Below are 141,054 nucleotides of genomic sequence, written 5' to 3'. Positions count from 1 at the left end.
ATTTAAATTTATTAATGTATTAGCATTATATTACTCTTCTCCTAAAAATAAAGTTAATTATCCTTCAAGTATCTCTAATGCACTTAAATTAAATACATCATGACACTCACTTCCTTCAAATCTGTATATACAATAGTACATGCTAAAGAATTATACTACAATATCTCCATCATCAAAATCAAAGTCATTGTAAGTCATTGTAGAATAAGTAGTTATTTTCAAAATGTAGATACCTAGTGTATAGTGTAAACAAGGATAGATAATTGCTGAAAAGGTGGTTCAGTAGGTAAAATGGATGAATAGTCAAGAAAAGTAGTTATCATCTGTAGAATAGGAGTTGGTATCTTGAGGTAGTATAAGGAGGATGGGAGAGGGGAAGAAAATGCCAGATTGTGAGAGTTGTGAGCTGGGGTAAGCTTGGTGCTACCTCTTTTCTTTTGTTTGTTATTTTTTTTGAATAAGAGGATTGAAAGTTTTTGAATATTGTGAAGTGAATTATAGAATGGAAATGTGATTGGTATTATTTGAGAAGAAGAAAGATTGAATGCTGAAATCTGATTGTAGTTCAGCAGAGAGAATGAGTCTGTGTTTGTGTGAAACACTGTAATGTGAATGGCAGTTCTATATGAAGAATTCTAGTGATTGGAATGAGAGTAATTGTGTGCTGAAAGCTATGAGGGCGCAGTATTACAATTGGAGATTATAAGGGTGAATATATTGGTGGAAATAATAGTTATTGGTATGACTGAATTGCTGTAAGGAAGAGACCGATAAGGTGAAGGAGGAGATTGTAGTTTCCTTGTGTATTCAGATATTGGAAATAGAGATGATACATTCAGGAGGTAATTGATTGTGTGATCCTAACGTGAATGCTTAAGCAACTAGTCATTCCTCGTGTTCGAATCCCCCTATACGGGTTTATGTTGGGAGGTTTCTTCCGGAATAAGTAAAACGAGCAATCACATTTTGGCGCCGCTGTCAGAGAGTGATAATAGCTTTGAGTGTTAGGAATTAATTACCAAACGTGTGAGAAATTTGGCAATAGAAGACAATTTAAGTAGTGTTTGAAGAAAGAGTATGGTTATTAAGAATGAGAATTTAACAGCAAAGAGAATAAAGTAATCAAAGGAAAAAAGAGAGAAATTGCAAGCAAGTAATTTGTTGCGTAATGAGCGAGATCACAAATTGAAAAAGAAGCATCAACAAAGTTGGATTAATCCGTGGTTGCATGCCTGTCGGCATATTTGATCGTACCCAGAAGACGATCGACCTCTAATATTTCAAAAGTACATACCATTAAAGAAATTACCAAGAGCACTCGTGGAGAGCACTGCTAATAGTCTAGCAAACCTCTCGAAGCCGTTAACGGAAAACGAGGAAGGCATAGAGGAATTAGGTACCCCACTAGGTATCTTCTCAATTAGAAATACGTCTGATCCTAACAAGACTGGTTCTAAAGATCGACAAAAATCACTTGCCAATAAAGACCAATTCAGAGTATATCAAAACTTATCGTTTTCACCTCATATTCAACCAGTAAAATTATTTGGAAATAATAATAGTCAATTGGGAAGGCCTAGAAGTCCAAAAAAGACTTTTGTGGAAGACAGTTTTTATTTTAATAAGAAATTGAGTGGAACACCAGCATCTTTAATGATGTCCAGAGGACCAACAGTTCCCATTGCAGTTCAAATGGGTGTAGTGGGTGATCGAACGACTAGCGTCATGCCATTACCTACTTTTTGAGGTTTGCCAGGTGTGGATCCAAATCAACATTTGTCTCAATTCTTAACGACGTGTGTAGCCAATAATGGAAGAACAGAAGACATTTGGCTGAGATGGCTGCTAGTGACATTGAAAGACACAGCATCTGAGTGGTATAACTACCAACCTGTGGGACAATTTATCAATTGGGAGGCATTGAAAAATACATTTTTAGTCCATTTTCGACCAATTGGTTTTGAAGAACGTCTTAGAGAAAAATTAATGAACAGCAAAATGGTACCAGGGGAAGCGGTACAGTCATATTATGGTCGTATAGCGGATATACTTTGAAAATGGCTAAATAACCAAATGCCAGAATCATTTGTATTATCCATATTGGTTAATGGACTACACCCACCAAAATTGAAAATGTTTGTAAAAGAGGCCCAATGAGCCACCATTGCATCATCTCTTGAGCGAGCAAAAGTATGGGAGGAATGTCACTATGACCAGAACTTAACAGTTGGAGCCACGATGATTCCATCTCAAGGAGGTTATCAAATGACAAATTGGAATGACGCATCGGGAAGTTATCTGAGAAGGAATGATTATGGTACAATTCCACAAGGAATAGTGGATGTCGTTCCATAGCAAGCTATACCACCATCATCATCACACCTGTATGCGTCTTATTCCGCGTATCAAAAATCAATAACTACAAAGAAATTACCAAATGCATTGGTATCAAGAGATCCCAATGAGTCATTGCTGTTAACATTGACGAAAAAAATAGATGAATTGGCTGTGAATCTGGCTAAGGATAAAGAAAAAAGGCATAAACCAACCAATATGCGTCCCAATGTCTGGTGCAGCAATTGTAAGGGACAAAGTCATTTAGTAACAGAATGTCCTTCACCACCCCAAATGACTATACAATGTACCTTTTGCGGGGGCAAGCATATTACCACCAACTGTTGGAATTTACGAAAGCAACAACAACTCAATAACCAGATAATGACTCAACCAACCCAGTGGGATGTCAATCAAGTACAAACGGAAAATAGGTTTGGCTAGAATGGAAATTGAGCAAATAAACAAAACAACAATTATTCTCATTTTCTAAACTCTAATTTTCACTAAGAAGGTGTATCCAATACTCACGGATTGGCGATGAACCAATCAAGATATCATCAATATCCACCCATGACAAAGCTAATACCAGACTCTACAGTAACAATGGATCAATTAGGATCCTTTACTCATCCGACATGGAACAGACCTAGCCGTTATATATCAATAGAGACATCCATTATCCCTGAAGGAGTTGGCAGAAGACTACTTCGTTGCTATCGTTGCAGACAAATTGGTCATTATGCCAATGAATGTCCTAATCCAAGGGCCAGTGATGACTATGCTCCAATATGTGGAAATTGTAAGCAGTCTGGTCACACTTATCAATAGTGCAATGCGCCCTTTAATTATAATAACCGGGACCAACAAATACAAACAAGCCAATCGGTGGAGGACAAAGGCCCTGTTCAACAAGATTCACCAGTACATCGTGTCGAGGTGGTGAACGCAGTGCTTACTAGAGGCCAACAAAAAGACAAGAATCCAATTCAGGACATGGATGAACCAATCACAAGAGAGCAAGTGGCGCCGTCCACAGGGCTAAACAAATCAATATCAGTATTGGGACATATCCCAATATTGAAACCTCAACAGACTAAGGAATCCAATTTGGTCCTACGTGCCAATTTATCGGGACCATCAAAATCGATCCCAACTGACCAAGTATCAATATATGTATAGTCCAATAAAAGATCTTACATATTAAAGGAACCTTTAGTGGTAGACAAGTTGGCGAAGTTACCAACAGCAATCCCAATTGCTAGGAAGGAATTGCTACCAAATGGAATAAAATCGAAACCAATGAAATGTAAAAGAGCATTAGAAATTACTCTCAATATGGAATCCTACGACATTCTGAGGGATTTGGATGTTATTCAGCCTTCAATTATAATGAAGCAACTTTTGGCTGTAGCACCAAAATGTCGATCTACATTGAATTCAGCGTTAATACAACAAAGATCCCACACTAAAGAAATTTATGAAGTTAGCTTAAACCCAGATCCGGGATCACCAACAATCGGTGTATCAATCGATGGCGTTTTAATTCCAGGGGTACAAATCGATGGTGGCTCCAGTGTAAATTTAATGAACGCGGATACAATGGAGGACTTGGATCTAAAGCAATTGCTACCTACGACATTGGTCCTACGAATGGCAGATCATAGTCGGATAAAGCTAATGGCAATCTTACGCAATATTACGACTGTAATCATGGGATTGACATATAAAATCGATTATATTATATTTTGATTATAGAGTTCTATGTTATCGTATCCCATTTTATTGGGCAGACCTTGGCTTTAACAAGCCAAAGCGATGAATGATTAGGGCCGAGACACATTGACAATTAGGAAAGGCTAGGACCAGATTGTTCTATAGATGTACCCGGTACAATATCATGGAGAGTCTCGATTGCCAGCATCTGAATTAATGTCGAACGATGAGCTTAGCTCTGATGATGATGCAGTAGCACCAATTACGGAGGCGCCCGTGGAGGCAGTACTATACCCTGGAGTGGTGTACCAATGTGGAGATCCGAGGGAGTACTTGATATACCCGACAGACTCGGAAAACTCGGATTATGTTAGTACTGATTGGATGACCAAGTATGATGTGCACCATGTTAGTGCCCTGGACACAAGATTCAGTACTTCGTACATGTCAAACTTACCGACTGACTTTAAACTAGCGCGGGAGTTGAAACAGAACATCGCCATTGCACCTTTATATCAAACTATCAACTTGGCGACCACAACAGAACCTCGAACAATTAAGGTCTAGGAAGGTATTAAGGAACAAGAGTTGACCTGCTCGACTGAATTTTTCTTGCATCATAAATCTGCTTTTGCTTGGACTTATGATGATTTAAAAGGTATTCCCGCTGAAGTCTGTGAGCATCATATCATTTTAGAAGAGAATGCTAAACCGGTACGACAGAGGCAACATCGCCTTAATCCTAAATATTTCCTCATGGTGAATGAAGAATTGGACAAGCTTCTTGCGGTTGGTTTTATTTACCTGGTACCAAATAGTGAGTGGGTTTCTCCAATCATGATGGTGTCGAAAAAGAATGGAAAAATCCGAATTTGTCAGGATTTCCGGAAACTTAATGCGGGCATCAAGAAAGATTACTTCCCATTGCCCTTCACGGATAGTATATTGCATGCTGTAGCAGGACATGAATGTTATTCATTCTTAGATGGATTTTTTGGGTATAATCAGGTTCAAATTGCAACGGAAGACCAGCTCAAGACGATCTTTACTATGGATTGGGACACATTCGCTTATCGCGTGATGCCTTTTGGGTTATGTAACGCCCTAGCCACGTTTCAGAGAGTGATAATTCAGGCCTTCTAAGACTATCTCTGGCTATTTATGGAGATCTTTTTAGATGACTTCTATATATTCAGTACAAAATAAGATCATCTTAATTGTCTCGGCAAATGCTTGGCTCAGTGCGCTAAGTTTGGGATATCGTTGATCTCGGATAAGTATCAATTCGGTATTCCGTCAAGAAAATTATTGGGACATATCATCTCTAGCCGTGGTATCGCTATGGATCCGAACAAAAGGACACATATAATGAACTTGCCCAGACCAAAGACGGTCTCCGGTGTTCGAGGATTCGTCAGCCATGTCAATTATTATCGACGATTTATTCAGTTGTTTGCAGTTATTTGTCAACCTTTAACGAACTTACTGAAGAAACCTCCTTTAGATGGGACTAGTCCCATCTGGACCATGGAGTGTACCGTGGCCTTTGAAGCATTGAAGTCAAAATTGGTCTCTACACCAATATTGGTGGCCCCTCGTTGGACCGAGCCCTTTCATGTATATGTTGATGCATCCAATGTGGCTATTGGATTGGTGCTAAGTCAAAAAGATGATCAGAGTCTGGATCATCCTATCTATTATGCTAGTCGGCAATTGGTGGCTGCTGAACGTAATTACACTACTACTGAACGAGAAGCGTTGGGTATGATATACTCGGTTTAGAAATTTTGGTACTATTTTCTTGAGTATCCTTTTGTCTTTTATGTGGATCATGATGCCCTCAAATACATGACTAATAAGCCTCAATTGAGTGGACGCATTGCTCGATGGGTGTTATTACTTCAAGAATTTAATTTTACTATTAATGTACAACTAAGAAAGAAACATGCCAATGCAGATCACTTATCCCATTTATCTAATATACTAGGTAATGAGCCGATAAACGATGCTCTTTCGGATGCACAACTATTCGTTGTGGATGTCATTACATCCGAATATGGTGAATTGATCCAATATCTAACGTTTCAGACTTTTTCCATTTCTTATAATGAAAAACTAAAGAAACGTCTGATTTTAAAAAGTGTGCCATATACCATGATTGGAGATGCCTTGTGCAAACAAGGGCGGAATGGAATTTTACGTCATTGCATCTTTCAAAGTGAAGTTCGTACAATTTTGGAAGGATGTCATTTGGATAGTTGTAGTGGACATTTTGCGGGAGACAGTACTGCTCGCAAGGCTTTAATGGCCGGATATTGGTGGCCCACAATGTTTTCTGATGCACACCAATTTGTTTGTCGTTGTGATCCCTGTCAACAAATTGGTCGACCCATGGGTACTTCAGCGATGCCATTAGTACCAATCTTGGCACAGGCACCATTTGAGAAATGAGGAATTGATTTTGTTGGATTCATTGCACCAGCATCAAGACATGGACAAAAGCGGTATATTTTAGTCGCCATGGACTATATAACCAAATGGGGGGAGGCTATTGCTACCCACAATGATAATGCCAGTACGGTGGCCACATTTCTATATGAGAATATTATTACTCGATTTGGATGTCCAAAGGAATTGGTTAGCGACCGTGGCACCCATTTTATAAATGCTACCATAGCAGCCTTGATAAACACATACAAAATCAAGCACAGGAAAACAACACCATATCATCCTCGGGCCAATGGGCAGACGAAAAAGATCAATGGTATTCTATGTAAGATTTTAAGCAAAACAATTTCGGGCGCGGGAACGGATTGGAATACTAAATTGTTTGCGGCATTGTGGGCGTATCATACTACATATAAAGTGACTACCAATTCCATACCATTTCAATTGGTGTATGGGCAAGAAGCAATATTACCCATTGAATTGGAAGTTCAGAGTTTGCACATTGCGTTGGATGAACGTCTTGGAGATAAGGAATCACTTCAATATCGGTTGGCAGAGTTGGATAAATTGGATGAAATACAGGCTACAGCTTTCTTCAACATGGAAGCAATTCAAAAACGGCGGAAGAGTTATTATGATAGTAAACTATGTCCGAAGAATTTTATGCCCAATGATTTGGTATTGTTGTTTGATAGCAGGTTTAATCATTTTTTAGGCAAATTTCAAGTTCGCTGGCATGGACCATATCATGTGATTGAAGGGTTTTTCAATGGGTCTATTCAATTGGAAGATTTCATGGATCAGTGATTCAATACCCGCATTAACGAGAACCGATTTCAGTTATATCATACGTAAAATCCGAGATGGGTTTTCAATTTCTAAAGGAGGTCACGTCGAATGTACTTAGGATAGACCTAATTAAGTACGTTAGGGTGTAGAGGCGGCTGAAAGGATAGTTAGTAATTACTAATGTGTCAGATGGGACGGAAGTGAGAAACGGACAGTAGGGGTAACATATTGTCGTTATCACTACTAGATAAAAGAATAGGAGTAGAGCACCCATTTATGGTCATTCTTAGTTGTCGCATTTTGTTATTGTTTCTTTTCGGTGTTACAATTTCGGATGTTTCGGAGTACTGGAGCGTAGTATTGACGGTTAGAGCTTGAAAGAGTGTGCATCATGGCGATGGAGAGTGTAAAGAGAGCTACGGATAGAGAGGAAAGTGGCCGAAATGTGAAAGCTAAACGTAATTTAGGACCACCATCCGTAGTAATCGTTACTAATATGGAGCCTATGAAGCTAGAGATTTGTTGGATGCCAAGGAAAATACGAGATTTTTGAAACGTACAAATGTTTCAGTTTTTACGAAGGTCAGATAGTTTGCCTTCAATTAATGTGGCATTAGTGGAAGAATACATCGCGAATTATGACCCACAAGATAGATCGAGCGTAGTACAAGGGTGCGTTATCAGTATTGATGAAAAGATCCTCAAAAAAGTACTGTTTCTTCCAGTTGGAGAGATTGCGGTGGGTGTTGAGGAGTCCAGTGACTTTTGACTGGGAAGTCATTTCAAAAGTCGCATGTCATCGTTTGAGAAGAACCAAGGTTGGCGGACAGCTCAGGCAATTACACCGGAGCTCATGGAATGGTTGCGCTTCGTGCTAAGGCGTCTAGGATTGTATTGACACAACACATATATGTCAAGACATTTAATGTTTGCAGCGGTTGGGATGTTTGAAGGGATGGTGTTCAATTGGGCAACTTATATAGCAACCCGTATTCATGCAAAAATGGGAGCCAAGCGCAAAATAGGAAAGTTTACAGCATTGTTATGTTTCAATTATGTGTATGTTGTGATCGCATACACATTGCGACAAACATCGCCAGTAGAGGGAAGTTCTGAATCAGTGCCAGTGCCTCCGCAGCGAGAACGGAATTCGTTGGCATAGAATGTCAATACAACGGAGGTAATACATGAAATTGGATAATCCAGTCGTCTAGTGGCACCGAAAATGGATCCGATTTATTCGGTGGTGGAAGATGAGAATGAAGTCCCGACGTTGTTAGATATCAATCAGTTAGTATTTCCACAGGGCCGATTGTCGGAAGGCGTACATCTTAAAAATTCTTTATTGAAGTACATTTCACAAATACATTATATGGTACGAGCATTGGATGTAGAGGGCAGTGGTAAATTGGAATTAGAGGCAAGCAAAAAGGTGATATCAAAGCAGACACAAAGAATTGAAGAGCAAGAACAGATCATCCAGGCGAATGCGGAATCCAAGCTACTATTGGAGCGAAAATTTGGAGAACAACAGGAAGCTTGGGACAAAGAAAGAGAACGCATGGTGAAGACCCACAGGCAAGAACTATTCCGGGCTCACAGTCATTCAATTTTGGAATTGGAAAAAGCGAAGGATCAGTTGGTAATGGAACGAGAAAAGACTGAATTATTGGCGCAAGAGAAATTGGTATTGAGTGACCAATACAGATGTGAAACGGAGTAGTTAAGGGCTGAAATTGAGGCCTTGAATGCCAAGGTGACAAGATTGGCAGAGGATTTAGTCAATATTGGTCAAGCACAAGTATCAACGTTGCCAGTTCTCAAAGTTCTAGAAGAGAGGAGTCACTTTGAGCACCAGTTGGAATTGAGAGATGCTCAGATCTTGAAATTGGAAGCTCAAGTCTGTGAACTGGGTGAGTACAATGAAGACCTTTCAGCTCAGTTGAAGGAGGAGCCGATAGAAGGATTGGAGGAGGATGAAGATTTGCAGTTGGAACCGAAATCGGTGGAACCAATAATAGATACTGTGGCAATTGATTAATTAGATAGGCCAGAGGGATCGTAATTTTTGTAGAGTTTTCTTAGATAATTTTTAGATAGGTATCAATTGAGTATTTGTGAGGACGCTATACAATTATGAGTGGGGCTATGTAGAATAAGTAGTTATTTTCAGAATGTAGATACCTAGTGTATAGTGTAAACAGGGATAGATAGCTGCTGAAAAGGTGGTTCAGTAGGTAGAATGGATGAATAGTCAAGAAAAGTAGTTATCATCTGTAGAATAGGAGTTGGTATCTTGAGGTAGTATAAGGAGGATGGGAGAGGGGAAGAAAATGCCAAACTATGAGAGTTGTGAGCCGGGGTAAGCTTGGTGCTACCTCTTTTCTTTTGTTTGTTATTTTTTTTGAATAAGAGGATTGAAAGTTTCTGAATATTGTGAAGTGAATTATGGAATGGAAATGTGATTGGTATTATTTGAGAAGAAGAAAGATTGAATGCTGAAATCTGATTGTAGTTCAGCAAAGAGAATGAGTCTGTGTTTGTGTGAAACACTGTAATGTGAATGGCAGTTCTGTATGAAGAATTCTAGTGATTGGAACGAGAGTAATTGTGTGCTGAAAGCTATGAGGGCGCAGTATTACAATTGGAGATTATAAGGGTGAATATATTGGTGGAAATAATAGTTATTGGTATGACTGAATTGCTGTAAGAAAGAGACCGATAAGGTGAAGGAAGAGATTGTAGTTTCTTTGTATATTCAAATATTAGAAATAGAGATGATACATTCAGGAGGTAATTGATTGTGTGATCCTAACGTGAATGCTTAAGCAACTAGTCATTCTCCGTGTTTGAATCCCCCTATACGGGTTTATGCTAGGAAGTTTCTTCTGAAATAAGTAAAATGAGCAATCACAATCATGTCAATTTTAAACCATTGATCAAAATATTGAGATTCAAAATCCTCTAAATCCTCTATATAATTTATCCCATCTTGCTATTTGAAGTCTTTAATTTTTTTTCTTATAATTTTAGTCTTTAATAATATTTCATCTAACTTTCAAAGAAAATAAGTTACATTATTATGTACTTTAAGTACCACATAGAACCAAAAATAATGTTGTAAAAATTCATGATGAATAGAATGTTGGTGCATCAAACTATTATTATAAATCAAAATCCAATTATCTTCTTTAAGTGGCTTAGGCCTCAATCAGTTAGTATTATCAAACCTCTCTTTATTGTTCAACCTTTTTGCCTTAAGCATCTTTATAGCAACTTAATGATTCTTAGATAATCTCTCAAATTTACAAATTCAAAGCTCTAACAATCTCTCCCTATTAATAATATTTTTTTAAAATATTAACAATCAAAAAAGAATATATTTTTTTGTAGGCATTAAGGGCTTTTGTTCCAACATCAATTCTATCAATATATAGCTAGTAATTATACTATGATTAGTGATATTTATTTATAAAGCAAATGACAAAAGACTAAGCCACAACTTTGATTGACTCCTATATGCCTTAACCAAAGCTTAAATGATTGGAAGGTACTCTTTTTTATTCTTACTATTAGCTTTGGAGTTATATGATGTGGTCAATTTTAATTGTACTCTATATCTTATGAAGATATTATATGCCTTTGTTGCATCAAGGTCACCTTGGTTTGCTCTCATTCTTCCAATGCTCTCATAGCAATGTATAATATCCTCTAAAATAAATCAATCCACCACCTTTATAGACTTTGACTTCAATTTTCTTTTTTCTACATAATTGGAGAGTTCATTTTTTGCCAAAACTAAATACTTCTTGCTCAAAAGCTCCACTAGTACAACAATCAAATCAATTATCTATTCAAAATGAATAGCAAGTAGATAGATAGGACATAAACCATCTCTATATTTTACCTTGGATTGCAATTGGTACTCTTTATAAGAGCTCACAAACTCGTCTACATCCTTATATAAGCCTTCTTATCAATAGTACTCTTTGATTTTAGTATAGGTAGTCCAAATTTCTCTATGCTCAACCATCAATGTATCATGAAACTCACCTAATACCTTGTATTTGGTCTCCAAATCATCCACGACTTTCAATGGCACACCATTTCTTTTTTTTAACTATTTCTACAAGAATCTATTACTTAAAAGATAGTTATAGGATTAATATCTAATATTCTTAAAGGTCTTATATAGCTAATTCTCTTACCTATTTATTGCACTCAAATACAAGCGAATGTCTTTCAACATCCTTTCATACAAATCAATTTTAAAGAATAGAACCTCATCATCTTGATCTTCTTTATTTATGGCAAATGCAAAGCCTTGGATCAAATCTCCATCTTCTTCTTTTACAAGTATTTTTTTCTCCCTTAAGCATGTAACTCTAAATAACATATCCACCATTGACTTCTTTTTTTCCATGACATACACCAAAATAGGATTTAGATACTTAATGAAAGCAATTCATCTATGCATAGCAATATCCGGTATATTATAATTAAAAATCATTCCAAACAAAGGCAAGAAATTGGTCTCTAACCTTACATGAATACCTATTAAGCAATTCATCTTATTCTTCAATACAATAAGTGCATCTTAAATCTCTCTTTTCACTTATGGATAAGTTTTTTGCCTCTTAGTGAGAATCCTTGTTCCAAATCTAATTACAAACCAATTATCTTCTTTATCATCTTGTCCAATAGTCTATCCAATGACTATAGGACTTGTATCAATTATCACTATTACTAATCTCCCTCAATTATAGTCTACTTATCTTCACATTAGTCATAATTTCAAAACCACCTTTAATCCATCTATAGCCAATCCTTGTTCATCATTCCATAAAAAAAAAATTTAATAATCAATTCAAAGGCCTTGTAATATGAGCATAATAAAAAAATATATATATATGATAAAATACACAAGCATCCAAAAATCTTCTTACCTTGATAGTATTCTTATATATCTTCATCTTTGCTATGGCATCTATCTTATCTGAATTTGGTTTTTTTTTATAGCTTTTACATAAATGCTCAACCATCATAATTTTTTTAAATCTAAATAAAAACTTTTTAATGAATAACATGAAATTTAACTCCTCAAGTTTCTTCAAAATACATTCTACATCTTTAATATGTTCTTTTACAAATATATAACACTCATTTTCTTCCAAAGTCAAATCCTTAGCTTCTTTCTTATAATCTTTGATTGGAACATCATTTAAAAATGCTATGGTCTTTTCTAGTACAAACACCTTCAAAATTTGGTTCATTGTATTTTACATATGAGCCACCAAATTAATTGCACCTTATAACAAAGTACACATGTGTATCAAATCCAAAAGAATCTTCGTAATAGTTAAGTCTTTAGTCTCTTTTGTTAATTAGGATTGATCATAATTCAAGTATAAATCTCCATTAGAATAAATAGTATATCCTACAAAAAAAATTGCTACTTCATCTACCACTGATCTAGACCACATATTCCTAATAGTCGACTTATTGACCAATTACATGTCTTGAATGAATCTAAGTGTCTTAGATTTCTTTGGCATAGTGAACCATTGATTGGAATAAAGTTCAATAGATGGTTCAAAGATACCCATCTTGATCTTTTCTTTTAATAAATCTAACAACTTGAGAAGCAAAGCCTTGGATATTAAAATAGCCTTTAAATTTCAAAAGACATATGGAATGGTAAAAATAACGATAGATACTACTATATTAAGATCCATAAAATTAATTTTTTTAGGTGCAAAGGCAAAAATCATATCATGTTTGGAGAGCATCTTTAGAAACTTCTCTCTTTTTACTTTAGTCAAAAAATCACCTCTTCTAATCTTCAACTTACTTAAAGGCTTTTTGATAAATTTATTATCAATCTTTCTTAATTCCTTCAATTTTGATTCTATGATAGCTTGTTTGATGTATTCTTTGGTGTCTTGAGGCAATTGAATTGTCATGGCCTACACCTTCTTAGCCACAATTTTACACTTATTATATACCATAGCTTCTTACAATATCACATGACTATCAATTATTCCAAATCTTCTTAAAACTCTAAAAATTCTTCATATGTTTGCCTTGTGTAAAGCTCTATAATAACATTAGCTCTACTTCTATCCATATATAAAACCAATTCTTCTAAAACCTTTTTATAATCATCTTTAAAACTTCTTCTTCAATAACATCTAAAATACACTCACCACTTAAAATCACATCCAATTTTTTTTTTTTAAAATCACATTTCTTCATCCAATCTTTATACATATGATCTAAATTTCTAATCTTTTGAAATCTTAAAACTCTCAAAGTTGTCAAATCCAAAAATCCACATGCAAAGTTATTTATATTGGAGAGTGTATGGATAAAAGACTCACTTACACCCTTGTACCTCCATATTATAAGAGTTTTCTTTAAAAATCCAAAAACTCCTTATTAGTCTTCAAAAGAGCTTTTCTCAATTGGTCTCTATTTTGTTCATGATCTGGTTTTATAATGAAGAATTGCATTGACATTTTTTTCATCATAGTTCCTAATCCTTGTATAATAAGAGCCATCATTGAAAACCTTAGTTTCTATCTTTGTAGTCGGGATTTAAAATCGCCCTAAAATCATTGAATAAGTAGTAAAGTTTTATACAAGGAAATTTTGTTCCACCTCCACATTCTCAATCCTTATTCTAACTCTTGAACATGCCGCATACAAATCACCTCATTTATTATTAATAGCCTTCAACATCCATCCATCCATGATTAACATCAATGGACCACTTACTCATTTCATAAATCCTCCTTGACATGATATTCATCTCTAATCTATGATCAATAAGTGCCAAGGTGTATTCTTTGAGGTCTCTCAACCTTATTTAAGCCTATGTGATAGTCTTAGCCTAAAAAGAATGTGTAAATTAAAGACTCATCTTTTCGTCCTTAAACCTTCCATGAAAAGTATAATTAGACATATTTACCTCACTTATGTCTTTTCCATGCTCCACCTCTTTGCTGCTTCTTATTCTTCCTTGATCTTTGCTCCTACCATAGCCTAGAATAGTTATCTCTTTTTTCTTTTTAAGTGGCATCTTTCCAAACTTAGATGCATAAAGTTAAGAAAAGACTTACTCTATCTCTTGGTTCTCTTTCTTGATGAAATAGGAATCTAATGCCTTCACTATAACTACATTTGCCATCATTTGTTTCTTCTTCTTGATAACACCAATAATAAACTCATGGAAGTTCTTCTTTGCAATATCAAGTGTCTCTTTTAAGGATAATTCAATTTTTGCATCAAGAATCCTCTCTTCCAAAATAATTTACATATAACTAGGTCTTTTAATATCCAATTGAAGCTTATAAGAAGGGCCTTTATTATTGGACTTATTTGAGCTTTCTTTCTCCTTGTCTTTTGTTTCACTCTCTTCAACTCCAACTTCACTTCTTCATTAAGATGAAGGCACCACTTGAGCTTATGGATAGGAAGGCCCTTCTCTTCTTTAAATAAATTCTTTAATTTTTGGTGGCCTTGTCTTGTTGGAAAGCTCCACTACATCTTCTTGAGAAAAGCTAGCGATTTTTTCTTGTACAATGGCATATTGGTCTTCAAAATATTTATTTTTATTTAAGAAGGTTTTGATACTAATAGCATCAATTATGTCATCTTAATCCATTCTCTTCCTAATGGCTTTTGCCCTTTTAATCATAGCTTCTTTTAATGGCCTTAAGATAGCTATTTTTTATCCGGTCTCTACCTCAATGAGATAAGACTTAGCTTCTATCACATGCAATCTATTTTTTTTCTTCCTACATAGTCTTCTACAAGCTTCTTCATACCTCTTCTTCTAAAATTGAACTTCAAAGGTTACCTCATAGTGGTTAGCCTTACTTTACTTTCTTTCGAGAAGATAACTCTTTTTTTAAGTCTCCATCATAATTAGAGTAATCTTTCCTTTCATGTTTAAAACTATCACAATACATGCACATCTTAATAAATTCCTTTGATTCCTTAGATGTATACAAAAAAATAGTTCTTTGGTACTTTTTCAATTCATTTGTCTCTATTTTTAATTCTCTCATGCCTTTAATCAATTCCTCAAGGATGTCTTTGGAAAAAAAATTACATGTATTTTTTATTGAAGTAGATATCACTGAACTTAATGGAATGATTGATATCATAAGTGATAGAGCTTCATACTTTTAAGTTCCTTTTCTTATCTTCATCCATTGTTGTTTGGTCACCAATAGCACTGCATCATCTACTCTCTTTCAATCATTAGTTAAATCTTCTTTAGTGGGCTTATCAACTAAGAATACAAAAAACATATCTTCTAGTGTTTCATCTATTGCTTATAAAAAGAGCTCGGTTTTTCTTATATTCAATAAAATTTTCTTTGAAAATAAAAATTGAGAGAATTTTCTCTCAAATTTCTTAAGCAACTTCTTAGAGACCATAGACCTCTCAAATTTTAATTCAACCTACTTAAAAAAATGACCTCTTGGTGACTCTATCAAAATCTTTATCATAAAATTCATCTCTAAATTTCCTTTTAAAGTTACTCCAAGCCTCTAAATCATCTCCATGTAAATCTCTCATCTTCTTTCTAATTTCAAAAATGCATGCCAATTCAAAACTAAGAATATAGCAAGACTCACGGACTTGATGTACATCCATTTCTCTTACATATGCTTAAAGAAACTTGATGATGTTCCTCCCATCAAACCTCCCATGGTTATTGATCATACCTTGCAATGCCTTGGTTACCCCCTTCTCAATTGCTTGTACATTTTATTGTTTCTTCATGAACATAAACAAAACCAAAAGAAAATCATTAGTACTTACTCCTCCAATGCTACTTCTATTAGCCCTTCCAAAATCACACATCATCTTTAAATATCAAAAATCTTTTACTTCTTCCTGTAAACTCTTAAATTCTTCATAATCCAAGCTTGCACCTTAGGTCCATAACTCCATTATACTCCACTTGTACTCCCAATTGCTACAAACATGCTTTCAATAGAAACACCAAATTTATATCAAAAAGGCAAGCCTCCTCAGGAGAACATAGGATCTTTGATTGCAAGTGGGTTATAAGAAGCACAATATTGTCCAAGTGAACTTAATTATAAAAAAAAGTAGTATAAAGGCTGAGTATAAATTTTAGATTAATTTCTTTCTTATGCAAAGATGAATCCAATTCTTAATTCTAATCTTAAATCTAAGCTTTTTTTTACTAAAGTATCTATAATTCACTTATTATTAACTCAATCTAGACAAAGTTTATCTTGTTGAAATTAATTAAAGTTATAAAATTTTAAATTATTAAAGTCAATAAATAAAATTTTAAAAAAATAAAAGTTAAACCAAGGAAAAAAAGTTGGCCACTTGTTGCAACTTCTGCCTTCAAAATCTCCATCCACAAATTAGCTTGGATCTCCCTTATCACAACTCTTATTCTTGCATGCTAAGGCTTCTTGGAAAGCTAAAAATAAGATCCAATTTTTTTCAAAATTTTATATCAAAAAGAAAAAAATGCAAGAAATGACACAAAAAATCCCAAATTACTCTTGAATCATGATGCTCCAAAAACTCGATCAACTCCCTTCTTACAAACTTGCATGGATCTCCTTTATCATAGATCTTCTTCTTGTGTCCTAAAGCTTATTGAAAAGCTAATAACAAGATCTAGCTTCTCTTTAAATTTTAATATAAAAAGATAAAAATTTAATAAGTAGCATTGAAAATCCCAAATCATTCTTTAAACTTGCCACCTCAAATTTCCAGTGACCCCTCTCCTACTTATTCCTATCTAAGCATAAATAGAAAAAATCTCCACTTGATGCCAAAATCCCTACTCTAATCTTCTCCCAATATACGCCTTGAACTACTATGGAGTCAGATATCTACTCTAAAAGATAATACCTTCAAAGCTTAAATAATCTATTTAAGCCAATAATCTCATATTCTAAATTCCATTCAAATTTGTAAATATATTAGCATTATATTCTTCTTTTCTTACAAGTAAAGTTAATTATCCTCCAAATATCTTTGATATACTTAAATTAAGTGCATCACAATAGCATCTTGATAATCCTCATACTAACATGGTACTTAACTACTTTCTACTATTAGAAACAAGAATGTCATAAATAACAAAAAATAATCTTTCATATATAACATGCATAAAAGTTCATACATTTGTAAATAAAAATATGATTGTACTATACATATAACTTTTTACATCATTAGAAAAAGTCTTGGTTATACTATGAGAAATAAATTGAATATATAAGAATTCTAATCTATCTAAGAAATATATTTTTTAATCACAATAAATCTAAAATGATTGAATCAAAAAGAGATTAAATAATATTAAATATTACTAAATTATAATAATTATTTATTATTATTTCTATGAAGATAATTTTATAATTAACACCTTAAAAAGACAAAAGACAACCATTTATAACTTCTACATGCATGAATTTTATTTTCTTTAATAAAAGAATATTATATATTTAAATAACAAGTTGAGATCCTTGAATATAGTAAGACAAAGGCTTTGTAATTTAAAGGTCCTAAACAAACATCTATTATAAAACAACGTGAGGATTTTAAGGAGAAAATAAGACCTTTATTATGTATTACACGAGATTCTAAGTACATGGTTTCTATTATACCTCGGCAAATTTTTTTTTCAACACATTGTCTTTATTATCCATCATGCTCCTCATTTTGTTATTGTGTCGCTTCTTTAGAAAATATTAAGTTGTATATTTAGGTTCTCCATAATATAGGGACAATCATTTTTGTCAACATTAAGTCTTTTCTTACTCCATGAGAAATTTAAAAGGTGTTGCATCACTTTTCATAGGTTTTGATGTTGATGAATAAATTTCTAAGAAGTTAGGAATGATTGTTATAACTTAGTATATCCAATTTTAATCATATCTTTGTTTTTAATATTATTCAAGAAATTAATTGTTGTATGTAGTGGCTTGAATTTAAAAAATAATAATAAAAAAATTTTTAACATTATTAATTATAAATCTTTGACTTTATCTTTCAAGCTATATTAAAATTGGCTGATAAGTACTTTATTTTTGTAATCCATGTTGCAAGAAAGGCTTTAGAATTAGGTAGGCTAGATGATAGCAGATTATAATTCTTATTGTAAAAATAAGAGTTTTATTTCTATTACTTTTTTAATTATTTTTTTTAAATAAGGCCCTAAATACTTCCAAGAATAAATTTAAATCATACAAGAATTGTGAATTCTTTTCTACCAAAGGTGCAAACCACAAAAGAATACTCCCAAATAGGAATGCACCTGTAAATCTAACTTGAGTAAGTCTATTGAGATATTGAGAAGGATATAATTTTAAATAGATCTTGATTTGTTATAGAAATCCTCAAATTTTTAATCTTCTTCTATCAAACATCTTTGAAATACTAATCTTTGTCTCTTTTATATTTATAGTGGCAAGACTTTTGGGATTTATTTATAGGGTTGATTTGTTTACTTTTCTCAATTGCATAGTTTATTCACATATACATTGGACCTCATTGTTAAATATAAAGGCATTAGAAATTCTTAAGCTAAGATAAGAATTCAAGAAAAGCATTGATAAGAATAAAAAATCACTTCATTTTTTCTTCTATATATATTATTTAAGTAAGGAGCTATGTGGCAATGTTCTATAAATTATCCAACATATGTCCAACTTGTGGAACATGTGTCTAATTTGCAAAGCAATTTTTCTACATGCGAACCACATAGCCAACTTGTACCACATGTTGCCAACTTATTAGCCAAGTTCTTAATCTATCAATCAATAGTATGATTTAGTCAAGATTTAATTAAAAATTAAAAATAATAATAATAATAATAATAATAATATGATGAAGAATAAATTTTGTTAAATTTTTAAGGATAAATCAAAAATATCAAGCAAATGCAATTAATTTCAAAAATAATTGTATTTATTTATAATATATAAGTTTATTTCTTTCAATTTATTCTTAATTTCTATCCAAGTATGATGAATGAAACTTTATTTATAAAAAGAGTGGTACAACGTTTTTGACGTAAAATCAATATCAAGACTTGCTTGTATATTAATTAGTGTCTTAAATCTTAAGCATTAAATTGTTTATTTTGATCCAAAACATCTCTAAATCACCAAAAGATGATAAGTTATATCCAAATAGACAAAATAAAATCAAAGAGGATGGCAATTCAATTTCTAGCTTTGAAAATCACAATCATGTGTGATGAGTCTTTGTAAAAGGGTTATTCTTGTTGCTATAAAAAAGAAAATAAAAAACTAACTTTATATACACAATCATATTTTGTTACTAATTGTAAACTTCAGTTGACAAAAAAATTAATTTTATCTAAGATTACCATTGAAATCAAATATTTAAAACAATTGTATAATAATGAAGCCAAAAAATGGTCGTATAATAGTTAATATTGCTAAAGTATTATACATTTATATAGATATATATATATATATATATATATATATACACACACATTTATATATTTCTTAATTTTACATGTGAATGTTAGTAATAATAATTACCAAAATTTAAGTTAACAAAATTCATCAATCCTTGAAGACAAATAATTTTCGAAAGTTATTCTACAATTTTTGTTTAAAATTAGATTACAGTCTTGATATGTAAGAAAAACATCAAATTAAGATAGACTGGTTTCATCACTAAGCTCAGATTTCGTTAACACAGAGCATTAATTGAACTTTCACAAGTAAAAATTCAAAATCAAATTATTTCAATATCCACAATATTATTGATATAGTGCCTTCATTTTTGCATCACCACGTGATTAGCTAATAATATTGACTGGAGTTATCAGACTTTGCACTCTAACAGATAGTATCACCAAACAAATGTATTTCCAACCCATAAAACTCAAAAGATGTTTTACTTCCTGAAAGCGTGTTTGAATATTGTTTTAGTCACATCTTGAAAACAAGACCTAAACTCAATGGTTAACGCTTGCTTCTATAATCAAATTCCAGTGAACATGATTCTCATGCTTTAAGTACTAAGCCAAATATATTTCGTGTACAGTTAAAAATCGATAATTGAAAACAGCTTGTTACACTCTAGATTACAAAATCACCTGTAAACCAAACCTCTTACTCATGCAACCGTCTAAATTGCACATAAATAACTTGTGTTGCAAAAATAACATGCCAAGCTGCCAAGTACTGAAATCGTATTAACTGTACTCAAATGAAGATTAAGGAAAAAATTAAGCTAGACAGCAGTGAACTCAATCCAAGCATGCCTCCAAACATTGAAGGAATCTTAAAATATCTTAAAATAACTCTCAACTTCAGCAAGCTCCTCCCACACTCCAAACAAACACTCCTGTATAACTACATTTCGCTTATGATCATGAAGGATCTCCAAAAAGAAGAAGCTCAGGGCTAACATCAACAGCAAAAAAGTTCATAACGAACAACCTATGCATGGGTGACCCTAATGGTTAAGGATCACAAAATACCAAAAATGATGTAGGTCAATTTGACACTTCTATTACTTTGACACTGCAGGGCCAGCAAACATTCATGTGGGTCCACTTCACACACACTTGACTTAACAAAAAAAGGTCTGGTCCAAAGAGCAGAAACATGGAGTAGTTGGCTAGCATTTCCAACACCAACAAACAAATTGACTACGATTGATCGAGACCATAACGTCCAGTCTCATCGCTGCTGCTTCGTAGAAGATCTGCACTCCAATTTCCAATACAATCCACATACGACTCTTTATCTGCTTACATATCTCTAGGAGCGTCAAAGGCCCGCCTTAGTAGGTTTTAGGTCTCATCCTAGAGTAACCTTCAAAATGTGAAACTCGCATACATATTAGGAACTTAGAATATGAGGATAATTAGGGAAACCTAAGAGCATAAAATTATATCGACTGCAGAACACACATCACTTTAAACAGAACAAATGTTTCATTCATAGAGAAACTTGGCGCGTTAACGATTCCACTAAGTTCGGTCGTTTCCAGATCGTCTAATCACCTCATTCACTAAACATTACATCATGAAAATGAAACCATGAATCACATGGAAAGAAAGTTCTTACAATGAAAAATGCGCAAAAACGTTCTAGGCAAGGAAGCAATTATATTGAAGAATTAAATAAAAGGTTGCAACAACTAGAACATCATAGCCGAAGATTTAACCCTCAACGATAGATAATTAAACAGGCCGGAAAAAGAAGATTCTCTGTACACTTTCATTTACAAGCCTATGAAGTTGAAACATAAATAGATGTGTCCAAAGAATCGACACAAAGTACCCCGATGAGGACCAGCACCAAAGGTCGAGCGAGAACGGGAGCAATACCAGCTAACCTACTATGCGTCTTAGAACAATTCACAATGAGGCTTACAGCGGCTAAGGGAACACGAGGAGACATTTCTGAACCCCAATCCGCAGCAGTATCGTAAGGAACCGGTGTGAAGGTAATACTCAGTACTACTGACAAGCACTGCCGGTTTCAGTGGTAACTGCCATCGCAATACAGGAATCTACAAGGAAAAATCTAAAACCTAACCCTCTCCTTCTACGAGAACATCAAGAATGAAAGAGAAGCCCGTGCATACTTACCCACTTCAACGAATCTGAACACAGTAATAGCAACCCTGGGTTCTGACTGGGAGGTTTAACTCAACGAGTTCAAACCAACAGTTGGTTTCTCTGTGGCCCAGAAAACTGAAGACAGAGTCAGGCCTGGTCAGCGAAGTTTTCTTTGGTTTGCAATACAAAATCCTGGAAAGAATGGCAATTCTGCTCTCCTCTATACAAACTGAATCTCGGAGGCCAGTGTTTGCATCTCCAGCAAACCTACTAACAATTCGACAATCGTGCAGATGCAGAGCTTATTCCATGTTGACCTCTGTAGATCAAGACCAAGACCTCCACCGCAACACCCCTGCATCCTTTTTTTCTGGCAGCCCCGATTGCGATCCGAATTCAATTCACATGTGGAAGTCGCCATGCCTACACTTTCAATAGGGCTGGGAAACATCCTCATACCGCGCCATTCCAATTTCCTACTTCTAAGAAAGCTCCGTGACACAGATCGAGTTCTTCAGCGATTCTCGCAACACATGACCTTACCATCAACTTTCATGGCAAACGCCTCTTCCGACTGAATCGAACATCCTGTGTGGAGTCTCTTCAGACAACTTGAATGTTACCTCCTTTCCTGCCTTGGTGTCACTAACACGAAATCAGGTCTGGGGAGATTACCCTAAGCCCAGCACAAATGTCTTTCAAACTATCATGACAGCGCAATTATAGATGAAGCCACTTGTGTTGGGGAGTTGGCCGACCAGGCGCCAGCCATCCGCATTTTGCATTTGCGCGGGAGGCCATGCATGAATCTGGTCGCAAAAAGTCCCGTTTCCCCTGTCACTGGACCCTCCAATTACAAAAATCTCGTCTCCCACGGCCTTGAACCCCATGCCCCATCCACTAGCATCAACACTACGATATGGAACAGGTCCTAGAGGTCTCCAGGTGTTTGTTCCTTTGTGGTAAGCATTAAGTTCCATGGTGCTGGCATCAGCAGCATAGAGTTGATCTTTTACGACAGCAACTAGAGGTGGTGCTGTTTGGCCTGGAGGCTGTGTCCTTGCAGCCGGCCACATGTTTTCAACTATAACCCATCTGTTTTCCGACTCATCGTAATACTCTCCTGACGTCAACGCTTGCTTTTCACTACCTTGCCCACCTATCACAAAGAACTTGTTATCCAAAATACATCCGGAGCACCATTTCCGACTCACATGGAGATCGGGAAGTGGCTCCCACTTTCTGGTCTGAGAGTTATACCGCTCTGCCGAGCTTATGACTGAACCTTCACATGATCCACCAGCGAAGTACGCATACTTTCCATGACTTGCAGATGCAAACAAGCATCGACTCTGCAGCATCTTGGCAGCTTTCCCCCATTCGTTGGTGTGCAGATCATATCTCCAGACCGTCGTACCAGTCGAACTGTGACCAGTTACCAAGAGATGAGTTCCTGCTACTGCAGACTCCTTGTCGCAGCTGTTAAACGTGTAATCACAAGGGCATTGTGGCAAACACCTCCACCTGTTGTACACCGGGTCAAAGGCCCGCCACTGCTGGCGCTGTTGTCTTGCACTGGCCAGCAAGAATACCCACGTCTCTTTCACACCTTGAAACTTTCGCATGTCCAGTACCTCGTTCGTAGACTCTACAGTTGTCAAACATCTTTGCCATTTCTTACACACTCTCTTCAGAGGTTGATGATAAGAAAGCGGTATAAGTGCTAGGATGACCAACGCCGTGTTATCCGACAGGCCAGGGATGATTGGGACGTCCTCTCTAGACGAAGCCGCCGCCACCACCATAGCCACTTCCGGCTCAGGTGCAGGGGAAGGGTCACTGACAGTGGAAGATTCGCTTGCATCCAAGGGGGATTGACTAGTAGACCGATTTGCCTCTTGAGACGGCGAGGCATCCACTACAGAGGAAGACTCAACACACTCGCCCTGAGTATTCCGCGACGCAGCATCCTTCTTAGCGCTTTTTTTATTTTTGTGATTACTCCTTTTCCTACCCGAAAACGATCTACACGGCTCCTTCGGGACCGACAAGGTCGCAGTAGCCATCTCCACGTCCGCGCTAGCGTTTCCGTTACTACTACTACTGCTGCTACGGCTGCTGCTGCTACTGCTCAGCCTCCTCTTCCCTGTAGCCTTCCTCTTCTGTTCCTGCACTTCAGACTGCCCTTCCATAAGACAGAGGGCAACCACGGCTCGTAGCCGCCTCTCTATAACTACCCCAGTCTACACGCCTCTCTCGGTGATCTCGCCCGACCTCTTCCACCCAACCCCCAAACCCTCAACCCCCCCCCCCCCCACACAACGCCAAAGGCAGAATCCAAACCCTAGCTACCACCAAAAATCCCCTCCCCACCCGCACAATCCACGATCACTCTCGCTACTGAACACCAGCTACCTCTCCACCACAAAGATACTTCTCCATCCGCTCCACTCACCCCTCGTCCCAAACCTCCCACCTTCCCAACGCATCCCTCCTTTCCCCCGTCTCACCCCTTCCTGTGCACACCCCCGCCACACAACCCACTCACATATCAACCTCCCCTCCTCCCCTTCTCCTCCTCGTCGTCGTCGTCGTCGTAGCCACTGCGGCCAGTCCTACAGCAAAACACAAGTCACACTCACACAGAAGCCCGCGAGAAATCGCATACCAGCCCGCCCTTGTGGAAGCAGACGTGAAGGTAATCCCGCACAGCACACGACGAAACGAGGAGAATGGCAAACAGCACAGAACGAGAGAACGAGAGCGAGAGAGAGAGCGAGACGGGCCCCTCCGTCCCTGGCAGGCGACTATTGGACACGCACATGCGACATCGACGCAGCAATTAGTCGGGGCAACCCCCCCTCCCCTTCCCCCTCCCCAGCCCCAGCCGCCTCTTGCCGCTTCATACCACCTCTCGTCTGCGGCCGCGGCTGCTGGCTACCGCCACAGGTGGGTGCCGTCTCCTTGCCCCGTTCCCCCCTGCTGCCCGCTGCCCCCATGCACATTCTGTTGGTGACCAAACCTCGGGGAGCTCTTTCTTGGCTCCTTCGTGACTTCTGCCTCTTTAGGTCTTTCTTTTGCACGCTTGTATTCAACTTTTGCCACTCCACCTTCAATTTATTATTATTTATTTATGTTATTTTAATATATTCTCTGCATGGGGGTTGCATGCTAATCTTGCCCTGTTCACATCCATGACTTTGTGTTTAGTATTGGGTTTGAAAACAAAATTGGGTCTTGTTCCTAGTTTAGCAGTTGTTTGGTCTTACATTGTAAAAAAGAATCTTCTTTGTTTTATTCGTGCGTGTTTGGGTTGCTTTCTTTTATGTTTGGTGGCTATTGAGTTGTGGTCAATGCTTGGACTTGTTTTGACAACACCAACTGTTTGACGACAATTGATGACATGAACATCCTACATGAATAATATATTTCTATATATCATGATGTAATGTTGAGGTTATATATACTCTAAAAGCAATTGTGTGTTTCAGATTTTATGGATTGAACATGTACTTAATTTATTTATATTTATACAATGTTAAATAGATCCAGGCTTTTACTAAATTGATCCACCTATCCTAACCATCATAAAAATAAAAATGACCTCCACATTCATTTTTCCACTACCCAATTCAAAGTCAATGAAAACCAACTACATTCATCATGATTATCATATGTTCACCATGGGTAGATCAATTTAGTACAAATTTGGGTCTATTTAACACACACACACACACACATATATATATATATATATATATATATTAAAACATATATCCTTATATTTTAAAGGGTATTGATGTTATCTCATTTATTTAAAGAAGGATGAAGGACAAATATGGGGTGTACTTAATTGTTGACATTTTCAGAGTTGAAATACAAAGAGTTTGGTCTACAGTTTTAGAGTTTTCTAACTTCAAAATAACTTTAAAGTTTGTATTTTAGTGTGCTATTAAATATGATACCCTAGCAGCAAAAAATGTGTGACATATTTTTTTAATCTATTCTGCATACTACATTTGAACCTATTTTTTCTTCCATGCAAACAATCTATTTGCATCAATACTTTGAACAAATAAATAACTATACAAAGTAACCAGGTCTTGCTCATTTTAACTCCACCTCTACAATGATACATCAATAACAATAAATAAAAGTTGAATCAAATCTTTAACTCAACATGGTCCAGTGATGAACAGTTCTTTAATTCTACAGACACACACATTTGTAATTAGTTATATTTGAACAGAACACCTTACAATGTACTTTATAAAGAAAAGCATTAATTACTAAGTTTACCCAAAGCAATCAAACTTCTTCTACAATCCAAAAAGGTGATCATCATGCATTCATTTACATCTCTTTTGTTGTAACAGAACTATTCAAAGACCAACCGACAAAATTTAAATTAAAGATGTGTGTAGCTGTAAAATTAATGTAACAAAAATGTTCTAAAATTTAATCAAAAAGCATGTATTTCAGTTTAAAAACAATAATATTATTTTTTACTTAATACTCATGATGTGGAGATATTCTATATGAGTATATACATCATTTATTAAACAGTCTTTATCTTATAATGAATTTTAATATTTAGAATGAATTTGATGTTTTCATAAAACTAATCATGTTTATTAATCGTTTTTTATATGATTATGAAAATAGAAATAATAATAAATTAAAAAATATATATTTATTGAATATATAATACAAAACGTTTTTGTGAAATGTTTGCTAAGGTATATCCACTTAATCAATTTTCAGCTCCTAGAATATAATTTTAGCACATTCTGTTTGTAATCCAAAAAATTATAAATTTTAATGTCTAAAACTGAAAATTAAAGTCCAGATACATATCAAAAAATTTAAATCATTTTGATTATGAAAAAAATGAACAAAATTAGTAACTTTAACACGTTGCAAACAAATATATTTATGTGAATTTAGATCCTTCTAAAATCTCTACATTGCTTACTACATTCTTCAAATACGCTAGTAACTTCTTGAAAGCTTTTGTCAGCAATTAGAAATCAAAGTTTGTAAGTAATTTTGTTAAAAATAACCAAATCAAATCAAACAATTAGCTCAGGTAAGAAGCTTTATTAGATTTATTTATTTATTTTATTTTATGTTTATTAAAATGATTCTTACAGTAGTTCTGGTGGTAGGATAGCAGGATCAGAGACTAAAATTAAGTTAATTTCCAATGGCCATGGAAGTGTTGTTATTTTAATTATTCCAAATTCTAAATCTTGTTCTCAGACCTTTGAATATAAAATTCACTCGGTATACTATCAAGCTCAATACTAAACCACCATTTTTTTATGAGGAGGAAGTTCATGATTTGAGATAGATTCTTTGTCACCCATACCCACTATGAACACTTATTATCGGAACAATTTTTATAATTATTTCTCTTTGATATTTTGATCAACATTATTTGGCCAAATCAACACTTTACCCATCAGTAACACACAAGCCGATCTCTTGGGCATCAAAATAAATAAATAAATAAATAAATAAATACATAAATAAATATCTTATAATCATGTCAATATCGTTTAATTTAAGCCCACTATTGTACGACATTAATTGCAGCACATTTGTCTGGAAGGGAGCAATTTCCAACTACTTCACCTTGGAAAAAACTACCAAATACTTAACTTTAGTTTCTAGTTTCTTAGTTTAGTTTAATTTAGTTATTTAGTTATTTAGTTATTTATTTATATATTTCTTTATATTGTTTCTTAAAATTTGGATTCTCAAATTTTCATTTTTTTTTTCATTTTTTTCTAGATTATTAGCAAAAGTACATAGAAAGAAGAAGAATTTGGGTTAGATCCACAACTATTGGATGAACATGAATTTATTCGCAAGGAACAAATTTATTCCCCTTTTGCAGTACAAATCATTCGGAAAGAATCCTTCAAAACAGCACACCACATGTCTCATCCAAATTTCTCATCCATCCAAATGGATGCATGTTGGAAATCTTTTGAAAGTCGCCTATAGGTGTACGAGATGGCCGTAGTCAACCCGTCAGAACAGGTTCTATGTACCAAACCGTAAAGCACCTATGACCGAGATCCCTTCTTATTCTCGACGTCTGCCACCGTGGCACGGTCACAGGTTCCACACGGTCACGAGCCCCGGTCCGGTCGCGGAAATGGGACCCCCACCCCGCTCGACCTTTCGGCACAGAGCTAGGGTTTAGCCATGCGTTATCGGGCTGGCTCCGAAATGGGCTCGAAATGGCTTGTCCCACGAGAGCCTCGGCGTTTGGATTTGGTCTTGGAGCGGCAATGTGTACTGCGCAGAAAAGGCCATTTTCATCTGATGATGCAAGAGAAGCCGCGGTAAATTAGGTTTTGAATTTATCTCGAGAGTTGGAAGGATTCGCCTTGCGTGGTTGGACTAGGGGTTAAGGATTTCTTGCTTCTCTTTTTAATCGTGTTTTTATTTATTTCTTTACTTCTTTCTTCCTAGATTTTCGTGGTGACGGAGTAGATTCTAGTCTCATTATCCTTCTTCCTCGTCTGCAGGCTCCTCTCGTGGTAAGAGCGTAGTGTCTAAATTAGTCAGTGATTTGAATTCTCAATTAGAGAATCAGAGGTCGAGTTTAATCGAAGGCGTGTTACCTTGTCCATTCTTTTTGGTTTCATGGTGGAAGGAGGTTACCGTTTGGTAGTGTAGGAATGTGGACAGAGAATGTCTTTGTTTTAGGTACTGAAGCAGACTGCAGACGCAGTTCTTGCAGGCAGGAGAGTAGTTTGTGTTGAATTCTAAAATTATTTGGCAGTAGTGTGCTTAGAATGGAATTTTATGTACCTGGTAATTTACGGTTTCGCTTACTAGTGGTGCACCTCCAGGCAACCTTCGATACATGTGTTAGATAGGTCAAACGATTAAATGATTTGACAGGTTGTTAAGCGGAGAATTGGCACGCTGGTGTTGAGTATCGTGGATAAACACGGTTTTTTCAATTTTCATCGTACAGAGAAAATTCCGAAAATACGTGTGAAACGACCTTAGCATGTTTTACAGATATGCATGTATGTCATGGTGAAATGGCTGAGATCATGGTTAGAGACGCCTGAATTATTTGCAGTTTCGTTTGCGTCTTGAAGTTTTAGAACCTGGGCGGAGGTTGAGGGTATTTGCAACTTCAGGAAGGGAACTTTCAAAAAAGAAGAAGAAACAGGGACTCTGCTGTATTATGCAAGTAAAGTGAACGTATCAATTTTGAAGCATATGCTTGATAATGGCACACCAGTGGATGCGGCAGATTACGATGGGCGAACTGCTCTTCACCTTGCTGCTAGTGAAGGTCATACTGCAGCTGTGAAGCTGTTACTGGAGTATGGCCCCAGTGTGAATCCTTGCGGTCGCTTTAATGAAACAGTGAGCTATTACTCCTCTCTGATGTTTGCTTTTGTTTACTTATTTTCTTTCTGTTTTATTTTGTTTTGGAAAAGTACAGCAGGTTAAACTACATCTCAAGTACAATTTGTGTTCAAGTACCTTTTTGACTCACCCCATCAACTGGCTTGATGTGTTCTAATCTTTCGATTGGTTTGTTTGGGCAACTCTGTACAGCCATTGGCAAATGCGCAAAGATATCGACACAAAGACATATGCGATTTGCTAGAAGTGAACGGCGGTTTTACAAAGGCACACAATCCTGTCACACTAGATTTGGGTTGGCATGAGTTTTTTCTAGTTTTCATTTGTCTGAGTAATCGGTTTTTATTAAGCCACGTAATTATATGTAATTATACGTAATTATATGTTCATGACAGGGAATACGAGCTAGATACAGGAATATGGATGTGATTTTAACGCCGTTATGTGTGACATTCGTGTTTGTATGTCCAGCCATAAAGTACACTTTCAACGTATGAAATTGATCCTGCGGAACTGTGCATGGAGAAAGGCCGATCTATTGGCAAGGTACAGGCACAGGCTGTAATATCCAGCAATATTGGAAAGCATTGCAGGCCTTGTAATTTGCAGGCTTGCAGTAGTGTGTGTACATCGAATCTGCAACTGCACGTTCTTTTCAGGTTCATCTTCTCTGAATTCCATAATAAAGAGTGAACTGCAAATTATGTCTCGTTACAGTAGTGAGGAATTTAGGACGGACCTACCTCGCTGTGGATATGAATATGCTAGGTTGTTAATTTTTGTTTTTGGTATCTTTCTTATAGGGTGCATTTGGGGAGATCAAAATTTTTAAATGGCGTGGAACTGCCGTGGCAGCAAAAAGCTTATTGAGTCATTTAACATCAGACCAAAAAATAGTGTGAGTTTGTTATCATCACTTTTGTGCGGTCATTGCCAATAAACTACGTACTTTTCATGAAATGCACCAGAACATGTTAGGTCATGTTAGTTGTTGCACCTTGGCAAGGACGCTTCTCCTGAGGAGTGGACATGCTCTCCATGTTAATCTAACGGATACGCGTCATCAAACAGGAAGGAATTTGTTGATGAGCTGGCTCTCCTTTCAAGGCTTCGTCATCCAAACGTCATGCAGTTCCTTGGTGCTGTATCTAAGAGTCAACCCTTTGTCATAGTAACTGAGTATCTTCCAAAGGTGGCTACATCACTCTCAATCGTGTGACATGATGTGTTTATCATCCTTATCAATTTCTATTCTATTCCCTGTACCAATTAAAGATTGGAAGCCGTTGTGTTCACCATGCAGTGTCTTTCTCTGGTTTCCTATCTTTGATCACTTTATTCCTTCCTAGGTACACGTTTCATAATTTGGCATCACATGGTCAGAATACACTCACTGTGTTACCATTGGTTTGGTATATCAGGGAGATTTACATGATTATCTTGACCGGAATGGAAAACTTGATGCTCTGACTGCTGTGAAGTTTGCCCTCGACATTGCCAAGTCTGTAACAGAATATTTATAGTTTTTCATCACTTCTTCTACTGTGCCTTACATGCACTTATAAGTGACTTCCTTGGTGTAAGTTCAGCTGCAAGTTTCAGCAATGTTACAAATTTCTTGTTGTCTGCAGGGGAATGAATTATCTTCACAAGCATAAACCCGATCCTATAGTGCATCGTGATTTGAAACCAAGGTGAGTACCTTGAATTCACATGCGTAACTAACTTTGACTTGAAAGAGTGAAAGTGGCGATAATGTGTATTTCGTAAAGAGAATTGCCTTTGTTCCTTTTTTGCTCTTTATTTCCTCGCAATTTCTTCTGTTGAAGAAAAAACATAAGGCAGGTTCGGATTACTGTTTGAGCAAGATTGTTCGGGCCCTCCCATTTTTGGGAGCATCTGTTTCCACCAGAAAAGAGCTATCAGCGTGTCGTTCATTAAGTAGTCCCAACCGGCCCTGCACTATATGAATGTTTTTACTTTAATGCAAGGAGCATAGTTATCTTGGAAGCCAATTCAGTTATGTCCCAGGGTTTTGATACGCTGAACAAATGCTTATATGAGTAAAGGTTTAATTTATAGAAGCATTTTAATTTCTTAGAGCTGAAGCAGCACTAACTGAGGAGTTTTTATGAGTGATGCAACTAATTTGTTTTGAATTTCCACGAAACCTCGTACTTTGCGTTTTTGGTATACATATTGTTGGACTTGCATGTAGTAATGCGAACCTCGTTTATGAAATATGCTTGAGCTTGTTGGATTTTAGGAATTTGTTGGTACATGAAGCAGGGTATCTGAAAGTGGCGGATTTTGGACTTGGCAAGCTTCTGGATGTCTCTGAGGCTACGCAGCAGTATTTGATGACGGGAGAGACTGGATCTTGTAAATTATTACTTTTGCTCTCATTTAGTGCGATATGGATGTGGCACCTACACTGGATTGCAAATGCGTATTTTATTTCTGATTACAGTCTACTTGTTATTTTTTGCTGTATGTAACACAGTAATCTCTTGCAGTTGATTATTGGATGCAAGTCGTTGGGCTTCTGTTCACAACGTTTTTCGTAATCTGTTGTACTTTGTGTCTATCGAAAGCATGAAGATTCTGACTGATTGCATCTTTGTGTATCTTAACCAGATCGGTACATGGCTCCAGAGGTGTTTCTGCACAAGGCTTATGACAAGAGTGTTGATGTATTCTCTTTTGCTGTCATTGTTCACGAGGTAAGTACAGTCCGAATTATCTTCTGAACCGATTCGAATCTTTATTTGTGATTTTCTAAGCTATATAAGCATCCGTTCGAAGGCCAGCATCTGCCTACTAGTGGGTTAAAGTGTGTTATTTGCCAGCACAACATAAGAATATTAGACATGGTGGAATCCTTCACAAAACTGGGGGAATTGTGTGTGCACCTCAAGTTTAAAGAACCGCGATGGTCAGAAGAATTGTACATGAGGAGGTCATTTGCCAATGACAGTTCTCAGTGGGTCTTAGGGTAGGGTGAATACTAAATATCCCAGGCGAAGTTGGTTTGTGAAGTTCATAACAGTACTACCGAACTAGGGTTTTGAAAGTGTCAATCTTCTACTGGTTGTTCGCATCTTCATCTCGCTTTCGCATCTCCTATTGTGTTTATGTATTGAGGGTCTGCATAAATCAATGAGCTAGTTATCACTTTTAATATTCCATGGCAATTTTTTGTATGAAAATCACCATTAGAGGTTTATAAATAGAACAGCACACAGTAAAGCTTCATCTAAGTTGATCGGTTTTCTGCAGTTGTTCGAAGTGGTCCATATTCGAAGTTTCAAGGGTCCAAGGACATTGCTCATTTCAGAGCTAAAGAAGGAAAGAGGCCAACTTTCTCTGCAAACACGTATCCTCCAAAGATGAAAGAGTAAGTCTTCTTGTAAATATCTGTATTATTCGATCTAGGATTCCCGCGTACAATTTAGTAGATTTCGGACCTACCTTTTTTCAAATTCAGCTATCAACGGGAAACAGAGTTGGTTGTTCACTTTGTTTTCCTATCCAGGCTCAACAGCGTAGTACATGTCGGTCTTGCTAACAATACGAGTGGATTGTCACAGTTTGCTGAATGAGTGTTGGCATCAGGACCCCACAAAGCGACCTAGCTTTTCAACCTTAATCGTGCATCTGGAGGATATCCTCCACCAAATTCAGCACAAGAAAGTGGATGGATCGTTTAGGCTGTTCACCTGCATAAGGCCTACCCCTTCGGATCCTAACAGCCCGGTTATTGCAATCCCTCGTTCAGAGAGTGGTGATGAGAAATCACTTTCTAGATAGGTAAATACCTCAGCATTCACGGCCTAACGGCTTTATTTTTATCACGAGATTAGTTTGTTTGCTTGAAAGGTTTTCAGATTGTGCAGAGGGATTTAGAGGAGATGACCTGAAACAGTGTTGATGTATTAGGTAACTTCCTCGGTCAGTGTTCTGTAAGACAATCTGTATGAAAGGATGACCGTACTTAAACTTTCTGGGAAATTGAAGTTGTTGGAGTGGCTTTTGCCTCAAAACATAAAATTGTGTGCGAAGGGTTTGCTGGGAGGGGAGGAGAAATGTCATTTTGATATCTTCAATTTTATGTGTTCAAATTTTATAGACCAACTTTATTTTGATCTCCTCAATTTTATTTATTTATTTTTATTCTCTCTCTCAATTTCATGAATAATACAATGAATATGAAAGTTGTAAATGTTTACCAAAATTATGCTACGTTTGCTATATGGATTTAACGTGCACTCAAGAAAGAGCATCTCCACAGCAACGTCTTTTTAGGTAGAATTGAGGTGGATTTTGTTGTATATCATCCATGTGGTGGTTTATGAGTGGTCCATTGATTTCACACCATGTGCAAAACGTGAAAATATTCATGAACGTAAAAAAAAAACGTTTTCTTAAATACAGTTGGGGAACGGTATGGTTCACGTGAACGAGGTATGGGAACGTATTGGAACATGGTTCATGAACCAATGGGAACGGGTGTTCGAAGTGAAGATAACCGCGAAAAGGATCCAATTTATGGACGAATGATGTATGACAAGGATGATATAATTTTCATTCGTTCAGATTAGTTCTAGGTTTGTTGCCATCGCAGTGAAGCCATTCTTCGCACTTTGCTTGTTTTGCTGCAATTGGTAGGGTTTCACCGCCTGTCTGAGCTCTAGAGGACTTTCGCCGTGGTCCATCGCATCGTTGCTACTCGCGTGTTGTCGTTGTGATTATTGGAAAGTGAAAGCCGGTGTCGATTGGATTGATTCGATAACTTCAGCGGGTGATTTGGAGGAGAAATGACGACAGCCGAGGTCGTGGACGCCGTAGACTTCGAGCCCGAGGAAGACGATCTTCTGGACGAAGATGTAGCGATGGAGGAGCTCGACGCGCCTCCCGCGCCTCCGCCGAAGTTGAAGTCCACTATTATCACGAGCGGGACAGGGGGCGGGAGTCGCATGGGTGGAGGTGCTGCAGCTGCCGCAGCAGCGGCTGGTCGTAAGACAAAGGGGCGAGGGTTTCGGGAAGAGGGCGATGCCGACCGCTCTCATCGGTACGCTGTGAAAGAATTCGAATCGCTCGATTCTGGTGGCGGACCAGGTCCTCAGCGTTGTATCCTCTTTTTGTTTTTTGTCCCTTTTGGCTGCGTAGCACTCTTCAGTTTTTCATTGTTCTCATCAGGTAATGGTGTCATTGGCCGCGCGTTGCTTCAGAAGTGTGCCTAAGCGCACAATGAAGACGCTCCACATTCTACAACACTGTAGGGGATATCATTTCGCAAGTCTGTTGTCAATTCCTGTTTCTGCGTTGTATGTGGTTTAAGCTTCGGACGCTGCTTGTTTTTTTATATATATATATTTTTCCGTGATAGTAAAGTTCGAGGTTTCGTTGAGTTTGCTGTTAGTTTTATTGACAGCCTTTTTAATTTCTGTGATGAATGATACTTTTGCCTCTGAATATGCCTTTCTCTTCATGAACTGTAGTCGACTTATCAGCTAATCGTTACAGTACTTACTTGCCGAGAGACGAATCTTGCATTAGAGTATGCTTTTTCAGCTGTAGAAATTGGGAAATGTTGGCTGTCAATTTTTTTGGGTTGACTCAGTCGTTGCGTCAAGACAGATGGCGAAATAAGCATCGCAGCATTATTCGTTTATCGTTTGTCACCAGGAATGCGGTCTATTATGGAGTAAACGAATACGCAATCTTGACCGTTAGTGATTTAAGATACTTGTTGTGTATAATTATGGTTGGATTCCCTTGACTGGTGTTCACTAGCTGTGGAGGGCTGGATCATTTTGGTCACTGGTGTCCATGAAGAGGCTCAAGAAGATGATTTACACGAGGCATTTTCCGAGTTCGGAGAGATTAAGAACTTGCATCTCAATCTTGACCGGCGAACTGGATTTGTGAAGGTTTGATTCGATGTTCATTTTCATTTATTGATGATCTGGGTTGTGTAAATATTCCACTTGTATTTATTTGATTCAATACAAGGCTAACTAGCGTCTGGGTGTACGTTTCTACGATTACATCTTTTTCCCGTATTCAGATAAAGCTTTTGTAGATGTGATGTTACTCCTGCATTCATAATGCACAGTTGTTCTTTTTCAGTCTATTCTATGTTTCTGGAATTTTTTTCTCAATGCTCCCATGCATGCAGGGTTATGCGCTAATTGAATATGAAACCAAAAAGGAAGCTCAGGCGGCAATTGATAATCAGAACGGAAAACAGTTATTAACTCAAACCATATCTGTAAACTGGGCTTTCAGTAGCGGTCCACTTCACCGTCGAAATGTTAGGAGAAGGTGAGTGCCTGTTGTTGTTCTTGTTCGGTGATTGCCATTCAATGACATAATATAGGTTTTGTCTAAATTGTTGATTTGTAGCATTGATCTCTTAAGACATGTTGAGCAGACTGAACGTATGTTACCATTATCGTCACTGTAATTGGGGAGGCAGTCGTTATTCTGAGCTCTTGTCTTTGATGGTACTGTAGGTCGCCTCGAGGTGGTCACAGGTCCCGCAGCCCTACGCGAAGACGTTTTTGAGTAGCAAGTGCATGTTGATATGTTTACGTGGAAGTTTTTGTGAGGGAAGGCAATTGTCACTTACTGTTCAAGTGCCACAGTAAGATGAGCACGATTACTCATTTCTAGGTGGACTCCTGTTTGTATACCGACTCCCAGTCTTCAACCCTTGATGAATACGTACTTTTATATTGTGAAAGACATTCGTGGTGTGTAATCTGTGTATTCTTGGTCTTGGTTCACTGCCACATGTATGTTCAGTAGATTGGTCGCCGGGCGACATCTACTTGACTCAATGGAATTATGTGCTAGTATTTTTTTGGGCATAAGTCAATATTGGATAATCCTTCATTTTTAATACTGATGTTTCAATGGCCCTTGAAAAAAGAGAGTAATCTACTTGTGAATGTTGATAATGAATCTAGCTGTTAGGGGTTGAGTTTCAATGACAAGAGCTCTACTTGCAATTTACAAGGTTATAAATAATAGAGACAATTATGTGATAGGATTTAAAATACTCACTTAGCTATGTTGGTTTTTTTTTTCATGTTAAGTTGCATGAGGTGGTTGAAAGAAAGTATTGAATAGAAACATAACTAGTGCTTGCTTTGTTATTAATAAACTAGCCTTGAAGACATTTGCATGACCAATTGGCATATTCCTTGTGTCCTTAATATCCATTTAATTGAGGCCAAAAATATTTATAAGTACAATGGATAATTTGATTGTAGTATTAATGTTTTATTCTAAGATATTCCAAGGTCTTTTGCATATTAGTAAAAATTTGATGTTAGATATGCTTAGGTAAAAATCATAAAACAAAAAAGTGCCTAATATTACTAAATTCTAAGTCAAAACTTAAGACTAATATGCAAAAGACCTTGGAATATCTTAGAATAAGATATTAATACTACAATCAAATTATCCATTGTACTTATAAATATTTTTGGCCTCAATTAAATGGATATAAAGGACACAAGGAATAACCTATAGATTTGGATGATTTCATGTTAATCAGAAATATAATAGAAACAATTAGAAGAGAATTACAAGAAAAAATTCTAATAACTTTAAAGACACAAATAACTTTTGTATTCTACATAGAAATAATTAGAACAATGTAAAAAATAATGGTCATCATTTGGTAGAGGTTATTTGAAGTGTGGCAAGAAAAAAATAGATCTTAAAATCAAACCACCTTGAATGATTCTTAGATTATAGTAATATAGACTACATTATTGTTTGGTGAGAATGTTTTTGACTTATTGTGTGGATCAAAAAGAAAAAAATTCTAATAACTCTATTATGATACATTGTGATTCTATGCTTACTTTAAACACAACCAATTCTATAATAAAAGCTATGATGGTATAAACAAGCTCTTTGGTGAAAAATGTATGTAATCAAGTTATTGCCTTTAATTATAAAGTAGATGAATCTTTATTGATTGCTACCATCCAATTTTTACTCAAATTAATGCATATAGTCTTTTCAATTTATGACACTACAATTAGATTCAATATCATTATTTCACAATTTGCACAACAAATGAATGTTTTTAAGATTCAAAAGATGATCTTTTCAACTACAATATACATTAGTGATTTTAGTGGTAAAGAAATAACATAACAACAATCTAATAGTTATATTTGGAAGGAATTTAAATAATTATTAGATTACAATATTCTTACAAATTTAAAGCCATTTTCATCAATTACAATTCATAAGACAATATTATTTCTTAAATTCTATACATTATATAAATGTACCACTTCAATAATAGATAAAATAAAATAATAGCATAGCATGGTTTTTAGAAGTAAACACAAAGAAACTTGGTTTAGCTAGAACCAAAATTTATAAAATATAACATCAATATAAAAACTCAACACATTCTTCTTGTTTGATTTAATGGAAAATTTTCAAATCTAAAAAGGCTATAACTTGTATCTTTTATTAAAGTCACAAAACACATTCCATCAAAACAAAAATTCTATAATTATCAAACTTAATATTACTTTAGTGTTATCTCTTTGATTAATAGAAAACAAATAATTTGTTTGCACCTTTGATAATAAATCCAATAGAAATAATACTTATATATAACAATTAGTAAAATAAATACTTATATTTGTAAGTAGATCTATTAGTATTTTTTTATATATATATAGCAACTAAATACATGTTCAATTTTTAATATTATGAATATATCTATCAATGCCTATGACTAATTCAAGTAATTATGGAAACATGTAGTTACTACAAACAAAATTTATTCTAATTGTGCCAACATCTATCTATAAATATTAATCTACAATGACTCTTAAGTATCTTTAGAATCTATATAAAATATTCATCTAAATCTAATTCATGTAATACTAGTATTAAAAATATAAATATATACAAAATTTTAAAAGACAATACTTTTTTGAATTATTGAAGAAGAAAGAAAGTAAAAAAAGAAGATACAGAAATAAGAAAGAAAGAAATTATAATGGGTATTGTCTAATAAAAGAAAACTAGAAAGTCTTAAATCAAAATTAGAATATCATAATAATATTGACAAGATTAAAGCTGGATCTACTCTTGCCTCTATATGCACTAGCTATTAAAAAGACCTTGTAAAAGCTTCCTATGAACTACAAGACTTATGGCCTAAAGATCAAATTGTAAGTTTCTTCTAATGGAAGTTTTTAAAAATTAGAAACTTGTGGAACAAGTTCGAATAATGATATGACATGTCTATATAAATCCAAGATCTAATTTGAATCTATGAAACTTCTATGAAGTTTGTTTATGAGAGATACTATCTACCTAATATGTTCTATATACTTCTACTTACTTCTATTTATTTAAGTAATGTAAGCATCCATTACAATTAGACAATATTGTTAATAACTCAAAATATCTTCATATTTTTTGAAACCAAGTCACTATTATATATATCACCTTTTACACACATGTTTATCTTTAATCTTTCTATTGATTTGAAAAAACATAGCTTATAAAAAAATATTTGATTATGAGATTGTTCAAAGTTTTAAGGAATTAATGCCATATATATATATATATATATATATATATGCTTAAAAAATTAATGGAGGAATTCTACTAGAATAAAAACACGAAAACTTTGCAAAGGACTTAGATTTTAAAGAAGTTAATTACTAAGTGACTTAAAGTACACACATAAAACTCCTTCAAACCATGTCAACAATCTAAATGACACAAGAGTAAGAAAGATTTGCATTTTAGTTTCTTCTTCTATAACACATCTACTAGTAAATAATACATCATTTATAAATAATAGAATACTATGGATTATTAAATAAATATTTGAATATAGTAATATTTTTATATTTAAAATATATTAAAAAATATTATAGCTCAATTTCATTAATTTTTTTTAGGAATGTATTTCTAATAATAAAAAGTAATTAAAATATTATTAAAAATAAAAATCATAAATCCAAATATTTTAGATAATTATTATTCTAAGATGAAGAAAATACTTATGACTCATTAAAATCTCAAATTTACTTAAAATTTTATTATTTTTAATTTAGAAGTAAACTGGACTTCTTTTTAAACCAAAAAAAAAATTACTAGTATGATTACTTAGAATGTATTTGAATGTAAAAACTTTAATTCATATTAATATTCTTTCATAGTAGATTATAAATACTCATTAAAGAATATAAATATCTTATAGTTGAATGAATATTCTTTCATAATAGATTACAAATATTCATAAAATCTTGGCTTGTTATTTTTTTTTATAAAGAATGTTTTTTTTCAAGGTCTAGAAATTATTTAAATACCCAAGGCATGGTAGGTGATTCATATCAAAAATTGCAAATTCATCTCCAAGATCTACAAACCCACCTCAAAGACCTACAAACTCAAGTAATTTTAAAAAGGGCTCAAGTTCAACTAATCTAATACAACAAATAAAAATAAGTGTTAATCTAAGATTATCATCTAAAAGTCTTAATTCTTAATTTTTAATTATTAATTCTAATTTCTATTAATTAATAATTCTTTAAAATAAAAAAATATTTAGTAGATTTTTTTAAAAAATAGAAAATATTTAATATATAAAGGTATTTAAATAAGAAGAAAAGACTTAAAAAATGAAAAAAAAAACTTTGATATTAAAAAAAATCAAAATATAAAGAGAGGACTTAATATGAAAAGAATTGAAAGGAAAGCTAGTGTAAATAGAATTAAGAAAAGAAAAGTTCGTGTGAAAAAGTAAAGTGGTTAGTTACCTATTTGATTAAAAGACAAGGTGGTTAAAACCATGTTAGGTAGTTAAGATAGTTAGAAATAGAATAGACTTACTAAATCTAAGTAGTAATAAAAGAATCTTATAATTTAAAATGATAAATAGCCTTAAACTTATATGAATAATATAATGATAAGAATCAAAATAAAAAGATTATATTTGATATTTTATTATTTTTTTTCTATCTAATTTTTTAATATATATATAAGTCTTAAGCTTTAAGTTAGAGAAGGATTCAAAGAAAGATTCATGAAAATTTTTAGGTTTACAATTCAAGATTGAAGAAACCTTAGGACTAAGTCTATGACATTAGAAATCAAGTGAATGATTACAAGACAAGGTTCATTAAGTATAAGCTAAAGTTCTACTTTAAAGCAATCAATATCATCGAATTACTTTAACTTTGACAAAGACTTATGTAACAACAATAAGATATTGTAAGACATATAAAGACATGAAGAAGAGATCAAAGAACAAAGATGACTAAGACAATTTCAATGACTAAAAGAAAGTAATTAATTTCAACAAAGTAATAAACTTCAATAAAAATGACCTTGATAGATTGATTAATCTTGACCTTGATATTAATTATAAAACTTGCATCTAAGCTACAACTATTGGAAGACAAGGAGTGATCTTTATTAAGAGATACTATAAGTATAGAGATAGCTCTTATGTGAAAGTAAAGAAAGAATATTCTAAAATTTTCAAGGTGTAAGAATCTAAGTATTCAATAAGGAAGACAAAGTATTTGAACAAGTATTTGAACAAGTATAAAACATATAGGAATAGCATTGCCAAAGAATTTTTAATGTAATTAAAATTAATAATCCCATATATCTTATTATAAAATTATAAAAATTAATAAGATATTTAAATAAAATATATTTTAAATTTAAATTTTTTATATTCTAACATATATAAAAAAATTACATAAAAGAGACTTAAAAAAATTTCTATCTATTTTTTAAATATATTTTTTAATAGTTGTAATAAATTTTTTATAATTTTTTTTTCAAGCTTTAGAAAAATCAAAATTTCATGCCTATTTCATATATTTATTAAAAAATATTTTTTTAGGTGAAAATAAAACAATTAGAATTAACGGATTTTATACAAAATTATTTCTAATTAAAAGGGGTGTTAGATAAAGATGCTTTTTAGTCCTATATTCATTTAATGTTGTAAAGAATATCTATATCTTGATAATATTATTTAAATAATATTTATTGGCATAATTATTTTTTATTTTTATTTTTATTTTATCATTGATAGAAACATATTTTATAACTTTTTAATGTTTTAAACTCATTTTTGAAATATTAACAACTAAATTTGTATGTAACTAGTTCTTTAAATATGCACATGCTGCTCTTTGAGATAATTTTTCAATTCCTTATTTGTTACTCATTGCAAATACTATTGCAACCTCTATTGTTATTCATTGTTGTACCACTTTATTTATTATTGCACTTTGTTTATTTTTTAAAGTTTGTAGGATATAACTACATCCTTTTATCTATACATGCATACATCTTTGTTGGTTTAAAAATTATGTTGTACTTATTTAGACTATCTCATCATTATCGTGCTAGTTGTTGCATAAGACAAAGAAAATGTAGCTTTACAATTATTATAGATGTAGATTTGTACTACAAGATTTTCAACAATGAGCTTATAGGAACCTTAGATTATTACAACTTGGGTGTCAATGATGTGATTTTTTAGCAAGACAATGATTTAAAGCATACTTCTTAAAAGATAAAAGAGTACTTTGAAGAACTTGGCTTACAAGTGATACAATAGATTGCATAATTTCTAAAATTCACACTAATAAAATACTTTTAGAGCATTTTAAACATTGTTTGAATACTTGATCAACACAGCCATCTTAAATAATGGAATTTTTAGAAAAGATAGAAGTGGATTAGAAAGAAATTGGTTAAAAGGTCATTTTTAATCATATATTAATATCATTAAATAGAAGTGATTTTAATGGCAAAAAGAGAGCCAACAAAGTATTGACTTACTAATCAAAAAATTGTCTCAATATCTTCTAAGTCCATATTATCTTATTATTCTTTGGTGACACAATTAATTGCTATGATTTTTGCATTAGATATAAAACTAATAGTATTTAATTCATTGCTTAAGCAGTATTTTATATAAAATTATAGAAAGATTGAAATAAGATAAGATATGGACTAAATACAAACATTGAAGTAATTTTTTGAATCATTGTACTCTTTACTAAATAGTTTTTAGGTACTCTTAAGAGACATTTATCCAAAAATTTCTAAATATTAATTGATGAATGCTAATCCAATTGCAATTAGTAAGTGCTATTAAATTATATATAGATTTTGATTTTTATATGTAAGTAGATTATTAGACTAATAAATCAAAATAAAATTGATAAATTATGATTATTAATTATTTTATTTATAAATATTGATTCCTCTAAATTCTTCTATGATACTTTTAAAACATTATTTTGATAGAATCAAGATTTATTGTTTATTGATAGATACATATACAAGTGGCTATATTTTATTTATATAGACTCCAAAGTATAAAAGATCTATTCTATGATTCTTTCTATTCAATCTTCTTGGGTGAAGTAAGGTAAAAATATAAATTCAATATGGACCAAATAGATTCTATAATGTATTTTATTATTACTTTTTATTATAATGGCATTCTATATTTTATATAAGTAAAAATCTTTTTAGATTTAAACACTATTTAAACCTATATGCTCAAAGAAATGATTGTGTATCTAACATAGTCTTTTAAATATTTACCAACATTTATACATTGAAAAAAAAAATACTTAATTTTGTTGCTTCAAATTAAAAATAATTAAACTATTTTAATTTTGCTTCTAATCAAGAATGTCACATTATGAAAAAATTTATCTCTTTAGATAGAAAAATTTTATTTTAATTATCTTAAAAATCATATTGAAAGAATCTTAAAAGTAGCTCGAATCAAATATATATATATATATATATATATATATTAAATTGGCAAGACATTTGATTCAAGCCTTGTATTTGTAAAGAAACTTTGCTCATTTGGCTTATATAGCAATGAATGCTTAGCAAAATTAAGTTTTTCTATCATTGATACTTAATATTGGTTATGCAATATTATATTTAAATTTAAATTCAACTATCTTTGTGTCATAAAATATAATTCATATTTTACATTATTTTATATTTTTATTGATAGTTTTTTCTATTTTTTTTTAAAAACTAAATTGCTTAGAAAGTACTAATTCTATATTAAGCAATATAAAAATACATTAACTAGTACAAAATATATTGCATTGTAAACATTAATAACAGATGCTTTGGATATCCTGCAATACAAACAATATGTACATGTCAAATATCCATTGTAATCAGTGTATTTACTTTTTTCAGATTATCTAGAAAAAAAATTAACTATATGAACTTAAATTTGAAATATAGTATGTTAAAAGCCAGCTCAAATTGATTGAGAAAACTGTATTAATTTCAACCACTTAACATATGCCATTGTACAATACTAAATCTGATTAACCAAAATTTATTTTGTATACTATTTTTTTCCAAATTTTAATAATACTATGTTTCACACACAAACACACTTTTTTTTTAATATATATATATATATATATATATTGTTTTGGGTGCAAAAAATGCGATTTTTGTTAATTTCATTCATTTTTATAATTTTTTGATGATTATGAATGTACCTATATGAACAAACATGTGATTTATCCTATGGATTATGGAAAAGTTGTAGAATTTGATGTGATACTTAAGATAATTCCGAGAGTGTAGGTCCCTAGAGCTACGTATTCATTTAAAACGTACACACAAGTAATCAAATAAACAAATAAAAATGAAGACATGAGAACCAAGGAGTAAATAGGTTTCACGACTTCAAAAAGCAGCATGCGTGGAGCTGAAGCATCCTTTATGATGAAGGTTGAATACTATCTAAATCAATTCAAAGCAATGGCAATGAGGAAAACAGGGAGAGGATGATATGATAGGGCAGAAGCTTACTGAGCTTTTTGCTTATAAGAAAGCCACCCACAGTGTAAGGCGTTGTCTGGAATGGGAGTCTCCGAGTAGGGGCTGTGCATAGGCAACACTTCGGGGTTCACTACGCGCAAATACAGCTCTTGACCTAAGTACTGACGTTGCAAATTCTCAGATCGCAAGTTCCAGACTCCCACATTATCGAGCATCACCATGACTGCTGTCCATGACTGTGGAAAGACCTGCAAATTCATAAACAAAATCCAAAGTACGTGTGTTATTATGGTCAAAATTAGGGATGTGCATCTCTCATTCCGTCTCTACATGTTCAACCACAATAGCAGCTAAATATAAGCTAATTCATCATCCTAAGATTTGGCAGAGTTTTATGAGTCCCTACTCAGAATTCTTCGAAACAGTCCTTTTGTACCATTTCAGCTCCTCACTCCTTCATGCTTGCATGACGATAGAACCATAAGACTGAGTATGTGTGAGGAGTTTAGAAACCTGTGTTGTGCAACGAGCAACTGCATCCACATTGTTGTACTGGCTCCGGCTTGTCGGACTCCATCGACCGTGATCCATGCTGCCATTTCAATGTTCCCCTGGTTAGAATCAAAAGTAATCAAATTAATTTGACATATACAGAGATGGGACATCTTTTTACACACCCCTTTCAAGTTCAATGAAAAGTTATACGTCCCCTAACATAAAATATGAATTAGGAGATGTGGGGAACCGGCCTGTGACATTCACTTAGTTTTAACAAAAATGTATAGACTTACCCAACTACCCAGAAAGCATATCCATCCAGATGCCAGCTCTGCAACGTTGCCTCATTATTTTCAAACACCATCTCCACGAATGCCTTGTACTGACCACTCACAACTGCAGTTGCCAATGTGGGCTCAAATATAGGCATTATCTCTTGTTGAGAGTAGATTGACGGCCAAGCATCTAAAGTGTATACACCCGAGCTAATGTTGTAGAAATCAGCCAGTTTCAAGGGTGTGGTGGTTGGAACAAAAGAAATATTATTTATTGCAAATCTGTGATGCCCATCAATGGCTGGACCAGAGTTTTTGAAGATAAAAGTTTGAGAGGGGTCGATGCTTCCATAATGGAATGACCCCTGCGGATTAGGTCGGGCTGCTCCAGCAGTCAAATTCCATCTGCCAACACAGACAAGTCTAGGCGTTACAAATTCGTTGGTGTTCAAGAGACAGAGTGAATCAGCCTTCTTGAACTTGATATTCTCAGTTGCAATTCTGTGATATCGTAATATTTTTCAACCACGAAAGAAATTAGAAATCGAAAAACATATTATAGGTCCTTACAAATACAGCGCATATTCCGTGACGAAGTGGAATTATGTTTATCGGGGGGTAGACATGACATATCAACGCTGTGTGCAGAGCATGCAAAATGATCGGCAGTGACCACGAAACCAAAACTCATGATCCTGTTTCAAAATATCGGACCTCTCACTGTTGATGTACTTACGTGATGGATCGTGCTTGTTCGAGTGAGAACGATATATCATCAGGATCAGGTCCAAGAGGATGTGGACCAGACGCAATCACATTGGAATCGCTGTAATGCATCAGAGCCACTCCAGCAGCATCATAAAAGGTTGTTGCATTTTCGAACCGAGGACTTGCCATAATGTAATAGTCTCTGCTCGCTTGATCTGCTGTTACAATGACGGAGTAGGACTGACCAACATGCACATCCAGATTGTTGAGCGACTTCTGTTGTGTGTAGGAACCCTCCGTCTCAACTAATGTCATTTCATGACCCTGTATCCGAAAGTTTAGAGTCGTTTTTACTCCCACATTTGAGATGCGGAGACGGTAGGTTTGCCCTGCGTGTCACAGCATCCTACAAAGCTAAGCTGCAACAGAATCATTCGTTCCTAAAACTATCTGTCACCACTTGGATCATCTGTCCCTCACTGTATTTTACCAAATCAGTTTTTTAGATTGGGACGAGCGAAGTTCGGATACAAAACGTCGGATTAAGTGTAAGAGATGGTTTAAATACGAATTAAGTGAACGTACCACGTTCTACAGGCAGAACCCAGCATCTAGTTGAGTCTACCCTACTGTAAGGTCCAAAGCCATTAATTAGAACTCCATCGGGCCGGCCTATCAGGTCTCCATCCTCCAATGTTTGTCGTAAGTCCTGTCGATCGTTAAACAAGCGAACTTCAACGGTGGCCAGGTCTGTGAGGGTTATACATGAGCATAACATCTGTGTCTAGTCTGAAGACTTGCATGTGAAACGTTTAGAGCACTATTCTTCTGATCTGTTAAGTATACAAATTAAGCGCTACAAGAAAGTGAACAGATTGTGTTTTGAAGCTGAAACCTTGTGGCTACGGGTGTACCAATCACCAATAAGCACGAAGACGTCCACTAGGGGTTCGACAAACGGTGAAGGCACTCTGGGGGAATCTATGCGGATTCCACCATAGCCACCAGCAGCTCGCTGGAATCGAGTGCTTGGGAAGTAGAAGAAACTGCCAATTTGATCCTTCACCTGAAACTTGTAGGTCCAGTTCCAATGTGAAGGAATCTCACAATTTGTTCCCGACACCCCGTCTTGCCATGAATTGTGTCGATGTTGTATGCCGTCCCTTCAAATTCCAATAATGTGTGCATTTTCCTTTAATGTACATACTTTAATATCATCTTTTCTACGCATTCTGTTATTGGATCTGCATCAGGTTCAGACTTCAAAATTTCAGATTTTCATTTTATTTTATTTTTTCTGTGAAGGCAAGCGACCATGTTGGGCTAGGCGCAAACCAGGTGAACAATATAGGCTCATCCAATCGGTTGAACACGTTCACCTCCACCACGTCGTTGGTCTTAGCAACTATGGTTGGCCCGGGCAGTTCCCCGTTGATTACTATCACCTGCATCCAAAATTCATGGTAACATTCATTGAGTGCAGCCTAAGTTTTTGGTCAGTACGTTTTCTAATTCTTTTCATTTCGCCTCAGTACTCATCCCTTATTAAAGGCTTGAGATGCATTTGCTGCTTGTCACCACATATTAAGAGCATCAATGGAGAGGCTGGTTCATTTGTAACGGAACAGCAGTACTGCTTAATAAAATTCTGATTAAACTGAAAACGGCTGCCTACATGTTGTCATTCTAAAAATTATTCAATCGTTGTCATGTAGCGTATGCTGTAAGGATGATCTGTTTACAAATTAGCTAGTTTCAATTTTCTGACCACCAAAGTTGGAAATCACAGCTGATGCGTGGACGAAAACCAACCTGTTGAGGTTTTCCCAAGGGTGATTTAGTGATGTACGAGACGTTCCACACCAACACAATGTCAGGATCACCTGGTGAAATTAATTCTGGCAAGGCACACACGACACTCGTAGCCATCATAGTCGCTATCCAAAGAACAATTGGCCATGATGCCAGAAATTCTGATTTCGTAAGGCTTTTACGACGCTCGCAGTTTACATGATTATGAAGAGAAGCCATCCCCACATTCATCACCTTCTCTCCTCCTCAGTTTTCTCTCGACACTCACCGCTGCTCAACTACTGTAGTGTTAGTGGAGACTGAAATGTGTGTTTGTTGGTAACGTCTGAGTTGATCCCGCTTTCAACTAGCGGTTTATGGCTGACGTCTTGGTATGCATCATGTTCTGAAATGCTGAGAATTGGATCCACTGTCCGTATCAATATCCGTAGTCACATGATATTCTACATTGGTATCATGGAAAAACAGTCTGGATTTGTATCCATCAAGGGTGACGCTCAGCTGGACTCCGTTTACCGCTGCATCAGCTCAAATTTTCCGTGGGTGACACTCATAGAACGTCGCATAGTGATATTTCCGACAATTTATCACACTGATGGTTCACAATTCCTCGCAATTCGAACTGAGAAACATCCTGCCTCCGCCTTAGTAAATCTTCAAGTCAAACACTTCAGGATTTCTATCTGGATCAACCTCGCAGCCACTCATTGTCTGTTACCTTTTATTCCACAAAAAGAATAAATAAATAAATAAATAAATAACAATTATACAATCGACGTTCTCTTCGCTTTACAAAAATGAAGACAAAAAAAACAACTCGCAGTAAATCTCAGCACACACTACCCCGGTGAACTAAACTGAACTTGCAGATCACGATATCACCCAGGCCTTTTACTTCCAAAAACCCCGTGCACAGAAAGATTCTCCTAATGCAAGAACAACCACAACAAACAAAAACGTCCAACGAATCCTGCAGCTGGAAATGGATCTCAAGTGCATTGAAAACATGAACACATAGCTAGGACCTTCACCACGCTCACACTCCAACGGAGGTATACTACAAGCGCATCAACAAAGCTTCCACAACGCAAAATCGCCAAAAGAAAAAAGAACGACTCCTCTCTCCAACAACTTTAAAAAAAAGGAAGACGACTCGCCTTCTTCCTCCACAGTGATTTTCTCCGCGGGGCCTACTCCGGCAACGCCATTCACAAGCCTACAACACGGCACGGAACCCGATCCTTCGAAAAGAACAAACTGGCGAGCTCTAAGGCGCAGAGCAAGTGGTAGAGTGTAGAAGTGAATGAAGCGAAGACGTCTTGAGGTGGAGCTGGAACCAGTGGTGTGCAATCCTCGGTGGGATCATAACTGCTCCGGCAATCACAATGGCGCAGGACGAGCGCATCCAGGCCACAGGCCATGGCCCTCTGACGACGCCATAGCCAATGGTTCTCCTCCTCCTCTGCAGAAGTTAGTTACCACGACCACCGCTACGTTGGAGCCTCCCCCCCCCCCCCCCCCGCCGGCCATGTGTGCTGGTACTCACCCTTGGCGCCCAACAGACGAACGTTCTTCATTCATCCACGTCTTCTCATCCTTTTCTTGTGCTTCTCTTCATTCATCCATTTCTGTCGCCATTATACATCGCGGGCTCCAGTCACCGGGATACCTCTGTGGCCCTGATCCCACGGTGTCTTCAATTTTTGTCTCTTGCCAAGAAAATGATTTCGCGATTTAGATAGTTGCTTTTTTACAAGTTGTGGGTGTTTTTTAATATTCAGTTATTATTTTAATTTTAAAAAATATTATATTTTTTTAGAAAAAAATTGATATGAGTTTTTTAAACAAATAAAATAGTTTTGGAAATTTCTTATTTCTAATTCAATGTTTTTAAAAGGAAATAGTCTTTAGAATTCAAGGGTTGGAGGATAAGAAGTCATAATAAAGGAAAAAAAAATATTAATTTTTACAATGGCACAAAAGCATAATGATTAAAGTTGAGATCTTAAAGATAAATATACCTATATTTTAGTTTTTTGAAACCAAATTTATTTTAAAATCCATTCATTTTGTGATACATCTGTTTAATATCATAATCTTAGTTGATTCGGATAATATTTTATTAAAAAAAATTATATTTAAGAAATATAAGTTGTTTATTTTGAAATATATGAAATATTTTAAATATATTCTTTTTTTTAGTTTTTAAATTTCCAAAAAATACACTCAAATATGAGGTTTCCAAGATTTGCCTTTTGTTTTTTTAAATGAGCTTGCTTAACATATTTTGGAGAATAAACGTGTAAAATAAAACTAGATATGAAATAATTAAAAACACATCTATTTTTAGATTGAATATAATACTGAAATTTACAATAAAACATGAAAATGTTATCAATAAATATATATATATATATATATATATATATATTATTGTTATATTAACAATTTTCAAAAATACTTTTGAATTCAAAAATAATGTCTCTCAAAAAGTACCATATAGCTAAAAAATTACGTCAACAAAAATGTATATTAGAACAACAAAAGAAAAATCAAACGTCAAAATATGGAGTAGTGACTACTTTCTTAAATAATCTGCAAATCAATTTAATGAATAAATAAATAAATAAATAAATATTTATTAATGATTTTATACAATATTCTTAATATCTCATTATAGAATAGTTTTAACATGAAATCACATCTTTAATAAAATAACAACTGAAGATTTTATTTCAATTTTTTTAAACTATCCTATATGTATAGTTATATAAATAATACAAATAAAATTTGAACTTAGAATGGAAGCTGAGAATTAAAAGAATTATTAAATATAATAAACAGTACAACTATTAGTACTATATTAACAATATTAAACAATACAACTTCTTGTAGTCAATTTAGATTCTTCTACATTCTAGCTAATTAGGTGTTAAATCAATATTATTAAAATGTGAAACTTTAATACTTAAAAAAAAATTATATATAGAAAAAGAGAGCTTTGCTAACCCCACGATAGTTATTACTATTTTTTTTTAGTTGTGTTATTTAGTTTTAATCCTAATTTTTTATAATCTTCTAAATTATAAAATTATATTGATTTTTTAAAAATAGAATAAAATTTGAAAATTTAAAAATTATAGATTACTATACTATAATAAATAAAGGTATATATATATATAATATATTATTATTACTATTATTTATTTTTAGTAAATATTTTTGATAATATTTGATAATATTAAAATAGAAATAATACTCTTCAAATATGATAAAATCATCTATATAAAGATGATCAAACATAATGTACTTAGTAATAAAACTTTAAAATAAAGACTTAATATTTAGTGATAGTATAGGATATATATATATATATATATATATATATTTATATTGCTTTTGAAAATTAAAAAAAATACTTAAAGATAATTATAAAGCTTATAAAATAATTAAATAAGTAGATAATTTATAAATAAAATTATTATTAATTTATTAAAAAAATATCAACACAACAAAAGCAACTTAACATGTATTGTATGGATGTTTTGTTACATTCTAGCTTATGAGTAATAAGAAGAAGCCTTCCAAAATTGAACTATCAAACTATATAGGCAATATATTATTTTTTACTAAATTAGAAATTTCTTTCTTGTTAAAATTATAGATTCTAAGATATATATATATATATATATATATATATATATATATATAAATCTAATAAAAATTCATAATTTTATCTCAAGTTTAAGTCAAAATAACAAATCATGGTTACAAAGTCAATTTTAATGTTGATACATGTCTTATGAAATGAGACAATACAACCATCAAAGGTGTTAGACATGGTAGCTTGTACAAGCTATTGGAACCTTTAGATGAAGGAAAAAAGACATCTCTTATTATTGAGACAAAACAAACTTTGAACAAGGTTGATCTTTGGCATCAATGATATAGATATTTTGGCATTTTGAGCTTGAAAAAACTACAAATAGGTGATATGGTCATTCTTCTAAACATAGGTAAGAACACAAAATTAGAGTTTTGTGAGAGATGTATTTATGGAAGACAACATTGTGATGTTGTTCCAACAAAAGGTGGTACTTGTGTAGCTAAATTCTTAAAATTAATACATTCCGATGTAAATAGTCTTATGAAGAGAACATCACATAGAGAAAGAAAATAATTTGTTATTTTTATCGATCATTTTTCAAGAATTTTTTTTGTTTCATGAAACAAAAGTCTGAAGTCTTGGATAACTTTAGAATTTTTAAGGCTTTAGTTGAGAAACAAACGGGCTTGGAGATTCAAAAATTGCATAGTGATAATGGTAGAGAGTATACATCTAAGGCCTTCAAATAGTTTTGTGATCAACATGGTATTAAAAGATAATTTTTAATGCCTTATATGCCTCAACAAAATGGAATTGTAGAACATAAGAATTGGACATTATTTGAGAATGTAAGGTGCATGTTATAGCATAAATAAATTTTGAATGCATGGTAGGCAAAAGCCATTCATACTACAACATACATTATTAATCGATCTTTTACTATAGTTGTCAAAGGAAAAACATTGAAAGAAGTTTGATCAGGTATAAAACCTTCAATATAACATCTTTGTAGCTTTAGATGTAATTCCTATGTGCATGTTTTAGATGAAAAATATACAAAACTTGATCCCAAAAGTACGAAATGTATATTTCTTGGCTATTTTGAGGGTACTAAGTACTATCATTTGTATGATATTTAAAATGGCTCCATAATTAACAGTCATAATATTAAGTTTGTTAAGTATGAAGACTCTAAGCAAAAAAAATCAACTTTGGAGGTTTCTATTAATAAATTTCAAGAAACAAGGATTAAAATTGAGCCTATGGAATCTTCATCAGATTTAGAAAGTGACACTAAGGATACAATGGGAGATTTGGACACTGATAAAGATTACTAACAACCAACTATTAAATCTTCATCTTTTATTTGAGATATTTGAACACAAGCTTGAGCACTTAGATAACAATGTGTAGCTTTAAATCCACCTTCAATCTCACCTCTACCTCCACCTTCACTTGACTTTTGGCACAACAACAAATAATTGATGAATCAACATTGGCTTAGATTCCTTCCAAGTCATTCATATCTTTAGTGTGTATGGCATATGCTTTTCACACAAGCACATAAGAACTAATTAATATCAGTAAAGCTATAAAAAAGGATGAAACTTGGAAGTAGAAAGAAGCAATGGATTTAGAGTACTAAAGTCTCATTGACAACAAGATTTGGACTTTAACACCATTACCAGCAAATTGAAAATCAATGGGTTGCAAATGGATTTTTAAGATCAAATGTAATACAAATGATTCAATGGAGCGCTACAAGACAAGAATCATTACAAAGGATTATATACAAAAAGAAGGTATTGATTACAATGAGACTTTTACTCCAATAGCAAAAATGATCTCAATTTGTATACTTTTTGCACTAACTGCAATTGAAGATTTGAAAGTCCATCAAATGAATGTCAGGACAACATTCTTGAATGGAGATCTTAAAGGGGAGATATATATGGACCAACTAGAAAGCTATATATTTAAAGATGAAGAACAATTGATGTGTAAACTCTCTAAAACTTTCTATGGGCTCAAAGAATCTCTTAGGGCATGGTATACAAAGATAGATGATTATTTTGCATCAAAAAGTTTGAAAAGAAGCCATATTGATCCTAACATTTATATTTTTTAAACAAGTAATGGATTTTTTTATCACCATTGTACTTTATGTAGATGACTTAATGCTTGTGTCCAATAACAAGGAAATTTTTTTAGAAATAAAGAGAAACTTAGCTGAGAGGTTTGAGATGAAGGATTTATAAGAAATCTACTATATTTTAGATGTATAGATGAAGAAGAACTGAAAGATTTGTAAAATCTACCTCACTCAGTAAAAATATGTAGAAAATTTCCTTAAAAGATTTGACATGAGAGATTATAAACCTTTAGGTATACCTTTAGAATTTAATAGTAAATTATTAAGAAACATGAGACCACAAATTCCTAAAGAGGTTGAAGCAATGAAGAAGATTTCATACTAAAATATAGCGGACAATTTAGTCTATGCAATGATAGGTGCTCTGGTCAATATTTCATATCTAGTGGAAGTTGTTAGTCAATATGTGGCAAATCCTGGTCCACAACATTAGATAGTCATGAAACACATTTTATAATATCTTTAAGGTACATCAAATTATGTGCTACAATATAGTAGAAGATCTTTAAGTTTGCAAGTGATTAATTATTGTAATGCATACCATGCAGGAAATATTGATACATGACATTCAACCACTATTTATACACTCTTGTTGGTTGATAGTGCAATTAGTTGGAATAGCAAGAATCAACCAACAATAGCATTATCAACCACCAAAGCAGGGTATATGGCAGCTACTCATGCTACAAAGGAGGTAATTTGGCTTCAAAGGTTTTTTAAAGATATTGGATTTTCACAAGACAATTTTTTGACTATTTTGAGTGATAATCAAAATTACATTTTTCTTTCAAGAAATCCTACATTCCATGCTTGTATTAAGCATGTTGAAATTCAACATCACTTTATTTGTGAGAAGATTGAAAGTAGTGACATCAACTTAGTTTTTTGCGAGATTGAAGACATGGTTGCGGATGTTTTGAACAAAAGTCTAACTAGTGAGAAATATTGTAAATTCAAGAAGATGATGGATACCATCAAACTAAGTTAGTCTAATATGTTATTAAGTGGGAGTATTAAAAAAATGTATGATTCTTATTAAACATAAAGTAAAATGGGCAGTTGACACTACTTTACCGGTTAATAAGTTGTAGCCGCCATTTGTTGGTGGTAATACCATTTAGCCGCCTTAGCCTTTCAAGCTATCATACAGCCTAATAAGACAAGTGTCCACATGTTAATTGGACATTATTGACTAAGCTAGTTGTTTGTGTATTCATACTAAAAAGTCCATGTGATAATAGCATTGACTTGCACTATAAAAAGAGTAGAATTAGAGGTTTATTTTAAGTATTTGTTCTCTTGAATCCTTGATAGTAAGGTAGAGAATTCTTTTGTATTTTCTTCATAAAACTTCTATCTTAGCAATACACATCTTCTTTATTTTTTTACAATTTCAACCAACCTTAATTTCATAAATTTTACATTTTCTCACATTTTCTTCAAAACACCTTAAAATTGATTAGTACTATATAACTACATAATTTTCTTCTTAAAATGTTAATCCTATATGAAGGTCCATACAAACAACTCACTATTCTAGTACCTCAATATAGTATTCAATCTTGCTTTCTTAACAATATAGAACTCCAACTTGTAAATATAAATATTTTTTATTACATGCTAATAAATGTCTTTCTATTCAATATATCTTGTATTCAAAATATTTAAGAATAAATTGAACTTTACAATTATTGCAAGTTTTGTTAATATACCCTTTTAGAATATACCTTACAACCAATAATAAAAACTTAAAGTTAGTAGTATTTAATATCTATATATTGTATAATATAATGATACACATGATTTTTTGCTAAAATCAATGTAATAAAATAATTTTATAATTACAATGTAATAAAATGTCATCAAGCACAAAATCAAAGTTACTACCGATTCATCCCAACCATGTGGCTTCCTTTGTTGCTTCTATAATAACTATATATTTAAATATTGTGGTTTAAAGTATTGTCATAGATTTTGAAGTAGGCTTCTAACTAAGAGGTGTTACAATTTTTGTAAAGACATAACTAACAATAATTTTTTTTGATCAAGTCTCTTGTGAAATCAATATCAACAAATCATACAATATTTCTTCATTTCTTATGTTTTTTATTTTAAAAAATATAAATATTCGTATCATATTTTAGATAATATAATTTCACCTAAGAAATTTTAATGTTTTTTCTTACAATAATTTAAAAAGGATTCTATTTTAATTTGTATGATGAATATTATAACCTTCATCTGAGTTTTTTTTCTCTAAGTCCTGCAATGCATATTTTGAAATGTAAGTAAGTTCCTTTGCATGATTTTATTTTTTTCAAAACATACAAACATACTTATTTAAAATTATATCCATTCTATGACTTCATTAATATTTATCTCACACAACTTCTTGAGATGTAGAAGGATTATGTATATTTTTACAATAGAAAAAAAGTGGTATTCTATGTAGACAGCCAAACATACATGGAGGATAAATAAGAAAAGAAAAGAGAAAATCTTTCTTTGTAGTTTTTCAGTTCTAAATTTGATATATCTTCAACATGAATCATATAAAATGGGTTAAAATCAAAGATCTTGTCATAACTCTAAGTATATTTTTAACTAATAAAATATTCAAATTGTAGTAATTTTTATATTTAAAGCATCAAACACATAGTAATTGAGAAGAGTATTGTTTTTACACTATGTAATAAAAAAAAATTATATATATCATATACACACATAATTTCTTAATTTAAATTTCTCACAGTAATGCTCTTCTAAATGCCTGAAATTTTGATTATAAATTGTATAAAAATAATTACTATTAATAAAAATTCATAATTAAAATAACTATATATAGTTATATATGCAAAAAAAAATATAATTTTATTCATGTCAAAATATATGTCTTTTTAAAAGTGACTATTATCATTAATGTTATGCAACATAGTTTTGATAACTTAAAAACAGACTAAAAAATAAACATTTGATATTAAATCTATTTAATATATTTTATAAATTCTTAGATTTTTGATTTTTTACAAATATATTCGTATATGCACAAATTATCTAAAATAAATAAAGTTTTTGTAAAAAGTTTAATTTTAAAAAATAGAAGTGTAATATCTAAAATAAATTTAATTTTTAGATTTAACATATAAGTTTTTGAAAATACATATGATCAATTAGAAGAAATATATGAAAATAATGAAAATAATAATAATAATAATAATAATAAAAAATCGTATTGAAATAAAATAAGAATATTTTTTGAATTGGCTTTTAACTAAAGTACTCTTTTACTTTGGTATTTGCATCAATTTAAATTCAATATTTATATTTTAATTTTTATACTATATAAATTTAAGTATGAATGAAGTGAAGTATATAAAACTATGTAAAATAATGAAATATATGTAAATATGAAAATTTACCTAATTGACTCTTTTAAACATGTATATAATAGATTGTCTTTTAAATTTTTTATTAAATTTATATATAAATTTAGTATAGATAAATAAATATATATTTATATTATTTTATTTTATTTTTTAAAAAAATAGATATTTTTGATGTTATATATTTAATTAAAATCTATTCAATATATTTTTTAATTAAAATTATAGATACTTTTTATGGTGTCTTTATAATTTTATAAATGATTGCATGTTTTTGAAATTAATATCAATATTATTATTTTCTAACTTTTATTTAAGTATAATCCCATTTAATGGTATCCAATAAATAATATTTTTTATTATTCTATACTAATATTTTGTCAATAAAAAATTACACAAAGAATTTCAAATATAATAGTACTATTCAAAGAAAGTTATGTTTTTGATGTCCTATTATCACATACAAATGTTATTTATTAATAGAAATTTTATAACTAAATTTTTTAGATTTTATGTATTTGAATACACATAAGACTAAAATTTATAAAGATAGGATGAGAAAAATAGGATATAAGAATAATTAAAATATTATTTAGAATGGTTCTATACAAAAATAAAAATAATACTTATAAATAAAAATGGGCGCTAATTAGTAGAGTAATATATCCTAGTTGATTAAGCAAAAAGAGCTATCAAAAATATTTTCACCGAGCTACATAAACTTCTTAGACGGCATTGCACACAAAACAATTAATGTATTCAATACTATTGCATGTCTTAAAATTAATTTCTTTTTCAACACATTGTATATTTAATTTTTTTAGAATATTTTTATTACAAATAAATTTAAATAATTATTTAGAGATTTTAAAAAATCAATAAGAGATATTATTACACTTAATATATATATATATATATATATATATATATATATACACACACACTTTTCTATCTATGCAAAGACCATCTTAATTTTTTCAAAAATTACATATCTTGCTTTCTAAAATAACAATGCATTTGTACAATTATTGTTGTATGTTCAATGTATCCGTTTCTTATTTATATGCATGGATTCAATGAATGGTTCTTGAATTATATATTTTTCAAATGGTAGTTTATGAATAGTTTTGTAGAATAGTATTGCATAGTTTTATATCACAAACTTCATTACTTTTATCAATATTGGATGCTTAATAATATGGTCTATAACTTTCATTTTATTTAGTTAGCTAACTTTATATTCTACTCTTATAATTATCAATGCCTAGGTTTTTATTGATTTGTTGGTTCTTTCAATTTTAATGTCAATTTTCATATTTATTGCCATTGATTTGTATCTATATGTATCATTAAGTAAAATTGAGGATTTAGTTCTATATTATTGTTTGTCTTCCTCAAGGTTTCTCTATCTTATCTTTGTGTTCTACTATTGATTGTTTTCATTCTCTTATTGTAGTTGGCCACTACTTTTTATATATTGTAGTTGGCTACTACCATGTATTTTTTGTACTAATTGTGCTTCCTAAGTATTGTTGTAGAGTATACCTAATAATTTCTTTTACTCTTGATAGTTACTTATTATTTGTGCTCTTCCATTTGTTTGCCTAACTTTCATGTCTTTTTATTGCTTATTCTAATTATTATACATTCTAATTATTCTAATTATTCTTCATATATATTGCACTTGTATCAAATTATGTATCATTTTTATTTATTTTTTTAATTTTAAATCTTCCATATTTCTCATATTTTATACTTCATTTCTACAACCAATTTTTTGGATGTGTGTCATTAACAATCATTGCCACTTCTTTAGTTTACTTTCATTTATTTTTAATTAATTTATAACAGAACTTAAGAATCTTAAGAATCTCTTAAATGGCCATATCTTTGCTAAAATAGCATCTAATTGATAAATTACTATATTCTACATAAATTTTTTTTTCTAGGTCATTAGATTAATTATTTAAAATTTTAGAACTACCTTATATTTAGATTAAGCATGGTTTTGAAATATTTTAGAAAAGTAAAAAAACCAATCTAGCCACACTAATAACAAATCGATTTAAAGAAGCATAGGCTATTGATTAAGTTTATAATAATACAAATTTCTCTTAATTATTATTGTTATGAGAAATAAGATTTCAAATCTGTTCTACTTCTATTTGTTGAAGTAGAATATTGATTCATATAATATTAAATAATAAAATGATCGATCAATATTTAATTACTTACATAATTATATCCAAATAATTTAATTTTAATTTGATATATTATTGTTATAAGAATACAAGCTCTATAATAATAGTATTCAAAAATTTTAAAATTAATTATAGTAAGGAATTTGTTTTCATATTCTTTACACAATCTTTAGATATGTAAAAGATCCAACTAGAGCTAAAATTGATGGTGTTTATATTCTATTCATACCATCTACAAAACATTTAGCAAATAATATTGACTTACTTATGCATAATAAGATTACAAAGATCATGTTAAAGAATGTTTCAAGCAGCTATATGGATATTACAAACATATATGCTTCCAACAAGTAACATAATAGAAGAAAATTATAATAAAAAAATGGTAAAATTAAATTCAAATGGCATCCCATTAAGTGCAAAAGATAATTGGAATATAGTAAAAAATATCAAAGAGACGAATCCTCTATTTGTAAAAAAGTATTGGCAACAGATTGTGGTACCACATGACATTTGTTAAGGACTATAATTCATCTAAAAAACTTATTTACAAATAAAAAATAACTTAAATTCTTATAGAATAAAAAAATAGAATATAAATATTTTAAAAAATTAGTTAAATTTTACTTAGAAAAATATTTGTTTCAAAATAAAATATTATTTTATAGAATTAAAAGAAATACACCTTATGTAACCATCTTATCGTAGAATTCTCTATACAACTTAAGCAAGCATCTAAAACAAATTCACATTATATGATGAATGTATTTCATTTAAAGATCAAAGAATAATAGAATAATAGAATATATATATATATATATATATATATATATTGTAAAACATGATAAGATGGTTTCTTTTAAAGTAGACTTAGATAACTTAGTAGATTCTATAAATACTTTTGTATAGATTAAGTCCATCAAATAAAAAGAATAAATAAAGAAAATTGATATATGCACACTCTAATCTTGAACAAATTTATAGAACTCGAATGCCTTAAAAAATATTAAACTACACAAAGGAATATAGAAAGGTTTGTTGAAGGAAAAAAAAAAAAAAAAAAAAAAAAAAAAAAAAAAAAGACTTCAGAATAAGATTGCATACTAAATTTCTGGCTCATAAAGATTCATGCAAAAACAAATTTATTGCAGCAATTAAAAGACAAAATTTAAGACCAAAGACATAAACATAGGAGTGAAGAATTTTAGATATTAAGTAAATTTTTATTCTAAGCCATTATTTTCAGCCGTAAGAGATAAAGTATTAGTTACTTTAATGGCTTAAAAAATAATATATATCAAATGAATGTTAGTCTTTTATAACTAATGTCAAGAAGAAACTAAATTTGACACTTAATGATATATTAAAATATAAGTTATTAAGCCTAAATAAAGTGAGAGTGGACTTCTTTAAAATATTTTAGAATATCAAAAAAAAAAAGACTATATAAAAATGGTTTAAAAAATTCTAATATAAGAAAAATTATTAAAATGATTTAAAGAAAAACAACATTATCATTGCAAAAAAATTGAGACCAAAAATCTTTAAATAAGCAAAGAGCCATCACATTCTTTAATACTTCTTACAACATGTATGCAAAGGTCTTCCAAAAAGAATTACAATATGTACTTATAGAAATAATTTATTTGAATTAAAAGGCCTTATTTATATATATATATATATATATATATATGTACCTATTAGAAAATATATTAGTTACTTGAAAAATTATTTAATGGACAAAGACATCTAAGAAACGACTACTCCTACTAAAGATGTACTTTAGAAAATCTTATGACATTGTATCTTATAACTTCTTATTTTAAACAATAAAAAGGTTATGGTTTCACAACAAATTCATAGATATCATTAAAGTGCTCTTTGTCAATGCTAAAGTTGCAATATGTACAAATGTCAGTCTTATTTAACTATGTGGATTAGAAAAAAGAGTTAGACAACTTTGTCTAATAGTTTTATATTTATTTCTCCTAGTTAGAGATGTCTTAAATATTAGAATATAAAAAGCACTTCAAAATGGTGGCATTTCTAATGTATAACTATCATGAGGTGATAACCATCAACTTATTAGATAGTATACAAACAATTCTGTACTAACTATATTAGAAAGAAGAATTCATTATCAAAAAACTAAATAAAAATCCTTAGTCTTTTTAATATTGCACGAGGATTAATTTTTAATTAAAATAAAATTTGGACTTATTGGTAATATAAAAATATATTAAATTAAATTAAATATTAAATTATAAGTAGTCATGGGCACAAAAAACGAAGTCGCAAAATTATTTGAAAGACATTTTGGTTTCTTATTAGAAACTCAAAGTATTAATATGGTGGTTGGATTGTAAATAAGCAATGCTATCAAAACAACAATAAAACTTTGGATCCAAAAATTGGCAATAAATAAAATGAGCCTGGAAAAAATTGACACCACATTTAATATAAGTATCACCAAATTCCTTTTATATAATTAAGAATATATTTATGCAAATGAACATCCATTTTATGATTCTTTTAGACTACATACAATTCAAAAGATTGGCAAAGCTCCATTAAGAGGGTATGCAAAGGATTGGAATTGATTTCAATATTAAAAAAAAGAAAGATACACATCAACCATGTATGAAATAGAAAGGAACTTTAATTTCTTACGAAGTGACCATCCTTTTTGGTTCAATTACTTTCCATGAATTCTTTTGTATTAGATGGACTTATTAAAAAGCGTTCCACCAAAAAATCCAAAAATTCATAAAGATGTGACTTACTTATGCCCTACTATATTTTTATATACATTTTTTGTAATTTTAGATATTTTTTATATTTTTTGATTGTAAGTCAATTAGAAAAGAGAAGGATTTTCATAAAGGCTTAATATTTTAAACATGGTTTATATGTATATATCTTGTCACTAGTTGGGTGGTCTATTGGCTTACAAGTCTAATGAATTGTTATGGTCTTACTACATTCTTATTATGAGCTAATTAATAGTTGATGCATTAGTATCAAAAGGTATTATTCATGTGTAGAAATTGGTCAAGAAAAATAGGCAGAGATTGCAATTATAATATTATAAATAAACCAATAATTAATTGTACAAAATATAAAAGTAGGATGAGGTCACAATTCAAATGAATATGTAATAAAAATAAATTTAATAGTATGTATGCATGCATATATACATACAAAAAGAGAAGAAACAAAGTAGATACACAAAAAAATAAAATAGAATGATTGTAGTCTTTTATAAATTTAAATATAAATGATTGAGATTAGATTGAGATCACAAAGGCATCAATGATCATATACCATAAATCTTATTTTAAATAAAAAAATAGCTTTATATTTAAAAAGCTACTTAGATAAGGTTATCAAGGTTGTTCAAAATCAAAGTACACAAAGTAGATAAAACTTTATCAATTATGTAAGCTTACTTTAGAATTAACATATTTGTGTGACATGCATTTTCTTCTGATTCAAAACCTTTAAAGTAAAGATTTATTTTAGAAACATGCATAATTATACATTTGAAATTTATGCATTTAGAAATTCTTTTAATATTTATGATTAAACTTACATTGAATTTTAGTTGATAATCATATGTTAAAATTTTAAAAGTATACTTCTAAAATTTAATAACAAATTTATAATATTGCTAATGCTACTACAATTTTGGCTATGCTACTGCAACCCACTACCCATTTGACATATTTTTTAGATTTTTTATTCCAATAAAAAAACTATTAATATTTCTAATACCTTTCTTTTTAATTTCTTAAAGAGTAAATTTTATATTAATAAAAAACAACAAAATTTTATCAAAAATATATTTTTTAATACTTTAAAAATTATTAATATATATATATATATATAATTGATTAAATAATACTATAAACATATAAATATAAATATAATATTTTTACAAAAAATAATTTTCAATTTAGAATTGACAAAGGGTGTAACTAGCATGTGGTGGATTGTGGTGACATTAGAAATATCCTAAATATATCAATTTTATAATAAATAAAAACATCTAAAAAATATATCAAAAACTCAATAATTAAAAGTTGTATTAATATTAAATTTAAATGAACTATTATTATTATTATTATTTGATTGTCTCATGTTTATGAGGAAAAAACTAATATTATCTTGTAATTAAAAAGCATGTCCAGTAGATAGCTTCAAACCCCAGGATGTTGAAGTGAACTTTTATATTTTTCAGATTAAAAGATGTTAATATTTGTATCTAAATTCAGAGTAGGCGCCATGACGATGATTTATTTGTCAAAGTATTCAAAATCAAATAGTTAACCATCTTTTCATCTGAAAAATGGTGTAAAGTGCATTTTTAATATAAAGTGCATTTTTAATATAAAGTGCATTTTTAATTATTTTTCAAAATATTTTTCTAGGAGAAGAAATTAATGTGCTATCACAAATTTTAAAGCATGCATATGAAGAATCATCTACATTACTGGTTCTAAAACAAGATGCCAAAGTCATTTCACCATCCTTAATGCGTTCAAATAAAAACATTTTCTTTTTTACTTTTTTCTTTTCTTAATTTTAATCTCTTGTTTGTAATTCTTAATAAAGAGCTATTGACAACAATACGACCTACTTTTTTACTTTACCCAATGCATTTGTTATACACATATTTAAATTATTTCTATTACCTATACAATACATAAATAAGGAGGAGGATGATGTAAATAAATTCCAATGCAATGATCAAATGCTTTGAAGATATTTTAATACACCAAAACAAGGTCATTACCATACTGGTATTTTTCAGAATATTATATGAATATGCTAATTAGTATGGTAGTAATTTCAACTTGTTGAGGTACTCCAACTTAAATCAAATTTATTGCAATTTGCACATAAAAATTTGACCTTCTTGATTAGAATTTTAGATTGGGTCTTTGCTTCTTAAATGCAAAATATTTGTTTTGATTCCCCTTCTATCTCTTTCATAAGATGTAATGTATGCATATTGTTAGTATTTTAAATTTATTCTAATTACAAATATAGTTTTTTGTATGATTCCTTTTTTATGTTCTTTCACTCTAGGATTTGCAGCATTGTAATTTGTACTCAATCTTGCCTTTTTTTTCTTTTTTTCTTTCATCAAACTACAAACATTAAATTCAATTCAAATTTTGATTCCTGCAGATCTTGATATTGACTTCGAGAGTTTTTTTCTTCTCTAGAGGCCATTTTCTTAGCAACCCTTTATTTCGTATTTAATTTAATTTTTTAATAGTTCACTTAAAAAAGAATCAAGAATAAAAATAAAAGTTTAAAATGGAAAAGCAAACGAAAAGTAGAAAGATTATAAAGTGCGAGAAATCCATAAAGGCAACACTTGGAGCAAGGGAGAAAAGGGCGCTCCACAATCACTCGAGGAATAGACTCCGTTCACACTGCAACCCACCATCTCACCCACCCACCACCACCACCAGCACTGCAATGATCCTCATGTGAGTGGCCGTCCTTTCTTTCAGGACCCATCACCGATCAACCAATGGGAGCTCGCGGGGCGTGCAGACCCCGAGAGCCAGTGTGAAACCAGCGCCACAAACTTAAAGCCTTGGTCACCAAAGCCCGGGAACTCGTGGACCCAAAACCACGCCACGTCACGGATAAAAATACTATATATGGATGAACGTAGCTAGGGGTAGGAAGCGGCAGTCTTATCCCCAGAGACCGTCACCATGGCCGCAAGGAGCCGCAATGTGACGCGATGTGACGCGCCGTAACGTGCCGAAGTGGGCGGTGGACATGGTGATCCTGGCTATGGCGATGGCGGGGTCCGGCAGGAGCGAGCGAGGAGGGGCCATCCATCATCGGCAGAGCGGACGTCAGGGCCCCGTCTCCACCTCTCGATTGCATCATTCATCGCAATGCTGCTGATGTGCTGCAGATGCTTAGTTGGGTTGTAGCCTCCCTTCTACTCCTCCTCCTCGCCCACAATATCGCCACTAATCTCCCAGAGCCACAACTGCAATCTTCCACTCAATCCTTCCGTCGATTGCGTCTTCGGATTCGGGCCCCATCTCTTCTTCCCAGCATCGCCGTCGTCATCTCTTCTCATCCACGCGTCCTCTCGTGCCACTATTGCTGCTGCTGCTGCTGCTGCTTATTATTCTGCTTCTTCTCTTGTGTTTTCTTCTGTTAGTGCGTCTACTTCTTATTACTCTCGGTTTTCTCGTCCGTTTGGACGTTTTGTTGGGTTTATTGGAATGGGACAGGGGTGCAAGGGGTGGGCCAGGAGGTGGGCTGTTGAGAGAGGGTGCTGGTGCTTTACGCTGGTGTAGCGTAATTTGGGTGTGTGTGGTGTCTATTTATGTGGGTTGGTGCGGGCAGGATTATTTAGGGGATTTTTGGATTTTGATATCTTGCGGTGGGTGGGAGTTGGGGAGGACGCTGCTGAAAGTGGTGGAGTTGGACGAGCGGAGTGGAGAGCTATGGCGGCAGCAGCTGGTTCCGCTGGCGTGGTATGTTGGTCTAGGGCAGAGAAGCAGCATGCCCCGGTCAGGGGGGGTGGAACTAGTGTTACCAGTAGTACCAGTGGCAGCGGCCATGCGTCGTTGAAAGGGAGCTTCGATCGGCTCCAAGGTAACCGCCTTCTGCCGCAAGCCTTGACTATGCCGTCGCTGTTTCGGGCGAAACGCAATGGCAGAAGGACGCCGGGGAATGCCGTGACCAATTTCGGGAAATCTGAATTCCATCGTGAAATTAGTGGGAGTACGCGGGCGACCACGCAGGTGGCTGAAGCCACCACAGCTGGTCTTAGGGAGACCATTGAGGACCGCGCTATTATCGACGGTCATTCTCACAGTTTTGAAGGAATTCAATCGGAAGAAGGTGCTTTCCCTGCTGGCTGAGATCAAAATCGTTGTCATGGCAGCTGTTTTACGCAGAGATTTGTTTTACTTTCAGTCTTTTGCTTTCGTAAAAGCCAACATTATCCTCTCTTATCCCAGCTGTTTAGGTACTATTCCAAGTCATGGATAGGAAAACATAATACTCGCCTGTTCCAACTTCAACAATTGGGGTTGTGGGGACCCACAACGAATCATGAGTCTGTTGCGCCATGTATAGTCTGGGAATTTTTATTCCGTAGTGTACCTGACCTATTTCTTTTGATGACGGAATTGAGCTTGAATGCTCTCTGAATGTTTGAAAGATGCTTTCAGGAAGGGTTATGTCAGTGGTGAGGTTTACTTGAACCAAATTCCCATAGTTTCAACCTTGTTTTCATGAGCATTGTGTCTGGAGAAATGCACATGGATTGCGGGTCAAGTTTGAATTTTTGAGCGGTTGCCCGTCTTATGGGATTCTCAATGGGCAGTTTTCTGGAGTTCAATAGGTTTGAGTCTGATAAATAATTTACTTGGGATGCAGAGTTGATGCAGGTAATTGAAAAGGAGGTGGAATCCGGTCGGCTGCCGAAGCGTGCTGGCGCGGGAATGGTAGAGTTGTATCGCAATTATCGAGATGCTGTAGGTCTTCGTCTTTTATTTTCTACATAGGTGTAAAGTTCGCAAAATTAACCAATCATCAGCAATGTAGTTCTCAATTGTCAGCGTTTAGTATTGTTGCCATTTGGCTGTGTATAAGTGAGGCCTTTCTACAGTACAACAGAGGTTTCAACGAGGTTACTGAAGTCGCAGCCATCTCCTGAATTCTGACAGACCATAAACCTGGCAATGATGAGTTTGTGTGGGTTGAAGTAAAGGGGATTATCGAATACATCTGACTTTGGCAATTGATGAGCAGGTAGTGAGCAGTGGCGTAGAAAATGCGATGGATATTGTTGTGAAAGTCATGTCAACTGTGTTGGACCGGATTCTTCTGCAGTTCGAGGTGCGTCCTTCTAAAGCTTCGTTGTACACTCACTCGGCTCCTGAATGGGAACTGTACTATATTATGATATTCAGTGTCTGGAATCCTAACTGTTACAGTGGTGGATGACTTTGTGTTTAGGAGCCATTCACATTTGGATCGCACCACAAGAGAATGGTGGAGCCGTATGATTACTACACATTTGGTCAGAACTATGTGCGTCCTCTCCTAGATTTCAGGTAGGCATCAATTCACGGGTTTGGATGACGGTTTGTTTTGCTTGTTTCTGCTTCACTTTGCTCACTAGTTTGTTCTATTTTTCTGGATGATACAGGAACTCTTACCTTGGGAACTTAAAGATCTTTGACCAGATAGAGAAGAACCTGAAAGAGGTGGGGATCTTGTTGGTCGATGTGAATTGTGGAATTATGGTGCCTGTTTCGAGGAGCAACTTAGTTTCTCAACGGATTTGTTGACAGAGTGCTACTTCGTGTCAGGAGCGGACCATTTGAAATTACTGACTGTGACCGTATTACTATGACAGGGGCACAACGTCATTTTTCTATCCAATCACCAGACTGAGGCAGATCCTGCTGTTATGGCGCTGTTGCTTGAGCACTCTCACCCCTATTTGGCAGAGAACTTGGTAAGCCTTCAAGAATTTGGTGATCATGCCCGTATTCAAACACATGCATCTCTACTGTGATTTCAGTGTTAAGTCTGACGTCATATACCTGTCAGACCTATGTGGCTGGAGACAGGGTTGTGCTGGATCCATTCTGCAAACCTTTTAGTATGGGCAGGCAAGTCTCTATCTCTACCAAATTATGATTATCCTTATGTCGTTGTGTTAAAGGTAGGGTCAAACTTCACAAGTCCTCTGTTTCATCATCGCCAACGTGTACATGTGTGATGTTGTACCTTCTTGCGCGCCTGAACTTCTCTGTGATTATTTATGTAGCTGATAGGACATGTTCGTTGATCAGGAATCTCTTGTGCGTGTATTCAAAAAAGCACATTCACGATGTACCGGACCTTGCTGAAATGAAAATCAAAGCTAATGCGAAGACTTTGAGACAGATGACGATCCTGCTGAGGTACGAATGCGTAGGTCCTCTTTTTTTTTTTTTTTTTTTTTTTTTTTTTTTTTTTTTTTTCCCTCTCTCTCTCTCTCTCTCTCTCTCTCTCTCTCTCTCTCTCTCTCTCCTAGAATTGTTCTGCAGTTGGTGTACTATTTGATATTGATATTGGATTGGGATTTGGGGATGAGTTTTCAGGCAGGGAGGTCAATTATTATGGGTAGCACCCAGTGGTGGACGCGATCGCCCTGATCCTGAGACCAACGAATGGGTTCCTGTAAGTTCACTTTTAAATAAGAAAAGAAAGAAAAAATCCAATTATTGAAAATTATAGGGTCCACTATCAGGTCTGCTCTTCGTGAGCATTGCTGGGTAATATAGTATACGAATTTAGATTTCTTTTCTAACATGGTGGTCATCTTTGCAGGCACATTTTGACTCGTCTGCTGTGGAGAATATGAAGCGACTATCTGACATTGTCCGAGTACCTGCTCATTTACATGCCCTATCATTACTATGTTTTGAGATTATGCCACCTCCTGTCCAGGTTAGTTCATTTAATCTCCTTTTAAAGGCTGTTTCATCTAAACCAGCGTATTAATTGTGATAAGCTGTAACACAAGGACTTTGTATGATGGCTTTGTCTTATCACTAATTTCATATTCATGGTTGCTGGTTATGGCAGGTACAAAAGGAGCTAGGAGAGCGAAGAGCAGTAGGATTTAGCGGAGTTGGTCTAGCCGTTTCCGAGCAACTAGATTATGATTCCATTGCGAAGTTAGTCGACGATTCCAAAAATGTAAGATGTGTCTATCACTGCTTGTCTATGAGGATGTAAACAGGCGAGTTCATTGGCATGAATACTTACAGTGCGAACTGTTGGGTACAGGCGAAGGATGCCTTTTCGGATGCGGCATGGAGCGAAGTCAATGATATGTATAACGTGTTAAAAGAAGCAATTTATGGTGACCAAGGTTGTGCTGTTAGCACAGATTCCTTGAGACTGGAACAGCCCTGGTTTGATGGAAGCAGGCGAACTGATTGAAAATAGGTCATTTGAAGTTTTATGTAAAAGTATGAAGCATCCTTATTGCTTTTTACGCTGTCTAAGCTCCAAGGATGTAAGAATTCAGCAGCGTGTATAATGGCTACATTGTCATGTGATATTCTTTCTGATTCGTGCGACACGATGGCCATGCCTGCTCAATCCTTGTCACCAGGCGTCTCAGTAGGAAACGGTGGTACTGATTGCTGTCTGTCCGACTTGATTTAGTAGCTCGGATTCTGCGTACTGGATAACTTGGTCTGGTAATAGGGACCGATCCTATCGGTGAGGAGTTTGTGATATAGATCAATACTGCACTTTGTTACAATCGGAATAGATGCATTCATTATTCATCCAAGCCAACACATCCTGAGTTGGAGCATAAGTTGAAGCACTCCTCAACTTCATTGAAAGGAGATTTCTCACTACGAAATGATGCGTATGTTGTGTGGACATGTGGATTTATGTTCCCGAAGCATTTTAAACTGTATGGAATATCCCCCAATTCTCAGCTTTCCAGACAAGTCTCCTTCTCCTACGTGTAGCAAAAATCCTCATAATCAACATTCTGTAACGCCCAGCTTTCGTGTGAGTGAGAAAGCGGCCTCTAAAACTGATTGTATCCATATTCACTCTTGGCTTTGCAATTTCTTATCGATGCTCTTCAATTATACAAATACCCACGACACAGAGCCGTCCTTGAAATCAAATGTAGTATTTCACCTTGTTGCAGTGTTTTTCAGATCTTCACCTGATGCTTCCTTCACACAATTATAATACTATTTTAATGAAGTCACAATTCCATAGTGCAATGTGCTTCTAGGTGATTTACTTGGACCACGCACAATAATTTCCACGTTACTATAACAACACACATGGGAGTAGTTTTTGTGTGTTCTTCCATGTGTTTGCGCCAAATACTATTATTCACCATTATTGTAGTTATCGTAAATCATATATTTTACGTTGATGTGAGAGTGTATTAAACATAGAAATAAAACTTTGCATTCAACAATTCGTGGATAGACTAGTTGATTACTTATAGTTTGATTATTATAGTGTTTAATAACTGCAGTGTATTAATACAGTGTGTTTTGTTTTGTTTTGTTTTTGGTTTTTGGTTTAATCAATGCATGTATTCACCTCATTGATTAATTTCGATTGCATTCTTACAATATATATTAAAGTCAGTTTAATAAACTACAATTATTGTATTATTTGATATAATAACTATGACTAAAAGAGCAATCAAAAATGAGATCATAATATATATATATATATATATATATATATGAACTAGTTCTCTTTTTATGTTGTGTGTTCGGTAAATAATAATGCTTTTATTAAATTATTCCCATAGGCTATGTATTTATTGCTCCCTCTATTTATCCGAAGCCTATGTGAGAATAGTAAATAGTTGCATTACATACCAATGTTGTTTCTTTTATTTTTACATTCTTAACCCAAAATTTCACGCATTGTATTTTCTCAGGCTAATTCAATCTGCAATCTAATTAAGATTTCAAGCATAAAACTCCCCCAAACTGACACGCAGATATGGACACGATTTCAAGAACAGAGAAAGACAAAAATCCGCCTCGGAAAGGGGGAAAAGAGGTTGAATGGATGAATGTGTGGATGGGTAGACGGATGAAAACGAATCCTGGAGCCAAGAAGGGGGGATGGATGGAAAGGACAGGGCATGATTCGACGAATGAAAAACGGATGAACACACGATTCAATCCAACGAATTAACATATGATGAACGCAGATGAAAGAAAGGATGGACGAAAGAGGGGACATGAATGGATGTGAAGGAACATTCGTCGAGAGAGGCTGGTGGTGACGGCGGCGTCGTCGTCGTCGTCGTGTGCGCTGGCTATGGCTGCCTCGCGGGGGGAGAGAGAAGCGGCGAAGGGGAGTTGGTTGCGAGGGTGGACGAACGAACGAAAGGGGAAGAAGCAGCAGAAGGAAGGGGACGAGGTGAAGCAGATCCCACGACGAGAGCAGAGCGAGAATCTGCTTCCCACGCCGACCCTCAGCCGACGAAGAGACGGAGACAGCGAAGCCACAGCTCTCCCTTTCTCCCCCCCCCCCCCCCCCCCCCTCCCCGCGTCGTTGGCGATGGAGGAGGACGACCAACAAAGCACTGGTGCCGTGGTTTCTCATCGACAGCAGCAGCAGCAGCAGCAGCAACAACAGCAGGCTCGTCGCAGCAACAGCGCTAATACTATTAGTAATCACCCACTTGCAATCGGTAACGCTCCTGCTGCTGCCGCGACGGAGGCGTGCATTGCGCCGGGGCATGATGGGAGCGACGAGCTGCATCATCACCAGGTGGTTCAGGTGGTGGTGAATGACAACCCCCAAGATCATGACCACGAGCACGAGCATCACCACTTGCACCACCAGCACCACCAGCACCACCACCACGGGCACCACCCGCACCACCACCATCACCAGGAGGATCACCACCTCTCGTCGCCCGGGTTGCCGCCCCCGCTGGAACTGCGTGACTCCGACCCCGATCTTGACGACGTGGAGGGTATTGTGGGGGGTGGGGATAATAATACGGACAGCCCTTTGCTGAAGTCCAACGCCGGGCGGGAGCCTGCCACTGAGTGGAGCGAGGCCGCAACCGCTGTGCTAATTTCCGCTTTCAGGTTTTCCTCGAACTGTCTGTTTCGAAACGATTTTCTTTGAGGGTTGGGGGTGGAGTTCGTGGGTTCGAGGAGGGGGTAATTTGTTTAAACTTTTTTTGGTCTGGAATTGCTTCGTGGCATCGTACCATTGTGGTTTAGGAAAAACCTAAGCGTCGTGCGAGTGTTGATAGTGCGATGGCGAGCGCGCCTTGTCGCACAATTAAAGGTACGGTTAATGGGTCTGTTCACTATTTGTAAAGGAACATGTCGTATTGCATTGCCTGGTGCCGCGGATTGACTATCGGCAAGTTCTAATATTCGATTCTTTGTAACCCTGGCATCTTGAAGGGAGAAATTCCATGCCTTGGATCGCAACAACTTTCGCAGCAAAGATTGGGGTGAGGTTGCGAAACAAGTGAACACCCATTGTGCAAATGAAAAGGCGCCTAAGACACAGGAGCAATGCCGTATGAAGGTCGACAGTTTAAAGAAACGATACCGTCAGGTATAATTATTATTGTTCATGTTCAGGTCAGTCACAGTAATCTAAATCGAAAGTTTCCTTAAGCACCGAAAGGAGAGTAGTAAATGCTGCCATAGATGACTTGCCCTATCAACATCTTGAGTTTCAAGCTTAACGCAGCAGTGAAGGTATTAGGTGTAATGAAAGTTTTCGAGGGCAAGAGACAATGCTTTTTGGCTTCTCAGTTGTATCAACCAAGTGTTGGGGTCGTCCGTGGATCGACTTTTGACTTGATACGGACTCTGATGAGTGGAATCAAGCGGAACTTATCGGATATTTTAATTTACTGCAGGAGAAAGACAAATTGGCTGGTAATGTTCCTTGCAAATGGCCATGGTTTGAGGCCTTGGATGAGCTAATAGGATGCAGTCCTAAACAGTCACGCATAGGATCTGCTCGGAAGCAGGCACGCTTTGCTTCTTCTCCTTCTCCCCGGACACCAGGTGGTATGCCCGGTGGCTATTTTGGAGGTGAAACTCTGGCTGACCATCGTTTCTCTAGGCAATAGCTGCCTCGTTTCTTGTGGGTGGATTTTTTGGTGTGGTTGTTTTCATTGATTGAATGCAGCTTAACGAAATATTTTTTTCCTGTTAATTGATTTACTATATATATATATATATATATTTTTCATTTTATTGATTAGGATATTTACAATGTAGTTCTTTATGTTCGCTTTCTGTCCAGGTGTTTCTCCTAGCGTCTACCTGAAGAAAAAACTAGCAAGGGTGGTTAGTCTGCAAGACTCTATCGGACAATTGCAAATGGCGGGCACTTTGGAAGACAACATTGAGGCATTGCTCCAGAATTTCTTGGAAGAGGAGACTGTTCGAGATTTTGCGAAGAAATTAGCTTCCAGCAAGTATACCGTAGCTACATTGCTGGAGATGTCAGAGAGGGAGCTTGATGAGATCATGTCTGAAGAGTTTCCAGAGGCTGCAAGGGGGGAGAGGAGAGGATTCAAGGCGGCTATCTGGTCCAGAAAGCGTAAGCTTACCCAAGGTATTTTCAGCTGAATAGGACCTCTAATGCTTGTTTTCTTATTGACGTTCAGCATTGTTGAGAAAAAGAATTATTTCTTAACGTCAATCGTGGGGATGATGTCTACTGTGGCAGACTGTGGCGACGATCTCGACATGGTTAATGCTAGTGGGTCGATTATGGAGACTTCGGACAATTTTGCGAAAAAGGAGAAGAAGTCTGGCTCATTTGTCCGGTGATATAACTCCTGACAGTTCATTCTTCTGTTCATTATCCTGGAAGTGCCTGGCCGTTGGACCTTTTTTGTAAGGCTTCTGGCATTTCATTGTTGTATGTATCATGGCTGCTGTATGTTAAACGATGTAGCATAAGGTTTCTTACTTAAAACAAACTTTTTTTGTGACCTTCTCACTTCTTTTTGTCGATTCGTAATGGAAAGTTTGCCACTTGCAAATTTCTCGCTACATTTTCTCATATCCTGGTTCTTGTAGCTTATCCTAGAATGACATTCATTTTTTTTGTACCCACTTCTGCTTTCTTGGCTTTCTTCACTGTGATGTTGGTTTAGTATGAAAATTGCACTTACAGTCTTCACAAACTTTTCTGTGAATTTTCAAAATGGGACGCTTAGCAACTGTCCAACCACATATTCATGATCATTCATTATGCACACACACATATATATATATATATACACACACACAGGTATATTCACAGGAACTTTCCGAAGATAACAGACTTGTTTCCCGCTGCGGGTGATGAAGTTGGCTCTACTGTTTCATGAAACGTTAATCTGCACATGAAATGATTGACGGAATTGTGGACTTATTCTCCTAGAGCTTTATCAACTTTTCCGTTGATGAATGGTGAACAAATGTACGTTTTGCCATCATTCATTCATTCATGTTGTTATGAGCTTATGAAGAAGGAGAACAATGTATCTAGAGAGAAAATGTGACTAATTGCAGTTCCATAATTTATTGAGCTCTTGGACAATAAAAGTAAAGAGTATGTAAAGAAAAGCAATTCATTGATAATTAATAAAAGAATTTGGACAATAATGTGTCAATATGCAATCATTGTGCAATTAAACAATAAAGACAAAGAATATGTAAACAAGCCAATCAACATAGACAACGGAATGAATGAGAGACAAAAGGACATAATATTGCCAATATAAATGATTGTATTTTAGAAGACATTTATTAGCTTATGGATTGCTATGAAATTAAACAACATACATAAGTATATAGAAAGAAGCAATATAACGTGCACAATAGGAAGAAGAAGCAAGAGCATTACTAGAATGAAAGATATTAGTAAACAAATGGAACAAATTAATTTCAAAGATAATGAAAAAAGAAAAATCTTAGAAAGTTGTTACAATATTGGAAATACACATATTCAATGCCTATACTATAAGGCTCTCTATTGGATAGTAAAATGAATTATTTCATTTTTAAGACTAAATATAGGAATTTTTATATGTTGTCATTATAGAATAGTTGGATTTTTTAATTTGATTTTTGATTTGATTTTTGATTATAATTGATTAAATAATTTCCTAATAGATAAGATGAAATTGACAAGTTTTAAAAGAATATTTAGAAATACAATGCTTTTAATGAATTTTCATCCTTTAATATAAAAATTGACTATGCTCTTTTTTAAGATCATAGTGCAAATAATTTAGGATAAAGAGGTTTGGCATCAAATAGATATGTTATTTTGTTTTAGCAAGAGAAACATTGAAAGTTAAGTATTTACAATTATATATCTATATATCTATGTATATTTATGTATATATATATATATATATATATATATATATACTCCTAATTTTGCACATGAAGCAACAATATATTGTAATGCAAATGTTTTAGTTCAGACTATTTAGAAGCTTTAGAAATGTCCATGAGAACATCATGTTTTTTTATATTCTTTTTCTATTTTATTATAATTTTTTTTAAAAAAAGATATATAAATATATTAATATGATTAGATTTTATATAAATTATGGTTTGTGTAGACTTCAAAACATGTAAGTTTTATGTGTGGTGGATAAAAAATATTAAAATATATGTATATATATATATATATATATATTAAGATGTGGTGTCAAGAAATAGTAATAATCAAGCCGTGTTATATACAAGAACGATGAAAGGATTTTTAATGTTAGTAATAAGGTTGTAGATAATTAAGTTTTTATGTATAATCCTATTGTCAACAAAACATATAATTGTTATGTCAATATTGATGTCTATTGTTTAAATTCAGCTACTTAATATATTTATAAGTATAATTTCAAAAGATATGATTGTGCACTGATGCAAATAAAAAATAATAAGGATGAAATCAAGTAATATATTAAAAATCTAAAGACATTATAGAATTTTTTTTGAAATAATAATACAAGAAAAAAATTCATATATCTAAAAAGATGTTGCTTATTATTTGTACTTGAGGTACCAATGCATCATCAATATTATATTAAATGAGTTCATAGAATCGTATAAGACATATATAACTCAATAAGGATATTTCATAAAATTTCTTTAGTATTTTAAAAAATTTCTTAATTGATTCTTATTGTTCTTTTAAAAGAATTAAGAAAAATATTTTTAAAGTTTCATTATAATAACTAAAGTTTTAGATTCATGTCAAAATATAGAAATTCACAAATTTACAAAAAATTGTAATTAAAAAGTGGATTAGAAAAATTAGTTATTTTTATAGAATACTTGAAGGTGTAGATTGAATATTATTATTACTTTTGATTATATTTTTATCATAAAATAAAAAACATGATAAATCTAAATATCTTTCTATTTGAAATTAGAAATGAGCTAATAATGGTTAATCTATTAAAGAATATTTTAGTTATTGTAAAAGATATGAAAAATATTTGCCATTGGAGGATTTGATTTATTTATTTATTTATTTATTTTATTTTTGGATGAAGATAAGATACATGGAGATGAATATTTAACAAGTTAATTTTATTTATATAAAATAAAAATATTTTTAATATTAGTACAAATATAGAACTAATAGAATATATTAATAATACTAGAAATTTTTATTCAACCAAATAATTAAATATTTTAATTCTACATGGTTTGCCACTATTGAAATTGAAGTTGGAAATTAGATTTCTCATTATGCAATTACAAAACATTGTTTTATGCTAATGATTTTTTATTGAATTATTTTTAATCATTGAATAGTTAACATAATATTATGGAAATATATAACAAAACAACCATAGAATAAAGATATTTTTGTATTTTTTTTTTAAATAAAAATTATTTAAAATAAATTATAATATTAAAAATAAAATAGCTATTGTCAAATATAAAGAAACTAAAAATTCTTAAAAAATGCTAAAAACAAGAAAAATATAGACAAGACTAAAGAAGACCTCATTCTTGCATCTATATATATATATATATATATATATAATCTAATTAAGAAACTACATGGTAATATTTTATAGGTCATTTGATACATATCTAATTTGCAAGACAAGTTTTCAATATGTATGCCACATGGCAAACATGTGCAACATGTGGCCAATTTTTGGCCAATTTTTCAACTACTCTATTATCTACAAACACTTGTAAAGTCAAATCTACATCTATGAAGCTCCTCGGATCTTGTTGTCTTTAAAAGTAGTTAATAGATTCTCTCAACTATCAATATTATTCCATACTAAGGCAAAGGACCATCCTATTATTAGATTATTATTAAAGATTTTATAATTTTTTAAAAATAAAATGTTTGAAACATTGTTAGTAGTGGTTTCTTCTTCTAATAATATTACTAATCATTGAAAGCCTCTTCTAAGGTTATTATATCAAATATATTACAACTCATCAACCATTTAATGAAAAACATGTTATTTTTAAAGGTCTTTATTTTTATTATGTTGTCTTGAAAGTTGTGACAATTTCAATAGCTTGTTTAATAACTTACCAAACAATAGTTTTTAAGTTGAATATGCTAGTTATTAATTATCTATTTTTTTTACACTACAAATACAAAGAAACATCAAAAAAAGATAGAAGATAAAATTAAATCTTCAATAAACATGCTTCATATTATAGCAAAAAATTTATTAATTCTTTATTTTGATTTCAATAGATGTTATTAATGCAAAGCATTAACCTTTTTCAATACATTTGCAAGATTCTTAGATAGCTCCTATATGCATTCATGAATATTGTATCCGCATCAATATATAAGATATTTTAACCTATTTTGGCAGTGCCTTGAGTCTACATCTCTTTTACATCAAATTCTTTATTACTGTCTAATTCTATAAGAAAAGATGGCATTTGTCTTTTTCTTGGTATATCTATTATCATGTATGATTCAAAAAGTAGCATATGGAATATAAGATAGATCTTCTTAGACTTTGGTAGGGATAATTAATATGTAATTGAATTAGTTTATTCATAAATAGAAATAATCTAAATTAAAGATAATCTGACTTGTCACAAAAATAAATAGTCTTAATATTATGATGAAGAAATCATACTTTAATGCCAACATAGTATTAAGGTTCTTCCTCATTGTAAAAATTTGTATTGGTATTTTATTGCTCTTAAACTTTAGTTTATTGTGCCTTCATTATTGTATATTATTTTAATAAATAATTTTTTATGTCTTCTATCATAGGATTATTAGCTTTTAGTAAGATAAAATTATCAAATTATAGATGACAAGCATAATTAGTATTAAAAGATAATTCTTGAATAGTAGAATATATTATATTATTAAAAATAAATGTTTTCAATGATAAATGAGATTTTTAATCATCTTGATGGTAATTGATGGTACATGTCAAATACTAATCAAATACTTGATTCATTTTTTTTTTGTTTATCAATTTGAGATTATATAGCCTAAGATAGTTTTAAGTCTACTTTTACCATCTTAATAAGAATTCTTCAAAATCTCAATAAAAATTGAATCTCTTGATTTGATATAATATTTCTTAGCAAGCTTTGTAAATATTATCAAGAAAGAATTTAGCTATTTTTTTACATGTGATAGTTTTTGTACAAAATATAAAATATGCCATCTTAATGAAACCATCTACTTTTACAGATATAAACTCATAAAAACTTGAGATTAGAAGATTTGTAATAAAATCCATAGAAATTTTTAATCATAGTTATTTTAGTTTAGATAGTGGTTAAAAAAGTCTATTAGGTCAATGACAAGGAGTTTTTAATCTTCAACAAAAATCACTTAATTTTACAATATTTTTAATTACTTTCTACTTAAGTGGCCATTAAAAATCTTTTGAGATTAATTCAAAGGTTTTTATTTTTTATTTTTTATTTAAAACATTCTATAACTAAAAAATTATAAAAGCCTGAAAAATATGTAATTATGCTTTATATTTTTTAACAAATAAGCATCTTTTAAAATGGAAAAGTTTTTTTTTTAATTCAAATTTAGAAGGATCCTAAGATTTAAAATAATTATTCTCAATATTATCCACAAAAAGATTTTAAGGCACACTTATTTGAACTTGATTAAATAAAAATTGACTTTATTATTTAAAGATGAAGTTTCTTTGACTTCAAAAAAATGTTTGTTTTTGATTAAAAGTTGTATCTTTTTATTTTGGTATAATATAAAAACATTTGGAAAGGGCATCTAAGAAACCTTATTATTTTTCTTTTATCAACAAGTGATATTAAATATAAATCTTGACAAAGACATGTGCCAACAAGTTTGAAAACCATTCAAAACTTATATTGATTTAAAATACTTTAGGTGCTTATGAACCATAAAAATAGTTGTTAAATTAGAAGTGCCTTCTAAATGATAGAAATTTTCTTTAAATTAATCTAGAATTACAACAAATTTTTCCTATTAATCTTATAATTTATCTCGACTACTATTTTTTTTTGAATAAAAAACTACAAGATAAATTTTTTCATTTTTATTTATTTGTAATAATACTAAATTCAAATAAAATTTGATGCATATATTTTTATAAAATATTTTTAAAAAATTTCAATTCAATATAAGATTAATATTGCAATAAAAATCATCTTTAAAGCTTCATATGATGCTTCAACTTCTATATTCCACTTAAATTTGTCTTCATAAGTTAAATGTGTAATTAGAGCTATGCTTTGAGAAAACAATTTGATAAAAATTTGATATTAATCAATAAATTTCAAAAAATTATTGAACATCTCTTATTATTTTTATAGAATCTTCTAATCTATGATAGTATAAAATTTCTAAAAATCCATCACAAGGCCATTATTTAAAATTATATATTCTAAGAAAGTACCTTAAATTATGTAAAATACACACTTTTCCAACTTAGTATATAATCATGTATCTTTAAGTTTTTTTTAACACACAAAAAACATAAAGTTCATATTTTTATATATTTTTAGAAAATATTAAAATATTTTCTAACTAATAAATAATAAAACCAACTAAAAATTCTTAAAAAACATCATGTATTAGATATTAAAGAAAGATTGGCTTATTTATATATCTAAAAGGCATCAAATTATATTCAAAATATCCATATTTAGTTTAAAATACAATCTTCAATTCATCTCTTTTTTAATATATACCTTATTGTATGTTATTAATTTTTTTATTTTTATATAAATAATTATTTAATTTAATTGATCAAAAAGTCCTTATATAAAAGATAGATAATACATATTTTTTATGATAAACTTGTTGAATTGTTGATAATCTTTACACATCCAAAGTAATTCATCTTTTTTTTCACAAACAACATATAAATTCTTGCTAGAACTTTTGAATAGCATATAAAGTTCTTGGTCAAGTTCTTATTAATATATTCCTTAATTGTGATAAGTTGTAGATTGATCTAAATGGCAGTTAAGCTCATTCTTGTAAATCAATCAAATAATAATAAAAACAATATTCTAGAATAATATCTATATTTTTTTCATCAAAAAGATCTTAATAATTTTCATAGTGACTTAGTATGTTATTTGGATTCTTTGCACCACTAGAAATAAGTTTGGCATAAATAACAAAAGATGATCCATTATTTGTAGCATATATAAAAACTTTGCTTCTATAAATATGAATTTGGTTGTATTAGAGTTATGACTTTTTATTTGATTAGCAAAAGTCTTAGTTATATTATAAAAAAATTGAAATTATGAAAAATCTAATCTATTCAAAGATTCTATTCTTTTTACTATAATATGCTATTATAGCAGTACAATTCAAAGATTCAACTATAATGGGAATTGTGCTGCTATAAAAATTCAAAGATTATATTCTTTCAGCTATAATATGCTTAAAATGATTAGATTAAAAGAAGATACAATAATATTAAATATGATTAAGTTCTTATAATCATTTGTGGCTATATTTAAAAGAATAATTTTATAAATAACATCTCTAGAAGATAATCATTTATGACTTCTATATGCATAAGCTTAGTTTTATTAAAGCTTATTATTTATTAAAAGTATTTTATATCTTTTAATAAATTTTTTATTTAAAAAATAAATTGTACCTCTTAAATCTAATAAGATAGAGACTTTGTAATTTTTAGGTTCTAAAAAAATATCAATTGTTAATGAAGGTGAAGATTTTAAGGAGAAAAAAAGACCTTTACTAGATGTTGTTGAAGATTATAGTAGCACAATTCCTATTATAGTTGGACAAACTCATTTCTTTGACATATTAATTTTTTTTAAAATCACGTTCATTATTTTGTCGTTGAATTGCTTCTTTAGACAATATTGAAAAATATATTTAAGTTTTCTACAATGTAATTATAGTCATTCTTGACAACATTGAGTCTTTTCTTGCTCAAGAAGAAAGTTAAAACAAATTGCATTAATTTAAATATCTACCACTTTAAAAAATATGTGCTAAAAAGGCATTATTATTTATATCGAATTGTAAAGACATTGAGGAACATTTGTATAATTTTAAGATCAAAATTCAAAAAATTAATTGTCATATTTTATAATAAAATCAATTGCTTGGCTCAATATTTAAAGTTTAAGTATTTTATATATGGATTTTAATTTTATCAAAAAACCTCCAAGCTATTGATCATGTCATTTAATAGCTTGGATCATATCATTCTAAAAAAGATGAAAACTATGGTAAAGTTGAACTTTAAAGCAATGTTCTAATAAATATAACTTATGATTTGGAAGTTGGATAGTTTTGAAGTTAAAGCTCAATGACAAGTTGTACTTAATTCATAAATTTTTGAAATTTTAATCTTGTACCATCAAACTTCTCAAATAAAGAAACTCTTGGTTTTCTAATACTTGTGGTGACACTTAAAAAATGTTCTACTAAAGGAGAAATAATATAATTTTTTGTAGATATTGAAGAAACTCCAATCATTTCTATATCTTCAATTTAAACTAATCTTGTTGTTTGTTGTGGTGGTGAATTGAATTAATGCATTGCAAGTATTAACTCCCTTATTTGTTCCAACATTTGTGCTATTGTACACTTCATTTCAACAAGCTCTCCTATAATAATATAAAAATGAATAAATAAAATATCTAATACTACTAAGGACAAGTAGAAGAGAGGACTTAAAAAAAAAAGAAAATTCTAAAAAAAAGATTAGTTTAAAAGTGGATAATTGTAATTTTTAATATGATTATGTATTATAAAAGAAAAGAATTAATCTAATTTTAATTAAGAAAAGACAAAGTTATAATATTGTAAGTATATTCTTGTTAATTTATCGAAGAGATGAATTACAAAAGAACCAAAGAATGAACATACTTTTATATCACTAGGAAAGAATAAACATCTATTGAAAGATAATTATAATATTAAAATTAGAGTGACTATTACCAAATATAAGAAAATTAGAGACTCTTGAAACAAGGCTAAGGATAAGAAAGGCATTGACGAGAGTGAAAAAGGCCTCACTCTTACCTTTGTATATATTATCAAACTAAAGAACTATGTGACAACGTTCTATAGGTTATTTAATATGTATCCATCTTGTAAGACATGTATCTAATTTGTAAGATAAGTTTTGAACATGTACACTACATGGCCAATTCATGCCACAAGTGACCAACATGTACCATATGTAGCTAATTTGTAAAATAAGTGGTCAACATATGCAACATATGGCCAACTTGTTGGCATAATTTTTAACCTATCAATTACCTACAAACTCTTCTAAAGTCAAATCTATGTCTATAAAGCTTTTAAGAAGCTTCTTCACAAGATATTATCAAATGTATCTATTATTACTTACTTCTATCTAGTTTTTTTTATCTTAATAATTACTAGTGTCAATATGTCTATCTGTGAAATATAATAGGTTGTAGAAGTAAGACTTTTACAAAGATACTATGTAAAATATTTGATTTTTTCTTTTTACAGATTACACTATATTCATTATCAACAAAGATTTAGTTTAAGTTCTTACAAAATTATTTCTTATAAATATGACATTTACAATAACAATCAATAAATCCTAAAAACAACTATTGAAGAATGTAATAAAAAATTTCAAAACCCTTGTATTTGCACATGGACACTTATATGTTGTCCTTCACAATGCACTTTTTCAAATACATTCATGTTTTTTTCCTACAAACAACAAAGCTAAAAAAGTATAGAAAAAGAAAAAGAAAAAATCCTAAATTTCTCTAAAGTAATTAGATTTATTTTTGTTATGAAATAAAATGAAAAAAAACAAACAGAAAAAAAACTAATAGCAACAAAACTACAAAAGCATATAATAGATACATGTATGTTTTGCCTTTTTTTTCCTTTCTTTAAGTAGATAAAGCAAGTGTTGTTGTTGTTGTTGTTGTTGTTTTTTGTTTTATTTTTTTTTTAAATTTAAGTTTTTTGACTAAGCAAGCAAAATTTTACGTGCTCAACGACACGGACTACCACAATTTCATGGATAGACACACACTTATACACACACGAAGCAAAGGAGGAATGCCTACGTGGCAGCACCGGGTCGCATCCAGCTTAACAGACGTGGCATCCATGGCAACGATGGTGCTATGGCGCCACTCCCCAGACTCTGACTCTCACTCCCTCCCACTCTCTCTCTGTCTCACTTGTATTATTATGCGAGCGTTATGTGGAGCCATGCCCTTGCCCTCTCCGAATTGCAGGAGAAGGAAGGAAGGAAGAGGAGAGGAGAGGAGACGGAGGGAGTGAGGAGACGGAGAGGAAATGGCAACGCACTCGCAGCCGGGATGCTTCTCCATGGTGCCCATCTCCGTCTCCTCTCGCTTCTCTCGTAAGTCTAGCCACCGAGGCGACGTTGAGGAGGCCGCAGAGGGCGAAACGAAACTCAGCTCGGTCTTGCGTGGAGGGAGAAGCGGTGTTAAGCCTGTGCATCTGGTTATTCTCGTGAATGGAATCGCTGGAAGGTAGATGATGATGATGACGATGATGGCACAATACATTTAGTCCCGGAGAAGCGTGGTTTCCATGTTTGATTGAGGGTTCTCCCTGTTGACTCTTGTGGTATTGGACAATACCTAGCTACTGCCGTGTTCATCTTCGCTACCCTCCTTTCGCAGTCTGTTGATTTCTGAGCTTGCAAATTGTGGGTGCAACTCTCGGTCGTTTTTCGTAGTCGCCAAGTGAGCTTGTGGGTTGCTGGAATTCATGGGTTAGGTTGAGCCTTGAGGTTTTTTAAAAAAATTTCTTACTTCTTTATAAATTCTTTTTTCTCTCCTGTAAATTCTTGTTCAAACTTACATGTATTCTAATGGGCGAATATTATAAATGGTGCGTTAGAAAATGCCTTCCAACGGTCCGTCTCCTCTCCTCATGTAAATTACTGCCCTAAACTGCACCCCGCGTTGTGAGCCTTCCGGCTACGGATTGGAATTTAGTTTGGGATGAGCACTCATTGCTCGTGATCTCCAAGAGTCCGCTGATCGATCAATGGGTTCGTTTGGGTTGATCGATGCAGTGCAGACAATTGGAAGTTCGCTGCGGAGCAGTTCAATAAGAAGCTTACGGACGAAGTAGTTGTTCACTGTTCGTATCTTTACCCGGTTCTACTTTCTTCAAGTTTTTTTTTTTTTTTTTTTTTTTTTTTTTTCTGGACATTCCTCTGCAAAATGAAGTGCCCTTAATCAGGTCCAATCTTTGTCTCGTTTTTTAAAATATTGGGAAATAACCACAGGCAGTTCGTCCAATTCCGCCTTTAAAACCTTCAATGGCGTTGATGTCATGGGGGAACGTTTGGCAGACGAGGTAGGATACCTGCACTCCATGCCTACTTTCTCGTGTAAGCTCTATCTTAAGAAGATTTAGGATACCAGGTTTTGGCAATAGGTTGCAGAGTCTATGAACTGGACTGTTGCTTATATTTGAAGATTTTGAAAGAGCTGCTGAGTCGTCCCATTGATTCATTGCACCTTAAATTGCAGGTCAGTGAAGTAGTTAAAAATAATCCTGGTGTATCTAAGGTGTCGTTTGTGGGCCACTCGCTCGGAGGCTTGACTTTACGATATGCCATTGGCAAATTGTATGATCCTCCAGGTGAGAAAGCTTTTGAATATCTCCGTTTCATTTGCTAATTCTACTCTTGCTAATCAGGATGATAGACTTAGTATTTCTTAGACACAACTGGTTACTAGAGGTTTTGTTGATGATAAAAGATGCAGAGTATGATTCAGAGAAAAGTAGTATTCGTGTGGCGCTCCTGCAGGTGGTCGTAGCGTTCGGCAAGAGAAATCAGAAAGCTCTACCACCAACAGTGAAAAAGGAAGGATCAAGGGTATCACTCAATCGCATGCTACCATTGCAGGGCTAGAACCAATTAACTTTATCACACTGGCAACGCCTCATTTGGGGTGTAGAGGAAACCAATATGTAAGCCTTTTTCTCTTCTTCTTCTTTTTCTTCTTCTCTCTCTTTCTTTCTCTCTTGCCTTTCTTCTTTCTTAACTTTTGCTTCTATTGACATACTTTTGGCTTGTAAATCAATGAGATGTAATCCTGGCGGCCATTATACAACTATTTTGAAGATAGAGAATTTGATCGACCTGCTGTGTTGCTGAGCAGTTGCCTTTTCTGTTTGGATTTGCTGCGCTTGAGACCATAGCTCCCCTTGTTTCACATTGGTTCATAGGAAATACTGGGAAGCACTTATTTCTGTCTGACGGCGACAAAGATAAGAAGCCTCTTCTGCAGCGTATGGTTACAGATTGTGATGAGGGGAAGTTTCTGTGAGTACATCTTAATTTGAACGCTTTATTTCTCAACTCTGTTTTTTTGAAATTTTGAAATATACTCGAAAATGCTGATTTTAGGATTCGTGAATTGAAGTCTAGTTTCGATCTATACTTCTACAGATCAGCATTGAAATCTTTTAAGAAAAGGTCAGCGTATGCAAACGTCTGCGGAGATCGTATCCATTTTAAAGATATTACTCAAAGAACTGAGTAATTCTTCCAAAGAATTATATTTTGAGCGAGTGTCTCGGAGTGAGTTCGTTCTATTCAATGGTAAGGTCCATTATTGAGTATCTTCTATATCAAGCTTTGACCAATAAAAACTAGTTAGGACCAACAATGTTTTAGTATTTGCAATTATGTGTTGCAAACTTCGTTTTTTTTCTTTTTTGGTCAGAAATTACTCTTTTGAAATGAATTATGCCTTAACTATCTCAAAGGTATGGTCGGTTGGCGCACAGCATCAATTCGCAAAGCAGCAGAAATGCCGGATGTACGTCACAATCGTTTAAAAGCCTCACTTAATTTTAGCGGAAACATTTATTTATTTGTTTGTTTTTGCTGTTTTCTGCTGCTTTCTTTTTCACTTTCCCGGTCCAGTTGCATGACATCTGATGTGAATCTTAGATGGTGGTGTTTACTATAGGAGGGATGAACTACTTCTCCACTGCCTCGTGAAGGTGTTCGTTCCAATCACGCCTTGCTGCTCCTATTCGCCTTTTCTTTGAAACCCTCCTCCCTCTTTTCTTTTCATATTGATGTGATTAATGTCTTGACAGCCTTTACACGAGGGGCTTGATTCGAAATACTCACATGTTGTTCGGGAGGAAGATGTGCCGGTTGTAGCGAAGGGCTCTTCTGAAAACCAGAACAGCAAACCCGAAGAAATATCTGCTTGTGACGCTGCCGAAGGTGAGCTCTTTGAAACGTAGAGGCTACTCGTGCTAGGATTCTCAAAGCTCGTCACTGTTATATCCGACCACTCAATTAGCAGATTTTGCAAAGCACGAAGCTCACCTATTGATGTGTCCTACTGAAGCCCGTGATGACGTTTTAAGCCTTTGGGGGAAACTTAAGCCGAGAAATTTCCCATGATCGGAGAAGAGGGGATCATTTTGCTGTTTGTTGGTGCAGAGGAAATGGTAGCTGGCCTTCAACAAGTCCCATGGTGGAGAGTTGATGTCAGTTTCTCGAAAGCTAAGGCTACTTATCAGGCTCACAACCTAATCCAGGTATTGATCTCACTCCATATTTCTGATGAAAGACCTGAAAGCCTCCCCATAATTCCTAACTTCATAAAGCATCTTTTCGAATCCAAAATGAATCACTTGGACAAAGGAAAAAGGTTCTGTGGTAGTCTCTCTGGCTTCCATCTTGGAGTCACCCACTATACACTATCCAGCCGTCAAAGCAAGCCCTCCTCAATTGCCTCACTCTCCTCCGCAACTTAATATGAGCAAAGTAATATAACTTCGGAATCATGTACCTTCTCTAAGGATAAACAGTGAGTCCCTCGTCTATTGATCCAGGTCGGTCTACAATCTTATTTCACATCCCAACATCGGTACTCTTGTTGAATTTTTGTTTCTCCTCTCTTTCTGCAGGTGAAAACTGCTTCAGCACATGGCGAAGGAGCAGATGTCATTGAACATATCATCGACAAACATTTCTCCGAGTATCTAGTCAGAGACACTTGATACCTAAAAATCAATCCACCAGTTTTAGGGTAACTATCACCCTAAAACATCTGGGGAACATCAAAAGATAGTCCCTGCAGGCAAATTCAACTCCCAACTTGGACTCTTGACTGGTTACATTCTGTTTTTCCTTCAGTTCTTCTTCTTCGTTATTTTTTATTGCTACTATTATTACTATTATTTTTCTTCTACTACTGTAGCTGGTCTACTCTCTGGCTAGAGTTTTGAATGCGAATAGCTCCGAAGGGGCTTCTATGACAATGAAATTTAGATATCAAATGTCTCTGACAGTTCCGAGGGCTACCTTTGCTGCTAGAGTTTTGGTTCTTGTTCTGTACTGAAATACACTCTCTAAAGAAGTAATATGATCATATAATTTAAACCTGACATACATGAACATGAAGATTTGGCAATGTCATGTGGGGGCATTGGGTGTTGGAAAGAACAGTTGCTTTCATGACTATTTTATCTTAATACAATTTTTTCAATTTTATAATAATTATTAATGTTGTATGCGCATTTGTGTTTTTTAGAGTATATCGTTAATAGTGATTTCCTCTAAATGATTTCAGAATGTCATTTGCTACTCTTTTTACGTAACAAAATAGAACATTAAAACACATTAATTTTTGATAAAAAATTGTGTTCATTGTTTAAGTTGACATCAAACTTTATGATTGGTTAGTGTAGAAATGAAGATAAAGAAATAGTGAAAACGTAGGATTCTTTACATAAAGTCTATTGTCATAAGAATTGGCTCATGTGACAATTGTTGAATTTATAAGAATCAAAATATAATAAACTAATTTATAGTAGTTATTTATTCGAGAAAGAAAAAATTGCAATTATTAGTATAAGTATAGGATTCATTTGATTTGAAACATGCACGTGTACTGATTCAAGATTTCATCTTTATTCCTTTTAATAAAAAAAGGAATTGAGTTGACAGTAAAAATAACTATGTGAAATCCATAATTAAAAGTAATAACATGACTTAGCTTATTTAGCTTTAAGGCTATTTATCATGCCCACTTGTAAAGAATCCTAAGTTTTTATTACTTATTTATTTTCATTTCTAAAACTAGCCAATCATTAAGTCTATTGTCAAAGGATATAAAAAGCGCTAAGGTTGTTGCTTCATCAACACAAAGGGAGGACTTAAACAATTAAGGTTAGCAATCTATTCTAAGCCAAAACTAAGAAAACCTTACAGTCAACAACAATTGATTTCAAATTGATACTTTGTAGACTTTGCTAGCTTAACAAATTAGTACTTTATGAAAATTAAATGAATCAATAAAATTATCATTGAAAATTAAGAATAAATATATTTCTTAATAAATTTTATCTTCATTCTCCTATTTTTTTAATACTAAAAAAACAAATTGTTACGAAAATTTTAATATGTATACATAAATATATATATATATATATATATATATATATTTATTATTTTGCTTATATATAATGAATATATAAATCGCTATGTATTAAATAATGCTCTACTTCTACCACTAATTATTATGTTACTATTGAAATAAACCAAGGGTTGTCAAAGTAAATTAAAGTATCATCTTAATAATAGTAAGAGATATTTGCAAGTGTTCATCAATCTGAATGTCCATACATCCATCTGTATGTTCATCTAGATTATATGGCTTTTAATTAAAACTCTATATACAACTATAATATGTTACTTTCTAAGTAAATCAAACGGTCCCAATGCTAGTGTATATATTATTATAGTTTTATGATCTGCAACAAGTGATTACATCAACACAATTCAACAAAATGACAGAATTTTAATAATACTTTTTTATTAGAAGTTTCAAAATTTTAAACCTCCAAATATTTTTTCATAGTTGAGATTTTTATTATGACATAATAAGTTAAAGATAAATTATTATTTTTATTATTATTTTCTTATTTTTAAATTTTTTTGATAAAATTTTAGTTTTTAAACATAGTGATTTTAAATAAGGTATTGATTTCAATTTTTTGTATATGTACATAAATAGAAAATATTGTATTATTCTAATTTAAAACTAAAATATTGTACCATTATAACACTTTATAATAAATAATTATGTGTCATAAAATAGATTGTACAAAAAGTAATGAAACAATGTAGCCAAAAAAGTAAGTGCATGTATTAGTTCGGAATATTTAAATACATTTTATGATATGTTCGCTTTATATATTATTAAATTATCCTATCATGACTATAAAAATGACCACAATTTTATTGTGTATATATGTACACATGTTTACATACATAGTAGAATTTAAAATGGTGATACAATAATCAAATCAAAACAACAACAACAATAACAACAAAAGCAACAACACATATGAGCATGGATTTATACATAATATAGCCAAATGAGATCTTCACATAATTTTTATCTTACAAAAGTGCTCAAAATGCAAACTATGTCTCAAAGAAAGGACATAAATCATATATATATATATATATATATATACATATATATGAATATATACATATCTAATTTTGAACATAAGAATGAGATAACAAAAGGTATATATATATATATATATATATATATATATCAATATTATAAAAAAATCAAATAAAAGTATCCTCGGTTTGATTCTGAGTTTTCATTTTTGTGATTATTCAATAACAATTCACAAAAATTGGACAAAAAATTAGGTTGTATAGAAATCTCATGTTGTTTTGTTGGTGATTAAATCGCACTAATCATAATTATATTTTTCAATTGTAAGTTTTTCATTACGGCCAACCCAATTGTCGAATCCGATGCCTCTACGGCTATGCCTTCTATAGTTGTAGATGATGCTAAAACCTCCACTCCACTCACTGAATCATCAACATCAGTTGCACTAGTTGATGGTAAGAAAAATATTAAAATAACAAAGGATCTTAAATTTTTATTTTTAATTATAACAACCAATACTCAAATTTAAGTATGTTAAGTAAAATTCGAAATTCTTGTGTATTAAATGTATTTGAAAGTTCCAAAAAAAAACTTTGCTGGGTTAAAGATGGTAAATGTGTTAGGAAAAATATAGGAATTAATAGATATCATAATAAACCAATGATATTAAAAAATATACTCTTGAAAATATAAATTTAGTTGGGTAAGTTGAAAACCAATAAAATGTCATTTGTATAATTTATCCTCCAAGTCTTGGTATGAAATTCTTGAATTGAAATCTATGACTAATTTGAGTTGATGAAAGTTATTCTATGATAAATTTGCATTATTGAAGTAATTTACTCATAAAATTGTGTTATTTGAAACATACTTATAATCAATAATAGAAGAACGATTCTTGAAATTGAACAAGCATATGGGTTAATTTACAGAATTTATGGAGGAAAGAAATATGAGTTTAGATTACTTTGGTTTTTATTTTTAATTTACTGAAAGAAATTCATTTCTAAATCATAGTATTGGTTCAGTGTAAGTTGCAACCATTACAGGGTCTTAAAACGTGGTAGAATACATTGAGAGTGATAATGTTGCAAGACTTTTCCACATGGTTTCTGAATAATATTAAAGGTTTGATATTATAGATTATTTATGTCATTTTGATGAACTCGTTTAACCTTTTTTTTTCTTTTTTTTCTTTTTTTTTTACAAGAATATTTTATTTGAAATAAATTTTCTTAAAAACATGTTATTAAAATCTAGACCTTAGACATGTTATTAAAAAGTTTACATCAAGGAAAAATTCGGAAGTTGAAGTTATTTTCTGAATCACTTTGTAATTGGTTTGATATTTAAAAAATTATTTTCACGTTTAAAAAAGTGAATAAAATAACATAAAATAACATTGACAACTTAAGTGTACATTGGCATTTTTACATTGAAACTATACATTGTGTAGATCCTAAAATGGCTGAGGACCACGGAAGTTGTACAATAATAACAAATAAGAGCCATTGGCAAGCAAAACTTGATGATGCACAAAGTCGTCAAAAAATTGTAAATAACAAAAAGGAAACAAAACATGATCTTAAATATATATATATATATATATATATATATATCTATACTAAAAAATAAATATGTTACTTATAATATCATGTCTATCAATAAATTTTATGTTTTATTATTATTGAAAATTATAGGTAGTTGTTGATTTCAACGCAAGTTGGTGTGGACCATGCCGTCTCATGGGTCCAATTTTTGTAGAGCTCAGCAAAAAGTATGAAAACAATTTCATCTTTCTCAAAGTTGACGTTGATGAAGTATTGGTATATATTCAACCATAATGAAATTTATTCTGTTTTTTGTATACTATAAATATAGGTCTAAAATTTTCATTCATCATGTAAAAATATCACGAACATGATTTTAAAGTCAATAAAAGTATACATAGGCTAAATTAGTGTAAATGCTTCTCAATGTGATATTTATTTAATTTTGAGATATTTCAAAAATTAAAATAAGTCACATATATATATATATATATATATATATATATGTTTTTTTTCTGAAGCCAATATTTTAAGTTTTTAAACCCATTCAAACAACAATGAATTTTGTCTTTCTGTAAAGGAAGTAACAAATGATTGGGAGATTCGTGCAATGCCAACATTTTTATTTATCAAAGACGGTAAAGAAATAGACAAAATTGTTGGAGCAAATAAAGATGAATTGCAGAAAAAAGCTCAATTCTATGCCAGTAATCAATCGTAAGTTTTGAATTTCTTCATTCACAATACTCCTCTTTACTGTGCTATTCATCAGATTTTGAGTAAAATGGTTTTGTTTCTAGAATGATATAAGAGCAGGATTAAATGAATTTATTACAGTTACTACAAAACATAGTTATATGTTTGAATGGATTTGATTATGGCTTTTGGGTATCACTTTACAAAAAAACTAATATTGTAGCAAATTTGTGTGATAAATCTTAAGAGTATTAGAATGTAAAATATTCAAGAATTTAAGTGGTTGTGGAAGTATGATTTTTTTTCTGGAAAGCTATATGTTGTTGTGTAGGAAGTGGGAGGATTAAATTACTGATCAACTAATATTTTAAAGACCTAATTCATAAGCATTGTGCCATGAAAACGAATAATAATACAATGATAAAATGATATCATAAACTTAATAATAAAATTCATACAAATAACATATATTTGAATCAACAAAAGGATTAACTTTAAAAATATAAACCTTGAATTTATTCAAAATGTTAAATCAGCAATTTTATAAAAGCTCAGAAGAGTTTTATATATAAAATCAATGGCTAAAATTTCAGTAAATTAAATTGTTAAATTTCAATGTAAAATTTAAATTAATAAAAAGTAAATAGGTTGGTAATATTATATGTGTTTGATTATGTTGTAACATTTATTTTGATTGTTTGTGTAGTGGGTTACCTCAATCCTAAGGCTTCAATCAATAAATTGTCTTGGAGTTGTATTTCAAGCATAATATTTGAGAATACAAATATATTAAATGGTATTGAAGTGAAAAAAATCAAGATTTCATAAAAAGAAAAAATAACAAACAAACAAACAAACAAACAAATAAATAAACAAACAGAGAAAATACGAATTTTTTTTCTTATTATTTTAATTCTCAAATTTTCAAATTTTCTTTGTAAAATCATACTTAAAATGTGAAATTTCCTTGATTGTAAATATTTTATTTATTTCATTACATAATTCATTTTGAAATCAAATTGTCAGAAACAGAAACATTTAGCAAAAAATACTTGAATATTATATTTTAAGTGTTTTAAATTTACAAAAAAAAAAAAAAAAAAAAAAAAAAACTGTTAAAGATCATCAGATGGCAGTAGGATTTTTAAAATTTAAAAAGACTTTCATATTATTTATCTAGAAAATTTTAATATTCACATGAAAAAATTCATTGTAAGAATATAATAATTTTCCTACCTAAAGATAAAGTAACAATATATATTTTTTTCTTTTCTTTTTAATTATTTGTATGTATCACTTATATTGACACAATCTTGCTCTAATTGGATTATTACATAATATATATATATATATATATATATATAGAATAATTTTATATAGTTTTTTTGACACTTAAAAACATAATATTTACCACAATTTATATATATATATTTTTTAGTATTAAATTCACCATACTACATTTAAATTAATGTATAATCACAATTGTAAACATCCATGTTTTTGCTAAATCATACTAATTAGTAAAAAAAATAGAAAATTGTTAATGTTACATCCCTAATTGGTATCACTACACCCCACATGACTTCTATACAATTTCATCTATCAGAGTAGGCGAGATTTACTTACTCTGATATCACATGTAACGGTACCTCGCTGTAGGGCACCTTCACTCATCTAAAAACCCCACCAAGGCAACGTTAGACTCCTTACATGAACAACATTGCAAAAACGACTAACTCTCTTCACGCAATCCATTGGGTCCATCTGATTCCAAGCTCAGAAGAATGAGCTATGGCCCCAAAGCACAAAACTCCCTTGGGGGTGCACGACACCAATCCCCATTGGGTCACCATCCAAGGCCGCCACAATGCTCTTTGCATCGAGTTGCCCTTACTAGATGTCACGACTTTCGTCGCCTTGTGTTGTGCCTTTCCTTGAAGAGACATGCTGCCACCCTTGGGCTGTCTCTTCTTAGGGCAAGGTCATCATCTAATGCTACTTGCTAGGGTGTGCTGAGGAGATTCACTCTTCGCTTCAATCACTTCCTATGCTTAGCTAGTCACTCTTTACTAGAGTGGTCTAGAGACGGGTCTTGGTTGCCTCTTTGGCACCCAAAACCTAAGAGTATTTAATGGATCCCTTGACTACCTTCATACCTCCACGTGAAGGTTACCTCGAGTCGAGGAAGATGGCCCTCCCATCCTCTCTTTTTGCCACCACGCCTTAAGTGTCCCCTTGGGCATTGAGAAGCTCTTATCTCATAGACGACTTTTGCCAATGTAAGGGTCTGACTCTTGAGACCCTTACATCCTCCCCTATTTCGAGGAGGTGAAAGTCTTCATTGACATTGTGGTTTTTTTTTAAGGCATCATCATACTATGAGGAGTGGAACTAATTCATTTTTTTCCTCAGGTGCCTTAGCACAATCTGCACCCTTAATCCCAGGCAATGTGAGGACTCTCTTCTCTGCCCGGTCTTTCTTTTATCCTTGAAATTTTAGGATTTTCATAATAATATTGATAATGAGATGGGATGCTACCCCCTTCTTACGTTCTTGTGCCTTTTGCCCTCAACTTTTCCACCAGTTTCCTTCAACAAATAGTTCTGAAAGCCCACCTCTCCAGTTGTAGGTCATAGGAGCTTGCACTCTTGCAAGACTTACCTCAACCGTTGAATATACAAAAAATGCACTTCTACTCTTAAGGCACTTTTGGCAATCCAATATTCAATTCCAATATTGATCCAAAATAAGAATAAATTATATATATATATATATAGATTGTGATTTTGGCAGCCAGCTAAAATTTTAAAACGAAACAAAACAAAAACATGCAACAATAACAAAACTTTAAACTAAATGAACATTTTGTTTTTTAAAAAAACAACTCACAATTTGTTTTTTCATGAAATATTCATTCACACTCAACCACCACCCTTTCTTATAACAAAGAATGAAAAAAATATACGAAAAAAAAACATATTATTAACTAAATGTCTACAAGCAAGTCAAAATAATGTAATGTGTAGCTCTGACAATATGTTGTGAGAATTGAAGCAATAATGATGGAGGATATTCTCAAGACCTCTTGAATGTCTTCATGTAAGAAAGTAAGAAATGTAAGTAAAGCCCCATAGATCACAATCACTGAGGTAGTAAGAATGGGCGTGGAGCCCATTCGTAGGTGTCCGAAGTGGAGTATTCACCACAGAAGTGGTCATCAAAACAGGTGATTAGAACGGGCATGCGGGCATAAGGTTGCAAGGAGAAATTGAGATTGCGAGGACGCAGGATAACAAACCAAAAATTGTCAGATGGTGACCATACTCTTTCACAGATACACAAACCATGACTGGATATCATCAAAGCATGACTATCAGGAGAATGCAACCATGATAATATGGTCCTGGACTTAGGATACTACACATACTTAGGAAACTAGTGATACTCTAGGACCAGATCTAGGCAACTACAGATACAGATAATAAAAAAAACTGCCCTGGGGGCTCTAACCGACGGATATTAACAAATTGTTCTGTCAGAGCAGAAGGGCCACACAACGTCCCCGAGAGTGAAGAGCGACGAAGACGCCATCCCCAAGACATGCTTGGTTAATAAAGGCCATGTGCTCACGTCTCTTTCTGACCCAATTTTTATGTCCTAAAATCAAGAACTGTCAGTTCTCATGCCAAATGTCATCAAACTGTCGATTTGATCGAAGTCCAAGCTCGTACTTAATTCGCCCAATAGCTTGCCATCTTGCCAGGTTGAAAAGAACTAGAAAGAGGTGTCCTTCGGTGAAAGAGAAGGTCACGAACTGCTCACCATTAGGCTAAGTTGGAGTCGTTCACAAAAAAAATTGCCTGGCGGACTCCACTGGGTGTCAGAGCTGTCCCAGGTTGACTGTACACAAATAACAAATACTCATGTATATATAACAATCACCGCCACGTTGATTGCTTATATATTCCTACCCCTGAGTGGAGGTTCCATCCCCCCTCCGGTTCCTTCCGCTTCACAGCTGGAGGGAGCCCGGGGTTGTTTGCTACTTGAGCAAGAGTGGCGCTCAAATCTGTGAACGCTGGCGCCCCTGGATGCAGCGGCGGCAATCTTCCGTGCATGCCTTCCTCTCTTGTGCTCTCACTCTCACCAGCCTCTGGACCTGAGTTCAAGTCCAAGCTTAGTCTGCTCCAACCATGATCCGTCCCCACGTTTGTCATGGGACCCATCTCTGCCATGCCCATCAGATACGACGAGGTCATTGTCCCAGGATTGACCAAGGGCTGTGAACCCATCGATGGAATAGGAAGCAAATTAGGCATTTCACCAAATGGCATGGACGTCGCTGGAAAAGCAGTCGACGATGGATGAAAACTTGGAGAGTTTCCGAACATTGAATAGGGCCCATAAGACACTCCAAAAGGCATCCGCTCCGATCCAGGGTACACCACGGCAGGGGTTGCAGACCCTAAACCACCAGCCCCGAACATTTCCCCACTGGCACCACCTCCTCCAGGAGCTGGGGCTGACGGAGGGCCAGCGCCAGTGTTGGTATTCAAAAATGGATGGGGGACAACCGCATTAGCAACTGAATACCCCGAGTCCAAAGGCCTGCTAGAAAGAAAAGGGGGAAGAGCACCCCCAGGATTACCGTTGCCAGGGCCCGCTGAGAACGTCCATGGTGATAGGCTCATTGTGTCCCCACCCATCCTCAGACCCGTTAGTGTCATTGCCGAGGGCCCTACGTTACCAGCTGGAGGTTTTCTCGACATAAAAGGGTGCACAGCAGTCTCCTCACCCCCACTCTCCTCCAAGGATGGCCCGTCATTTAGATCGAAATCCATAGGCCTTCTCGCAGGTTGCGGTGGAGGTTGGGATTGCGGTTGCGTTGTGCTATTGTTGCTGCGCGCTGATGATCCTAGTCCTTCCATAGTTCCTCGCGGGTCCACAAACAAAGGCACGCAATTTTCTTCGCTGTCATCCATCCGATTCAAATCCAAGTCCAAGGTAGGACGCATGCTCCCTTGCCCATTCGCTGGAGGGGCTTGCCCTTGGCTGCTTCGTAAAGGTCCACTACCACCATTGGAAAGAGGGTACGCTGAACTAGAACTCTCTGGTTTCAGAGATGCCACACGTGAACTCTCTGGCTTTACACAAGTCAAACCAGACACCAAGCTTGATGGTACAGAATTGCTATGCAAAGACATACCCAACACTGAACCCTGAGAGGACAAAGTGGTGGCAGAAATCCCTGCCTCGTGTGTCACCCTTTCGTCCGCCACATTCAAATCAAATTCTAAAAGAGGTCTGGCCCGTTTTTGCATAATAGTCGTCATGGCGAGATTCGCATCCGAGGCTATGCTTTCTCCGTTGGAATTAAGCCTCTCTGGTGTACGACGAGGCTCTGCTGGACGGAATGCACTGGTAGCAGCTGAACCTTTCCAGCAATGGTCCCCTTTATTCCTCAAAGGGCTCGCTGGAGGAATAAATGCTCCTTTGGTGGCAGCAAGAACAGCAATAGGTGCAGCAACTCCACTTGCTGAGGCTCCAGAAGCTATGGGATGAACCAAAATAGGAGGCATTGAAACGGTCAAGGTGGTAGCATCGTTTTGAGGACTGTCTTCTCCCGTAAAACCCTCGTTCAAATCAAAAACCGGGCGTTCGGCCACCTCACTCCCTCCCACGCCAGTTTCGCTGGGACCACAGCTTTCTCCGGCTTGCTGCGGTGTATTTGGGTTAACTCCCCTTGAGTCTTGTTGGCTGTTTTCCAGCGCCATGTGTGATTCTTGTGCTTTCGGTGAAGAGCTGGGAGCAGTAACACTCCTCTGCCCAGCGTTTGGTGCATCCAGCTCGTGACCCTCAACTAAACCAGATCCTACAGCAGCCTCCGCAACCTCACCCTTTCTCTGCTCCGTATCTTCTCTAGTATCATCGAAATGCATTCGCACGTTTCTGTCTGAATAACGCTGATCCTGAGGAATAGTTTTAGTATTTTTCACATTGTCAAGCACCACAGAGGATATCCTATCCCTACCAGGCGCATCCCCAACACTCGACTCTCTAGTCTCAGTACCAGGAGAAATCCCCACTGGCCTAGTTTCATGCGCATCTCTGTCCAACAGTGAGCTAGATACGGGTTTTCCATACTTTTCCATCTGCTCTACCTCATCTGCAGCCTGTCTAGCGACTTCGAGGACATCCTCCTCCGGGAACCCAAGGTCCGCTATTCGATGCACATCAGAGTCGCCTCTCCTTCCAAATAACTGGCCTACTTCTTGTCCTCTCTTTCTCCCCGGCCTCTCATCCATCAGATGCTCTACAGAAGGAACTCCAAAGGAAGACCTGTAATCTCCCAATCCAATACCATTGCAGAGTTCAATAGCTGACTTGGCCACTTTCGAGTGAGTACGTGACAACCCCCTTTCACCAGTTCGTGTTCCAAATTTAATACTAAGTTGTCCATCAAAACCAATAGGCTTACTCTCCAAGTCATTTATATCTTTCACTTTATGCTCTTTCAAATAAGGATGTTCCACCGTCAACTTGGCATTGACGTTGTCCATTCGTAGTCCTTCTCCATTGGCAGAATCTCTACGCAGATTATGCCTTTCCGCACTCTTTTCAGTTCCAGCAGACTGCTCAAGTGTATGACTGGTAACCTGCTGCTCCTTTCGATCACTTTTTCCATCTCCATGACCAACACTTGGAGAAGGCTCGTGCTCTGCGAAGCTTTGCAATACCCCAGTCTCTTCATGCTTCGTCCTCTGGGCAGTGGGGTCAACCCGCATGTCTGCCTGACCTGTACTATCAACAGTGTGAAAAAATTCTCCCCCAGACTCCTCGGCAGCTGCTGCAACGGTAGCTAGCAAGCCCATGGCCCCTTCAGTAGTATCCATAGGAGTGGATCTTGACGGCCTTGCTGAGGAATTTGGATTCTCTGCGGCTTCAACTTGTTGCGACTTATCAAAATTAGCGGGTGTTTGACGTTCCGACGCACTCGGAGACGAGCTTCTGCTAACATGCCCTTCACCTGCTCCTCCGCTCGACGGTGCGGGACTACGCGCTGAATTTGGTATTCTCACAATAAGGCGCTGCTGAGACCCTCCAGATTCCACATCCTTTTCTGCACCTCCAACTGGACTGCCTACCTTCTCAGTAGCCGAGTTCTTATTCCAGACAGCAGCTTTATCAGAACTAGTCTCCTTGTAACCGCCTGGGGGATTTGCCCCAGGTTGTCCCAAGCTCGGCAGCCCTGTACCACCACTACCACCTTTTCCAGGGATCACAACTCCATTCTTAGCTTCGTCTTTCCATACTGTGGCAGCACCCTTTTCGACCCCACTAGCCAAAGAATGTCCATTACTAAGAGAATGACTCGAGCAGCTGCTTTTCTCCTCCTTTGCCATATCTGCATGCACATCAGAACCGTAATTCCCTGCAGGAAGTTTGGCGCTAGTATCTTTAACAGCAGGTAAAAGAGGAGAACCAGCTTTCCCTGACCCTTCTGTGGTTTTTGCAGAACTGTCGCCGTTGACTGGCCCATTCTGTACGGGTTTCGTATTACCTGAGGTGGCCGCAGCATTTTTCACGGTTCCCTCGAGAGGAACCCCCGAATCCTTACCTGACGAAGTGTGGACCGGCTCAGATTGTGACAGCTTGTATGACCAAATTCCGTTCCCTCCGCCCGGTTTTGATTCCCCTGACAGCTTCATTTCTGTATCCACACGCTTCTTCCAAACATCTACCAGTTTTCTAGCTTTTTTCTGGATTTCCAGATTTTTATGACCTCGTAAGTGGTTCACTGATTTACCGACGACACATGTTTTCAACGCTTTTAGATCTACAGGGAGCTTGTCCAGGGCTCGAAGAAGGCCTAGCAGCAACTCCTCAACACCCTTGTCACCTTCCCTCGGACTACCGGCATCTCCTGCTTTGCCTTTGTGAGCTTCCTGTAGCCATTCGTCAAGTAACCGTAATCCTCCTAAATGTAAGAACAGGCTGAGGCACTCGTCTTTCTCTGTGGCAGCAATTATATTTGCTAGCTTGGTACGACGACCACTGATATCTGCGACTTTCTTGTTGCCATCATTTTGATCTTGTTGCATAAGCTGGACTAAACATTCCACACCAGTTAAATCTGCCAGACCCCCATCCTTGTCCAGGTTGCTTATAATCTCTTCCGGCTTCATGCTGCGCTCACGCTTCAAGGGACTGCCCTCTGCATCCTCCAGCTTCACATTCCGTTCCCGTTTAGTGAGGTCCACGTTTTGATCAGATCGTTCCCGCTTCTTGCATTTTCCGGCTGCGGAGTAAGAACCATTTTGCGCAGATTCGCTTACCCCTTTCAAGAGCTGGACTGTTGTCGATCCTGACAGATTTCTTGGTGAAGGACCCCCTGCCTGTGTAGCTGCCTGCATCTCCAGCTTTGTCCTATCCAAGAGTTCATCTACCTCCTCCTGATGTTCCTGAGGGTAACATAAAGTATCTGGGTGTATGAGATAAACGTTGGAACTGCCAGGGTGTAGATAATTAGAAGAATCCAGGAGAAAGACAATTTCCAGATACGTCGGGAAAACAACGTTTAACAGGTGGCCTCTGATAGCTGATATGGCCATTACATATTCGGTCACATATCTAACCAACGAGGTGAGACAGACAATCAGGAAATCTGGGACACATAGCAGAAAACCTAAGGAGCAGACTCGCCAATTAAATAAATAAATAAATAAATAATAATAATAATAAAACACACACACACACACACACATCGAGACACATATAGACAGGTCGACAAGCACCTGTATCAATGGGTGGTCAATCAAACAAAATAAGCCCCAGGTCAAGCCATCGACACATGAATTCTCCTGAAGGTACTATAACGTGCTCAATGTGCGACTTTACATTTTTTTTTCTTATTCTTTTATGTAAATGTAGGTATAGGTGCGCCTGCCAAGAAGCAGGCACCTCTTGGGAAGACATAGAGATAGGCAATCCTACTTTAAACACCTGTCCTTTACAACATTGATCATCTTGCGAAGTCAAACATAGAACTCACATTGGTATAATCTTGATCCGAGAGCCAATATAAACGCCTGTTTGTAGTATCGTAGACTCTTCGGCAGATGAATCCAAAAGAAACTCCGGCGGGTAATTCAATTCCTTCTCGTAAAAATGCGACTTTACAGGGATGAAGCAGCGTCGTTTCTGGAATAACATCCCTATGAAAAGAGTAGAATATTTCGTTTGGCTCTGCCTCCAGCACCGATCCTTTCGCCAACTTCAAGTCCTTCTCTCGATACAACCAATTAACAGTCAATTTTACTTGGTCAACTGCCTCTGAAGTCACCTTACGTAAAATCCCAATAAACGGCTGATCACTCCCTGCCTGGAAGAGTGCGCAATCTCCAACGTTGAGAGCTCTTCCGTCCTGCAATATCACTATACTATGTCATGGGTATACTTTAACTTGACCAGTGGGACCCCAACTTGCGTAAATACTGCAAAATCAGGGCATGTGGCAAACCAATGTCTAGGTAGATAGATTTTCACAACCAATGCTCCCTACACAATGACATCGATACCAGCAGAGGAGTACGTCCTCGGGGCTAGGACCCAATTTCTACCATTCATGACGTAGTATATCTAACTAAATTTTGTGAAATAGCAGCAAAAAGTGCTGGGAAAAGGCTTCAGCATCTGTGTACTCCGACAAAAGAGCGACATCTTACGATAGAATTAAATAAGTGATAAACACTGCAATGGGAAAATACTCCTCCGCAGTGGGAACAAATAATTCGTGCCTAGGTCTTCAGAGTCGTGACAAAAACCATTGCATCTCTTACGACAAGTAAGAAAAACAAACAAATCAAGAACAAGAACAATAGGCTACACCCATTCTCTACGCATAAACACGATCTAAACAAGTGAAACAAAACTACGTTTCCTACACAAACTTTCAAGTGGATTACGAACACGTATGTCACTTACTGAGGTGATGTAGCATACAAAAACTTAACAGTTGTAGAAGTCTGAAAACGCGGCGTAAGAAACTTAAACAGACTAACAGAGTTGATTGCATTTGCTTCACCCAGAAATGAAGACAAACTTAAAAGATGGACTGGAGCACATTCCAAGGACAAGAGCTTGGGCAAAACAGGCACACAAATAGAAACACCTTACTAACTAAATTTCCTTTACAGTTAAAGCCTCTCTGAAGTAGAAAGGAAACAACGAAGCTCTACCGCGAAGGAAACGCAAAAAAAGTCAAAGTTTCCCCTTACGAACATAATAACAGTGCTTTAAAAGGCCAGGAGCAACCACGGCGACTGTTGCCAAAGAGACGTTTGCCTCTGGCGAGACAAGTTCTTACTGGCGAGAATGGAGCCACGCTTCTATAAACAAGAAAGTTACGGAAGTTGAGTGAAGACAAGACAACACAGAGGGCCAGATCCACAGCAGACTACAACTTGTCCATCAAGCAACATCTATTCGATGCGAGCCAAAAGCATAGTGCCCTTGGAAAGCACTGTACTCCTTGGTTCGAGCAAAAACAGACGACACGAGCATAACGTGCGAGCGACTAACGACACATAACGAAGAGTCTTATCTGTGTATGTGTGTGTGTGTGTCTGTGTGAATATGCGCAGGCACGACTTGACATAAGCCCCGCCGTACAACTCGGTGATGTGCAGATGCTGCTGCACCCACTGACCCGACCATCACGACGAAAATTCCCCGTCTCTACATGTGACTGCGAAACAAACACTTGCTCGAATGCTCGTGCCCTCAGCGAACCATACGGATGGAAGGACGGAGTTTGTAAGAGTAGCAAGTAGCAACCTTATTGAAAACTCTCTGGTCGGCAGGGTTCCCAACAGATGAACGTTGTGAGGGGGGAGACCACATGTGCTTCCTCTCCTCGTTTTGAGGCTCATGCATGACATTTCCTCCCTTGATCTTAAACCCGTCGATCTCAATAACACCGTTTTCCTCACCTCTACTCACCACCCCTCGCGCGCTCTCTCTCGCCTCCAACTTTTGAAACTTCCTCTATATCCTCTTCTACTCTTTCCAGTTTCTAGGCCCTCAGAACTACCTCCCACCGCATCTAGGCAGTAGCCACCAACCTCTACCACCGAAATCAACCCCAGGCCAACGCCACCACCACCCCCACCCACGGCGTCAATGGCCGAAACCCTCTACTCTCATCACACTCCTCGCACGCGATACCACCCTCACAGCAAGCTGCGCGCGGCAGGCTCCACCATACCGCAGCACAGTCCCACTCCACTCTCAGATCCGCGCCGGCACAACGCCCCCCGCTGCCGTTGCTACCATAACCTACCAACAAGCGCCTGCAACCCGTGCTAACAACGACGCGCAACAGCAACAAACTCGCACGTTTCTCTACAACTAGCACCTTGAGCGAGGCGGAGCGACCCTAGCGGCGAGGGCGGGAGGGTTGAGGGAGGAGGAGAGGGAACGCCATAGCCAAACAGAGACAGAAAGAGAGAAGAAGGAGAGAAAAAGAGAAGAGGAAGAGGGAGAGAGGGCGAGAGAGAGGAGAGAGAGAACTGGGGGGAGGAGGGGGGTAGAGTAGGATAGAGCGAGAGAGACGTCAAGGCCTCAAAGAGTGCTGGTGGTGCTAGTGGTGTTGGTAAAGGAGGAAAGGGACGAGGAGGAGAAGGGAAAGAAAAAGACAGACAGACAGAAAAAGAGAGAGAGTGGGAGAGAGGAAGAAGAGAGGAGGAGGTGACCAAACTTGCAGAAGGCAGCAAGCAGCAGCCAGAGAGCGAAGAAGGCAACCCCCCCCCCCCTCACAAGAGATGTGACGGGGTCGGGCCGGACACCCGGTTCCTCTCCCTCCCTCCCTCCTCTTCTGCACCCGGCCCGCGATCCGGAGCGCGAGGGTGGGTAAGGCAGCCAAACCAGGGTGGTGGGTGCACTGCTGCGTCCCTCCCTCCCTGCGAGAGCGAGCGAGCGAGAGGGAGAGAGAGACCCTGGGCTGGTGGTGGTGGTGGTGGTGGGCATGGTCAGTCAAACCCTCCTGGTTTGCGCCAAGGCGTACGGATATAAATAGGAGGTCTCGGCTCCGGAAGTGACGTCCCTTTTGTGTACTTTGCAGGGTGTGCTCCCATACCCCACTCCGCTTCTAATAATCAAGACGACGACGACGACGACGTAGAAGTAGAATTAGTAGTAGATGTAGTAGAACTAGAACCACCCCTGTATCCTTCCCCCACCTCCGCCCCCCCTCCCTTTCCACACTCCCCTCGCTCGCTCCTCTGCTCCCCGTTTTCTTCTCCTTCTCCTTCTCCTCCTCGCGAGGCTTGTGTAAGCACAGTTGAGGTGCGTTTCTCCCCCTCGCGCAGATCTTTCGGACCCAAGTGTGCGCTAGAGGACGACAGGCCAAGCAGCAAAGGGGCTCGGTGGGTGCGAGGGAGGCCAAGTTGCTTGCTGCGTACTAGTAGCAGTAATAGTAGTAGTAGTGCCTTGGCTTGGATTGGCTTTGGCTTCTCTGGTGCTGGTGCTGATCTGTTCTGTTTCTTGTGCTTCTTCTTCTTCTTCCTATTGCTGTGCTGCTGCCTCCCTCCCCACGACGACGACGACGATCATGATGATCATGATGCCCTTCAAATTATGACATGTCGCCATCTTTGTCGTGTCCACGGGGCTGGGTACCCCAGGTGGGTGGGAGGGGAGGGGGGCCTCCTTCTCTCTCCTCCCGTTCCCCTCACACGACACGGCAAAGCACACACTTCATGTGTCTTCTCCCCCCTTCCCTTCCCAATTTAGTGTGCTTCGAAGCTCCCCTTTTCTCTTTTTGTTTTTGTATTTTCAGTATGCCGACTTTGTAGGACCTTGCCACCTACCCTGTTGGAGTTGTGTTTTGTTTCGTCTTGGCTTCCAAAAATTCCGCCTTGGTTCATTTCTCAATACCAATAATTGATTCAAATGGCTCATTTGTGAAATTTTTACCATGAGATATTACACGCATAGGATTGGGATTCTCGTGCACGTGTGTACATATCCATGCGCACATGCACACACAAAAACAATATGTATGTACGTATATATATATATATATGTAGCATTGTGAGAGTTGGTGACACCTATAAAACTCATTTGATGAGATGTAACTGGACCATCATTTTTTTAGCAGGTGTCTATAAGATCAGCTCTTGAATGCATTGATCATTTTTATTTTTTTTTATGTTTTACCAAATTTTATTATTTGCTCCTATAATGTTTCCCAATGACTTTTTCATTTAGTTTTCAACAAATCCAACCCACGACAATAAAATGTCGGTTTAAAAATCGTTGGGTATATGCCATTTTGATTTTTAAAATACAAGTATTCATGTGTCACATCTGTCACATCTTTCACCTCTTCATAACATTAAATTTAGTTGATTAGTTCACAAATAGACCACAATAATTAAAAGCCACTTTAAAATGATGATTACATAATTACTAACACAAGTACAAGTACTACATATGTTTACATGCTTGTTTGACAACGATTTCAAACACATCAAAGTTGTTTTCCACACTCCTCACTAACTCGATGAGGTTTCTCAAAAAGTTAATACAGCAAGCACTCATTGTCATAATTACAAACTTTCACTTCATGAATTTGTTTTTCAAACATGACGTGCGTTTCACTGCAGAGTAGTTAATTTTTAATAAACAGATATATAAATAACTAAAATTCAACCATATTTTGCAACTAATATCAGACAAATATAAGAAGAGAAGTTGAGGAAACTTGGATAGCATATCGAAGTACAGCATATCACTAAACTCATCAAACAGATTCCAACACAATAACTTTGGACGTAAATCCACAGAAGCCGACATAAATCAGCCTTGAAAAATGTTCAAACAAGGAATGACTGGAATAAGCAGGAATGGGAGCTCCGAGAGAGACAAAGGGGCAGGAAGGATCGGCGCAACCTCTGAGAGCATGTTCCGAAATTTATTTACCGCGGAGAGAGAAAAGTGAGGATGCAGGAGAGGAAGGGTAAATTGGAGACGACGTGGCAAGGGATTCATGGCTATGGACAGTAACTTTAGAGAGTTTCAACTAATGAAGAGAACGATTCATTCATTCATCCACGTTGCCATGGGTTCCCCAGTTGCTTTCAACGGTGTGACGGGAGGATTACCATGCAACTGTACCGTAGTTCTCTGTCAGACGCGGATCTATTTGGGGTACCCGTTCCCAATCCATACGGGATGGGGAACACTGCGGGATTGCTGGTGTCCGGTAAAGAGATCACCCCCCAGGACCATCGGGAACGAGTACGACACTTCCTTAGTCTACCATTACGTATTCAATACATAGTGGATACAATATGTGATTGGAGTACAGATACCAGCGGCGTCGTCGTTGGTTGTGGAGCTTCAAGTTGGGGGCTCAGCGTCGTCGGCGACGACTGCGGTGCACAGAGCGACGCAATTTTAGGGGCACTTTGGGCTTCACCCATGTGCTGCAGGAGCTGCAATTAGGTCGAAATCTGGCCATCTGTGTCGGAATTCGTGATCATAATAGTGTGTAGCGGATACTGCACTGAGTTTTCGGCAGCGAGCTTCAGAGGTCGTGAGTCGCGAGAGCATTCGAATCCTGGGATTTCTTCGCTCGCGGACCAATTCGGTGCAGGTGGTAGGAACCTTGTCGTGTTCCTCAGCCATTGCGACAAGAGCCTAATTGCTCAGATTTTTCGATGATCTGGATTGATTTTTTCTTCCCTAGGGTTTTTTTTTTTTTTTTTTTTTTTTTTTTTGTTAAATTGGTGAGGTTCGCCCATCCGCAGTTTGCTTGATAACGATTGGCTTCTGAACTTTTCGTGATCGGAGAGCTTTTTTGTAGTGATTTGAAAGCTCTTGATGATCAATTCCTGTGAATTCGTTACAGAGAGACTAGGTCCTGACTGTCTAGTGTTTGGGCAATCGAACAATGATTCTGGTCAAGTTTTTTCTGCCATAGAGGCTGTGTCCAGGAATTTTGGCAGCAATTGTTGCGTCTAAAAGGTGCCATTGTTCTCTGTCAGGCTTAATGGTGTGTATATCTACCGGTCTCGGACAGTCAAAAAAGCGTACCCTGGGAATACTGCTCAGACTTCTTAGATTCGATTTTTATGATTTACGCTGCGTGTTGAACTTTCAAGGCAAGGTTGCGTGAACTGGATGTAGCTTTACTCGATTTCTCTTGCACATAGATCGATATAGTCCTTGAGGAATTTTTCACACGTAAGTCTCAATGTAAGCACGTAGTATTTGGAACACTGTGCAGTTGTCGCTAACTTCCAAATTTCCCGTGGAGAAATGTGGTGCTCGTGGCATTGCTACTCTAGGCTGGGATTCGTTTTAGATTTGACGGCTCACTGATTACCGCACTACCTGGACTCAAACTATTCTAGAACGAGCTCCGTGCTTTTTTGCAGTCCTTTCTGGCTCTTTAAAAAAACCAGTCTTATTTTATTTTACTGTATTTTATATTAGTGTCAATTGAATAACCATCTTCCAGTCTGCTTTCATATGAATCCAGATATATGTTAAACACGTTTAGAACTGGACGTGCAGGGACTTCGCATCGGCAGTGATCCTCTTTACGCTACATTAGGTTGGCTTTCGGTACTTTCTTTACTGCGCTTTATTTTGATAAAACACATATAAACTTGTGGCAACAGGTTTCCCGTATTTTGGTGGTCAGTAGGAATTCAAACCGGTTTACAAATGGCTATGGCAGCCCCAGCCGAGGGCTCTCCGGGGACGTAGATGACGATTGTCAGCTTCAAGGACCAAATGTGGCTTAGCTCTTATCGTTTAGATCGAAACCAGGTGTTTGATTACTTCGCATTATCTCCATTTTATGACCGTACTTGTAATAAGGAGCCAGCTGAGAATGGAGGCTATTCATCCTTTGGACATGCTCTGTCTCTCGTACGTGATTTTCTTTCCAGCTCTTTTTTGCGCCAATTCGAGTTCGAGTTCATGACACTGGAGGTCATGTTTGCTATATCTGCTTTTAGAAATTCATAGAGCTCTTTTCATGCAAACCTTATTTGGGTGGGTCTATTGGTAATATTATTTCATGTAAGCAGGAAGAAGACTGATATAAATTACATACTGCAGGAGACACTGCCAATGTCTTGAAAAAAGTTTCGACTTCAGCTGCGTATTATGTTCTAGGTGGTTCTATTTATCAGGTACCTCAGCTTTACAACGTGATTGGTCACCTGTTGTAAGTTCTTGTCATGAAAGTTCCAATCGGCTGTAAATTAGTGTTACAATACCGTGGAGTTACAGACGATGGCCTTTGTAGATGCGGTTTCTGTACCATATTTCGAACGCATTTGCGCAAGCCTCCGCAAATCTGGAGAAGATTGGATCCGGTAAGCCTACCGCACGAGTCTAATACTGATGTATAGGCAGGAAGTCTAGTAAAATTTATTGCGTATGTCAAAGAAGGGTATCATTCAACTGAAGCAAAAGAATGTGGGTATTGAATACTTGGATACAATCAGTAATTAGTTCTGCTATTCCATACCCGTAAAATTACTGTTGTAGCAATAATCACATCCATACGATGAAATAATGTATTGAAGATAAGATTCTGGATTGTCACTTCGTAACCTAGGAGTAGTTGACACATCAGTTTTAGCCTGATTTATTCGTGTTCTTATGTTCTCCGCTGTAACCCTTCGTTCCTGTAGAATGTTTTCATTCCCAACGATGCAACACGATTTGAAGAAGGAAACGTAGTCCGAGTTGGTGTTTTCACAGGTACGGATAGTGAAACTGGGAAGGCAGGTGGCGACGCTGATGCTGCCGACGTACAATTAAAGAAACCAACAACGAAGGTGGTTGACGTCAAGGAAGTCATGCATGTGGATTCAATTCTTGCTGGTGTCATGCGTAAGTTCTCCTGTCACCAACTCCATGCGCTCCTAGCAGCTCTAACCAAATGGTGGACTTTTCATAACCGAACATCAGACAGGAGCAAGATCTGATACGAGGGCTTAGATCGTCCATAAACTTTGATACTTGTAGTTACCACAATTGAAGACACGTTACAGTGTGCTTATCATGCACGCGTTCCTTTGTATGTAGTTTTGAACGGTTGTGAGCATATATTTCATTGTGGTGTTATCAACGGACTTAAGCTAATTTGTAGGTCTCATGTGTCAGATCCTGAAATTGCACATTTTGGTTGATTGGGTCAGTTTGTTTCTTTTCACATGATTTGAATTGAATTGGGATTTGTTTTCCAGCCCCCACCTGCTCCTTCTCGTCCTGCACCACTGGTTCCGGTGAACAACACATCTCCCCAAATAGAGACTGCTCAGGCACTGGCAGCTCCAGATGCCGAGCAAGAGCAGATTTCAGTCGGAGCAAAGCAATCAAACACTGAAGGTGAGCCCGCAAAGAGACTACAGATGGAAAGATTATTAAGCGGTCTCCAGTTATGAGACTGGTACTCGATGCAAGCTCGATTCCACTGTGCATCATCGTCTACTTCCAGTTAATTCATGATGAGGATCCTATCCGTGAATCTGTTTTGCTTGATAGCAGCCACAATCCAACCGAACCGTCTCCAAACACTCGATTGCAATTTGTTTTAGTTCCACGCCAACAGCTTTCACATTTTTGAGATGGAGATACCTCAACTCAGTCCTTCAACGCTGACAATGGCCACGGAGCCCCACAGATTAGACCGTAGCAAGGACGAAGGAGTGTTACTTACTGCACTGTCTGTGGAGCCGGACTGCGATGTGATTTGCTGTGATCTTAAAAGACTGCTTACTTGCAGGAGGTGGTTGTGATGGAGTTCTGTTGAGGGTGAGAACCATCATGGACAGCATCACATCGCTTGGTGTCTAGTTCACAGTTTTTAGAGGGTGATCAAAACTTCAATTGTCTTCAAGTTTGCAAGCCAGCATCAGTGTTCCACCATTCCTCAACAAATCCTGAAGTCAACTAGTTGACTACTACACAGCATTGGACTCCACAGCCTCTCCAAGTAGCAACTCTTGGGAGGAACAAACTCTGTAATGCCATCGAAAAGTTGCGTTTTACAGCCTGGTCTGTCATCTAACTCGTCTAATCAAGCAGCGTTTCATACGTACAACAGGTTTGATTTGATAAACTTGTACCCATTTCTATATTTCCATCCACACTTACAGAAAAGCCTGATGTTAAAGTTTTGAGGCTTTTGTTAAGATATATTCATATATATCTATATATATGAAATGGGCACATTACATCTTAGTTTTCCCATGTGGTACCAATCATAACCCAATTCATGTAATTGGTGATCAAAGATTTTTTTTCTTGGGAATCAAAAAGAAATAAAAAACAAAATTCAAGTGGCTCAATCAAATAATCATGCGATGTACAGAACGCGGTACTAGGTGCTCAATCTTGGCCTTAGGTACTGCTACCCACCTCACTCCCGTACCCGACGGGACGCCTTTTCACACCGCAATCACTGTCCACGGAAAGATCCTCAGTGTTTTGCGGCCAGCGATGCGGCCCTCTCACCAGCCCCACCGTATCACGTAGTTCGTCCCTGTATCGTACATTCTTCGCAGCAAACCCCTCTAATTACCCCAATTTGTCAAATTTGTGAAAAGAAAAGAGACCCACAAACCTGAAATCTTAACCAACACAGCGAAACTGACACAAAGTTTTGATGACCCGAAGGGTTCGGTGACGATTTTTTTTGTTTTGTTTAGTTTAGTTTTGTTTTGTTTTTTTTCTGCTCTTGTGGAGCTTTTCACTCACCGCTGCATGTGCTGTCGATGTGATGTATCGAAAGAATGCTCAAGCTGGCCAGGAAGGTCTCACCAATGTGGTCGTCGCGGAGCAGGTAAGAGTTTACAATTCTCGTTCTTCCAACCTGGGCAATTGTTTCCTCAATGTGTGGTGTGAGGAAGTGCGTGTTTGGGTTTGTGAGATTAGGACTAGCGGGCATGGACACACACTTCGGTAGTGCGTCGAAGGGATGGGATCGTGCTCGCTTCAGATGTTCGAGTGGGATTTGATTTGGGAGTCGTTGTGGTGATCTGTACTGGTGGAGTGGTTTTCTTAGTCATCTTCGCAATTGATTGTTAGCTGATACCGAAGACTTTGTGTGCATTGTGATATGGAAGTGGGAAGCTACTTCGGCACATGAATTAGGAAGGAGAAATGTCTTGAGGAAATTGAGTTTGATTTAGGTTTGTATGTCTTGAATTGAAACGAGCTGAAGGGGCGAAGTGGGGCTGTAGTTTGAAATGGGTTACGTGATGTTAGGTGGATTAATGTCTATTAACGATGTATATTTATTTATTTAGTTTTCCAAGGGCTAATAGCGTTTTTGGATTAGAGATTGAGTTGCAATGCGAGTTTCGATTTAGTTGTGCATGTGAAGAATAGGGGAGTCGCTACATTTGCTCAACTGGCAGAAATGGGTGAATTTCTTGCTTCTCTTATTATTCGGGTAATCTTGGCTGAGCTGGTCATGCAATTATTGAATGTTCCAGAGAGTGGTGATGGGAGGTTGAGAGTTACAATGGCTGATGTGGAATTCGATAAAGCTGATAGGATTGAATTGGGATGTTGCCGCAGACACCAGGTGGCACAATTACGGCAGCCTGCAGAATCCATGGGGTTGAAATTATCAACCCATGATTTTAGGAAACGAAGCATAATTAGGATCGTGTCCTGGTTATCGTCAAGTTAGTATTCAGGAATCAGAACCCTCGGCAAGCTGACAACGTCGACTCAGGCAACCATTCAAAGATTCTGAAGAAAGTATACGATAACAATGGATTTCCTGAGAAGATGGCTCCTAAGTTAGTGAGTTCTTTATTCAAGTAATTGGGCAACCGTGTCGGTGGAAGGCAGCAGCTCTGAGAGGTCACCGAGAGTCTTACTTCGTGGAACAGCATTCTTTGGCGTTACATTATCATAGGACTGTGTTTTGTTGCTTTCTATGCTGTATGGATAGGGTGCGTGGAATTCTTCACCTCTTGTACTCACGACAAACTATACAGGTTTCGTGCAAAAATGATAGTTGACTCAGGTTCATAGCGTGTGCAGTGACAAAAGATGAGCATTGTCGAGGCATATAATACGTTTGAAGGATTACCTCAATCTTTAATGTAGCTTCCCCCACTAGTACCTTGAATACAGTTTTAAAGCTGCCAAAGAGCGGATAAGTGTTTTGCAATTCTTAACCTAGTCAATTTGAGGAGTAGAAATTAGGAACTTCCTTCTGGAGGAAAGATTTGGAAGGGTACTAGAGCTGCATTTTTCTCTTGCTGAAATTTGATATACTTGCTAATCAGAACACACAATTGTGTCAGCGAAAGAACTCACATAGTGCGTTTGCGTGTAGTTGAACATGAGTGTTGCCATCTTGCCAATGTCAGCGGACTTTCAGTGGAGCCCTACAACCGCCGGCTTGGTCCAATATTTCTTTTTCCCGGGGCTATCTTCGTGCTCGGGTATTATTCATTCACGTTTTTCCTTTGCTGCTTCAAGCTTTATTCAAAAAAGAAAATGATTTAGGCTCGATCCCCCAGGCCAAGTACTACAAGCCCAGCCCAGGAGCACTACATTTCAGGTTGAAGTAACGTTTTGATTGGGATCCAATTCCTTTTCCGCAACTGCAGCTCTTCAGGGTTGCTATTTGTGCTTGCTGCGAGCTGATATGGTGTGGATCAAGACTCATGAATGCATTCGCAGCTCGAGAAAGCTAGGACCCACAATGGAGATATACCGGACACTGCAGTTTCCAATTTCAGATTTAAGCTAGATTAAGAAGATAAATCACTGAACGACTGCGTGGCAACATTGCCATTGGTGATGAGGGTTGGTTTTGTGCTGTCACATCTACATGGTTTGTGGGAGTATTGAAACCACAAATATGCGCCACCTGAAGTCTGCACCAGGGCATGTTTGAAAGACCTTCCAAGCCTAAAGAGATGAATTCTCAGACGAGCCCTCACACCCTTTCTCTTTAGCCTCCCTCTTTGATGCAACAAGCCCTTCAATACATCTGGTCGTTTCACAAAGGGATGCTAGTATCCACAATCTCGTGATGGTCAGCCGCTTGAAGCCAAGGTCAGGATACTCATACTGCTCCGGAGTGTGCTGAAACCATTCATATTCATAGAATCGTCTGGTTCAACATGATTTGTACTGGCAAGTTAGCTACAAGATACGATAACCGTTCTCGCTAAATGGTGGAGGAATCTGGGCAGCTCAAATCGGTGGGAGGCAAGTGCTTGGCTTTGGTGTGACATGGTGATCAGTTGCAAACATGCTTAAACTTGGGCTCCCCCCTCTTCATTTTGTTCGAGCCTACATGGGTATCGAAGAGGTCAGTCACTTGGCCCAATTCGTCATCTGTTCTCATGCTTTTAGCCCCCTGTTTAGTGTCTGATGCCGCACTAACGGAATGCCTAGCAAGATTAACCGGAAGGAAGCACGGAACAAACCTCACCTTGCGCGACTAGTAATGGGTGAATTCAGGGTCACGGATGTCGGTTGAATGTTGTGCTCAGGGTATACGTTTTGATTTTAAGGAATTCCATCTCGTATTCAAAACTGAGTGATGCTGCTCACCTTGGTGATCAAAAGCAAGTTTGACACGGGCATGTGAATCATGCAATGAGTTTAGACAACATTAGTAGTAATCCACTGGTGAGTCACGTAGGTCTGACTCTTATCCTTTTTGTTTTGTTTACTTTTGTTTTGCTATTTTTATAGCTTGGACAGGGTGTTGCAATGTCCACACTGAATAATGTTTCTCGTGCTGGGTGCCTGTTGGTGAGGAGCAGATCATCAGCTTTAGTGTACAGTGGAAAGTATTTTGGGGTCATTGACAGGACTGGCATTCCCCCTGTGGTCTGATGCACAAATTTAACGGGCCATAGACTTTCTTTTTCATGCGGATCCCTGGGAGCAATTTGGTTTGTCACCTGACAGAAAATTGTAAGTTGGTTGGACTTGCTTTATCTCTGAATTAGACCTAGAAATTTTAGATATCCTCTATCTGGATGTTCTAGTTTTAGAACAAAGAAGTGTATTGTTCTATTCCATCATGTAGGGCTTTCAGGTTCACAGTTTTGTCTTCTAGTTACGTTATTTGTGTGGCTTAGTGTCAGTGTGTTCTAGATGTTCTGTGGGGATACTGTTGAAATCCCTGCCATTTTGTTCATCCTTCGCTCCTCATCGATCTTTGTTTATTTTATACATTATTTTGTTTTTGTTGTTATGTGCACTAATGTGTTCTGGTTCTTACTGCCGTTGTGTATAATAACTATTGTAAAAAGTGATAAATTAGATATGGCACAATTCAATGAATTTGAAATATATTATAGAGGTTGAATGTGGGAGTGCATTACTTTTTAAAGATCTATATTGTATTTTAAAATAAAAACTTGAGCTTTATATAATAAGAAATCAGCATAAATACGAATTTAATTTAGAATATAAACAAAGGTAGTTACCAACACAAATATGGTTTTACTTGTGGTGATGTAAATTGAATAATTCTAAAAATGGGTAGTCCCTGGAAGTTCAAAGGCTAATTTACTCTCGCAAAAAAGAAAAAAAAGAGGGAAAGATCCCACAAAATGGAATGTTCATGGAAATCGAGAAATTGAAAATTCTTGTAAATAGGGGAAAGCCCTCCAGAATAGATGGTCCATTTGAAAAATGGTTGACACCTTATTAGAAAATGGACTGACCTTGTAAAAATTGGTGTCTTGTAACTAGAGGTTTGACGTTGATGGATGTAAAAACTATTTCTTACAAAAGTAATTAATCATTTTACCATGTAATAATCCAATTAATTAATTAATTGACTATAATCAACTACATACAACATTGAATATATCATTGACTTAACGCTTCTGGATAAGAGATTAAAAGAAGTCCAAAATTTGTTGATAATAATAGTAATATTAATCAAATCCAGTTAAGTTTATGAAAAAGTACTGGTAACCACTATTCTATTGATAATTACAATTAAAAAAACTACAAATGACATCTTACGTGATGCAACACTAGCATAGTTCATAATCTTAAAGTCTCTTTAATACACATCAATTATACCAGCATGTTGGTGGCACTTTTTTTTCTTTCTTTAATTGTATACAATATTGACAAAAAACACAAATGCATTATTCAGTTCAAGCAATCAATTTATATTTTTGCATAAAGATCAATAAAAACCAAAAAATCTTGAACAAGCTTGAAGCATATGACACCTGTTTTAGTATATTTCAATGGAACTGCATCAAGAATCTTACGATATTGATAAGTGAGTAACACTTATTTGTTATCTGTACTTTGGACTATGTTACATCAAATGTTTGTAGGAATCATATTTTATTGTTAATTCTGTATTACTATTCAGAATAAAAGATTATCTGATTTGCATAGTTTAAACATGGCTTTGTTCAATTATTCGTTTGACACCTTAAGGTGTAGATATGCAAAATTAACTGCTGGGGACTTGATAGTTGTAGGAGGCTTTGAACTGTGTGCAACTCCAGGGTTTGAACACATCCAAACTTGAAGCACCGAAGATTGCAGTGAACGTTGAACGACGGTGGTGTGTAACAGCACGATAACGCCCCATTCAGCTACTTTCGGAATTTGAAGGTCACGGGGATTTGAAAAACTTGCATTGGACACATTAATCCTTGGAAGCACGGTTCAGCTATATTCTAGATTTGTAGCAGATTTGTACCAGTCTTGAAGATATGCTAAATTAACCTCTAGAAAATGTGTAAAACTGCAGTGGTAAGCTTCACCCTTGTATTGTGTCTACTCAACCTTTTCATAAAACATAAGATAGAGGTTGGTATCAAACCAATGAATTCCTAATTCGAAACCGAATGTACAGCGAAGTATGAAACTACATCCTCAGTATGATAGAATGACCGGGTTAGGAGCACGCGAAGAACTTGCATTGGACATAACAATCCTTGCAAGCACGACTGCTTCGTTTAACTTGGGTACCTTGAGTTACTGACGCTTCGTCGCTTGAGAACGGCGACTCTTTCATTTATTCAAGCCTGGAAACGCTTGCCAGAAGATTAGAAAGCAGCAACCCACAGCTTGTGTCAGGAAGCTTGCTGCTAGTCATGTGTGAGGCTACCGCGGGTTATCTCACAAGCGCCGACATGGCCAAGTATGGTATATGTGCAGTCAAGACAAGAGTCAAGGCAGGCTCTGAATAAGTAGAAGAAAGACGATAACTCGTACGACACCAAAGGTGGAAAAGACTCTACAACTGAACTGTGACGAACTAGCAGCTGTTAAGATAAGCGAGGAAATTAGTCACAGCATCTACCCACTGCCAGCCCATCTCCTTTTCCGAGCTGGCCTTTCCTGTTTCACTTCCACAGGATCTGCCTGAACTTCAACAGCATAGGAAGGTTCATCTCGGCCAGCTGCCATCTCCTCCTCGCTTGGCTTCTTAAGTCTCGGTTTCCCGAACCGTTCTTTCCGACGTTCAAGCTTAGCTGTGACTTCCTCGGACAGCTGTACGTGATCCTCACTACCAGAATGCCGATGGGTACTTCGCAAAGGTGATTCTCTACGATTGCTTTCTTTTAGTGACACCACTCCGCTTCGAATTTCCTTTGTCTTGGAATTTGCAGGGTCTTCTTCGCCTTCGATGTCAACATTGTTGTATCGTTTGGCAGAAATGCTAGTCTGCTGCCGTTCTCTCGGCTCGTTCCTAGAACTGTGTTCTGCGTCCTGCTGATGATTCTCATGTCGTCCCTGGTCCTACAAAAAATCACTTACTTTAAAATCGCACAAAGAAATAATTTGAGCTTACAAGGAAACATTCAGAAAGCAAATAAGTTTTATGTTATCGTTCACATCTGATACGTGGTTTCTACTCCCCCCGACCTATACATACACGTTATCCCGACAATAGAAAAACAAGACAATCAATGTCTCACCTGCCGTTTCTCATTTGTAAGCTGATCAACATTTCGAGCTTCGTTAGTCAAATCAGCTTCTCGTGCACGAGACTGCCGCCTGTGCCTCTTTCCATCTACTACTGAGGTTGTGGGAATTTCTCTCTCCCTTCGACTGTTCCAACGTTCAGTCTTACTCCGACCTCGCCTCGGTTGACCATCGTCTTCTCCTGAACTGACATCCTCTACTACGGATTCAGGCTTAGGCTCTTTTGTGAGGTGCGAACCAGGCACATCTTCATTCTCTGATCTCCGATTTCCTGCATGAGATCTTTTCGATCGCGAAGCATCGCGGTCCCCACGTTGGACAATGTCTGATCCATGTTCCTGGAAATATATTCCAGAGAATAAATTAATACGTGCACACCACAGCAATCAACAAATAATATACTAAATACCAACACTTATGCGAGGAGTGCAACCACGGTCGCAAATAAACTGGCTTTGCGGAAGAGATCATATTAGGAACCAGCCATACTTTATCTTGTTGATGACTTGAATGGTAGCTGTCCTTGTCTCTCCTACTTTCGTCGTCGTGCTGACTACCCAATCGTTCTTTTTCTCTCTTATGTTCATCATAACCATGATGGCTTCTATCCTTAGCAAGGGAACCGTTACGTGCAACATCAGCTTCCTTCTCCTCTGATCCATCACGTCTTCGAATATGCACACGGGCATCATCCCCCACCTCACGACTATTCGCCACTGATTTCCGATGGAGCTCATACCTTCGATCCTCACCTTTCCTCCTATCCTCACTTATTCTAGGCCTGTCCTCCCTGCACAAATGTCCTAAAGAGTTAAACTCAAATCCCAGTAACTTAGCTGTTGGATAATTAGGGTCTTGTTCGAAAAAACATTGAGCATGCTATTCTCTGCAGTGATAACTAGAGAGTTCCAATTCTGAAACCACAGAATGAAACACTAGTTGATCTAGTCTAATTGAAACGTATCAATCCCTGAGATGAATAACATGTTCCCAACACAGCTGCATTGCGTTTAGAGTAATCTCACATGTGTCGACGGCTTTTCAGATCCCTTTCTCTGTTCTCCTCAGCTCGATCACCCCCTTTCGAGCGTGCATCGTCCCGCCGCTCATCTAGACGGTCGTCCCGTCGGAGTTTGTCCCTATCTCTATACCGCTCTTCTTCTTGACCTGTTCTTGAAATTTCTTCCCGCGAGCGATTTCCTTCTCTTTTTTCTCTATACCGTTCTTCTTGATCCACCCTTGAAACCTCCTCACGTGGACGATTTTCTTCTCTCTGATGGGACCTCAATTCTTCCCGTCCTCGACTCCTTTCCAGATCTCTATCATAAGGCCTAGCATCTTTCTCTCTGTCTCCATGACGAGAACGATCATCATTCCTTTTCTCGTCCACCCACGCTTTCTGCCCTTGAAGTTCACCCGCTCGTCGTCGATGTCCGGGTTCTTCTTGCTCTCTTTTCCGGCTTCTATCCTCCCTCTCCCTGTCATAGCCATGTTCGGGTCTTCCACGTTTTCTAACTTCGTCATTCCTTTCTTCACCTCTGTCCTTTCTGTAATGACGAGCTTCATCATATTCCCGTCTCTCTCTTTCTTTTTCTCTTTCTCTTTCCCTCTCTCTTTCTCGTTCCCTCTCCCTCTCCCTTTCTCTCTCTCTCTCTCTATCCCTGTCCCTGTCTCTTTCTCTATCTCTGTCCCTATCTTCGCGGCTTCTCCGATCATGTACAGGCTCATCTTTCCCTCGAAGACCTTGTGAGCGTTCACTTCTGTGAAGTTCTTCTCGTTCCTTACTTTCCGCCATTCGTCTTCTAGACCCAGAATCACCTCTATACTGGTGTTGTTCTGATGCATCGTTCTGTCTAGGTACTTTCTCATAGAGACTAGCAGCTTTTGCTCTGCCAGGTGCAACTTCCTTGATATTGTCTAAACTTGAGTCTGAACTCTCGTCAGAGGATGATGCCCCTGAAGAATATAACTGACTATTATCACCTCTCATTGTAACGGAACCAACCCTTTTCCTCTTGGCAGGTCTTCCTTTGCCACCCAACTCTGAATCTTCACCTTCACCGCCATCCTCTTTAGATTTAGACCTCTTCGGACCTCCAGATACCTGCTCGGGTGAAGGCTCCTCAGCAGCCTTCTCAACAAGTACAGACCGGGACCTCCGCTGGGGCCTTTTATCAACGTCATTATCCCAACTAAGACTTTCGCGGTCCCTGTTAACATGAGCGCCATGATGCTCATGCCCTGATCGATTAGCTCCACTACCATTGCTTAGCTCTTCCTCCCACTCACCGCTGAGAGGACCCACACGATTTGGATGCGCTAATCCCGGAGGGGTTCTGAGCCTACTCATCCCAGCCAAAGAGTTCATCAATCAGGCTCACAAACCAAAGACTTCATGATCAAGTTTAATAATGACGAAAGTCCTCCATACTGAGAAATCCCTATGCCAGAGAAGCACGAAAAACACAGCAAATATTCAATCGATGAACACAGTGAACATAAGCAACTTTATGAGACACTTGGTGAAAATATCACTTACCGCTGAGGCTCTGTAAATCCACCAGGATGGGGCTGCATGGCAAAATGATCCGGTAGATATCCATCTGGTCCCGGGCCAGACATAGGTCCCCCTCCTAATCGTGGTCCCCCGTACATAGGAGGTCTTCCAACTCCACTCCTGAAAGCAATACAAAATAAATCAAAATAAATTTCAAGATAAACGCTTGCAAAGGAATCGTGGACATCTATGTCTACTGGATAGCCCATTTATAACAGGGACATCGTAGAAAACCCTAGGACCATGAAACTTTATCCGATATGGCAACATCTGACATTATATTAAATCTTTGGACATTCAAAGACATGGTCGACAACTATGCAGGATTTCAGTCAAAGTTGATGTGTACCTCTCATATGGTGGCATTCCAAAAGGACCAGGAAACATGCCAAAATCATGTCCAGCACCAGGTGGATGCATAGACATGCCAGGACCCATAGGAAAGGGTCCATGCCCTTCCATTCCCATACCTGGACGCACAGGACCATGCATATGTTCACCTGCCATGTCCATCATATTTCCTTGTTCCCAATGCTCATATGGGTAATAATCCATCCATGGTGCTGGTCCTCCAGGTCCAAACTCACGAGCCTCCTCTTCGTGATGGTAATTCGAGTATGGTTCCAATTGCTTCCCACCTTTTGCCTCATCCACTATGTACTCCTTATCGTAATCAACAGCTGCTGCTGCTGCTACGTCGGGTTCATCCTCAGATGCATCTTGTAAAACAATCTAAATAACAAACGGCGCAACGAGTGTAAATCAGGTGATTGGAACATCAACTTTTATCTCAGTATCCTTTGAAGACGGGATTTACGCACACGATCACTAAGAATATGGTCCTTCAACAAACATCGCCCTAAACCTCATGTACATTCATCACACCGGCTGCTTCAGACAAAGTCTCAACATGAAGATAATCATTATCAACAGAAAAGATGAATGAATGAAACACAACAGAACAAGGCTGCAAAACCACCCAGACTCATTCCAACAGAAGTGCTTTCTCACGTGAATAACGGCATCGGAATCTCGTGTTCTTTGCCTGCGAATATCAGCTGAAGGACGTCTTTCCCCTCCTCCACCTTCAACTTGAATAGCCCTCCCTGTAGGCTGCGCCGAGAAAGAACGTTAACACAAAAAGAATTTAGCCGAGCCAGACCGTCTCTTACGACAAGTGAGATGAACAAGAAGGGCCCACCAACGCCAAATAATAGAGCGTGGGAATATAATTCCAATACTTGAATAGAGATACAAGGCATAGGACATGATTCCAAGAGATATGAAGAATTTTTACCATTTGAGGTCGACCTCGCCCTGATCCACGCCCACGACTACCTGACTGACCACCATGGTCGGACTGACGCTGGTGGTTACTAAAATCACCGGGAGCATCTTGCAGGCCTTGGGCTGCCATGAGCTCTGGTGGCAGGTCTGGATCATATTCCTGCCTCAATCACAAAGAGGTATCAGTGGTAAAATAGATAGGGAAAAATTACCCCTTCTGAATTGCTATCCAGACGTCCTCTTCAATAGATTCAATGAAGATGCTTATTTTAGCATCAACAACAACGTGGGCTTGAATTACAGCTAGTATGAACGCTGCAGTTCAAATGTGCGTATTAAAGAGTACTACAACTAGGCGTAAAAAAATTACACTCATATAACTAATTGTTAGAATAGTCTTCTAGTAAATCAGAATACTCAAAGCAACAAATACTTACGATACGTAGCATCGAATACGATGCTCAACCCTAGTACATCTGTTGGGAAACCTGAAGTTACAACAAACACCAGCGGCGGCGAACATACCTGCTCGGAGCGGCCACTTTCATAGACTCGAATTTTGCTTTGCATTGTTGCTTCTAATCGTAATTGGGCCTGCACGAATGATGTCCAGAAAGAACCCATTAATGAACTCATAAGATTTTAATATCTCATTGAACCTCGGCTATCTTGAATCCACATGGTCCTGAACCCCCAGGGTTAAAGACCACGAATAAATCCTAATTCTTGCATCAATCCTAAACGTTACTCAACTATTATTTTCCACAAGCATTCACAGATCAAACCAAGCAGAGCCAAAGGGATTCCTTTTCGTTTATGAAACTCCATGTAAGTAGGTTTAGTACAGTTCAATGCTCGGCTGGAGTGAAGTAGTATTGAGAGTCAAGACACTGGACAACTCACTGAATAACAGAGAGACCTGAGGCTGATGCTGATACATTGACACAAATGTAAAAAGTATATTTCATTAAAAGGAGGCTAAAAGGACAATCTAACACAGGGAGCCTGTAAGATTGAGACAGTACAAAATGTAAGAAGTAGACGAAATTACCAGTTGTTGACAATAACTTTTCCAGCTGTTCTCGTTGAAACCAAAATTGAAATAGTCTGTAATATCCACACCAGGTCGTTGCCAAGGCTTCTCTTCCAGTGTTTCAAGGTCAATATCAAATACTGTCCTGTAAAATCCGTACTTCCATCAGAGTCATAACCACAAAAGCGAAAAAAGAATACCCAAACGAGAAATCCGCTCTTAACCCTATATTTTGTGTATACTTCGAGGAGTATTTTTGGGTAAAAATTGCCATAAATTAAGCCTGAAAAATAACACGCGACTTGATTTTCCCTTCCTGTAAAAAGAAGACAAAATATTCTTTTGAAAAACACCATCGATGATTAAACAACTTCAGTCCTCCAGAAAGTATAGCATCAAAGCATTGAAGGTAAAACTAAGCAATGACGTACTTGGTTGGAGGCAGATTGAACTCTACGCCACTTGAGTATCCACGACCACCAGAACCACCCCATGCCGCTGGACCACTTTGCGAACCTCGTTGACCATTAGAACCACCACGCCCCCTGCCTGCCCAATCTCCTCGCCCGCCTTCAGCACCTCGGCCAGCTCCCCAATCCCCTCTCCCAGCACCTCTTCCACCTGACTGTGGTTCTCCTGCCAGGCTCGAGGCAGGTGCACCGGATGCTCCAGCACCTGGTCTCACATACTGACATATGAAGTATACCTTAATATCCTTTTAAAGAAAGCAATATCGCAACTTGGTAAGCAAGTCAAACATCAAAGAAGTTATTTTCACAAGCAAAACAATAGGTTCACTTCCGATGAAGGCTTAGAAGCAAGTTTAAACTCTGTTGTACGAGCAAAATAGAGAAATCAATTCGAAACCGCCAGCCGAAACTTTCACTTCTCTATTAGCTCGTAAAAAAGATCACTGATTTTCGTATGAAAAAAACACAAACAAAACAAAAACGAGAAACAACTTTCAGATTAGGACCGCAAATCGCCTCAATACCCAAATGGCACTTCGTAAAACGAGAGACTCAAAGTCGTATGTTTTCTAACAAATGATGCTTACGAGTTAAAACTCTATATCAACACAAAACTCATCCCCTCGTAACCCAACAAACGCAACCACTACTGATACCAGGATAAAGCCAGTACCTTGTACTGTGCATGATGAGGTTGTGAAGTGTAGTAGCCCTGACCACTGTAGCCAATTCGAGGACCAGCCAGACCTGGCCCTTGACCACCAGTTTTACCAGGGGCTCCCCGATCATCACCACCTGCATTCACAGGACATAAAATTTATCAAATTCCACTACAACTAAGTTTCGAATACGACTAGCGTGCCCGCTTTGAGCTGGCGTAAATGATAACAGCGTGCGCACAGTATGCAAGCAGATTCAAGTTCCAATCCCATATACTCCAGGACCAACAAACCCTAGAAATGAAACGATTTGCCAACAACAATGCTACACGTAAATAGAGAATGAATTCTCACCTGATACAACCCTCTCGAGTGCCCCTGGTGGACCTCCACTTGGAGGACCGGAAAGAGGCGGTTCAGATAAAGGCCCTCCTTCCTCTCCCCAATTCTCTTGCCCGTCCAGAGGCTCATCCTCTGCCACAATAATCAGGTCTTCCTCGTCCTCGTCATCACTACCCTCGTAATATTCACTCTTCGCCTCCCCTTCCGGATTTCCAAAAGCCGGCGCATCGTCATTCAACACAATTTGTAGGCCGTCGTCGCTATCACTGTCCCAATCCTCGCCTTCCCCTGTCCCTGCAACTCCAGCTGCAGCGGCACTATCGTCGCCCATCTCTCCCGCTGTCACCTCCTCTTTTTCGCGTAAACCAACAGACCCAGAGGGTGCAAGACCCGGTGCCACAACAATCCCTCCAACCCCCCTAAAGCTCTCCAAAGCCCTCAAACCACCGACTGTTCCAGGGGTTTGCGGTTGCATCCGACCTAGTAAGCCGCTAGCATCTGATTCCGCTCCATACGAATTTCCATTCTCAATTGCAGCTGCAGCACCCGCTTCCCTGCTCCTGGTATCTTCAACAGACGCGGATTCCAACCCATCCCCCTTCGAGGTCGTCGTCGCCGCAGCCGCAGCACTCCCATACAACTCCCCATACAAAAACGTCTCCTCGTTGTCCACATCCTTTACCCCGACCTCGAACCCGGCCGTCAATCCTCCTACGACAGCCGGCGCCACGGCAGACGCAGAGGAAGTCCCATAGAGAAGCTCCTCCTCGTCTTCCCTATCTTCGTCGTTGACATCCCCTTCACCCCCGTATCCCCAACTCTCCTCCACTCTCACCTCCTTGGACGCCTCGTACAGGGTACCAGTACCACCACCGCCACCTCCTCCTCCTCCTCCCACGTCCTCCGCATACAGATCCCCGAAATCATCATCGTCACTCATCTCGATGTCCTCCAAAGTTCAAAGATCACCAAATCACACACTCAAAAAAAAAAAAAAAAAAAAAAAAAGTGGGGGGGGGGAACCACCCGTCAATGGCTGCAACGAATCGCAACAAGCCAACGAACGCCAAGCCAGCACCGAAACCCTACACCTTCTTCACCAACACCCCCCGTCACAACACTGGAGAAGACTACCGATCACAGTATTAGGGTAAACACCGCCTGCTCCGGGGGAATGGCCACCTCCACCTCCACCTGCTGCACAGGAAGGGCGGGAGGGAGGGAGGGAGGGGAGGGAGCCTGCTGGTGGTGGTATCGGGTGGATGAAGAAGAAGAAGCAGAAGGAGAAGACTAGCCAAGGGTATTAGAGTAGAGTAGAGTAGAGTAGTACGTGAGAAGAAGGAAGCATAAAGGGGGAAAGAAAGAAAAGAGAGAGAGATGGGATGGGAGTGAGTGAGTGTGGGCGGCGGCAGAGAATACTCTATCAATCCTCGATACACTCAAGCAGAGATGAGCAGTGAGTGAGTAACAGTAGCTGCGGCACCACGTTGTTCCTTCCCTTCCCTTCCCTTCCCTTCGTTACTATCTTTGGCTTGCCTTTGCCTTTTCCTTCCCTTCCCTTCCGTTCCCTTCTTCTTCGGTATCGTCAACACATACACACACACACACTGGCTCTGCTGTGGTCTCTCTTCTTAACCTCCTTGCCTGCTTGCCTGCCTTCTCCAGCTCCTACTCCTCTTCCTCAAACCCCGTTTCCCCATTTTCCCATCCCCCCCCCCCTCCCTCTTCTCTCGCTCGCTGCTGGTTCTTCCCCCTATCCGAGACGACGACGACGACGGTCCTTCGTGGTGTGGATGGTTTCTCGCATTCGTTGTGCCCTGTGCTTTGGTTGGTTGGTCGTTCGTTCGTTTGCTCAATCATAGTTCCGTTCGTTTGGTGTTTCGTTCGTGACCTCGTTCGTTTGTTTGCTCTGTCGAGTGCTGCTCTTGTTGGTGGTGGACCCCTCCGTTCATCTTTCGTTGCGTAGAACAGTACCGTGGGTCCCAATATCACTCACTTCATGGTAAACAGAGAGGTGAAGCCACTTTACTGTTCAAATCACTACCACGTTTAACGTTTATGCCAATAAATCATGAAATGTAGCATTTAAAAATTCCATGCTTGTGTGTGTGATTTAAATGAAGTAAAAATAAAAGTAATAAGAATAAAAATAATAAACTGATGCACAAATACAAGTAATACATAACTTAAGGTATGATTAAAATACCTTGATTAATTGCATCAAATTCTATTTTTTCGTATTGTAGTAGAAAATTCTATTGTGCGTCTAAACAATCTGATTCACAGTACTTAAATTCAATACTCTAGTACTATTTGTATCATGCTTCTAGTTATTTTGAAACCTTTTTCTAAACAGTAAAGTGCAATAGAACTTTATGTTTAAACAATAAGCTTCTAAAATATATATTATATTCTAAAATGACCAAGTACATCTTTCATTCGCTATAAACATATAGAATAATAGTATCTTAAAATATCACATAGATTAATCTAAAAAAAGTAAAAAAGTTCACTTGAAAACTTAAACTTCCGCAATCGTAAATATTTATTCCATCTCCTAGAATTAATTTCACTACCCTGAACGAATTCATAGAATCCATTGCGAACAGAGCGTTCTCAATCCATGGTTCCCGGTTCCAGCCGCGTGGGAACTACTTCGAAAATAAGCTCACCGCAGAAGCACGTCAGTTTCACTCCCAGTTCGATATTAGAAGCGGCGTCATAGACGCGCGCTTGCGGCAGAGCCCCTTCGTAAGGAAGCAAGGAAGAGTTGGGCTGATTGTCGGCGAGACCAGCGGAGGATCGAGGAGATCGGCGGTCGCATCGCGGAATTTTGCAGTGTGGCCCACGAGCTATCTATTCTGACACAATCTGGGACACACTGGAGAAAGAGAACGAGACAGAGCGGTGAAATTTCGCACAATCCTGTCGAAAATTGACGTGGAAGTTGCTCGTAGAATCGGTAGTAGCTTAGTTGCTACTGGCGCGTCGCAGCATGAATGTATGCGGATTTAGTCATCGCCTTATCGAATTCTTTCTCTTTACGACACTGACGACCCCTGCAGATGTTGTCCTAGATCGCAACTTCACAACCTGCAGTGAGCAACGCGGATTCATCTGAAGTGGAGACGAACGTTATGGCTTCGGCGTCGTTGTATGAAGACGTTGCTCACGATCATGTTTTCTCTGCCGAACAAATCTCGAGAGCATATGTTCTCATGATTTGAGCTTGTGTTTTTGGTGATGTTTTGAAGGAGTTGTGTTTAGGAATTTTTTGTGAGGGGGGATTGTTGGTTTGGGAATTTGGTGTCTGGGATGCTGGATTAGTGTGTCCGTAGTGTATGCAGTGGTGGGAAAAATTGGATTATTGAGATGGGCAATTGGATGTTTGGCTTTCCATGACGTTGAGCATCAGTTAATGGTAGGGGTAGTGTTTTGTTGGTGTTTAGGGTTTTGTTGCTTTTGATCGTGGAGTGGATTTGCTCGCGGATATCATTAAGTATGTCCTGGTTGAATTTTTGGTGCCAGATTGGTGGTTTGTCAATTTGTCCTTCACTCGTCTTCAGAGCGCTTTGGAGAATGACTTGATGTTTGATATGATTTACACGTCAATTTTGTGCATACCAGCTCTGGTGGTGATGTTGCTTGTGTAGAAACGAGGGATGGCATTGCAAGATTTAGTAGTTGTATTCTTTTGCTCCAGTGTCTAACCTGAAGACAGAATTGTGCAGAGAATTGAGTGGGATCGTGTATGAGAGCACCTGTTCCAAGAAAAATTCCGTTGTATGCCGAATTCAACTTGTACAATCTGCTAGCACGTACGGCAATTCTAACATAGTATACCATCTGCTTGTAACTGATCAAAGCTCGCTAGAATGCTTCGTGTCGTAATAATATTACTGTTGGTTTGTTTTTGATGACAGAATCAACATATGTGAGAATGTGTAGTACACCCAGATTTGAGCATAGAAGGTAGAAGCTGCATGTGTAATGACGAAGACGAAGCGTAAGCAATTGGCGGCGTTGGCAGCTTTGAAATTCACTCCCTCTGAATCTCTTGGAAATACTGTTGTACATCAAGATGAACATTGCCCAGATGAGAATTCAGCTTCTCTTGAAGTTCGACAGCAGCGGATTGTTTTCTGGATCCCTTCAGATCCATCTCCCCGATTAGTAAATCCTAGGAGTTTTGGAATTGGTGGTTCACCTTCTAGGAAGCGGCAGCGATCTACTAACGCTGGAGAAGAGTGTACTTCGGATGGTGAAGAGGGACACGTCTACCAAAAATATTCTAAGGTAACCGTTATTCAGATTCCTGATTGTTCAAGTAGTTGTGTAAATTTTGTAAGCTTTGGTTACAGGCTTGTATGCTTTGTGGAAGGATTCGGAATCAACGTTTTATGGTGCTAAGCCTACACGCATTGAACTCTTACAGTAATTTGTTTTGTTACAGATCATTCTGAAACTCGATAAATGTAATTTAGAGAAAGGCGTCGGCACCTCGCTCGCTCTCAACACAACCCATGTTAGTGCAGAAAGAGCATTTCAAAGGAGGAAACCAGGTGCTCGCTTGTTGACCAAGGAGAAAGTGCTATCTGTTCTGAAAGTCAACACAAATTGCCCTGATAGCCCATCAGTTCAAGCGATTAAGAGGACAACTGCCGAAGACAAAGACGAGCTTCCACTTGTGAGCCTCTCTGATGACAACTGGGAAAAGGGGATTGGTTTTGCTAGAGAACTACCTCCACCTCAATATTCGAGAATCCTGAAACCGCCGACTAGGAAGACAGTCTCTTACAATGATTTGGTGTCTGCCAAACCAGCACACAAGTTGAGGCTTGAGCAAGATGAAGCAATTACAGATAGGAAAATTTTATTCAATTTCACTAGAAAGCTTGCAACTGTTTCGGAGAAAGATGTAGACCCTCGTTCAGAAAGAACGTGGGCGCAGGATATAGTGTCTCACACATACAAACGGCAGAAAACAAGATTGTTAGTAGACACTCTCTCCCAGCATGAACAGACATTAGTTAGGGCTAAATCACAAGTTACAACACTTCAAGTCTCCTGTAATGAACGAAATTTACGATCCGTCGAAAAGAACGTTATCTCAGAATCATCATCAGCTGTTGTTGTGAGAGTTGCCTACACAGAGTCTGCTTTGAAAGACTTAACTACATTGAAGAAGAAACTATCGACGGTTTCGGGAAACACAGTTGTATTGGGTAGAGCGGCAGAACAGTCACCAAGAAACGATGTTCCAGCAATATCAAATTATTCTGATAGTCCAAGTAACCGGAAAGGAAACATCTTGGCAGACAGACCAGCTTCGACATCCAAGATGGTCAACGTTTCATCCTCCTCTCCGGCCAAAGCGACACTGCACCAGGGTTCATCAACCTTTCTTGAAAAGCCGAATGGACAGACTCTATTGCGCACATCATTGTTGAGGACTAGGAAGAGAGTGGCGACCCAAGCCAAGGGGAACAACAGTGTTTCCACTGTTCCGAGCACGAGGGGAATGAAAATGTCCTCATTAGCTGAGTTGGATGATTGTAAGGGATTGATGGCATCAGAGTTGGGGAGCATTTACAGTGTAACTGAGGTGCGCAACAGTGAAAGTGCTGTTGGTGAAAGTACTGAGGTGCCGTTGTTGGATGAATCCAACAGGGATCATTTGATGCGTCACTACCATGGATCTGATGTTGTCACGAGCAGTAATAATGCCATAGCTCTTAATTCAAGAAGCCGGAGGATAAGCTTTCTGTGCAGAAATGCAGGAGGGTATTTGGAAGAGGAGGATCCATTTAGGGGAGAATATTTGCATCGTTCTCTCAAGCCGAGAGAGAATTTCCATTCTCGCATGAGCACCCCTTCTACGACAGGCTCCAGAATTAGGGGTCAGGGTAATGTTCACAGGCAACTAGGCAATAGAGATGCCCCTCATGCTTTTCAAAGCTACATAAATGGATCTAAAACCAATGGACGTTCCGTTGAGCTGATCAGGCAACAAGGCGAGGTCTTGAGGGACTCAAAATCACGACATAGGTGTTTTGACAGTCGATCACTTTCATTGAAATCTGTAGGCTACAAAAGGATCAACCACGCTGCAGATATGGCTGCTTTGGTACAATCCAAGCTGAATGAAGTCGGGGGATTGACCGAGTGGCTCATCGGTGGGGGACTGGGGTGTTTGTGGATTTGTTTCAAGAGAGGAAACTAGGAGAAGCCGATCTTCTTCATTTGACCATGGGGTCTCTGAAGGAGATCTCAGGAGTCAAAGCTGTAGGTCCTCGCAGAAAGCTCATTTGGATGATCAAGCATCTTCTGTGACAGTGGTACCTGCTATAGTGGATTAGATAGATCTTGCACAGTATGTAACATTCAAACCCTCTTCTTCTTCTTCTCCTCCTCTCCTCCCCCTTTTTAATTTTTTAAGTTTTTAAAAATAACTTTAATGACTTTCCCCTCTGAAGCTGAAACATAGTATGTCTCGAGTTGTGCCATCCCTCTCGATTTGCAGCTGGCTCAGGGATGGAATAACAGAAGAATCGTAATCAGGTGGAGTAAGTGGCTAACAGCCCGCATTCAGATTTTTCATGAGGATCTTTGATATGTATATGCAGCAATTCTGATGATGTGCAAAGCATTGTGCTGTATGATGTTTTGATCTCGGGATCAAATATCAGTAGCTAGAAGTGGAAACACTTGTTCAGATTTCAGGACCATCAATAAACAAATAATTTTTAATGGAGTTATTATGATATATAATTTTTTGGTTTTGGCAAAACCTATTCTTTTAATATCATTAAATTTTTATTATTATTTAAATAAGTGGTTGTGTTGTAATATGTCATTTTACTTAAATTAATCTTTTAAAAATCAAGTTTATTCTGCTAATGTCTATAATTAACAATAAAAAAATAACTTTATCATACACTAAGCTATATCACTCATGTTAAATCATTCCATTTAATCCATCCAGTTTTGATAAGTCGATTTAGTTCTTTTAAGAGTGTGATATATTAAATTTGTTACATATTGAAAATGATGATAATTATTACATCTAAAATATTTTACTGTAAATTGTAATGTAAATAATTATTTTGTAACAAAAAGTTGTGTTTTGCAAAATACACAAGATTACCTTCTATATATAAGATTATACCATGATTTTTTTTTTTTTGTAATAAATATAATGTTTACAAGTTTATGCTTTTGAAATTAGTATTTAAAAATAAACATAAGGATATTATGTAACATATTTGACATAATATTAAAAAATCATAGTGAAGAATATTCATCAATTCAGTTTTAAACTGTAATCTTATACATTATAACTTAAAAACTAAAAACAATTTCCTAAATTTGTCATTTAAAAAATAACTCAAGACATCACTGCCGTTAAATTGCTGTTCTAAGAAGGTACATTCTTATATCTTTAAACCAACTTATTTCATGACAAGTATTGGATTTCAATATATATATATATATATATATATATATAATAATAATAAAACACACAGCGCAGTTATTAATCAAATTTATTACTTTGAACACCCTTTTTATTACTAGTATTCTATTTTCTTAAAAAAATAAATAGTAAATATTTTAAAGTCTCTTTATTATTTACAAAGTACAATATTGGTTTATGAAAGGCTATATTAGTTTACTATTTCTGAAAATATTTATTTAATAAATTAATTGATACATCAGCAGGAGTTCTAAACATCCATTTTTGTTACTTATTTAGGAATTTGCTTATATAATTATTATAATTTTTGATTCTAAGTAAAATAAAATAAAATAATTTGTATCTTAAAAAATAACAAAGAAAGAAACAAAAAAAAGTACACACATATATTATTATGTTTTTTTATTAATATAAATTTACTTTTATTTTATCAATCAAAATACAAACTATTAATCACATATGATTCTTCTAAAGAATATCAAGTAGGATGTGTGTTTTATTTTTTAAACAAAAAAATATTCTTAATTTTTTTTAAAAAAAAGTTAGAATCCATGAGATTTATTTATATAGTTAATATTATGGGACATTAAGTAAGAAGAATCAATGGATACAAAACTCGAAGAGGGATAGAAAACCAATAATAAAATGCCAATATAAATTAACTTGAAAATTAAATTTATTAGAGGAAGAGAAAATATAGAGCATAATTTGTGAAGAATATTCATGGAGGTCCTCAAATTCACACATATTCATCTAATATCCTCTAGTTACCTCTAATCATCTCTCAACTTTAAAATTAAAAAATGCACAATTTTTTTTGATAAAACTAAAATTACTTTCAATAAGAATATCAATTGTTTATCCAATCGGTATTTTCTTATTGAAGCATGGTAATATACACGAAATCACATTTTCGTAGTGCCAACAATCTAACACAAATTTCTACCGACATAACATACTAAGCACCGAAAAGATGCGGATATGGCATTAAAACCGTCGATTTTACAACCTCATTCCAAAAAGGAAGCACCGAGTAGGACCCATCACTCAAATAACTCACTCAGATGGTTGAGAAACGTGGGCATATGAAACACCGACAAAACACCGCGTGTCGGTAGAGGAGAGAATAAGAAAATCCCAAGTTGTCGAAATGAAAGCCAACAGTAGTAGTCCCACCCAGTCGTCATTTTCATCTTCACTCACGAGTATAATGAAGTACAACCATTAATAACGCCCAGCTTCATGCTGTTGTCCAAGCTTCAGTGAATAATCACAGCCCTAATTTTTCAGATGACAGTGAACCATGAGAGGTATCTCATATGGTGTAAATAGGGGCGCTGTTGGTATGAATTTGTACCTCGCCGCCGTGATTTTGAGCCATGTCCTTCAGATTCTGCTTGTCGTTGTCTTGCTGATCATCACCGAATGGTGGTGTTCCTGGCTTGGCTGTGGTCTGAACCACTGTATACAAACACACCGTTAGAGAACCTGAAAGTTGAGCTATTATGATTAGAATCTGCAGATTATGCTTAATACTCAAAACACTTCAACTCTGATCCGGTTAATTTACATAGTTTGATTGTCATTGCTGTCGAGGGGGTTATTTCGATACCCATTTCGCCCCTGGGAACTAGAGCATCTGCGCACACTTGTGGGATTGCGTCATTTGAGCTGTGGGAGATTGATTCAGAGAGTGTAATGGACATGTCCATGACAAATTACTTGCAGACGACTGTAGTGCATCATGAACACGGATTCATGAGCTCTAGAGGTTAATATGGACAGATGCAGACTGCATAGAATCTGAAGCGAAGATGGCGATAAAGACATGAAAGGCTGGAGGCAAATGTTATTAAAGGGATGTTGTTACAAGCTCAGTGTTGGAGCAAACCTGATAGAATTGTTCAACCGCACGATGGATGTGACGCACAGGATAAAAGACTCACTTGTCAATGGTGTGTCCGTCAGCTGCAATTAGCTGCGCAGCCGCGGCTCGATTGAGAATAAAAAGGCTGAAAAACTTCGTTTTTTCAAGGGAATTGTACGTCTAGATCTTGTCCATCCTCTGAGGCATGATGTGTCCTCTCTGACACGTCCATGTTGAATGATTAAATTCATGCTGTTCATGTCTAAACCGCATTACGTGGAAGAATCTTAGACTCGGGAAGCATCTCTTCACTTGGCTGTGAACCCCCACTCAAACTCAGTCCCAACGAATTGTGAACAAATTAGTTAAACCAAGAACTCGAGTTCTAGAACTCGAAAACACCAAGTATGTGAAGCCGATCGAAAACAGACGATAAACAAAGCTCCGCACAATTTCCAGGAGTTTGAGTATTTCTGTGGGAATACTCGGTGGACTTTCTGTGTCACTAGTATTGTGCTCCATCGCCTTCCTGGTTATGGCTGTTGGTTTAACACGACATGGCCCCAATTTGCGGATTCTTTCGATGCCAACACAGATAAACTGGGGCCATATCGCATTAAACCAAGAGTTGTGCATTCATTCAAACTCTCTCGCCTGTGCCTCAACAAGGTCCCCGTCTGCCCAGGGAGCATGACCTCAGCCACACCTCGCAGCTGCAGCAGCTCATGAGAAGTCCTTGAAGGCCATATCAGAGCGAATTCGAGATAACATTCAATTCCACAACTATCACTGACACAACTTCGACCGCGTCTTGTAAACCAGTCAGTCATCCCCGCAAGTCAGAATAAGCTCACACTCTCCCATTTCAAGATCTACAAGTTTCCCTAATCACCTCTTTTAAACTGTGATAACTCGAATCGGTTGCCACAGTTAGAAGAGGTTGCTTGCTGGCTTGCATTTGCCGTAATCTTCATTGGTGTGTAAAATCCTTCAACGGGCAGTCGACTGTGCCCGTCGGTGAACACTTTCCCGACTCGGTGCCGCGCTTCGTCCCGGTCTCGTTCAGAAATCGTTCGTCCATCCGTTCGATTTCTCGTTCTTTCGTTCATCATCAATTTTCATTTCGACGTATCTTCGACAGTTAAGAAGTTCCAGGATCCTCCTCCTCCCCTGCGGTGGTCTTCACAACGTAACGTCTCAGTCATGACTTACTATTGTGCGGTTGCGAGATAGAAGACCAGACCTCCGGATGGTTCTAGAAGTTTTTATTTATATATATATATATATATATATGTATGTATATGAATATAAATATATTTCCTGATATGATGGAAACGGTTGTCTGGAAGCGTCATGTAATGCGTGCTCAGACGTCGTAAGATGGGAGACTAAGAAAACAAAAGCAAGGCTTCAATACCCATCTCTTTCCGAAAGCCACATTTGCTTTTGTTGGGACCCATTGATTGAGAATCTTCTTGTGTGATGGATGAAGGTTTCTGATAAGGCTCCTGATACGACTCCTGGTTAGGCTCTTGGTGGGTCTTGCGATGAGATTCCTGATAAGACTGCTGGTACGACGCGTAACGTGTATGCAGATACGACTTCTGATTAGACTTCCTGATAAGATTACTGATAAGAGTCCTGCTGTCACCTTCCAGGTTATGGCGCATTATTGGCCGGAAATATCAAAGAAATTTGTATCTTGTACTTCTACTCCACGTTAAAATGCACGATTTTATCTTTTGTGGAATGGTGAAAAGATTAAAAAATAAATCAAATAAATAAATAATTGAATGCAAGGAAGTTTCTATGTGCAATAATTTGGAGATGTGTAAAAGGGGGTGTTTTATTTTTACAATAATGTGTTCCATAGCATTTAAGAAATCAAGCATTTTTTCATCCATGAAAAATATTCAGATTTTCTTTATCCTTTTGTGATGATAAACTATTAAGTTTGTGTGGCATTTATATGAAGAAATATGGATACTTTATGAAACTCATGGATGGGTTCCAACTTCTTGTGACTTTAAATCCACATATCACAATCAAAATTATAATTATATTTTTAGGGGATTTTTAAAATAATTATATATAGTCTACAAAATACAATTTATGAGGTTCAAAGATTATAGATAAAAATTCTAAATGGTGTGATTAAATTATTATTATTATTATTATTATTACTATGATTATATATGTGAAATTGATGGATAAATTTATAAGTGAAGTCTCTTACTATAAACGGTTCAAATTTTAAAAAAATAAAAAGAAATCATTCAAAATTGATATTTTTAAACATATAGTAATATACAAAAAGAGATTAAGCAACTAAGAAATCAAATTTTATTGGCACATGAGCTTGTAAAGTAATCAAAAGTTATTAATGAAAAATACAAGAGATATTCGTGTATTGCCAAATTAAAAAAATAAAATTAATGGTACTGCAAATGAATAATTTGCAAAGTAAGATGATTATCTTCATTATGTTTTAGTTTAAATATAGCATATTTTTAATTTTAAAACAATTTGATTTGAAATTTCAGCATTATTTTAAGGCCCAACTCATGCAATGAAATAACTCTCAATTGCACTTATCAATTTCATTTTGACAGTATTCCTTTTTTGTATAATTTTGATAATTTCATTTTGGAAAGATTCTTCCTTGAAAAGACATTATCATGTTGATTGTTTTGGATGAGTATATGGCAACACAACTCAAGATACCATGCTTCAAAATTATTTCAATATTCTAAAACTAAATTCCATTTTTCTTTTTTTCCTCATGTATTGTGTCTCCACAAAATACAAGCTTGATCTGAGTTGATGTTCTCAAAACCCAGCATAAAATCCACTTCATCCCAACTGAGAAATGAAATCAAATAAGAAACCCATCTTAAGATCAAAGTTTTTAAGAAGAGGAGAATGGGGTGGGGGTGGGTTTGAAAGCAAGCAACCAAAGATGCCCATTGAGAACCCACAATAAGACAAACGAATAAACAAATAAATAAATGCAAGTTATGAATAAGGCTTTCATTAAAATCCATAAAGCATTTACTCATTCTCAATATTTTTGTTTACATAACTACCTCTTCACACAAAGATTTGACATAGAAGATGGAATTGTGATGAGGGGTATTGTAGGCAAGGAAAAAGAGGTGGAATGGGGACCTCAATGCTTTTAGTGTGATGCCAAAAGAGCCTCCCACTAATTTATCAAACTTCAACTAAGTCAAGTACAACGGTCAAATAACAAAGAACAATGGTCAAATAAGTCCAAAGTCTTTTTTGCATGATCTTCAAAGTCATCCCTTCAACAAGACACATATGCATGAGAAATTAATATTGAAATGTCACCCCATGCTTCCTTCATGGCAATTGCCACCTTACAAATATCTCCCTTGCAAATATATTTGTTATTTATTTATTTATTATTGATGTTGTTGACATTAAAAATAATAATATTATTATTAGTATTTGTTATTTTTTGTTGTTTCCAAACATGGTAGGATATGTGATGTTGGAAACCAACCAACAAGGTAGGAACCAAACTTGGAAACAAGTAGTAATCCTAGAAATCCTTTTCTATAATAATGGGCATTGAAGCAGCACCTCCATAAATAAACAAAACAATGGTAGCTTATGTGGGTACGATTCTCTATTGAGAAAAGCCATGTGGAGGTAGAAAACCACTTTGTGGGTTTACTGACTTTGTCTGCAAGGGAGCCCCACCTGATGAAGCCACTTCTGAGTTGCTTGGAAACATGTGTAGTTTTCAGCAAACCCTACCAGTACCACTCTTTACGAATAATTTTCTGAGGGGCTTAAAAGCTCTCCGTCTTGCTCTTCTCCATAGAAGACCCATCACACATTGTTTTTCCATGAAAACAAAGGCACCCTTTTTGGGGAGTCAAACAATGGATGCCACACTTGTCACAAGCTTGGAGTAGTGGAAAAAAGTCCTTTTTTGATGATTGCCACCACCAATCCGGACTAGAAAAGTTTTTCATTGTGAATGGGTTTTTAGGAAGGCCATTTACTCATTGTGTGTGTGTGTGTGTGTGTGAGAGAGAGAGAGAGAGAGAGAGATTGTTTAAACGATTTAGACGATTTAGAAAGAGACTTGAAGATTATATCTAATCACTGTGGAGTGATGGGAACATGACGTATAACCGTGATACTCTGTTAGTTTCTCCAATTTCCATGCTCCGAAAAAGAATCTCGTGGACAGATATTCATATTTTGAGGCCTTCGTTTCGAAATAGCCACCCAAAAATCAGGGTTGTTTCCATTCTCTTTGGCAATCGCTCTTCCGCCATGCCCATAAATAAAATGCTGGGAGCTATCATTATACTAGATCTCATTCATCTGTATCCCCCCCCCCATGCGTGTAAAAGATTGTGGTGAAAGAGGAGGAAACTTTCTTGAAGCATCGCACAAAACTATAAGCAGCAAAACAGGAACGTGTCCCCAGAAAGAAAAGGAATGTCTGCCGCAAAATAATCGTTACTCTTGCCCACTACTGCACACACATCTTATCCACAACCTGCATGAGTCTTCTCAGACGGCTGAATGTGGTACAGGAGAAGGCTCTAAACCCTAAAACCCTAAAACCCTAAACCCTAGAAGCACCAATCTCTCGTTACTCCACTCCATGAATCACTAGTTCGCCCTTCATCAGACTTTTGGTGTGACTAGTTTTCATGAGAATAATGAGGTTGGATTTTCCTTTTGGGTACTCCCATTAAGTGAAAAATAGATAGAAAGGGATAATCTAGAAATGCAATTATTTAAGGTACAGGAATGAGAATATATTTTGAAGACGATCGAGAAAGAGGGCCATTCAATGACGTTCAAAGACAATTCGTTAGTTGGATGGTTACAAATCTAAATATAACGTTTAATTAATACGATAATACAAAACGAGAACACCCAATTAGATTCTGCCAATTGATTAATGTTGACGCCAAAGGAATTCCAGGATACCTTCGAATCCGATGAGTTCCAAGCCGTTGTGAACAGTCTCAATAGAACATTGAAATTCTCTGGAATAGAGTCGCAACACATGTGGTTCAAACACCCGTTAAAAATACACACACATACACTATACAAAGCCTAAACATGGATCTTTCACAGTAGTTTGAAAATACACGCGGAGGACACACAACACAACCATGCTCAGCAATACGGGTTTCCGTCAATGGCGGTCAACGGAGAGTCAACCCATCACCGCGTTTCTACGAAATAATGTAGATACGAATGGCACAGAATATCTACGCACAGCGTGGACACAATCGCAGCAAGTCATCGAATGACGCGATTCTTCCGACGCGAGAAACCTTCCAGAAGGGGATCTCTCCAACTTTCTGTTTACATACATTGAACATACAATGAGGAATACATACGATATCGAAGAAAAGAGGGTAAAATCTATGAGGGGAGTGCGACGGCGGAGGCGACGACGGAGGCGGGCGAAGTCGCGGGACGCTGCATTGCGAGGAGGCTCGACGCGGCTCGGCTGGCGTGAGCGGAGGTAAGCCTACGCCAGTACTGCCCCTCGATCGCGACCAGACATTCTGCTTTCCCCCCGCTCGCGGCATCGTTCACCAAAATGTACCCATGCTGCTGCTGTTGCGGAGCAGCAGCGCCTCACTCCAACTTTCTGCTTCTAGAACCGTAGCTTTACAGAAGTAGATAATTCGCAACACATCACGAGGAAGTCAGGCGGAAGGTGTGTGCGTGTGTAGAAGGCGCGTTTTGGTTTACCGCGGGTTGGGGGAGTAGCAGTCGGGGTAGGAGGCCAGAGGAAGGGGCGGAGAGCGAGAGAGAGAGAGACATGGTAATGGATACGTAAAAGGGGCTTAGTAGTCATTTAATGCGGTTGAAGGCTGAGATCAATGCACGGGCTCGCAGGGGGAGTGAGTGATTCGAGAGTGTCGAGGCGGGGCCATTCTCGAATGGTTGTAGTTGGTGAGGGTTCGTGGAGATTGCCGGTAATGTAGCTTGGGATGTTTACTCTGGATTAAGCAGCAGCCACCTCATGTATTTGTCTTTTGAATTCTTTTTTTCTCGTGTGAGATCTGGAGCTGCGGTTGTTGAGGTGATCAGATCTGAGTGAGTGAGGGTGTGGATATGGTGTTTGTGTGATCGGGAGCGAAAAAAGTGACGCAGAGTGACCTCACGCTTTGCAACCAAGAGCTTGACAGCAGCGCGTCTTCTTGTAGCAGCTCGTGGGACAATTCTTCTCTTCCTGCCCCTGCAGAATGTGAAAGAGGCAATATCACGCCCTTTTTGTGTTTGTCATGAGATTCGAGCAGAGGAATTCTTGTACATTTCCAGGCTGAGGGGTATCCATTCCTTAGTTTTTGATTGTCCAAGTTCGAAGATAAAATCTGTAATTGATTTGACTTGAAGGAACAATTCGACGACACGAGATCGGGCTCTGTGGGGAGCTCGAGATTTTTTCCTACCTTGAAGGTGTTGTGTGCTAGATTAAAGCTCTTCAGTGTGAGTCTCTGTGAAATTGGACTCGCTGTGGCCGAGGATTCAATATCAAGAGGTAGGGTTGAGGTAGGGTTGAGGGTGGGGAAACATGGCAAGAGGTAAAAACAGATTGCGGTTTAGCAAGCTCTACACATGGGCGGGATGTCTCAGACCACAGTCGCCGCTAGAGCGGCAGCAATCTATGTCCGTAGGGGGACCGGGATTTTCTCGCGTGGTGTTTTGCAACAATTCTGCAAAGCATTTGCAGAAACCTTACCGTTACAAGAGCAACTATGTATCAACCACCAAGTACAATGTAGTGACCTTTCTACCGAAGGCCCTGTTTGAGCAATTTCGTCGAGTTGCCAACATGTACTTTCTTCTTGCTGCCATTTTGGCTCTTACTCCCGTGTCACCCTACTCCGCTGCTAGTCTCATCGCTCCCCTCGTTTTTGTCGTTGGGGTGAGTATGTGCAAAGAAGCGCTCGAAGATTGGCGTCGCTTTATACAGGTGAGTCACTTCCTACCTGTGCTTGTGAGCCAGAGTTCTCCCGTGATGGCTTGTAGGGATATTTATTTCAACTGATTTATTAAAATTACTCTTCTGGCTCGCATTTGAGAGTCAGGATGCGTTTGTGAGTCGAGTTTACCAATGCAAGGACGGAATTAATGTTGTTTCTTTTCTTTCTAGTTATTCTCCTAGCTTCAGTTTATAGTTTTCAATCTTTTCATGTAGATCAATGGCCGAGCGACCCTATGTCAAACCTCGTCCCTTGTCTGTTAAACCCCATTGTGTTATTATTTATTTTTCCGGCCAGTCTAGTGGAGGTTCGAAGTATTTCAGGCTCTGAAGAGTGATGTTGTGATGAAGGTTTGAAGGATGGTTGTGGTTTAGTGTGGGTTCGTGCATGAGAGGATGCTTAAATATTACGGCTGTTTGTGTTTTATGGGATACAGGATAACGAGATAAACAATAGGAAAGTAAAGATACATGTAGGAGAGGGAAAATTCGAAAAGCGTGAATGGAAGAAAGTTAAAGTTGGAGATATTGTGAAAGTCGAAAAGGACAGTTTCTTCCCAGCCGATCTCCTGATGCTCTCGTCAGGTTTCCCGGATGGCGTGTGCTACGTGGAAACCATGAATCTGGATGGCGAGACAAATCTGAAACTGAAGAAGTCTTTGGAGCGTACTGTGGAACTAGACGAAGACCATGAATTTGCAACCTTTGAGGGAAAAGTTCGCTGTGAAGATCCCAACTCTAGCTTGTACACATTCATTGGAAATCTTGAGTATCATGAAGAAGTGCTTCCAGTGGGGCCGCAACAGATACTATTGCGAGACTCGAAGCTTCGGAACACGCCCTTCATCTACGGGGTGGTGATCTTCAGTGGTCATGAAACAAAGGTGATGCAGAATGCCACTGATCCACCTTCCAAACGGAGTAGAATTGAGCGGAAAATGGACAAGATCATCTACCTCCTATTTCTTGTGCTGTTGTTTATATCTGTAGTCGGATCAATCGCCTTCGCTGTCAGGACGAAGTTCAATATGCCAGATTGGTGGTACTTGCGGCCTCGTGACACGGATATGTACTACGACCCTAATCAAGCATTTCTGTCCGGGTTATTGCACTTGATCACAGCAATGATACTCTACGGGTACCTGATTCCAATATCTCTGTACGTTTCTATCGAAGTCGTGAAGGTCCTCCAGGCGCGGTTTATCAATAATGATATCCAGATGTACTATCCAGAAACTGATCAGCCAGCTCGAGCCCGCACATCGAATCTTAACGAGGAGCTTGGTCAAATTGACACTATCCTTTCTGATAAGACTGGAACCCTCACATGCAATCAAATGGAGTTTATTAAATGCTCAATCGCAGGGACTGCTTATGGTCGTGGTGTTACTGAAGTGGAAAGGGCAACTGCTCGTAGACTCGGTAAAGATCCTCGGGTACTGGGAGACGCCAGTATCGTTGAAGAGGGAGAGAGGAGTTTAGGCGGCGATGGATCAGATGTTGAAATGCGACCTATGTCAGCAAAGCCACATGTGAAAGGTTTCAACTTGAAGGATGAGAGGCTTCAGGATGGGCACTGGATGGATCAACCAAATGCAGAGGAGATACGAATGTTCCTCAGGATTCTCGCTGTGTGCCATACTGCTATTCCTGAAGTGGACGAAGCAACAGGAACTATAACCTATGAGGCTGAGTCACCCGACGAGGCTTCTTTTGTTGTAGCAGCACGAGAACTTGGTTTCGAGTTTCTGAGACGTAATCAAAGTAGCGTAATAGTAAAGGAGCCCGGACCTAACAGAGTCCCAGTAGAGCGGTAAGTACTATCGCATTACTG

General features: G+C 36.2%; 14 protein-coding genes and 1 long non-coding RNA gene across 35 annotated transcripts in view; 11 read left to right on the top strand and 4 right to left on the bottom strand.

The window, feature by feature from the left end:
• Positions 1–21,431: 21,431 nt before the first annotated feature.
• On the bottom strand, positions 21,432–24,727 carry LOC112284888 (F-box/kelch-repeat protein At5g60570). The gene has a single exon (XM_024525227.3). The coding sequence runs from the start codon at positions 24,097–24,099 to the stop codon at positions 22,606–22,608; it is 1,494 nt and encodes a 497-aa protein (XP_024380995.1). The 5' UTR covers positions 24,100–24,727; the 3' UTR covers positions 21,432–22,605.
• Positions 24,728–28,113: 3,386 nt separating this feature from the next.
• LOC112284638 (serine/threonine-protein kinase VIK) lies at positions 28,114–33,476 on the top strand. The gene is made up of 11 exons (XM_090252238.1): positions 28,114–29,308; positions 29,504–29,649; positions 29,791–29,857; positions 30,115–30,209; positions 30,383–30,503; positions 30,733–30,812; positions 30,943–31,005; positions 31,578–31,693; positions 31,949–32,034; positions 32,591–32,703; positions 32,902–33,476. The coding sequence occupies exons 1-11, from the start codon at positions 29,159–29,161 to the stop codon at positions 33,119–33,121; spliced, it is 1,257 nt and encodes a 418-aa protein (XP_090108364.1). The 5' UTR covers positions 28,114–29,158; the 3' UTR covers positions 33,122–33,476.
• Positions 33,477–33,962: 486 nt separating this feature from the next.
• Positions 33,963–36,063, top strand: LOC112284639 (RNA-binding protein Y14). The gene is made up of 4 exons (XM_024524638.3): positions 33,963–34,441; positions 35,108–35,244; positions 35,493–35,638; positions 35,830–36,063. Exons 1-4 carry the CDS (start codon positions 34,129–34,131, stop codon positions 35,879–35,881), a joined length of 648 nt encoding a protein of 215 aa, XP_024380406.1. The 5' UTR covers positions 33,963–34,128; the 3' UTR covers positions 35,882–36,063.
• Positions 36,064–43,350: 7,287 nt separating this feature from the next.
• On the bottom strand, positions 43,351–48,975 carry LOC112284333 (monocopper oxidase-like protein SKU5). Of its 4 annotated transcripts, none has more exons than XR_016504052.1 (10): positions 48,627–48,975; positions 47,470–48,187; positions 46,993–47,102; positions 46,553–46,820; positions 46,243–46,366; positions 45,686–46,046; positions 44,968–45,354; positions 44,690–44,787; positions 44,207–44,424; positions 43,351–43,512 (listed from the first exon to the last, which is right to left on the bottom strand). XR_016504052.1 is itself a non-coding variant. In XM_024524045.3 (10 exons), exons 2-10 carry the CDS (start codon positions 47,698–47,700, stop codon positions 43,431–43,433), a joined length of 1,860 nt encoding a protein of 619 aa, XP_024379813.1. In that variant the 5' UTR covers positions 47,701–48,187; positions 48,627–48,974; the 3' UTR covers positions 43,351–43,430. The 4 variants fall into 4 exon arrangements, 3 of the variants coding, with proteins under 3 accessions (XP_024379813.1, XP_073391171.1, XP_073391172.1); XM_024524045.3 differs by having other exon boundaries at positions 44,690–44,768; positions 48,627–48,974; XM_073535070.2 differs by having other exon boundaries at positions 44,690–44,768; positions 47,470–48,180; positions 48,627–48,974.
• A 15,556-nt stretch (positions 48,976–64,531) lies between these two features.
• Positions 64,532–68,945, top strand: LOC112285002 (glycerol-3-phosphate acyltransferase ATS11, chloroplastic). The gene is made up of 12 exons (XM_073535359.2): positions 64,532–65,700; positions 66,241–66,342; positions 66,620–66,702; positions 66,823–66,920; positions 67,016–67,073; positions 67,226–67,327; positions 67,423–67,484; positions 67,668–67,778; positions 67,959–68,037; positions 68,188–68,307; positions 68,446–68,559; positions 68,650–68,945. The coding sequence occupies exons 1-12, from the start codon at positions 65,301–65,303 to the stop codon at positions 68,803–68,805; spliced, it is 1,485 nt and encodes a 494-aa protein (XP_073391460.1). The 5' UTR covers positions 64,532–65,300; the 3' UTR covers positions 68,806–68,945.
• A 1,819-nt stretch (positions 68,946–70,764) lies between these two features.
• Positions 70,765–73,412, top strand: LOC112284305 (uncharacterized). Its single transcript, XM_024524003.3, has 5 exons — positions 70,765–71,468; positions 71,796–71,952; positions 72,263–72,440; positions 72,655–72,969; positions 73,084–73,412. Exons 1-5 carry the CDS (start codon positions 70,930–70,932, stop codon positions 73,185–73,187), a joined length of 1,293 nt encoding a protein of 430 aa, XP_024379771.1. The 5' UTR covers positions 70,765–70,929; the 3' UTR covers positions 73,188–73,412.
• Positions 73,413–83,071: 9,659 nt separating this feature from the next.
• Positions 83,072–87,270, top strand: LOC112285192 (lipid droplet phospholipase 1). Of its 3 annotated transcripts, none has more exons than XM_090251658.1 (11): positions 83,072–83,366; positions 83,923–83,985; positions 84,134–84,204; positions 84,381–84,492; positions 84,662–84,825; positions 85,017–85,180; positions 85,307–85,362; positions 85,627–85,679; positions 85,966–86,098; positions 86,321–86,418; positions 86,791–87,270. In XM_090251658.1, exons 1-11 carry the CDS (start codon positions 83,351–83,353, stop codon positions 86,881–86,883), a joined length of 1,023 nt encoding a protein of 340 aa, XP_090107784.1. In that variant the 5' UTR covers positions 83,072–83,350; the 3' UTR covers positions 86,884–87,270. The 3 variants fall into 3 exon arrangements, with proteins under 3 accessions (XP_090107784.1, XP_024381592.1, XP_024381594.1); XM_024525824.3 differs by having other exon boundaries at positions 83,918–83,985; XM_024525826.3 differs by lacking the exon at positions 83,923–83,985.
• A 2,177-nt stretch (positions 87,271–89,447) lies between these two features.
• Positions 89,448–92,527, top strand: LOC112284546 (thioredoxin H-type). Of its 5 annotated transcripts, none has more exons than XM_024524431.3 (6): positions 89,448–89,758; positions 90,332–90,431; positions 90,760–90,857; positions 91,004–91,129; positions 91,434–91,570; positions 92,256–92,527. In XM_024524431.3, the coding sequence occupies exons 2-6, from the start codon at positions 90,389–90,391 to the stop codon at positions 92,272–92,274; spliced, it is 423 nt and encodes a 140-aa protein (XP_024380199.1). In that variant the 5' UTR covers positions 89,448–89,758; positions 90,332–90,388; the 3' UTR covers positions 92,275–92,527. The 5 variants fall into 5 exon arrangements, with proteins under 5 accessions (XP_024380199.1, XP_073391177.1, XP_024380198.1 ...); XM_073535074.2 differs by lacking the exon at positions 89,448–89,758 and adding an exon at positions 89,867–90,006; XM_073535076.2 differs by lacking the exon at positions 90,332–90,431 and having other exon boundaries at positions 89,449–89,626.
• Positions 92,528–92,992: 465 nt separating this feature from the next.
• LOC149988515 (uncharacterized) lies at positions 92,993–95,389 on the top strand. Its single transcript, XR_016504051.1, has 2 exons — positions 92,993–93,999; positions 94,174–95,389. It is a non-coding gene; the product is annotated as an uncharacterized LOC149988515 (long non-coding RNA).
• On the bottom strand, positions 94,841–103,295 carry LOC112284745 (uncharacterized). Of its 2 annotated transcripts, none has more exons than XM_024524904.3 (3): positions 102,387–103,295; positions 100,603–100,974; positions 94,841–100,012 (listed from the first exon to the last, which is right to left on the bottom strand). In XM_024524904.3, exons 1-3 carry the CDS (start codon positions 102,483–102,485, stop codon positions 95,489–95,491), a joined length of 4,995 nt encoding a protein of 1,664 aa, XP_024380672.1. In that variant the 5' UTR covers positions 102,486–103,295; the 3' UTR covers positions 94,841–95,488. The 2 variants fall into 2 exon arrangements, with proteins under 2 accessions (XP_024380672.1, XP_090107783.1); XM_090251657.1 differs by lacking the exon at positions 102,387–103,295 and adding an exon at positions 101,535–102,364.
• A 2,619-nt stretch (positions 103,296–105,914) lies between these two features.
• Positions 105,915–109,935, top strand: LOC112284676 (uncharacterized). 3 transcript variants are annotated; one of them, XM_090251653.1, is made up of 7 exons: positions 105,919–106,212; positions 106,601–107,492; positions 107,685–107,758; positions 107,859–107,944; positions 108,266–108,467; positions 108,824–108,965; positions 109,125–109,935. In XM_090251653.1, the coding sequence occupies exons 2-6, from the start codon at positions 107,422–107,424 to the stop codon at positions 108,961–108,963; spliced, it is 573 nt and encodes a 190-aa protein (XP_090107779.1). In that variant the 5' UTR covers positions 105,919–106,212; positions 106,601–107,421; the 3' UTR covers positions 108,964–108,965; positions 109,125–109,935. The 3 variants fall into 3 exon arrangements, with proteins under 3 accessions (XP_073391384.1, XP_090107779.1, XP_073391382.1); XM_073535281.2 differs by having other exon boundaries at positions 105,922–106,212; positions 107,835–107,944; XM_073535283.2 differs by having other exon boundaries at positions 105,915–106,058; positions 107,240–107,492; positions 108,824–109,935.
• LOC141045604 (sodium-dependent phosphate transport protein 1, chloroplastic-like) lies at positions 109,548–113,823 on the top strand. 5 transcript variants are annotated; one of them, XM_073535287.2, is made up of 8 exons: positions 109,563–109,683; positions 109,951–110,421; positions 111,162–111,392; positions 111,934–112,042; positions 112,211–112,661; positions 112,802–112,920; positions 113,105–113,243; positions 113,381–113,823. In XM_073535287.2, the coding sequence occupies exons 3-5, from the start codon at positions 111,378–111,380 to the stop codon at positions 112,351–112,353; spliced, it is 267 nt and encodes an 88-aa protein (XP_073391388.1). In that variant the 5' UTR covers positions 109,563–109,683; positions 109,951–110,421; positions 111,162–111,377; the 3' UTR covers positions 112,354–112,661; positions 112,802–112,920; positions 113,105–113,243; positions 113,381–113,823. The 5 variants fall into 5 exon arrangements, with proteins under 5 accessions (XP_090107781.1, XP_090107782.1, XP_073391388.1 ...); XM_090251655.1 differs by having other exon boundaries at positions 109,548–109,683; positions 110,371–110,421; positions 112,211–112,920; XM_090251654.1 differs by having other exon boundaries at positions 112,211–112,920.
• Positions 113,824–115,337: 1,514 nt separating this feature from the next.
• LOC112284675 (uncharacterized) lies at positions 115,338–124,011 on the bottom strand. 2 transcript variants are annotated; one of them, XM_024524699.3, is made up of 13 exons: positions 122,892–124,011; positions 122,552–122,673; positions 121,840–122,096; positions 121,427–121,553; positions 120,901–120,969; positions 120,386–120,535; positions 120,100–120,201; positions 119,438–119,820; positions 119,071–119,208; positions 117,557–118,873; positions 117,021–117,321; positions 116,525–116,869; positions 115,338–116,345 (listed from the first exon to the last, which is right to left on the bottom strand). In XM_024524699.3, exons 1-13 carry the CDS (start codon positions 123,817–123,819, stop codon positions 115,902–115,904), a joined length of 4,683 nt encoding a protein of 1,560 aa, XP_024380467.1. In that variant the 5' UTR covers positions 123,820–124,011; the 3' UTR covers positions 115,338–115,901. The 2 variants fall into 2 exon arrangements, with proteins under 2 accessions (XP_024380467.1, XP_024380468.1); XM_024524700.3 differs by having other exon boundaries at positions 115,338–116,339.
• Positions 124,012–125,587: 1,576 nt separating this feature from the next.
• On the top strand, positions 125,588–129,633 carry LOC112284945 (uncharacterized). Of its 4 annotated transcripts, XM_024525347.3 has the most exons (5): positions 125,653–125,786; positions 125,945–126,033; positions 126,611–126,697; positions 126,803–127,175; positions 127,333–129,633. In XM_024525347.3, the coding sequence occupies exons 4-5, from the start codon at positions 126,870–126,872 to the stop codon at positions 129,100–129,102; spliced, it is 2,076 nt and encodes a 691-aa protein (XP_024381115.1). In that variant the 5' UTR covers positions 125,653–125,786; positions 125,945–126,033; positions 126,611–126,697; positions 126,803–126,869; the 3' UTR covers positions 129,103–129,633. The 4 variants fall into 4 exon arrangements, with proteins under 4 accessions (XP_090107778.1, XP_024381113.1, XP_024381115.1 ...); XM_024525345.2 differs by lacking the exon at positions 125,945–126,033 and having other exon boundaries at positions 125,595–125,880; XM_024525348.3 differs by lacking the exon at positions 125,945–126,033 and having other exon boundaries at positions 125,661–125,786.
• Positions 129,634–137,900: 8,267 nt separating this feature from the next.
• Positions 137,901–141,054, top strand: part of LOC112284466 (putative phospholipid-transporting ATPase 4) — a 7,650-nt gene continuing 4,496 nt past the window's right edge. Inside the window, exons 1-2 of the mRNA XM_024524283.3 lie at positions 137,901–139,211; positions 139,658–141,033. Of these exons, the coding sequence (XP_024380051.1) occupies positions 138,810–139,211; positions 139,658–141,033 (1,778 nt within the window). The 5' untranslated portion in view covers positions 137,901–138,809. The remainder of the gene's footprint in view (positions 139,212–139,657; positions 141,034–141,054) is intronic.

Source organism: Physcomitrium patens, chromosome 7 (genome assembly GCF_059467195.1).
Source record: "Physcomitrium patens ecotype Gransden chromosome 7, ASM5946719v1, whole genome shotgun sequence".
NCBI classification, from domain to species: Eukaryota; Viridiplantae; Streptophyta; class Bryopsida; order Funariales; family Funariaceae; genus Physcomitrium; species Physcomitrium patens.
The sequence above is the reverse complement of the archived record's forward strand: the minus strand, read 5'-3'. Positions and strand labels throughout refer to the sequence as shown.

What these genes read in the sequence shown, in the direction of transcription:
- LOC112284888 (XM_024525227.3), bottom strand. Translation starts at nt 24,099, where the DNA reads ATGGAAGGGCAGTCTGAAGTGCAGGAACAGAAGAGGAAGGCTACAGGG.
- LOC112284638 (XM_090252238.1), top strand. Translation starts at nt 29,159, where the DNA reads ATGCTTGATAATGGCACACCAGTGGATGCGGCAGATTACGATGGGCGA. An exon ending in TTTGCCCTCGACATTGCCAA is followed by an intron (nt 30,813 to 30,942) that starts GTCTGTAACAGA and finishes TGTTGTCTGCAG; the next exon opens with GGGAATGAATTATCTTCACA. An exon ending in ACACGTATCCTCCAAAGATG is followed by an intron (nt 32,704 to 32,901) that starts AAAGAGTAAGTC and finishes GGATTGTCACAG; the next exon opens with TTTGCTGAATGAGTGTTGGC.
- LOC112284639 (XM_024524638.3), top strand. Translation starts at nt 34,129, where the DNA reads ATGACGACAGCCGAGGTCGTGGACGCCGTAGACTTCGAGCCCGAGGAA. An exon ending in CGGACCAGGTCCTCAGCGTT is followed by an intron (nt 34,442 to 35,107) that starts GTATCCTCTTTT and finishes GGTGTTCACTAG; the next exon opens with CTGTGGAGGGCTGGATCATT. An exon ending in GGCGAACTGGATTTGTGAAG is followed by an intron (nt 35,245 to 35,492) that starts GTTTGATTCGAT and finishes CCATGCATGCAG; the next exon opens with GGTTATGCGCTAATTGAATA.
- LOC112284333 (XM_024524045.3), bottom strand. Translation starts at nt 47,700, where the DNA reads ATGAATGTGGGGATGGCTTCTCTTCATAATCATGTAAACTGCGAGCGT. An exon ending in TATGCTTTCTGGGTAGTTGG is followed by an intron (nt 44,769 to 44,967) that starts GTAAGTCTATAC and finishes TTGAAATGGCAG; the next exon opens with CATGGATCACGGTCGATGGA. An exon ending in TCTTATAAGCAAAAAGCTCA is followed by an intron (nt 43,513 to 44,206) that starts GTAAGCTTCTGC and finishes TTTGTATTGCAG; the next exon opens with GATATCCAAAGCATCTGTTA.
- LOC112285002 (XM_073535359.2), top strand. Translation starts at nt 65,301, where the DNA reads ATGGCGGCAGCAGCTGGTTCCGCTGGCGTGGTATGTTGGTCTAGGGCA. An exon ending in TAGAGAAGAACCTGAAAGAG is followed by an intron (nt 67,074 to 67,225) that starts GTGGGGATCTTG and finishes TTACTATGACAG; the next exon opens with GGGCACAACGTCATTTTTCT. An exon ending in CCTATTTGGCAGAGAACTTG is followed by an intron (nt 67,328 to 67,422) that starts GTAAGCCTTCAA and finishes TATACCTGTCAG; the next exon opens with ACCTATGTGGCTGGAGACAG.
- LOC112284305 (XM_024524003.3), top strand. Translation starts at nt 70,930, where the DNA reads ATGGAGGAGGACGACCAACAAAGCACTGGTGCCGTGGTTTCTCATCGA. An exon ending in GTGCTAATTTCCGCTTTCAG is followed by an intron (nt 71,469 to 71,795) that starts GTTTTCCTCGAA and finishes GGCATCTTGAAG; the next exon opens with GGAGAAATTCCATGCCTTGG. An exon ending in TAAAGAAACGATACCGTCAG is followed by an intron (nt 71,953 to 72,262) that starts GTATAATTATTA and finishes AATTTACTGCAG; the next exon opens with GAGAAAGACAAATTGGCTGG.
- LOC112285192 (XM_024525824.3), top strand. Translation starts at nt 83,167, where the DNA reads ATGGCAACGCACTCGCAGCCGGGATGCTTCTCCATGGTGCCCATCTCC. An exon ending in GTGAATGGAATCGCTGGAAG is followed by an intron (nt 83,367 to 83,917) that starts GTAGATGATGAT and finishes TGATCGATGCAG; the next exon opens with TGCAGACAATTGGAAGTTCG. An exon ending in GGGAACGTTTGGCAGACGAG is followed by an intron (nt 84,205 to 84,380) that starts GTAGGATACCTG and finishes CTTAAATTGCAG; the next exon opens with GTCAGTGAAGTAGTTAAAAA.
- LOC112284546 (XM_024524430.3), top strand. Translation starts at nt 89,680, where the DNA reads ATGCCTTCTATAGTTGTAGATGATGCTAAAACCTCCACTCCACTCACT. An exon ending in ATCAGTTGCACTAGTTGATG is followed by an intron (nt 89,759 to 90,759) that starts GTAAGAAAAATA and finishes TACATTGTGTAG; the next exon opens with ATCCTAAAATGGCTGAGGAC. An exon ending in CACAAAGTCGTCAAAAAATT is followed by an intron (nt 90,858 to 91,003) that starts GTAAATAACAAA and finishes TGAAAATTATAG; the next exon opens with GTAGTTGTTGATTTCAACGC.
- LOC112284745 (XM_024524904.3), bottom strand. Translation starts at nt 102,485, where the DNA reads ATGCATGAGCCTCAAAACGAGGAGAGGAAGCACATGTGGTCTCCCCCC. An exon ending in ACCAGAGAGTTTTCAATAAG is followed by an intron (nt 100,975 to 102,386) that starts GTTGCTACTTGC and finishes GTGATATTGCAG; the next exon opens with GACGGAAGAGCTCTCAACGT. An exon ending in CGGATCAAGATTATACCAAT is followed by an intron (nt 100,013 to 100,602) that starts GTGAGTTCTATG and finishes TGTTACCCTCAG; the next exon opens with GAACATCAGGAGGAGGTAGA.
- LOC112284676 (XM_073535281.2), top strand. Translation starts at nt 107,422, where the DNA reads ATGACCGTACTTGTAATAAGGAGCCAGCTGAGAATGGAGGCTATTCAT. An exon ending in TTGGACATGCTCTGTCTCTC is followed by an intron (nt 107,493 to 107,684) that starts GTACGTGATTTT and finishes TACATACTGCAG; the next exon opens with GAGACACTGCCAATGTCTTG. An exon ending in TAGGTGGTTCTATTTATCAG is followed by an intron (nt 107,759 to 107,834) that starts GTACCTCAGCTT and finishes GCTGTAAATTAG; the next exon opens with TGTTACAATACCGTGGAGTT.
- LOC141045604 (XM_090251655.1), top strand. An exon ending in GGGGCTATCTTCGTGCTCGG is followed by an intron (nt 112,043 to 112,210) that starts GTATTATTCATT and finishes CCGCAACTGCAG; the next exon opens with CTCTTCAGGGTTGCTATTTG.
- LOC112284675 (XM_024524699.3), bottom strand. Translation starts at nt 123,819, where the DNA reads ATGAGTGACGATGATGATTTCGGGGATCTGTATGCGGAGGACGTGGGA. An exon ending in AAAGTTATTGTCAACAACTG is followed by an intron (nt 120,970 to 121,426) that starts GTAATTTCGTCT and finishes TCATTCGTGCAG; the next exon opens with GCCCAATTACGATTAGAAGC. An exon ending in CAAGTCATCAACAAGATAAA is followed by an intron (nt 116,870 to 117,020) that starts GTATGGCTGGTT and finishes ATATATTTCCAG; the next exon opens with GAACATGGATCAGACATTGT.
- LOC112284945 (XM_090251652.1), top strand. Translation starts at nt 126,870, where the DNA reads ATGACGAAGACGAAGCGTAAGCAATTGGCGGCGTTGGCAGCTTTGAAA. An exon ending in TCTACCAAAAATATTCTAAG is followed by an intron (nt 127,176 to 127,332) that starts GTAACCGTTATT and finishes GTTTTGTTACAG; the next exon opens with ATCATTCTGAAACTCGATAA.